General features: G+C 41.6%; 1 protein-coding gene across 5 annotated transcripts; it reads left to right on the forward strand.

Annotated features, from left to right (window-relative positions):
• Positions 1–17,670: 17,670 nt before the first annotated feature.
• On the forward strand, positions 17,671–77,704 carry MPPED1 (metallophosphoesterase domain containing 1). 5 transcript variants are annotated; one of them, XM_027730157.2, is made up of 7 exons: positions 17,671–17,746; positions 30,898–31,160; positions 36,217–36,398; positions 48,991–49,216; positions 65,098–65,213; positions 69,640–69,753; positions 73,152–77,704. In XM_027730157.2, exons 2-7 carry the CDS (start codon positions 31,009–31,011, stop codon positions 73,268–73,270), a joined length of 909 nt encoding a protein of 302 aa, XP_027585958.1. In that variant the 5' UTR covers positions 17,671–17,746; positions 30,898–31,008; the 3' UTR covers positions 73,271–77,704. The 5 variants fall into 5 exon arrangements, with proteins under 5 accessions (XP_027585958.1, XP_027585957.1, XP_027585960.1 ...); XM_027730156.2 differs by lacking the exon at positions 17,671–17,746 and adding an exon at positions 18,166–18,244; XM_027730159.2 differs by lacking the exon at positions 17,671–17,746 and adding an exon at positions 18,285–18,635.
• Positions 77,705–144,179: the final 66,475 nt, after the last annotated feature.

The raw sequence follows: 144,179 nt of genomic DNA on the forward strand, positions 1-144,179 counted from the left end.
AGCCTGGAAATTTCTCAGTTTCAGGGACTTTTCCTTTATTTCACGTGCTCTCAGCCACACCACAGAGAAGAATCACTAAATTTTACCTGAAATTGTTTGGGGTTTCTTATTCCTTTTCTGAAGTAAAAAATAAGAGGAAAAAAATGTTGCCAGGAAAAAAAAAAAATCATTGAACGCACAGATTTTTTCAGCACAATCCTAAAGAAGTCTCCAAGACATTAAAACTACTGAGCTGAGTGAGTTTCTTATCTTCCCTTTTTCCTTTTAAATAAACACATACCTAAAACAAAAGACTATCTGCCTTAAGAAATATTAAAGGAAAAAAGAAAAAAAAAAAAAGCCTGTTTTTTTAAACTCGCCTTTGATTTCCAAACCTTTTGAATTCCTGTGTTCAAACTGTTCCCTGCAATCACAAAAGCTGGAACACTCAGCCGTTTTTGAGGGGGGTATAAGAGTGATTCCAGCAAGGAAAATGGTACCTGTTGTGATGAATTCCAAGAAGGAATTCCCTGTGAAGGGATGCTCAGATGGTGGGGAATGGCAGCAAACGCTTCACTGCCAGTGCCAAAGGGGCAAAAATCAAGGGAAAACCCGAGGGACACAGAACTGTGTCCACAGAGAATCCCTGCATAGAGTGCCCCAAAAAGCCTTTTGCTTCTTGGCTGCTGTTTGCTAAACCACCCCCCCTTCCTCAAACTTTGCAGGTATTTACAAGAACCTCTGTTTTCAATCTGGGGACCTCTGTTCGCGAGAAATTAATACATTATTTAATTTGCAAAGCATATTAAATTCCTTTTTTAGTTCATTACACTTCACTCCCCAGTGAAAGCAGCTCTGTCATTACAAGTAAGATTGCTTTGATATTTACCTGAGCTCAAAAAAATGCCATTTCTCAATCTTACTAAAGATGACAAGTAATAATTAGGAGGGGGAACACTGTCTGAGGAATAAAAGATAATAACAAAGGCAGCATTGCATCTGTTGTTAAAATACTGAAATAAAATAAGACTAGGCATGTACCATCCCATTTTCTTTTACAAATGCTACGGGTTTAGGGCTGATTAATATCTTGTATGGCATTATCACCAGCTTTTTAAAATTAATGTTCTTGCCAGGTCAGGTTTGGGAGGTGAAAGGGATATATTTATTTTTAAATTTCTGTCACAACAAAAGTTAAAATAACACGTGTGCACCCTTTAGTGAATCACGTACCACACTCATCTAATTAAGGATCCACATCCAGTCAGGATCAGGGGAGGCAGCAGAGCAGAACTCAAGCACTGGATTTATGTTCCAGGTATGGGGCAAACACAGGGGTAACTTCTCTGTGGATCTGATCACTCCTCATCCTTTTCCATAAGCATTTTATCCTAAACTCTTTGGATGCAGAGGCTGTTCCTCCCCACGAGTACACAGAGTGCCCAGAATGGTGGAGTCTCAATATCAGCCCAGGCTTCTGTGCTCTGCTCTAATGCAAATAATAAATGAAAAGCTTATTGTGCCTTCGTGCTGAAGACAGTGCCTCAAACACAATCATGATAAATGCAAAACAATCTTTCTCATTTTATCCAGGTCTCTTTTTGTTCTGCCAAACCCACAAACAAAGCAGGGAAGAAAAAGAAGGTAAAAATAGCACATTTAGTCTTGCATTCCTGGTAGGGCTTTGATGACAGCCACACACAGTGGATTATATATACTTCACTTTCCAGCTAATAACACCAACTATTCATTCCTTTCCAAAAGACCACACATTCCAAAAATATTTCATGTATGTTTAATATACTGATTATTTCCTCCTTCATGCTACTAAAGGCAAATTAAATATACCTAATGATCCCTTCCAGTTCTATGGTCCCTTTCATCCAAAGGTCCTAAAGCCCACTACAGTTGTTAATTTGCCATGAAAAACACCCTGCCATAGAGCTGTGTGAATAAATGATTTTGGTAGCTGATTCTAATATACATTTGGCTTCACTATGACCCACAGTTACACTTCTAGCTTTAAGGAAAGGAAAAACATTCCTTTTCAAGTGAAAGGAAACGTTCTGTTTGACCTGGAGCGTTTTATTTCTGAAAAATCAAGATTTGGAAAGACGTGGCCGGAGTTACAAGGAAAGTTGTTCAAACAAAATGGAGGTTATTATTTGGACTACTTGGGTAGTTTAATGGATAGGAGAAAAAGGAAAAAAAACTGGGAGAAAAAGGGAAATAAGAAAGGGGATTTGAAGCTAAGTCTATTCCAGAAAATTACCTTCCCTTTAGTTAAGGTTTTTCCAGGAAAGCAGAGAATCCATGAGCCTCCCAAGAGCCAGGCATCAAAGATGTGAACTCAGATTTGCCCCACAGGTATTTTAGATACAAAACAAAGTTTAAAGACACATCTGAACATTGCTCAGAAATCCTTGGTGTAGCAACTCAAGTCACTCGATTTCTCTCTTAAACATATTTTCTCCCATTTCAGTAGTTTGTTTACTCCTCTTCTTCATCCTCCCCGTAGAACTGTTTTTTCCTATGGAAAAAAAGTTCATTCCATTCTATTCTATTCTTCATTCAGTCCCATTTTAGTCAAAGCAAACCAAGGCCTAAGATTTCATGACTCAAAGCAAGCCACTGAGCTCGGTGTGAGTTTTAACACCAACACCAGTGAAAGTTGGGTGGAATGAACTTAAGAATCACTTAGACCTGAGACTAGACCAGGGAATCCTGCCTTGTGGTGACCTTGCTACAGCACAGATACCTTAGCACAGCTGCAGAATTAACAGGTTTAAGGAGGGTTTTTTTGTACTTTCATTTGGATATTGATAAGTACTTGTTCACTTCGTGGATGTTCTTCTGTGTGGTTTAACATTACGGGAAGCAATGAAACAAAATTAAGGATAGGAAATAAAAAATAATTAGGAAAAATGTCAACAAACAACAAATTAAGGAAGCTGGAAATTGTTGCCTAGTACCCCTGCAGAATGTAACAGGAATTTTGTATACAAAGTGCCCAACTTTGCAAAATATTCCGACTAAGCATCACCTTAGTGGATTTAATTTTAATATGTTTGCAGCATGTTTTCCTCTCAGTTGCTATTTCTCTGTGATTTGAGTGTCTTGAAAATTAATTTACCTTCTATTCTATTGCTCCACACCCATAATTAGGGTCCTTCTATTAACCTGGGCTTGGTGCAAATGCTGAGAAAGAATCAGACCCCGTCCCATGGAGTTCACAGGGACACTGTAACTCCATCTTCTTGTTTTCTTCTTAAACCCAAATTTTAAACCCTTCTCTTGTTATTGTTCATATTTAGACAGTTAGCTCTGTAATTCATAATGTTCACAGTAAAATCCAAACAACATGAGGGTTACAATGGGTGCACAGACCTCATTTTACAGTGTCCTGTTACAAGTCATGCTTTCTTAGTGTAATTCCACTTCAGCTAAAGCCCTAACACACTCAGATATCAAAAAGATGTTTTTATGTCACTGCCATTTCATCCACTTTAGATAAAAGTCTTTTTACCTGCTCCAGCACGCTGAGTTCTTGCCTTTGAGAGAATTTGCATCATTGAAATTAAATGGAGATTCTTCCAGTTTCCAGACCTATTTCAACAGCTACCTGTTGTACTGCCCTGCACCTCTGTTGCTTTGTGGTTTGAATAACATCCAAATTTTCAGGTCTCAAGTGGGATTTTTGGTGGTTGGGGTTTTTTTGTTCATTTGTTTGATTTAAATTTCTTTTTGTTTAGTCTTGCTTTTATAAAAGTACCCAACATTGTTGTCAGATTGATTCAGACTGTGTGAGACCTTAACAGAGTGCCCGAGTTCTGTGTTTGGGCATGTTTTTTAAAGCAGCCCTATTTGCAAATTGTATCAGTGACTGTGTTGAGTGCTTGCCACTGTACAAAATGCAGATACAGATGTGACCTCTGCCACCAGAGCTCTTTGCTGTTCCAACAAAAGCAATAAAACTGAGGAAAGAAATATCCAACTTCTCCCTTTACACACATTGGTACAGAACTATTTTTTTCAGTTGCCTTGTGCCAAGGTACAACACCCTCTAATCTACAAACTTGTAGAACTTCTTGAAAGCAGTTTTCACATACATAATTTTACATGTTCAAAGGATACATACCACTAGTTTCTTGGCAGACCTATTTTGGCAGGTGATGATCTGAACTACAACTGGAAAGAGAGGGAAACCTATAATCCTCTAGTCATGCAAACTTTAGAGAGTGGTAGTATTACACCCAAAAAAGGTGTAGAAGGTGAGGCAAAATTGTCAGGAATTACAGTGTAAGAGGTCTGCAACAATAAAGCAGCTTGGGATTAAGATCATGATTGACAATAACAACACTAAAATCTTATTTCTGGGGGTTTTTCTCAGTTCTCAGTGTGGACATGCACATCTGTCTCTCCCAGGTACCTCTACAAATCATTAAGAGTATTTAACCAAATTTGTCAGACGGCAAAGGTTGCAGACTAACCAAATTCTTCAAGCATTAATGAATTCAAGTGACCAGAAACCTTACAATTACTTCTGCTGAGGAAATGAGTGTTATTTAGGTATTTTTAGATCTCAAGCATTCACTTGTGCAGGAGCGACCACACAAACATCTCAACCATGAAAACATTTTCAGTCAGGGGTTGCTCTCCCCTAGACACCAAAACAAATGATGAGATGTGCATCCCCATAAAGAACCAGTTCAGTTTTGATATACAGGGAATGGATTGCTTCTTTTGGACATGTAATATCGTTAGTGGCAGAATTCAGAAGAATGAAGAGATCCCTGCAGGGCAGCTGAGGGGGTGACTGAGGGTGAGTGAGGCTGCAGGGCACAACACCCAGCACAGCATTCTGGGCACACGTTAAAACAAATATTTACCAAACCAAACATGGGTTTGGGTAAAGGAAGGACAGCAGGGAAGGAAGATGGTCCACACTAGTTTGTAGGAGCAGGGTGTCTGCTGGGCTCAAGCCGATGGAAGTGCCACTGGACAGGCATTGAGTGCTGAAAGATAATTAAGACTTTCTGCTTGGTGTGAAAAGCAACAATTTAGAGTGGGGAGAGGAAGAAAGGCTGAGCTATGAGACTAACAGCTATGAGACTAACATCCAAGGACTGTGGCTTCTAAAGGCTTAGCCTGTGTAACTAAGGCTGCTGTTACAAAGCCAAAGGAGAACAGCTTGTAGCATCTCTGACACGAGACACAGTATGGCAAGGACCCCTATTTTAGCAAGAGAAGAAACCAAAGTCATGTTTTGAAGAAATATTTGGCAGAGTGGGGAGGAAAAGGAGTGAGGTGTCAGACCATGCTTCTCAAGTTGCGAACCCTTTAGACTAGTTTGGCTTCAGTTTGCTTGTTATCCTCTCTCTGCATATAATATCACCTTTCACATGATTAGCAAAAGCAGCTACGTCACCTCTGCTTGAAGGGGGGAAAGTCGAGCATATGGCATCCCTCCCAGAAACAGGAAGGCACTTAAAGATTAATTAATCACCCAGAAATGTTACCAAGCCCACCTTTGCTAAGGGGTAAAAAGGCTGTTGGATATTTTAGTTACTGCTCTGCTGAAATGTCCGTACTGGCTTTTGACCAACAGCCATCGAAAGCGTAGAGAAGACAAAGCTGCTCAGAAAACACATAAAATGGGTTGAAAAAGATGAGACTGGAGGAATCATCTGCTTTGAGAAGGCAAATTTGTGCAGAGAAAAACGAAAGGGCAAAAGTTAAAAATGTAAAGGGCATATATTTAAATTAGATATTCAGGGTGAAATTTCAAATAAACAACTGCTGATCTCGAACAGATTGCAGGGAAATGCCAGGGAACATAGGTACAGGAATACACAGTGACAGTCTCAGTTGTGTGGATGTACAGGAAATGGGCATATTGGAAAAGTAACAGGGGAAACACCAAAGGTGGCAGGCAGCCACCACAGGGAGAAGAGGACATGGAAAGAACAGTCATTTAAGTTCAGTAGCATGAAGACCACCTCAGTCAGAAGCAACTCTTGGAGAGCTGGAGACTTTTAAATATTGCAACAAAATGTGGAATTAACACAAAGCAGCCCAACTTCCACTTGGACTTGAGTATGTGCAGCAGTGGAGATGGATGTGGTATTGCACAGGTACCAGACAGGGACAAAAAAGCAGCTTAGAAGGAGCAGATTGGAGAACTGAGACCCTTGGGATGACCCAGCAGATTTAAAGTGGCCAGGGTTAAAGATAAGAAAAATGAAAAGGGTCGAGTTCACTTGTTCTATCACCTGGGGGAGAGGGGTAACAAAATTAACATCGAGGCAGAAAAAGGCAAAAAATACTCTTCCCTTAAATCAAGAGCAACACAAAATGAAGTAAAAAGGTGAAGCTGAGGAGATTAAAGCAATGCACGAAGCAGAAAGGGGACAGATATTTCAGGGTCAGCAAGAAAAGACATCTTATGGTCTCATTCTGAGGGATAACTTGTGAAGGGGAGATGGTGAGTACCTGGTGTGAGAGAAGTTGAAGCAAAGTAACGAGAGCCAAACAAACTTTTCAGTGTATCTTCATCAACACAAGTAGGGTCACCACTCAGTCTAACTCTTCTTTGTTGAAGCCATTCTTTTAAGAAATAGTATTCTCACACCTGCCTGAGCACTGAATGTATGGTATTTTCTGTCAGAAGAAATGGTTTGCAAGAGTGCAAGAGCGAGTTAGCATTCTCCCTGGTAATACCACAGAAATCAGGTTAGTTCACCAGCCCACACACAGTATATTTAACATGTTCAAGACAAATTGACTCAATAAATTCTCCTGTCACAGAAAATAGTGAGAACAACATGGTGATGACATTGAAAGAGTAAAAGATTGTATTCTAAATGTTCCAACATCTTTGACGCATTGTTTCTAAGGTTCTAACATCAGTGGCATGAGATTCCTATTTTCCAACCTTAATAGTATCATCTTTCATGCTTTTTTTTGGCACCATGAACAAAAAAGTTCCTACTGTGGGATTTCCTCTGTTCTTGTCCCTATTCCTTAACTTCAGTGTGAAAGATCCACCTCTCTCTGTGCCAGCATTTCTTTTTATCCCCTACTGCCCATCTGCAAACAAGATGAGGCTGGATCCTCCCTTTTTCATACACACAGGATTCCCACTGAAGACTCTGTGCCTGTGAATTCCTGAAGAGCTTTTTGTGTCTTTGATTCCGAATAGTGAGGTTTGTTTGGATTGAAATCTCCATCACTTCTGCTGCAGTATTTTTTACAAGGAAGCTTTATAGCTTCCTATGGCTTTCTAGAATTAGAATCAGATTCAAGGTTCAGCTTCACTGCACAGAAAGTTGACACCTATATTTCAAAAGGAAATAAAAGTAGAAGAGCCCTTACAGAAGATTCAATACAAATTACATAACTTTAAGCAGCTGTATCCTATTCATTTGTTGTTTCCAATCCAATTGTACCTCATTGCATTGGTCTTTAGAGGTTTCCTATTCATTGCCCAGATTTCCTTCAGGCTGCTTGGAGGGACTCCTGACAACAGGCTCCTGAGCAGTGTCAGCTGTAGGAGCAGAAACTGGTGCCTGAGGCACCCCACACATTGTGTCCTGGTGTTCTCCTCACTAAAACAGCCTTTGCCATTTCAAGATTGAAATTATTGAAAGTATTCTCTCAATCTTAACTCTGAAAATTCTCTCAGTTGGACACGGCAATTTATTTCCAGGACTGACCCCCAAATTATTTTCAATGACGCTGCTTGCATTCACATCAGTCCTATGCAGGGCCCTATCCAAGGTTTACCCAGTTTAAGTTTTCCAATCAGATTTGGCTCAAAAGCAAGATTTGCAGTTCAATGGAAATTTGAGGGGGCTTTTCAGACTTGATTTCAGTCCAAATCAAATCTAAGTGAGATATTTTCAGGAATTCTTCTGAACTGGAAGTTCCCCAAAGCACTCAGCTGCTCAGTGATTATCACAGATAAAATGAGCATTGACTTCACAAAGCAGTGATAGGGACTCAAACTCCCAGTTCCAAGTAGTTCCATCTGTGATGTGTTCTGTGGGGAGGACATGATAATCTCCAAAGTTTGCCAGAAACTCAGGAACTATCTTAGATCCAGTGAAATCAAACAGGGCTTAAGATGCTTCTGACAAATCCTCTTTGTGTCGGGGATGGCACTGCTGCCACTGAAAAGGAGTCCTCTCTGGCACACCCAGATCCTGATCTCTCCAGCTGAGCAACTCCTTTGAATCTCCCCATGAAAATTCAGATGTAAAGGGCTGGTGTACTCTGGGTCTTGTCCCAGCACAGCACCCACATCCAAGAGCAAGGAATAACTCCTGGCTCACACACGAGGAGCATCAGTAGCAGGTAGTCCCATTCATCAGAGGTTATCTTTAAATATATTCTGCAAGTATAGAACACTTCAGTTTTTGTCCCTTTGGAATTAAGGGCTTCTAAGTGACCTAAACAATTGTTGCTCCACAGGAACTCCAGGTTGAAGATGTCCCAAAGTCTCCAGCCCCAAAGCCAGAGTGAGGAGCACTAGACTACACTCCTCCAAGGTCAAATGGGATACAGAATGCTCATTTCTGCCTCTTGTTGATAAGAAAGCCAGCAAAACTACTCTGAATTCCTCCACTGCCTCATCAGAAGTTGGTGCACTGAGATGGTAGACACTTAATATATTTTTTATAGTCTCTCAATATACAGAAACACTTTTGACTCAAAATTTTTTCCCTGACCTGCATAGGCCCACTCCAAATTTTCAAAATCTAGTTTGCTACACAGCCTGCTCTACTTGGTATCTGTAAGGAAGCAGGCTGGGCAGGGCTGTTCCCTAGGGAAGGGGAGCCAAGGGAATGCTGGGGTCACCCAAGGCAGGGCCCATCCCACAGAACCCAGACAAACCCAGAGGTGGTGGCCAGGTCCAACCAAGAACCCAGATCTTAAGACAATACCATGATGATGAGGCAGGTCTCAGGCCAAGCCAGGACATCATCCCATGGATTCAGATCCAGACCAGGAGACTGCACAGCACAGCTCTGGCTCAGAACCTCTCCAGCAAATCTCAGAGAGAGAAGGAAAGGCTGGGCTGAGCTTAAATACAGCTCCTGGGCCTGTGAACATGATGGGCCTCAGGTGAGGCTGGTCACGGAGATTAAGACTTATTAGTGCACTCAGGACTCACCTGACAGTGCCTTCCCAGGTGATCTTTGTGCCATTTTGGGAACTACTGCAAAATGCCCAAGCAAATAATAAATATTAGCCCTTACTCAAAAATATCAGGAAGATCTGCTCAGCAAAATCCTGCTCGACAGAGGCTTTGCCTGTATCTCAACAGTTCTTAGAAAGTTCTTCTCAGAAACATCTATTTTGTAACTCATGCAAAGGAAATCATACCACTTTATACCACCTCAAATATCCAGCAGTTTTAAATGATGGCATTACACCACAGCCTTCTTTTTCAATATATCCAGAGCCAGATAATAAAGCTCATAATCTACTACTTCCTTCCCATCTTTTATGCAGAACTTGGTCTTAAACTCTGAGCCATTCCACTGTGAACAGTTTTCACTGAGGTACACTAAGGGACAGATTATATTCCAAGGACAGCTGTTCCAAATAACACAGCACTCTGGTATCAGATTCTCTCTGTGGGAATCACTTGGTTTCCTGGGAATCCCTGGAGCAACTGTTCCACTGGATTTGCACTTCTGCAAAACACAGAAAGGGAGGAAACAATCACCTCCTCCCAAACATGCTCATTCCCCTGAACGATGAATTCTTTGCTCCTTCAATCCCACAAGGAAGTTATTTGGACAAAACATCAATAGCAGTCCATGTCAAGCCTGAGCCCAGGCTTTTGGGTTACTACAAAACCAGAGCAGCACAGTTATTCCAGTCTGAGGTTGAAACCCTCTGGTTTTGAATCCGAAGAACCACTGCCTGGTCTGTTCCCATCACAAACCTCTTCCCATACAAGTAGCTGTGAACATGGTCTGTAGTTTTAATCACTTGCAGAGCACAAGATAAATTTTCCTGTGAGAGTTTAGCCTTTGGCTCTCAATAAACTACCATCCTCTCAAGTAATTTTAATTCCTCTATCAATACCCAGTCCATAAACACCAGCATCTGTGTCTAATTGAAAATGAGGTTTGAAGCCCTGGTCAGTTAACAAGGAAGAAGTCAAAAGAACCATTTCATCTCTGAATACTAAAATCACACACTGACCATTGAAATAACATTCTTTTCCTCCCCTTTTATGCAAATGTTATGTAATGTTGTGAAACACAGAAATAAACCTCCTCTGGTAGCATTAAAGTCCCTCAAAACTGCACATCTGGAAGCCTCTGGGGAGCTGGCTGATGGTCAAAGATCTTAAGAGTAGAATTCCCCTCCCCACTGTTCTGTGTGCCAGACCTAAACTGATTCTTTTTAACGCAATTCCTATTGCTTTGGGTGGAGTTTCAGGCCAGCAGCCCTGGGCTGGTCCCAGCCTATTTGTAAATACATCTAATTTTGTTCAAAGAGACCACCATGTGCCCAGGGTATTATCTAGGTGCAGGGAAGAAGCCAGGAGTAGTTCTGGACCAAAGCCTCCTCTAGCAGTCCCTCAAATGTGGCTGCCCACTCTGACAATCAAAGGCCATCACATTGAAATGCTGCAAACCTCACTTGCAAGAAAAGCATTTTTTTTCCCTCATTTTTAGGGCCAATTTCTATTGCCAATCCTCACTTAATATTCAGTCTGAAAATCAGATTAAATTTTTACAGAGTCTTGGGAATCATCTACTCGTGGTAACTCAGAGCAAGCCTTTTAAAGTGTTCAAGGTAGTTTCTACACAGCAACCAAATCTGCCATGGTTTTTTTTTTCCTAACAAGAATTATGGTTGACACACAAGAACAGCTGAAGGCTCAGTTGTGCTCTTCTGATGTGCTTTTTCCACGTATTTTGTGGCATCTTCTTTCTTTGCTTGATGGCAAAAACAGATGAGGTGGGTGTTTGATGTGCTGTTTCTCCCTCTGAGGGTCTGGAGCTGGCTTGGAACGCTGCAGCCTTGATGTTTGCTGAATCAAGGAGAAAATCATGACACTTACCCAAAAGGTCTTTTGGGCCATTTTGCAACTGCCTGTTTAAAGCAACAGCACTACAGCAGATCAAATCTAACAGAAACCTTTGACACATCTTTAGTGCTTCTCCTATACACTATTCATTTACTCCAGTGGCTTTATGTTTTTATTTTACATGCCTCTCTCTTTTCCTTTCTGCTGTTCGCTACACTTTAGCCACGTTATCACACATGTAGAACCTCGCTCCTGCTCCAGATCTACAAAAAAATGTAACACAGAACATCCTGCTCTAAACTTTGTCTAAAAGCTAAAGTGGAAGATTATCATCATGCTGATCTGCCTTTGGTGCTGCAGGACAATTTGTTCACAGTTGTAAATCACTTACTCCACTGAAGTTAGTTATTTCCAGTACTTACTGAACAGTCCTTCAGAGAATTTGGCACAGGCTGGATTTACAAGGTACCACCTGTCAGCTAACAGTCATTATTAGTCACCAAAATTGCACAAGCAGACAGACTCACTTAGAGTCTGCTTATCCAGGCTGGCCTAAAAATTGTCATGTTTGAAGTTGTGTCTGCTTTGGCTGGGAGGGCCCTGGCTTTTCCATGCCTTCCATATTGAGGATGGTGTCCCATGTTTCTGAGTGGCTGTCTTATAGTCTTTATTTTCTTCTGACTGCATCTAGTCAAGCTATTTCTTTGCATTACTGCAAAATTGCTTTGTCCTGTAAGGCAGGTTTGCTGACCTCAGAGCTGTGCTTACAGAGCTCGTGGCAGGCAGTTCTCAGCCTCCTTAGGAGCCCTTGCTTCCCATCCCAGAGCACAGCTGCAAGAAATGACAGGTTTGTGGGTAAATTCCAGTAGTTTCTTCACTCACCTTCATCCAGGGGAATGTATATATATTCATCTCCTGACAATTAGTCTGCTTCAGAAATGTTCAGTGGTATCTGTGCGTTCTACAAACCTCTGCAAGCGAGGTGAGGGCTCTGGTTCCTCCCTCTTCCTGACTCCTGGCTATCCTCTAACCCCTACAGGCTTCAAAGCACAGGCTCAGACCTTCCTCAAAGATCAGGATAGTGCCACCCCTTTCCAGTGGATCAGGTGGGCAGTGCTGTTCAAACTGTACACTCTGACCCCTCCTTTCTGTTCCTTACCCAGCCGTCCCCTGCCAGGGGATCATTTGAAGGAGAAGCTAATTATTCCCTTTATGCCTAAAGCAAAGGTGCAAGAGAGGAGGAAACACTGGAGGCCTTTCAGCAGGCTGTGACAGGGTGGGTACTCACGTGTTGGCCTCATCATTTTGCTGGAGGTCAAGCAGTGCCGGGAAAGGAGAGGAACACTCGACTGGTGTTTTTCACAGAGTGGTAGATCCACACTTCCCTTACCTCTGAATTTCCTCCTCACGATGGGTTTATTTGACTCCATTGTGTGCCTCTGTGATTTAATTGTTATGTTATTAGGGTGAGTAAAATAAAGCTGCAGCTTTTCTTTTGCTGTATTAGTGCAGTTTAATTACATTTGGGAAAGGCGAAAAGGAGAGTGGGAGCTTGCCAACATTAATGCTGTCTGTCATTCACAGCCCATTGATGACAAGGAGTTGAAAGCTTGGCAGTTACTCTGGTAATCAGCAACCTGGCTGATGACGAATGGAAAAGATTATGTGAAATTTCCTGAAAGGGGAAAAAAAAAAAAAGAGTTCTCCAAAGAAATAAAACACAAAACAAGAACAAAGGGCAAAAAGAAAACCACCAAAAAACCCAAACCCCAACTTCTAAATCAAACACTAAATCCTTTTTGTAATGTTTACATGAAAGACACTACGTGAAGCAGTTGTAATAAATGAAAATTTTCCACTAGTAAACCGTGTTTAATGCCTATAAAAGGGATGTGTTCTTAAAATAGGAGCACAAACATGTCCACTTGATTGTTGCAATGGACTTTTCCCCCTGAGCTCAAGGATAAATATCACTGATTAAAAAAAAAAACAAACCCCCTTTTATCGCTATAGATGGCCTCCCAGTTACATTTTTAAATTCATAGCACTGAGAAGCAGCTCATCTTTAGAGCTGTTCCAAATACATAATTCCAGAGCTTTCAAAATACAAATAGTGCATTTTCTTTTTTATTCACTCTAAATATTAATTTCCTCTATTTAATACAGGAGGATGCAGATATTTCATCTCACTATTAGTAACGTAAGTAGCTGCTATTCAGGCTTTAGAGTTATTTGTAGCATTCCAGCCTCTGACACAGCCGCAAACTTCAAGAAAAACTCAAGTTAAATGAAACTGGGAACTACATCAATGTTTAAGGAGGAGAAATTCTACGTTCTACACGACCTGTGAAACGGATGATTTGTGACTTTTCTCATTTGTCTTAATTAAAAGCTGAATATCATCCCAAAGCCATTTTTGGCATCTTTGGGATGAAACAATGAGGGCTTGTCTGAGGTTTTGTCCTGTCATTTTTTCTGTGGCTGCTGGGTATACCTCCTCAGTTTCACAGTTCACAGAATGGTGCTTTGGTATTCAGGACTTCAGCTTTTCATTTCGCTCACAATGGGCAAATGAAAAGGTCCTGTGGCATCTATGGTATTATTAGACCATATTTTTAAGCACAAGAAAAACCCCATGCAATTGGACAACGTACAATTGTTTGCTGGGCGTGCAAGTGATGGTGAGACTTTTGTCCCCTCTGTTTTGTCAAACACAACATAACACAAGGGAGAAACAAATGGCTTTTAGTCGTGACATTAAGCAACTCGGGCAATTTAAAGTTTACCAGCAGGCAAAGTTGACTGTGCAGGGCTGTGAATAGGGAATTTCTCTTTCACACTGTTGAACAGATACATCATTATGTGGCTTCAGGCTCTTTCCCCACAGGCAGAGCACTGCAGTTCCATATTTTATGAAGAGTTGGAGGGAACACCTCACCACAGCTGAAAGAAAACCACCGAGGTTTACTGGGAAACAACACGAGACTGATTTGGTTGATCTGTTTAGTGTGAAGAACGATGTATTTATTAGATTAAAGATATCACACGTGGTAGAGACCTCCTCCCCACCAAAGAAAGGGGCTATTAGTCATTCATCAGACCCATCTTCGAATTTCTGTGGAAAGGATGTAAAATTTAGCAAAAAACCCCATGTGAAACTTTTATTTTTGCTCGAGTAACAGGTCTTTCCATTCTGGACAATACATCATTCTCTCCATGTGATAATTATGCCCAGGCACAACCTGATGTTCCTCTGTGTTTGTCCAGGTTTCATGGACATACAGCAGTGCATCACGTACCCCTAGTTGGACTTGCCTGCTCTATATTCAGGTGTCCTGGCAAAAAACACATGGAATGTATCAGTTCAGCTGCTACTTGCACTAAATCTGATCCTTCAGGAAAGCATCATAAGCAAGTCAGACAAGTTTAGGAAGTCCTGAGTTTAGTGCCCAGACAAGCTCTGCAGTGCATGTGCAGGAAGTCTGACATGTCAGAGAAGCAGAGGATGGGGAATGGATAATGTAAGAGAGGATGGATTGCAGATTTCAGAGCTCTAGGCTGTCACTCAGCACTGGTCTGCTGCTCCTCTTCTGCGGTGACACTGTGCTGACAGGAGTCTCAAAACTCAAGAAACAAAATCCCCAAAAGTAGACTAGATCTGTTCACTTAACGGGTGGTTTTGAAGCACAGATTTAAATCAAACTACACATAAATAATTGCCAACCAGCAAAAAGCCAAAAATTCAGCAGAAATGAAGTGATACGCTGACACACAGGATTATATTTATTATCCAGTTCTGCCTTCCCCAGTGATCTCCTGAACTTCATTTGCACACCTGCCTTTCACCTTAGATAAGGGGATCATTTCCTCTCCTGTCATTTGAAATTAATTTTTGCCAGTTGCTACCTAAGTGAAGATTCACATAGATTACTAGCTGTCTTCAAAACTAATCATTCAAAAAATAAGATATATAAGCTCTTCCACCTCGAGGTAATAATCTCTTTGTACAACCCAGGGTAACTACTTAGGGGTTCCTTGCTTCATTGTGCCATGCTTTGATGAAAATCCCTACGAGCACCGTCCTAGCTGGACAACATTATTGCATAATATCACCCCTCAAAATTCATTATTTAAAACAAAAACAAACCCAACGTTGATGGTTAATTCCATAAAATTGGAATTTTATCTGCATCTCTTCAATTTACACTTGATGTTACAGCTTTACACTGGCTCTGGTGTACTGAGACAGTCAATCAAAAAGACCTTTGCTGCTCAAGTTTTGAAGGTGATGCCACTGGACTGACTGATGTCCCTGGCTAAGCAGATGGAGCAGGATGGAACCGATGCTGGGAAGCAATTTTTGAGAGCTGCAGTTTCTTCTGAGTATCCTCTTTGTTTCAATCCATTCAAGTAGCTCAGTTAAGAAGTTTTAAAGCTGAAAAATCAACCTAAGAGTAGGAAAAAAAAGGAAGATTACCTATTTTCCTCTGTCAATCTACAGCTAAACCTGAGCATGAGAGGATAAGATCTGCTTTCTCCAAGATTATGAAAGCTGTGGCTACTAGAAGCTTCCAGTTTAATTCCCATTCTGCAGGCCATGATTTCAGTTGTTTCATAAAATATTTTAAAATGCAAACATACTTTTGAAATGCATCGAGCATATTGAAGGTGGTCCTAATGAACAATTTAACATGATCTCATGTAAATTTTAATTGAATGTCAGTTCTCGTACAAACAGAACTTGATGCAAATCATAAATAACCAATAATTTAAAGTGCTATTCACTATTTTGTAACAACAAAGGGTGAGAAATTAATATTCTGAATAAGATATTTTAAAGCTAAACCAGATTAATTCTATGTGTGTATATACAATGTCATCTCTCCGTTGTAAAATCAAAATAGCCAGATTTGTAAATACTGATCAGTTGCAAATTTATGTTTACATGTTCATCAAAAAAAGGAAACTCGATTTCTCTTAAGAAAGACAACAGGGATTTAAAAAGTGAAAAGAAAATCTAAACTCCCAACATCAAATCTTTCTGTTTGTTCTTTTACAGAATAGTTAAAATTAGGGATTTGCATCCAACCATCCTTACCTTACCTGCAACATTTAATCAACAATTTTAATATTAAAGATAAAAATAAAGGAGGACAATGCTTAGCACGTTTGCCTTTTTTTTTTTTTTTTTGGTAGGAATTTATTACTCAAATTTCCCACGGGGAAACCACACAGCCTCAAGATTTTCCAAAAAAAAAGGTGCCTGTAATTACTTTTCTAAGCTTCTATTCATGCATCTGAATAAGTGAATTGATTGTGAATATGTTCTGCAGCTTCTAACAGGTCCTAACCATTAGCCTGATCAAAAATTCTTCGAGCACATTTATATTGTTGTAAAAACGCTGACATGTCAAAACGCAAACTTTCAAGATAAATATGTGTTTTGCCAATAAAGGGAACCTTGTGGGAAGGTTCTCAGGGCCAATTTGGGGGTTCTGATGCCCAGCCCAGCCTCTGCCCACAGCACAAAGGAGTGCTCAGCGGGTGGCTGAGGTGTCCCCTCCCTGTGTGTGAGTTTGGCCTCTGCTTTGGCAACACACAGACCTTTATTTCCTCCGAAAAAATTTCCTAATGTCATCTATTCCATTCATTTTTCATAGGAGAAATGCCCAAGTTGCAATTTTCTTTCACAGAGCGGGTGTTTTCCAGCTCGGGATTTTTTTAAACGAGTGTTTGATCAGCACTAAGTCACCGTGCGTGCTAAAAGCAGAAGTAACTCCCTGAATTGTTGCTGGATATCCAGCACTGCTCCCTTTGCCCCGCAGGTGACACGGGAAGAAGCGTGCGGGAATCACATTTGTTCCTGGGAGGATTTTAAAACCATTCCACTTCAGAATCGCTCGGCGTTGGTGCAGCAAAGCCCTTTCTACGTGTAATCTGCCTCTCCTCCATGTACGCACTCAACTCTCCTGCTCTCCGCTCATAATATCATCGAGAGTGTAATGTTATATATTTATGATTCTACGATGGCCTGATTTTGAGGCAGAGGGAAGCTGTGCGTGCTCAGAGCCTCCGAGGCGCTGGAAGGGGCTTTCCCAGACACCCCCCGTGTCCCCCCGGTGCCCCACCAGCCCCGGACCTCCGGAGCCCTCCCAGCCACCGCCGAAGGGATGCGCGGCAGCTCCCAGGAAATTTGGAGCCCCGCTGCCAAACTTCCCTGCTGAGGGAAGAAGGGGATGACCTGAACACCCCTCACCCCCCCACCCCCCCCCAAACGGCGCGGAATTCCTGCCTCCCAAGCTCACACACACACCCGCTCCCCAAGGATGCCGCCTCAGCCCTGCCCCGGGCCGGGGGGAGCCTCGTCCCCTCCCGCCGGGGGCGGCCCCGCAACGCCCCCGCTGACCCGCACCCGCGGCGGGAGGGGACAGCCCGCGCTCCGCCGCAGCATCCCGGCCGCGGGCCAGGCAGCGACCGGGCCATGGAGCACCGGGGCCGGGGAGCATCGCAGCGCCCGCACATCACCGCGCCCGCCCCGCACCCGGCCGGGCGGGGAGGAGGGAGGGCCGGCGGTGGGGGATTCTTGGCCCCCCAAAGGAGGTGGGGGAGGCGGGGGAGGGGAGGCGGGGGGGAGGGGAAGGCTGAGCTCCCGGAGAAGGAGACGATCGCTCGCACAAAATCCTGCGTCCTCCGAGCGAGCCCCCGGCGGGCAGGGTATGTACATTTTTTTGGCGGGGGGGTCGGGGCAGGGATGCGGTGCGGCTGCCCCGGGCGGGTCTGGCCGCGGGAGGATCAGCGCAGGGCCCGCTCCCGGTGCGGGATCGGGGGATGGCAGCGAGCTTGGAGCCTCGGCGCTGCCTCCCCCGGCTGGGGACCGCGGAGACGGGGGGGATGGGTCTGCCTCTGTGTTGCCGTGCGAGGGTCTGAACCCCCCTTCCAGCCGCACCCCCCCCCACACACACCTACCCACCCCCGAGCACGTCAGGGCTTTGCCTCTCCCAACCAAGCTTCCCCTTGGCTTCTTAAAAAAAAATATATATGTAATATATATGCCCCAAAGCCGGAGAGAGTGAGGCGGGCGGGGGTGGCGGAGGGGAAGGGCTTTTCTGAGGCTCGGGGGAGAGGCGGAGGGAGGGAGAGGCGGCGGGAGCCTCGCAGCATCATCCCGTGCCCCGGCTCCGCGGCGCTGCCGCCGCCGGGGTGCGGAGCAAGGTAAGGGCTGTCACGGCGCTCCGGGGACCCTGCCACCCCCTCTCTCCGGCCGTGCTCCCTCCGGCTCGCTGGCGAGGGGCAGAGCAGCCCCTGCCCCGCCGTGCCCCGCCGGGAAGTTACTTTGTTCGCAGAGTTCCCTCGGAGGCTGCGCTGGGACCCCCGGGCTCCCGGTGCCCCCCGCATCCTCCCCGCCCTGCTCAGGTGTCACCGGAGCCTTCCCGGCAAGGAAAGGAAGCCCCCCGTGGAAAATCCGGGTGCGCCTTCCCCGGTAGCTTCCCCTCGCGTAGCCGGGGGAAGGGGTGATGGAAGAGGAAGAACTTCCCTTTGTCGTAGGAGAGGATTGAGTGACCTCCAAAGTTTTGTTCCGGGAGGAAACCGCTGGATAAGTTTGGTAGGATTCACGCCGGTTTTCGTGTCATTTATCGCGCTGTTATCTGGTGTCCGGCACGCTCAGAGCAGCGGAGCAGTCAAAAAAGATCGGGGATGTTTAGGTAGGGATTTCATGGCTCTTAATGCATTGCTTTCTTAGGACCAGCGTCCTATGTTTTGCACTTGCAGATGGGGAGTGTGGAATACGTTTATAAATGAATACTTGTCCGTGGGTAACACAGAGGATGAGGATGGGAAACATGCAGGAACTAGACAGATTTTAAACGTTCCATTCTCTTTGGCAGAAGATCGGTAGCTGAAGGTTTCTGCTTACACAGTCTATACCTTGACAGTATCATAATTAAGAGATCTGATAATGTATAGCACTGATAGCCATTTCAACCTCAGTTTGTTTAATTTCGTAGTTAATCTAGGCTAGTACAAAGGATCTTTGGATACTCTGGATAAATTGATAACTAGGCAAGATTATTGAACTTTGTGATTGGTTCGTGAGGAAGTGAGCTCTCAGTCTTTCTAAAGTAGAGATTTAAAATATAAGACTACATTTTTGAAGTGCACATCTGAAATCTGACTACCAAAAAAGCGTGCATCTTTTGAGAAGAGCAGTTAAGGAGACATTGTAAATGCTAATTGTGTTGCACCCATTCGTAATAAAGTTTCATGATGCCAGGCACTGTAAATTTTGTGGTAGGGTACTAAAAACCAGGGGGGGCTAATTTCTATTTTGTGTATGGATTTCTTCGAAATTATTAAATGTAATAATTATCCCATGTATGATACACACATGAACTGATTAACATTAGTTATTTTCTATGAAATTAAAATGGTGTGTTTAACCAGTTTTTAGCCTGGCACTTGTGGTTTGTTTCATTGTCTCGAGCTATCTGAGACAGAAGAATGTTCAAATTTCTTGCTCGTTATCCCATCTATCTCTTCTCTTATCTCCTTTGGTCTAAATCAAAACAGTAACTGTATATGTTCACATGAAGTAAAATTCCCATTTTAAAGATACAAATCTTGTTGGTGGACAAGAGCCATCACCTCCTGCCCTGTGTGAAAACCTGCTGGGCTGGTATTAATAAGATACTTGTTTTAGTGTCAGTTTGTGATGCCAAACAACAAACATTAGAGAATGCAGAGATAAAGCTGGTGCTCTGATCTTTGTTTAAACAGGTCATGGTTTTTATTTAATGCTGTATGCTCATTATGGGAACTGTCAGCAGGAATGTAAAGCGGGCTGGAGTTCTGGTTTGGCAGGCAGGGATGATTCTGACGTTGATGTTGCTGCTTCTTGAGTTAATGGTTCGTAGAATGTAGTGTTGTTTGTGATCATATTTATTTAGTTGAATGTATTATATGAAATTAGGAAGAGATCTCCAGATTATGCCCTTCCAGGAATCAAATATGATCAGATCTGCTACCTCAGGTGCAGTCCTCCTGACCTGCAGGGTTACACAGGAGTGGGCTCTTCTATTTAGGAGAATGTGCAGAAGTGTAGAGAAAGGTCACTATTATTTAAGTCAGCTGGAGTTCTGCCACTAAATTATAAGGAAGGAGACTCAAATCCCCTGAAACCAGGTAACTGCTTAATCAATCACCCAGACAGTTTCTTTTTTTCAGACATATGAAAACAATATCAAATAGTAATTAGAAAGTGCATTTGCAATTGAGAATTTTAGTATTTTTTTGTCCATGAAAACGGTTTTCATTGTGGTTAACAGACATAGTGAAAATATGCAGTCCCTTTGGTTCTTGCTGAATCTTGCTTTGAAGAATTCAGAGGGGATGTGCAAGGTAAACTGAAGGAAGAGCCTTTTCACATGTTCTGTTACCTTAAGATATATTAGAATATTGCAAGGTACAGTCTGAACTTTCAAAATAAGACTCAGTGTAGTGCTGGAAAATTTAATTTGGGTGTTCTGGATCATACACCAGTTGGGGTTCTGTGGTCATTGTCCGTAGGTAAATTTGGTCTGCGTGAGAGTGCCCGAGAACAAGGTGGTCTCTAATTGTTATTTCTAACTTAAAATAAATGCTTCATTTAAAATCTTGGGTATTCTAGGTTATGTTTTGAAATACAAGCAAAGTTAGTAATGTGAGAGAGTCCTTTAAGGTCACTGGATTGGTACCCTTTGACTTCTTCTTGGAAAAGCATTGGTTTAGTCAATGTTATTCCAAATAAAACAGCATTGAGAGTGTGATGCGTGGGCAAGGCTGCAGATGACAGTCCAAGATCTATTGCAAAAAGGGGCCGAGCTGTTATGGGACTGGTTATTCCCCTGCTTCTGCAGTGACCACCCCTGGAGGGTGAAGCAGCTCGTTCTTTGGGGCTGCTTGACCTCATTGTTGACATGTCAACAAGTGTGACACTTCTGGTGGGATTTGATATGACAGTGGAAATTGTATGAGGATTAACAATTAACCAGCGTGGTATATCGGTAGTAACTTGCAGTCATAACTGATTTGGGATTCGTAACACCAACCCAAATACAAAATGCTTGATGTTTTCTTTTCGGTCACAATTTAAGATGCTTTTATTTACCATGGGAGTAAGATTGAGTTCGTAATACCATTTAAATATGCTGTATTCTGTGTGGCTATGGAGAGCCATACTAATATTACTGTAGTAGGGACTCATCTTTACTCAGATTGAGTATAATACATTTCAATTGCAAGTATTAGCCCTCACTTGTTACGTATTTGTAATTCAGACTTTTCTGCTGAAAACAAGATCACTCTATTTAGTGTACATCACTTTTTTGAGAGCTATTTTTTCGTGTGGCATGTCCTCTTAACCTTTTCCGTTCAGCTCCTCTGCCGTGCAGTCAGTCTGTCTTCCCTGATGGCAGGTGAGGGGCTCGTCACTCGCCCAAAGGCTGAAGCCAGCAGAGCAGCTGTACAAGTAGCATACGAAGGAGGTTGATGGTGACTGATATTTTTGATTGGGTTTTTTTCCCCCCTGCTTTTCCTAACTGGGTGTTTTGCACGAGCTCCCTTTTCCTGCTGGCTCCCGATCGCGTCGCTTCGCTCGCCGTGCCGTGTCACACGCCCTGCACGCCACTTCATTTCTTACCACCTTTCTCCCGCTCTCACCGGCTCTATCATATCCCATCTTCTTGCTGCTTTTGCCTTTTGTGATGCTAATCTTGCTTATTTTTCTTTTTTTTTCCTTCTCCCTAAAAGAAAATGGAAGGAACACCCTGTGCTGCCGCTGCACCGATGATTCCTCTGCGTTGCTGGGTTGTTTTTCTCCCATGTCCTTTGTTGAGTTTCTGGAGACTCTAAACTGTTTGAGGCAGAGACTCTCTGTTCCTGTAGGGCTGTCCAGTGTCCAGCATCCTTTGCTGTTGGATTTCATAATAAATAGCAATACTAGAATTATTTTGACTTGGTGGGACGGCCTTTCTTCTGGTTCTTTGGTAGAAAAGCAAAAAAATTTCTTGCTCAGAGCTTTCCTACACTGTGTTGCTGTTCTGAGGTAGATCTCAGTTTTGCCCCTCAACCCTTTGTCCCTAAAATGAGTAGCTTCTGGTAAAAGTTCAAGATACATTGCCTAATGTAGCGGGGATGGGGTGGATTAAAACTTAGCTACTGCCAGAGGTTAACAGTCTTGTAGCTTGGTCAAGAATGACAATAAAATGTTGACTTCAACATGTTTTAGTGGAAACTTCAGATTTGTCAACTCTGAAAAAATGTTCAGATTTCACCATGTTGATCAAATAAGACAAAAGGGAAAAGAAAATCCAAAAATGTGTAGTGAGTTTGTTCCAGTACTTGGCTCTTTCCCTCCTAAATAGTTTTTCATTTTGATTTCCATTTCCTTTTCACCCCTAAACTGTGTAGGCTTTATGTCATAAAGGGGGTTCTTTGTGGGCATGACTTTACAGGAAGGACAAGTGAGTGGTTCAAACAACTGTTGACTGTTTTTTCTGTACACCAAGGAATACCTGGAAAAATAAAGGTAACAAACCCAGTGACTCCCTCCCTGAACATTAATCAGATGACACGAAGGATCTCAATGGGGTGGCTGCAGCTAAATGAGGGAAAAGTGGAGACAACAAAATTAATATGGCAGTATACTTCATTTCCAAAGTTTTGTCTCTAAGAGAAAAAAATGAAGCTGGTAAGGATTTGCTTGATAAAGTTTATAATTTAACTCCAGGCACTAATAGAAAAAGTTACACTGATCTTGGAAGTAGTATCATTCTAAATATATTAATATGTAAACTGTGTTCTACTTTCCACCTCTGACATATATTTGTGTGCATGTATTGTAGCATTCCATTAATCTTGAACTGTGGGAATATACTGGCCACTTTTGTTTTGTGGATGGGGCCAAAAGAGTGAAGAAAAAGCACTTTCTTCAGTTAAAAAATAAACCAAGCTCTTTCTTAAATAAGTCATGTTTCAGTACTTACACAGTCTTCATCTCAGTAAATAATATTTGGAGAGATTCAAGAGTTGAATCAGCTGACATGCCCAAATTGCAGAGTGAAATGTAGAATCAAATCCCCACATCCCTAATTTATTCCTGTTGGAATGCCCGTTTTTTATAATTTCCCCACATAACCTGTATTTTTAGCTATTTTCCTTTAGAATGAGTAGCATCACTTTGAGGCTTTTGATTTGTCCTTTATGAATGTATATACACACATGGTTTTCAGGAATTCAGGTAGTACATTTTGTTTTACTGCCAGACACGAAGGCACATTTTTTAGAATGAAGAAGGAATTTTGTGGCTCTTGGATATTTATTTAAAATTTCCTTCTCTAGAGGTAATTACTTAAATGGATTAGCTACTTCTGCAGGTATTTTTGGATAAATACAGGTAGTATGGGACCAAAATAGTATATTTTTCAGGGAAAAGATTGGGTTTTACTCAAGAAAAATGTATCCATTTAAATATTTCATGGAAATATGACAATGTTTTGTACATTCAGGCAATATCCTAAGTAGGATTACAGTAATGCATTTAGCCTTGACAAACATTAGGTCTATTTGTAAATCTTAAGAGCACTGCAGTGTTTAAAATATATTGGATATATGGTAAAGCAGAAGTTTAAGGTGAAAACAAAGCAGTACTGTTTGGTTGTGTTTCTTTTTTTAAATTGAATAAATCAACAGTTTATTTGTATGGATGAGAATTTGATTCAGAAAATGCTACCGCTAATGAGCCAAAATAAAATTAAATCTTCATAAATAGAATATTCAGTTACTGCAGTTTTGGGAACCAGGTAGGGAAATGAGAAAAGGTAATTTGAAATTATTCAAAATAAGACTAACTAAGCAGGTTTCTAAGTGGTAACTGCTTTAAATAAATACAGAATTAGATTTCTTAGGTAAATGTGCAGCTTTTGTATTTTCTGAACTCAATGTCTATCTCTTTCTGGACACCTGGTCAGTACTTTGCTGTACAGTAGGTACAGGATATTTTTGCAGGAAAGTTCACAGAAGTGGATGTTAGGGCACCATTCCAAAAGGCAAATAATTCCTTTCATTTCCTACTTGCTGTGTCTATATAATCTTTCTATGACAGTTGAAGCCAACAATTATGTTGGTGTTCTTTACAAATGAAGCGATGAGGGCAACGTGTAATATTTGTGTTTGAGATCAATGGAAGAAAACTAATTTGAAGCAAAAAAATCATTTCAGTGAAGAATTTTCTCATAGCGTGTTTGACAGGTCGTTAGGATCCAAAAAAGTAGAAACAATGATGTGTGTTTTAGCTTGGTGAGAAATATCTTGGGGCATTTTCTTGCCTTTTTTTTTTCCTAATGAAGGTTAAGATAATTGTAATTATAGAGAAATGAGAGGTTTTACTTAAGTCACTGATTTTTTTTTTTGCATGTTACAAACCAGATTGCTCAGTGCCCTGTAGATCTGCAGTTAACAAATATGTGATATATGTGAGACACACATATATATATATGTATGTGTGTGTGTGTGTATTGGTATGTGAAATAGGAGTTTCTAAACAGAAGAGGACAAAATGAATAGGATTCTGAGGCTTACAAGTAACTCAGAATTATGTCCCCTGGTTTTGACTCTATAGGTGGGAATAGCTCTGACTTCCAGGGAAAAGATACAGTCACAAAACTGAGTATTATTTGACTGATAACAGATATCAAATTTAGAATTGCTGGCTCAGAAAACCATCTCAGACTTTTTTTTATAGAGGCAATCCAAAGAGTTCTCTTAATAAACAATGGCCTTGGTCTAACTTGGTTCAGCAGAAGCCATTGAACAGAGCAGAGACAGAAAACCAGGATGCTTCAGATCTCTTTCAATTAAAGAAACACCATAGGCAAAGGTTTTTGAAAATACCATAGTGGGCCTTATGTGCTCAAGATGAGAGCCCTGGTAAAGGGGCATTTTTAAAGGTTGTATTCCAATTTTTGACCTTAAGACAACTCTCCAGACTTACACAGCAGTATTCTGACACACCGTGCCCTGCGAAGGGGGACACAGTGCATGTTGCCCTCTCATGGTTCTCACAGAATGGATTCAATTTTTTGGCAACCAGCAAATGAAACTCACCCTCATCTGTACATTTTATTTGCTGCCTGAACTCAGGGATGTCTCAGCCTGTGTGGATACAGAGTCAGGGCAGCAGAGTCTGGAGGCACCCAGGAGGGCCAGGGAAGGGTCCCAGCCCCTCTGCCTGGGGCTGGGATGGAGGGAAGGCCCCAAGGCTCTCACCCTGGCACGCTTCATGCCCCTTTCACTGGCATGTAGAAAAAGCAGTGCCCCCAAATGCCACGTTGCTTCTGTAGCTGAAGGAGGGTCAGAGTTCCAGCAGGATTTGCAGGTTCATCGTGAAGGACTCTGTGAGGTTTTTTAGGGTGGCAAACACAGAACCACAGAATATCCTGAGTTGGAAGGGACCCACAAGGATCATCCAGTCCAACCCTTAGCCCTGCCCATCCCCAAGAGTCCCCCCCTGTGCCCCAGAGGATCAGCCAAACCCTCCTGGAGCTCTGGCAGCTCTTAGAGCTCTGGTGCTGTGCCCACTGCCCTGGGGAGCCTGGTCAGTGCCCAACCAGCCTCTGGGGGAAAAACCTTTTCCTGAGATCCAACCTAAAGCTCCCCTGACACAACTTCAGACCTTAAAAGGCACCAGAGGTTGTGAGGTTGTAATTCGGATATCCAGGAGGAACCTGTTCATTTTTTAATGCTGTTGTTTAGTTCTCATCGACACAAATTGCAGGTGCCTAAAGTGTTTGCTTTGGGAAAAGGGCTTAGAAGTGCACGTTTCACGTCAACACGTCTTAGTTTTATTTGTTTATTTTTTTAAATGCAAGGGGGAATGTTTCTATCCACAAGAAGCCATGTTTATTTAGAAAGCCTAATGATTCCATCAGGAGAAGTGTACATGATCAAACTTAAAATCCACAAGAGTCTCGATGACATTTGATTGTGCTGCCCTCACTTTAAAGTCCTCACTTGTCAAGTGAGCAGACCAGTCTGCCAAGGGGAGACTCAGTGGTTTTGGTTTCCCAGGACCTGTTTTCTGTTTCAGAAAATGAAGAGGAGGGAGAGGAGAGTGTATCTATCCCTTTGGAAAGGCTTTCATCTGCAGAGTGATTTGCCTGGCTCATCCTTTCCCAGAGAATAATGCCTTTTTAGGATTATTTCAGCATTCATTTCCCAGTGGCAGAACTGAAGATAGCAGACTAATTCCATTGATTGGCCTCTATCTGAGGTATCTAAAATGGGTATTTTAGACAGCAAAAACCCTTAGTATTTTCAGCCTATTTCTCATAGTGAGTGATTGCTTTACTAGTGATTGCTTTACTATTTTCAGCAGGTTCACTTAACTCATGGTCAGTCTTCTGGGGGTTAAAACAAAAATAGTAATTTGTGATGCTGAAGCCAATCACTGGTGGTTATAGAAATGTTACTATGACAATTAAGACCATTGCTGCAGAATACTCTGTAGTGCATTTTTTTGGGTTTAAATAAAGGCTCTGTTTCCTGGTGTAAAGGATGATCTGACAGTTTATGAAGAGCACTGTAGTATAGGGAGTATCTGAACCATTGTTAAAGCTCTTGGAAGGGTTTCTGGTTAACAGTGATTTGCACAAGAAGCATGTGGTCCATCAGAAACTCTCAGGCTCCTCTTTAAGGTATTTTACTGCTCTTGTCTTAGTTGCTTTCCCTGAAAAAAAAAAAAACCAACAAAAAACATGGCTTTGATGTTTTATTGCTGCATGAAAATACCTTTTTATCCACTTTTTTTTGATACTACATTTTGCTTCTTCATTGCGTCCCCAAACCCCAGCTTGTCAGACTGTGTGAGCAAAACTAACACTGTTTCTGGAGTTACCACTTTGCCACTGATCTTGGTACTGCTGAGAGTCCCAGAGTTGTCTTCTTTCTTTGTGCTGTCTCACTGTTAGTGCAAAATCTGGCAAGTGCCCCTCTTCAGCTCTTGCTGGGATGTACTACAGTTCTTCTTGACCTCCAGATGTTTTGTAATGTACCAAAGTGCCTTTATAGTTTTCTCTCTTAACTTATGACTTTTTTTTTTATTGTTATAATGATCGTCATCAATATTTTATCTTGGTTTCTAATTATTATTTCAGCGACATCTGCCTGAGCAATGTTGTTTTCAAGTCTAGATTCATCCTGTGTGTTGCTGGAATTGTTTTCAAGAAGCCTCAGTGGTGTTTTTAGGCTTGAGACAAAGGGTAGATGATGAAGAGAACAGTGGGGACAATGGAATGAGATATAGTGAGAGTCAGTGGACATGGGACTGAACTGAGGGAAGAACCTAAAATAAAGCAAAATCTGTGAGTGGAGGAGTGAGATTAAAATAAAACATTGTCTTGAAATGCACAAAGCAAAAAAAGATAAATAGGATGCATAAAAAGGCTGGAAAATTCATGTAAGAGGGGGAAATATTTATGCTAGCTATACAAGAACAGTGTGAAATACAATAGCAGAAATTTCAGGCTGAAAAAGTAGAAAAAAATCTTACTGCAAGGATTTACTGGAGGACCTCATCAAAGGAATTAAATATGTGTGGGTTCAAGCACCTTCCTAGTCCAGTAATTCTCCAGGAGAGGTGTTTCAATGCACATATTTTTCTGGCCTGACGTGAAGCCCCCTGAAGGCTGTGGAGCAGTGTCCACTGTACACAGTGGGCTTTGGGGCCCCTCTGAGCACGTGCTGGAGAAAGCAGCAGAAAAATAATGTATGGAGAACATTCCTGCCATCAGTAAGAAGATGGCTTAGCTGATTTAATAGCTTTTTCTCAGTCTGTGATTCTAACAGCCAGGTTTGTGATATTTATTTTAGTATTCATGTTCTTGCAGTCCTTTTTACATTCCTCTGTTTTTCCCTGGCAGACATCCCGCAGCTCCATAAGTCTGGGGGAAGAGGATGGTTAGCATGTTGTTGCTGTGGGGATTTGAGTCTTAGCTCTCTGTGTTGGTAATGCTGGGCATATAATTTTAAAACTTGCATGCTGTAGAAGTAGATAATTATTTCCCTGCTGCATTTTATACCCTGTTTTGGGAAAGGAATAAATTTCAGAATATTAAAGGAAAGGAAAAGTTCCGGTTTGGGGGACTACTGGAAATGGAAGCAGAAAGAGGGGAGTAATGGGTGTCAGTCTGGTTATCAGTCAAGCTGCAAAGAGACAGCTTGTTCTGTCACACCAAGAGTGTCAGTAGTCAGCCAAGCACTTATGCAGGAGGAAAACCATAGACTGAAAGGTAAGGTTCAAAGACATCTGTGTGTGTTTCTGAAATGAGCTTGAATTAAGCTACTGAGTTCTGCTTACTGAGTCTGTGTGTCACATATCTGATTTCTGCTTAGCACAGGCTATTTGTGTGATTGCTACTTATTTTTATTGCAGGATCTATCCCCTTCCCTTCCCTTCCCTTCCCCTTCCCCTTCCCCTTCCCCTTCCCCTTCTCCTTCCCCTTCCCCTCCTTTCCCCAGTCTTTAAGCTTTTTATATGTCTGGGGTTGGGTGACTGTCATCAAGTAGAAGGCTTACCAGTTCTATCACATACCTTTTTTTCTCCCTTTCCCCCCTTTTTTTCTTACCTCAGGTGGAATATGTTGTCTTCCCATTTCTTTCATGTATATAGGCTGAACTTCTGTTCAGCTCCTTTCTCAGCTGCTGTGAGCTCCTGAGAACTTCCTAAGGCCAAAGGGAGATCCCAGGTCCCTCAGGACCTTTGTAACCACAGTTCAGTCGTGTGTAAAGTGGGCATAATCCCTGAATTATAAAAGAAAGGCTCTGTTTTGCAGGTAGTTCAAACCCCTTATGTAGAGCTGTGGAATCATAAATTATTTATCTTACTGGAGAATATTTCTAGAGGTCACCAGTTTCTGATAGTTTCCTTCAAACCAGAAGTAGGTTCACTTAGAACAGTTTGCCCCCCCTAAAATCTCTGACCTTGCCTATCCAAACTTCTTTGCGAGTGCATCATTTAATACAGGAAGCTCCTTGGGGAGGGTTCTTCACATCTGCTGTCATAATTTCTTATTTCCTAAATGCAGCAATTTGTACTTGAGTATTCTTACCAGGATTGTGCCTCCCTTCCCTCCCCCTTCTCTGGCACATTCCTTTGTGGTGCTTCTTGTGTTTGAAATCCCAAATCTTCCCCGTTGTTATTCCAGCGTTTCCTTACCCCTCGATTCTAGGGGAGGGCATGAAGGAATCTGCTCCTTTATTCTCAGGCTGTTTTCCTGCGGCTTGTTAGTGACAGCAAGTTGTCATCATTTTACAGCCATTCAGCCGGTAACAAAACCAAGCGGAATCTCTCATTTCAGCTCCCCGGGAACAAGATTTCCCCAAACAAAAACACACCACCACTTCTTGGAGCACTCAGCCTCTATAGTAGCTAAGCAGAGGACCGAAGCCCAGTTTTATAAAGATGTTTAGGTGCTTGACTGCCACTAAAAACTGAATTGGACCTAAGTACCTGTAAATAGCTTTAAAACTTCGAGTGACTATGAAGGCCTCCCTCATCCATCACTCTTGGCAGTGGTCCCCTCAGAATGGAAGTGAGGCACATCAGCAAGGTCACAGAAAATACTTCCAGTCCTGCTTTCCAGAAACTGCACAGATTAAGTGAATTGCTGCATTCTAGCGTGGCTTTTTATGAAATACATCTTCCGAAGCAGATTGCTTGTATTCCCTAGAAGAAAAGAGCCCTTGCTTGCATGAAAGCAAATATTTAAGTCAGACAACTTTTAAAAAGGATGTAAAATTATACTATAAAAATACCCACCTTTATAGCTTATAATCCATTTTTTATTAAAGCTGGGAAATAAAAGTAAAATTCACATTCAAATTACTTTCTGCTGTTTCTAGGGGATACTCTTTGCATTCCAGTTGGTTTCACTTGGCTCTTTCTCTACCCATTTTCAGTGCTGCTGTTCTAGACTCGCATAACCCTCAGGGAAAAATTTATTCCCAAACATAAAACCTGTATGGATTTTACATTTTTAATATTTAGTAACATTTAACTGTGTGTTAGCCTTGGAATCACTTTGTTTTCCAGTGCACCCAGAACGCTGGGCTAGTGCTGACTGAAAAGTGTTTGAAGGGGGGAGGCTTTCATACTTGTGCCAGGAGTTCCCTCAGTGACACTGTAAAACCAGGAGCAAGTGCAGAGAAAGCCATTTATTCTGTTTTTTTGGTGTAAAGAACAACCACTTGCAATGATTCCCTGCAATAAGTGTCGCAGACTTTGGGAAGATTTGGTTCACAGAATCACAAAATCACAGGATATTCTGAGTTGGAAGGGATTTAAAGTCCAGCTCTTCAGTGAATGTCCCCCCCAGGGATCGAACCCACACCTTGGCAACATCAGCACTGAGCTAATATCAGGGTTGAACTGGTTCTTGTTTAATTAACTTGCACTTTTGTTGTGTGCAGTCACTTTCAGGTTCTGTGGGTTTTTTTTGAGGGAGGATGGGGAACAAACATTCATCAGTGCAATAAATAAGGAAGTCAGTGGTCGTGTTGGAGAAACACTCGATGCGCCTTTCTGAATGCCTGTCTTGTCTTTTAGGTTTGTATTAAATGTCTGAAGTATTTGAGCGAGTTCTTTAGCAAGTTTACTTTCAGTCCATGCTCCCCAACTAAAGCATGTTCCTCCAGTTGCTGGGTTGGAAAGGTCTGTGATGAGTCCTTGGAGGAGTCTTTGTCCTTCCGTGTCTCCCCTTCACCTTCGTCGTGTTAAACAGAGCGAATCCCAGGCAGCCCAGCAGTTACTCTCCATCTCTCCCGTCTGCTTTCAGGTGTTTCCGAGGGGGCTGTGCTGTTGAGGTGAGATGTCCTGGTGCTCTCCCATGGACGTAGGGAGATAGCAGACATGATCCCCTGAGGAGGCCGAGCCCCGCGCTGCAAGCATGGCCTTCGCCCAGTCGCACATCATGGCAGCCCGCAGGCACCAGCACAGCAGGCTCATCATCGAGGTGGACGAGTACAGCTCCAACCCCACGCAGGCTTTCACCTTCTACAACATCAACCAGGGACGTTTCCAGCCCCCACACGTGCAGATGTGAGTATTACAGTTCTGTCCCTGCTCCAGCCCGGCCTCCCGGGGCGGGGCGTTGTTGCCCTGTTGGACCGATCAGGAGGAATTGGAGGAACTGCTGCCTTTCTAACAATAATTACTGTAACGATACAAAACCGGCCCATTTGCAAGGCACTTTGTTAAAGGAGGGGAGAAAGATTGCTCCACTAGTATTAAAAAGAGAAATGAACGGTGAGCAGTGGCAATAAAACACGAGATGCTACAAGGGTGATACTTTCTGCGATCTTAATAATGTTTGTTTGCTCTGTGCAGTTGCATATTGATGCACAGAGCTGTTGGAAATGCCCCAGCCCCTGTCTGTCCAACACATACTGTTTGGTTGGTTATATTACAGCTACATACAAGGGAAAAATCATCTCAATAAATAAAATAGTGTGGGCACCCATCCGACAACTTACTCTCATTCCGATGTGCCGAAAATGCCAAGTGCTTAAAGAGTGATTAAAATACTGTGTTTGTTTCTGACTTCTTATATAATGACAACATCAGTGAAATTAACTGCTCTAGATGATTTACTTCTAACGTAAAGTGGAGAATTATAATTACAAAATGAAACCTGCCATAAAGTTTAGAGCCAGAAGGAAGAGCAAAACAGTAAAAGCTATTACAAATAAATTAAGTATAAAATTCTACTGTAAAATATTTTTATAGGGAATAAAAATGTCTGCACCATTTTATTGTGTTTATTAAAGAGAGAAGCAGCCTTATCTTTAGATCAGAAGGCTGTTTTTTCGGTTTTTAAAGGGAACTCCTTTCCTTTAGGAAGACTGAACAAATAATCATCTTGTTCACATTTTTGGTGTTTAATATGATTTAATAATTTACAAAACAGGTTATGATTTCTGCAGCTAAAAAACTAAGCACTGAATGCTATGTGTCACTTTAGTGAATGCTTACGAACGTTATTTGGCATAAATTAGATTATGTAAAAAGAATCTGAAGACTAACGTGTGTATCAGGATGGTGAGCAAACACTCAGTTTTTGGGGGCAGTGTATTATGGTCTGTGATGGGATTTTTTAGATCCCACTGAAATGCAAACAGTAAAGTGGGTTGAATGTTAGCACTGGTTAGTTATATTTACAGCTACATACAAACATCTTTAGTTTATAGAGCTGGCAAATGGTAGCAAAAGTACAAACAAACAAATGTAGGTTCAGAAATACTTTTACAAATGGAAATGCCAGATGCAGGTTGATTTGATGAGGCTTAGCTGTTTTCTGTGAATAGTCAGACAGCTCCTGGGCTCTCAGAAATTTGTTTCCTGGTCTTAAAAGCCAAATGTTTTTTACTGGGCTGTAAGCAAGTTATTTATTTGTATCCACTTGGTACTCAACAATATGCTGTTTAAACTTCTAACCACTAAGAAATTATGGTACTGGAGGGCTTGGACAATCAACTACATGATAGAAATTCAGCACCTGAGCAAATAGTTGAAAATAAGCTGTCCTTAGAAAATGGTTCCTCAGAAGAGTTTAGCAATCTCTCGTGAATGATTAATACTATTGGAGAAGCTTGTGCAAATAGGAAAACAGGCCAAATCAATTGGAACATGTACCACAATCTGACCTACTCTTCCTCCTCATACAGAAATTGTAAATAATGTTTCTTGAATACCAGCAGGATTGCCTTTGCCTCCTACCAATGAATAGAATAGTAACAAAGAAGGGAGAAGGAGACATAAAAAGGGTAACAAAAGCACCTTTTATTCCCATGATTGTCGTGGGTGAAAGCCCTGTTTCCGTGAACTCAGGTTTTGTCCTTAACTTCAGGGAGGTGAAGGCTTTGTGCATAGTTCCAAACACCTACATTAGTGATGTTGTAGGCAACCACAAAGAGATTTCACACAGACCTGTTAACATCTGAGCCCACAGTAAACTGTTTTAACCACGGGGGTCCTCCTTTTCTTCTGCATTCAGTCCTGCAGATCTTCCTTGGTCCTCTGTGAAGTTTGACATTTCTCCTTTCACGTGTTAGCTCCTTCAGGACTTTTCTAGACCTGTCACAATCTGGCATCCCTGTGCTTATGAGATGGCTGGGTTGCCACTGATGAGAAGGGTGGTAAATTCTGCCAGTGTTTTCAAGCCCATCAGTCATTTCTGGAAAGTCCTTGTCTTGCCCCTTTGTGTAACCACTGAAATCCGGTGTACAAACCAACCTCTGGAAATGCTTTTTTTGCTCTGAGATTTTTCAGCTCAGCTTTTCAATTTCTCTCGCAAGTTTTCGTGCTGATTTAAAGAAAAAACAAAAGCATTTGCACAAAAAATAATCAGCAGATCTGTATTCCTCTGCTCACGCTGCAAGCTGTGCATTGGGTGTTGGTGTGACAGCTGCTGTGGGAACATGTTACACGAGAATATGGGGATTGAGCCTTCAGAAATTATTTCCAGTAATACAACTTAGATGTGTTTGTGAAACTTGACATATGTTTTTACCTATATACGGTCTCAGTGTGTGCATATCACTTCAAGATGAAAAACCTGCATCTCATTTATTTACCTTTTTTTTTTTTTTTTTGCATTGATGTTGTTTTCCCATGAAAATTCTCTGGCCTATTGCACAGAATTTAAAAGTTGCAGGTAACCTCTCCCGTCCACATCTTCCCCATGCCCATCCAAACTATAGGAAAAAAGCACGTGCATTATGTGCTGCATGGGATTTCCATGGGATGCCTGTTGTTTTTAACATTCAGCTTCACATGTGAGGTGCCTGATACTCCCTAACACCCAACTTACTGCTGGGCTGAGCTCTGAAAGGATTCTGAAGGAGAAGCAGTACCTGCTTTGAAGGCTGCTCTGCCATGAAAGGTCAAACAGTAATATTTTAGACCAGTCCACGTGTTAGACCAGACCAACCCTTATGTCGTGCCAGGGTAATATGCATAATTTAGAGCTGGCTTACTAATGCAACCTGTAACTCACTTTGGGAGGTCTTGGACAGGGAGAGCAATAATTTGTGTTTGCTGAGCTGGTGTTTAATCCTTTCAGCTTGAACAGCTGCAAAGATAGGCAGGGTCAGCTCCTCATCCTTTGACTCTTGGAGATGGTCCTGTGCAGGGACTTGGTGATTCTTGTGGGTCCTTTCCAGCTCAGCACATCCTGTGATTCTGTGGGTTTTACCCAGTTCATTTTGTGGCAGAATTGTGTGAAGTGAACGTATTACCCTTCACACAGCTCACACCTTATGGCAAAGCCTCCCCAGTCTAAACCCCACCATTCACCACCCGTATTCCTTTGCACCCCTCTTACCTCCCCCTTCCACCCCTTGTGGCAGCTCTGTTCTTCTGTTCTTCTCCAAAACAGAGGCATTTTTACCATCAAACTCTTTTTCTTCACCTGGCCTCTGTGGTCCTCTTGCAGCACACACACTCCCTCAACCCTACAACAAGTGTTTTCAGGGTCCAAACATTCCAAACACTCTCTGTCAGCCAAGTTTTGCAGTTCCCACTAGGTCCTTGCTTACATATCTGGGTATTCAATAGGTAGGATTTGATCCCAGCTGGTTTTGCTCCTCACCTCAGTTTCATTACTTTTCTGCTCAAAAACTGGAACTTCAGAAAGACAACTACAAGGTGCTGGCACTAAAAGGCTGTTTCTCCAGTATTGCTGTAAAAAAACCCCAGCATTCCTTCTTCCTATAAAGGTATGGGTGCAAAATAATTTGTTCATGCTCTAGGTTTGTAGTTACAGCGTAGAAGATGCTAAGAGCTTTTTTTTTTTTTGTATTTAACAGGATTTGAATGTTTTAGATTTATTCCTCACTCTCTCACCAATCCCGTGTGGTTGTCAAAAACGCCTCTAAATTTCACAGAATTCTTTGACATAGGGAAAAGATGGAGTGATTAAAGATTATTATCTTGTGACTTTTAAGAAATAAAATACTTTTTAAAAATTTACTTAGGAACAGATGTAGTACTATTAATAGCAAAAATATCTTATTTTTTTTTCTGAGTTTGTTTATGTAAAAGTAAGCTCCTAAATTGAAGCACAACCAGCAAGGGATAGAAATGTGTATTATATACAGCAACAGTGAACAAAACTAATTTTATTTGTCCTTTCAAAATAAATGTTGCAAAAGTAAAATAGTTCACAACAACTCTGTATATCTCTCTGGTTTCTAGTGGCACAAATATAACTCTTGCACCTCTGGCTTTTGGATTTTATTCCACCAGAGTTCCCTAACTGGAATAGCAGATACGGTATAGCTGTATATGGATACATTTGCTTCTATGTAGTCCAACAAAATATGGATTGAGGTTAAAAAGATTGATTTGAAAATAAGGTGTCTCTGCTTTCCTCTCCTAAATCATGAGTAAGTCTCATCAAACTGGGTCAGATCTTTTCGTTCCCTCAGTTTTGAATCTTGATTTTGGGCTCTGAACAATGCAGCCTCACCCCTCACAGCATTTGATTTCATTTAGTATAATTAAGCCCAGAAAGTCACCACATTTGTCCTGACAATAGTGAGGCTTTAATGTACATTTACAGCTGTTGGGAGAGTTCTCGTGTTGTTTTGCATTAACACACTCAAACATATCTCCAAAATGTGTTAATTAAATTTGCTGGAATTATGTAACTTGCAGGGGGGGAAAAAAAAAAGTTCTAATTAGAAAAAACACATTTAAATGTATTTATGTATCTCAAACAAATCTCTTCCCTGTGTACCGTGTAATCATGTTTAAACAATGAAATGGGATAGTGCTATTCCTTTGAAACTGGCAATGCCTTTGATTTATTTGTAAGTATTTGTGTCAGAGTTACTGCCATAGTCCAATCTCTTCTCCTTAATCTCTTGAAGTTAATCTATCTACCAAAAAACACTGAAAATGCTGTGCTGTAAACATCAAGAATTTTTACACTTCCCGTTAGTGTTAGGTTTGTTTTAATAAATCCTTCCATCAGGCAGATTCAGAGGTCTGTGTAATCTTTTGTAAAGGTAGGAAAAACAGCGTTGGAATAGCAAAGCAGACACTACAAAGTACGTAAATACTTCCTAACCTTGTTATGATGCATTTCCTGCAGGGTTGATCCGGTGCCCCACGACGCTCCCAAACCTCCAGGATATACACGATTTGTCTGTATTTCTGATACTCACTCAAGAACTGATCCCATCCAAATGCCATATGGAGATGTGTTAATACATGCTGGTGATTTTACTGAGCTGGGACTTCCTAGTGAAGTAAAAAAATTCAACGAGTGGCTAGGTAGGTACTGCATTCTGTGAGCATCTGAAAGCACATTTGTTTACTGATTGTATCTGCCCCTTCTGCCTCCCAGTAAAAACCACCATGCACTCAGAAATCATGAATATTAATTTGACTTTTAAGTTGGAATGGCAACGAGCTGGAATCGTTGTTTTTCACAAATATTTTTGCATTTTTCCAACGGAGCAAATAGGATTTGTGAGACTATTCATCTGTTCTGCCTTCACACTCCCAAGTGTACATTAAGCAACTTCTGGGTGTTAGCAACAATTTAAGTCAGTAGGCCTTTAATGATTTACATAAAACCTCTTCCATACATTGTTATGGCTTTCCTTCTCCCCCATCCCCCCCCCAAAAAAAAAAAAAAGTTGTTGTGACTGAAAACATTTGTCTGTTTAACCCTGGAGGCTCATAGTTGTGCTGTTTTTTTTTTTTAATCTGAGGCTCAGCTGCACCACAGTGATGAATTCCAAACAAAGCAAACCGTGTGCCCGTGGTTGCTGCCTTGGATGTAGCAGACCAGATGTAGATGCCTTCTGTAGGCAAGCCTTGGCATTGGGAGCTGAAATTCTGTTCCATTGGGCAAGAGAGTGGTGATTTACATGTGCTTCTGCAATGTTTTGTGTATGCTTTAAAAAAAAAAATGACAGTGGAAATTGGAAAGCAGGCACTGTATCCAGATAAAAACCCTGCTCGGTGCTGTTCCTGCAGCACTGCGGGTACCTTAATTTAGAATAAAAGTGGCTTCTGATACTTCATTAACAAAAAAAAAGGGTGAGAGGGAATGAAGGAGTTGGAGAGAGAAAGGACACAGTTTAAGGGGAACAGATTTCAAGTTTTCTGTGGATGTATTTGCATTTTTTTCCCTGTCTCTCTTTTTTTTTTTTTTTGGTACATATTACAACATTCTGCCCTGGGAAGGCACAAAGCAGACAGATGCATGTAGGCTGAAATGGAATATATAAAAAAAAAAAAAAAAAAAAAAAGAAAAGTCAGGACTTCACAATTTAAACAAATATTTACTAGCAAATAATTATCAGCAGGGTTGATAAATATTTATTTGAGCTCAGCAACCCAATAATGTGTCCCACACGGAATAATTGCATTATTCTGCGAGTATTAAGGTAGGAACAGTGTGTGGAAGTGATATATTGATATAGTGCCATCACCTCTTGTCTCTGCACCCAAAAGGAGGAGGGTGGTTATAAAACAGAAAGCAAGTTTTGACCCTGTTGTGTAGGTCTGTACCATGTCTTATAATAATGTCCTGAAAATAGCATGTACAAGTTATACAAACCATATGGTTATCCTTCTAAATAATATCCATTTTATTCATCTGCTGGTGTGGGAAGAGAAGTGCTTGGGGATATTGCTGGCAAGGATGGGGGCTACACACAGTTTCTGTGCATGGTCTCTTCATCATTTTCATTCCCCAAAAAAAGGGCTTAATTTTCTGACTTTTCAGTCATGCTTCCAATTTCCTGGTAGCCTGCAGTTTGGGAAAAGGTGATCTTGGTCGTTTGAGCTAAATATTTGCAAGAGCATTTGAGATATGGAAATGTAGCAAGTTAAAGATTTTTTTAGCTTCTTGGCAATTTAAAAAAAAGAAAAAAGAAAAAAGGGAATCTAATTTAATTTTTAATAAATTTTTGTTCATTTTAAATGGACAGTTTATCAACTCTTGAATATCTTGAGTGTTTACAAAATCTATAGTAAACAGCAGAATGGTTAAAAGTGTTCCTTTTGAGAAGGAGTTTTAGAAGTTTTTGCTGGTTGTCCGTTTTGTTGTGAAAGGGACTGGTCCCCAACAGTTTAGGTTTTTCTAGAGGGCTGCTTCCAGTACCTTCCACTATTTTGCAGCTCCCTCAACCTACCCAGCCTTCTCCTTCCTCCTTGTCTTAATATTTTACTAGTTTCTAGAGAAAATAAGAGACAGATCTGGCATTGACTTTGACCTCCACTGTCGTTCTTGCTGCTGCTGCCAGACTTCCCTGTCCATTCTTTCATGTCCATGGCACAGGGCTCCCTTTCCACTTATTTTGTTCTCTGTCTTCTGCTGTCATTAGATTACAACTTGGGATAAACACCAGAATATTTGTATGGTCCAGCTTCCCTTCATCTCATCTCCCTCTCAAGCCTGAGATACATTCCCTGCTCCTGCTTTTGCTCCATGTTTTTGTGTGTAGCATTGATTCTTACCTCTTAATTTTCTGTTCTGTCATGCCCTATTAGGTCTGTGCCCCTCTGGTCTATCTCTGTTTCATCTTTTCAGATCAACTTGCCCTTCAGCGAGTTCAGATTTTATCTTTCTGCTTTACATAAAATTTCCTGTGCCTGTCTGATGGAAAATTTATCTTACATTAACATCATTAACTTCCATGGACCTTATGATTACACCAAGCACATGCTCAGGTGTTGTGCTAATAGAGGCACGTTGGCTTGCTGAGTCATCCCCTGAAATATGTTCTCTCCTTTTTTCTGACTCTATGTGGGCACACAGGAAGGCCTGGACCATCTCAGATGACACAGCTCATGGTCCTGGTGCTTTGTCTGCCCTTCACTCACCCACTTTCATATTTTTTGCTCTTCTGACCCTTAAATCCCTCTGCTTGTTTTCGTTTCCATTCATTCTTTTTGGTAATTAGTTGTTTCCTCTCATGTTTTGTTTCTGCTAAACCCCCTCTCCCCTTCTCAGGGAGGGACTTGAGGTTTTACCAGGGTCAAGTTTAACTCTGTGGAAGAGATGAAATGCTGGTGATAACTGGATATGCTTATTTACTCAGCTTTCTCTGGCAGGCACTCCAAGGGCTCCTGCAGCCACAGCATTACTTTGTATTAAATACATAGGGTTTTAATTTCTTAGTTCTTAAATTGCCTTTTGGATCTGTGCAAATTTTGAGTGCAGACACAGAGTTCCACAATGTGACAGGGATGGTGGGGTGGACTGTGCTTATTTTGAACCTGTCACCTGCTCATTTCATTTGGTGTTTCCTAATACTGGAAGAGGGAAGTGATTTTCATCTTTGTTCTGCTTAAGAATTTATAGGCTCGTCCCATATCTGCCCTTAAGATATTTTTAAGGCTGAAGGCTGTTCAGAAGTCCTTAAATGCCTTTGATCACCTGTGTCACTCTTTGTACCTCTTTGTATCCTTTTAGAAATGATGAGACCAGACCTGCACGTGATCTGAGAACACCACAGATTTATTCCCCAGCAAATGAGATTTCCTAGTTCTCTTTTCCTTTCTGGTGTTGTGGATTATTCTGTTTTCATTTCTAACTGTGTGACTGAACAATGAGATGGCATTGTCATAAAATTTCCTAATATAATTCTATCAACTCTTTCCTGTATGGTAATACCTTGCTCAGAACCCATCACTGTATCTACAGTTGATGTGTTTTTTCCAGCACTTGAATTACTCTGCATAAATTTATGTTCAGTCTCATCTGTCCTCTTATTGCCCAGTCATGCAATATCATGAAGTGAGATTTCTATTTTGCTAAACTTTTTTAGGGTAATTTAGAAAATTAAGGGAAGAGGGGCCGAATAGTCAGTTTACAAAGCCTATGAACGTTGCCAACCTGGTCATTTCCCTCCCTTTTTTTTTTCTTAATTGACCTTTCTCCTCTTTTCATACTTCATATTTTCCTTTTCTTTTTTTTTTTTTTTAATCTAGTTAGTTCTCTTACTGTATTTTTGAATTTGAAGGTACAGTTTTGGAGAATCAGGAAAAAATGAAGTACAAAATCTGTATTATGGTAGGACTGAACAGAAGGCCACGAAGCCAGGGAAACGTGCTAATGACATTACAAGGATGACTTTGAACATATGCTGATTTTCCAACATGCCCAGGAGATTTTAACAGATAACACTTTGAACAGCCAAAAAGGATTTGGGGGAATTGTTTCTAAATGCATTGACCTGTTAAAACTGGTCCAGAGGAGGGTCAAGAAAATGATCAGAGGGCTGGAACATCTCTCCTAGATGACATCATAAGATATATCAGGCTCACTATGCACAGCAGCTTCTCTTTCTCCTCAGCTTTTTCATGATTTTAGTTTTTGTTATTCATTCCCTACCTGCACATAAATCAAATGTATTGCAGGACAAACACAAAATCACGTGTCCTGCCTTAGTGCACTCATCAAATAATGACTCCAAAAATGTCTCTGCTTTTTAATCTCCAGTGTTGTTGGCACTGGAAATTGCCTGCTTGGCTGAGTTGCTCATGTAATTCCCTTTGCTCCAGCCTGGAATATCATTTCCAAGTTGTGCATGCTCCAGGACCCACTTTCACTTGGAGCATGTGGGTTACTTTCCTGGAAATTTAACTAAATAGCTGATCTGTGGTATGAGTTGCAACACATAATTCCATCCTTTCTCTGAGAAGTCTCTTCTGTGCATGGATTGGAAAGATTACTTAAACTAACACATTTTACAATATATATTATTTCAGTGTGTTTGCTTGAGATTTTCCAGTGTCAAAGACAGACTTCCTGTTTGAAATTCAAGTTCAAGCTAAATTGGGATTAAAAAAAAACAAAAACAAAAACAGAAGGTGGCTTTGAGTTGTGCTGGAAAACAATAATTAGCTCTTCAGAGTATTTTCATGAGAATGTTGTTCTTATGTGCTTATTGTACACCCACACCCACACCCACACACAAAAAGATTACAGTATTTGACATGCCCTTTAGGAATTGACCTGGGCAGATTCAGCTCAAAGGATAATATTTTTATTTCAGACTAAAAACATACTTTAGACTGAAGAGAGGAACTAGCACTACTAAAATTACCTCTTTCTAGTATTAGATTGTATTAGATCTAATCCTCTAGCATTAAATTCTGCAGACAGAATCAGCTAATTTTGGTCAATAAACATCATCCCTACTTTTAAGTTCTTGATAAAAGATCTTCAGAAAAGCCTGTGGTCAGAAGGCTTAGCTTTACTTCTGCCTTATTGCTCAGCTTTGCAAAATGAGGTAGTTATTTTTCTTCCTATCTTAACAGGTATTTTATATTTTTAGGTTCAATAATAGTCACATTTAAAACAGATTAAAATCATGTTGAAGATGAAAAAAAATCAGCTTCAGAGCAGCAAAAGGAATTAAAATTTACAAATTGTAGTCATGCCATTTTGACCATCAGTAATTACACTATTTTTATGTTAATGTAGAAACCCCTTGAAAGAAGTATTTAAGCACTAATTATCTATTTACAAAAGAATGGCTTTGGAAATGCAGTGAGAAACATTGAGCTGTATAGGGATTTAGAACAGATGTCATTTTTAAAAGACTGGGCATACTAAAAAAAAAAGAAGAAGTTGGGTTTTATTGGATTTCTTCAGTGTAAGATGGCTTGGATCCATTTGTCCACCTAAGGCTCAGACAGTACAACAGGGCACAGAAAAGTGCTCTGCAACACACCCTTCCAGTATTTCTCCAGTTTTGGGAAGTTACTCTGTCCTGAAAACTTCAGAATATTAAGTTGGCTGCTGTGAGTCTCAGGAATGTTTTAAGTCACATCCCTGTATAGGGAAGATGATCCAGACCAACTGTTTTCCACCTCCTGGTGGTGAGAAGCTGTGGAAGTGGTAGGTGCTGAAGCGTTTGTCCTTCATTTCCTCCTTCCAAACACAGGTTTACTTTTGGGGGATTTCTTGCCCTTTGTACCAATCCTGAGGTGGCTTCTTTCCGTGAACGGAGTGGAAAGTAGCCAAACTTCAGGATTCTGAGTCTCTGGTTTCATAAACACTGAGCTGTCTGACCCCTCCAGTGAGTACAACCCCCAGTGTTAGTCCAGACCAGCAGATAAGTCTGGCTTTAGGAAGGCAGCGTGGCCCGGGAGTGCAAAGAACAACCATGGAACAGAAAGGCCTGGAATGTGATTCTGTGAACTGCCACTGCCTCTGGCAGAGGGGTTTGAAAGAGCCTGAGGAAGACAGGCAACCAAATTCTAGTTAGTCATCTTCAGGTTTGACAGCCTCTTTATTGTTCTTCCCCTTGTAAAATTGTGGAGACGATGCTTGATCCACCTACCACGTGGATTTGTTGGAGGATTAATTATTCTCAGTGCAGCACTTTGAACATCTCTCGTGGAGCACTGTACACAAACATTAAACCTTGTTATTAGTGCTGTGACATGACACACAGCTCTTTGTAGTCTTCCCTTCCACAAGGTGACAACTTGGGAGATGCTGAGAGCACCTTCGTGGGATCTGAAGATCCGCACAGGAATCTCTATCAGTGTGCACAAGGATCCATGTAGGAAGTGTAAAACATTTTTTAATTGCTACTTTTTAACTCAGTTCTCTGTCTCCTTTGCTTTCCTGGTCCCCAGATAGATGTAACCAGAACTAGAATATTTCAAAGACTGTGGTGGAAATTTATCTCCTCAGAAAAATATGTTATTTAAGACTGTAGCTATCCCAGAAAGTAAAAAGACAAGAAAAAAAACAACGTATGGAAATGGACCCTGTGACTTGGTGGTTTTCAAGCCATCAAGTGCCACAACCTAAGGGGACACAGCAAAGGAAGGTTCAGTTGCAGCTGTGCAGTTTTGGAGGTGTTTGTTACTGACTGTTGTGGGACAGAAGGTACAGAGCTACACAACCTTTTGTCTCGACTCGCTGCAACTGCTCCAATGGCCTAGTTTGCTGCTTGCAGTGGGTTGGTTCTGCACAATTACAGGATAATTTAATAAGCCAGGTTGAAAGGAAGCCACTTTTCCCCTAGAAGTGATTTTGACCAGTCATTACAGGTGTGTGGGTGTGTATAAAACACAGTGTATCAACGAGCCTAGGTATGAGTATTATCAGGCATTTTTTAGTTTGATTTGCCTTTGTCTGTTTTAAGAAATCCTGTTTTCCAAATGAGAGCAGCACTGTGTGTGTTTGCTGGTTTAGTGTTTGGTGTAATTACTGGCTTCTTCAGTGCAAGAAAGGCTGGAGGTAGCAGGTTACAGATGACTTGGGGGGGAGTGTTCATTTACAGTATTATTCCAGATTACACACCGTACAAAAAGTATGTTAATGTGAATTTCCCAGACATCAGCCCCAGTGTTGAAACACAGAACTGTCAAAAAGATGCTAAAAAGCAATCTGAGACAGTTAATGCAGCCTTTCCACTATATCACTCACTGCTGCATTCTAAGAGGTTGGAATGAGAGGGAAGAAGCATTAAGTGGGCACTTACATGATTGTCAGTGCTTTTAATGAATACTAAAAATTCTGCTCAGTACCAGGAGAGAAGCAAAGCACACATCTGCCTGTACAAGTTCTCATTTATCTCGGCAGAGTTGGAAGCTGATAACAATTGCAAGCTGCAGAGGAGGTTTGCTGGTTGATAAAGATGCTGAACCTCTCAGTACAAGAGGAGCGTAGACACCACGAATTTGCTCTTGAGTTATTTGCAGCGTTGATCTCTCGTTTGCTGCCTTGCTGATAGAGCAGGAGGAACCTCAAGCGCTCAGAATTCTGCTCTGAGCAAACCCAGACGCAGAGAAACAGCAAACAAAGGCGGGTTGTTGAGCCCTTCGCGTTGTGCAGCTTGTTGTTCGAGTTGTGGCTCCCCAGCGCTTCAAGTTATTTTGGAAAAAAAAATTATGTTCGCCATAAAAAGGACCTACTGTAGTTTAGGAGTTAAAAATGGCTGCAATCATTTTGTAATTGGTGCATAAACACCCAAAAATTAGATGTTCAGTTGATTTTCTTAATTAGCAATCTACGGTAATGAAAGGAATAAACAAAGATGTTACTAGCTAAACAATATATAGAGAGATATATATTCTTATACATGTTATATTACCAGCACTCCTATCAGATTCTTAGACTGAGCAAATGAAGGCTAAGAAACTTTCTGAGGAGGGCTTGTGGTTAAGCTTGTAAGATGATAATACCATCTGGCTATATATAAGGTAATTATGAGCTAAATATGATATCCCAGGCTTTTTGATAGTAAAATAACCTCAAATAATAAGGAATTCTATCGATGCAGGAAATTCAGGGAGGAATTTTTTGTGTGATGAATTGTCTTCTAAAGTATTGTACTTCTACAAGTTGTTGTGTTTTTTTTCCCATAAGAAAAAGGTATCTTTTGCTAAAACTGCTAAATTAAGGGGAAGATGTGTGTCCAGTGTTTTATTGCATAAAAAGGGAGATTACAAAATGGGAAGGAGAGGGGAAAATGAGGCAGGAAAGATAGAGGACCATGTAGCAGAGAAGGAAAAGGATGGGGAAAATCCCTGATCCCATGTTGAGATAGAGGCTGAAAGAATGATGGTGTCTTGGAACCCCATCCCAAATTGGCAGAAGGTAAAAGTTGGATGTGGTCTGAAAAAGGAACCTCTGAAACCCACCACTGAATTTGAACCAGTGTGTTCCTGACAGGATTTTAATTTATAAACATTTCTTTTGATTCCAAATTCCAAATAGGATGGAGTGGCTGGAGGTTGATTATGGAGGAAAATAAGTTTAGTTTCTTTCTAGTTAAACATTATGAGAGGAAAAAAAAACAAAACCAAACAACCAAACCCTTACTCTAGAATAAAAAGTGAAATTTTGCTTAGCAATGAAATTTTTATTCACCCAAAAATATTTTAAACTGACATTTTGCTTCATTTTGTTTCCTTGGTAATGTCAGAATCACTACATGAATTTCCAAATATATCCCATTCCATCCAAGTGGTATTTTAATAATTTTAACACGGAAAAATGTATAGGTAAAACTTTTCCAACCAATTCTAGTTGTAGTTTGTGTCCAGACTACAGGCATATTTTAGCAGAATCTTCTCAGGCGCCAAGAACAGGAGGATCCCTGGTCTTTGGGCAAAACCACTTAATCTTGTTTTGGCTGGTCAAAAGAAGAGATCAGGAAAAAAAAATGCAACATCCTCCCAAATTAATAATTTTTCCTTTTTTTTTTTTTTTTTTTTTTTTTGTTTGAAATCACATCTTTGACTCCCATAGCATATGTTCTTGCAAGTGTTTCTTGGCACTCCTGAAGGGCAGATCTGTTCCTTACGTGCTCACTGCCTTAATTTTTCTGGGGAATTAATTTTGTCCTGGATATGTGTGCAGAATTCCTGTGACAGCCATAAATTTTCTGTAATGTCATTGTCTACACAGAGCTTCTGTATTAGCAAGTTTTGCTACCTGCCCACCAGCAAAGCCATATGTTGGCATCAAATGTTAATTGGCTATCAGTTGGGTGTTTGGTCCTACTCATCTGCTAAATGAGAGTGAGGAACTTGCACCAAACTTAATGGAATGTGCTCTCCAGTCCTGGGAAAGTGCCACAGATTTGTTCCATTAGAATCACAACACAAAATGAGTTTTTAATTTCTTTTACCATTGCAGGCTCTTTAAAATTCTTGTTTGTTTTCCAGTGTAGATTAAAAATAATCTAGAACCACTCAGGATGGAGGGGAACTGAGTCCAGCCTCCGCTTCAAAGCAGGGCCAGTTAGAGAGGAGGCTGCTCAGAACCTTGTCCCGTTCAGTTTTGAGTGTCTTCAAGGGTGGACACCTCCCAGCTGCTCTGGGCACTTCTTCTGCTCTTTCACCATCCTCATTCTTTCCTTGTACCATGTTCCCACTTGTGTTTGTCACCATTTTTGCACCTCTGAGAGGAGCTTGGCCTTCTCTTTCTCCTGAGCCCGGGCAGTTGCAGACAGAGCAGGGTCTGCCCTCCACCTTCTCCGGGCTGAGCAGACTCAGATCTTGGCCTCTCCCCATATCCCACATTCCCCAGCCATCCTGACACTTCTCTGCTGGACTTGCCTCGGTTTGCAGCAGGTTTTTTTTCCCTGAAAGACTCCCACACTCCAGAGGGGGTCAAAAACCACAAAAACACACTGCAGAGTCTTCTTGGATGGAGCTACTCCATCCTAAGCACAGGTGTGGGAATAAACTGATCAACCTGGAAGTGTTTGAATAATCTGAGATCAAGACTGGCCTAAAAAAAATGGAGAAGTGATTGTTCTAAATTATGAACTCGTGTACAAACACTGCCATACAGCAGCTATTAGGCCATGTGCTCTTGGGCATGTCTTGGTTGTAACCAAGGACCAAGCCAGGGCTACAAATTGTGCAGTAGTCTGTGCCTGGGGATGGAAAAGTAGGGATTTGTGTTGGAAGGGCATAATGGAATGAGAAAATACAGAGAAATTAATAATGCTTGAAAAGGAAAAGTAAGAAGTTGCAGGTCAGAAGCAGGAAGGAGTTGCTGCCTTAAGGTAGTTTTAAGGTAGGTGTTGATCAGATAGTGCTGATGTTTGGTGGCTCTTACTCCTGTGAAAGGCACTTGGAACATTCATTTCTCAGGGCTGTGCTGACCTACCAGATTAGATTGTGGTGTTGGTCCCCCTGGGGACTGTGCTTTGCTGCAAAGAGATGTTCAGCACTCTGGAGTGCACATTGGTGAGTGTGGATCACACAGGAAGCAGGGAAGGTGGGAAATATGATAACTGAGGGTCTTCATCTGCAGCTACTTTTACACTTAATAGTTCATGAGAGCAGTGCCCAGCCAAGAACAAGGTTTCAAAGATTTATACTAAGGCTGACTTTGTGCTTCAACAGCACTCGGAGTAAAAAGCAAAGCATGTTCTAAAGTCTTCTAAGGAAAAAGGTTCGAACAAAATATCTTTTTTTTAAATAATTTTTTTATTTAAATAATATTTAAAGGGTGAAGAGGAAGAGTTGAGGAGACAAAGAGAGGGAATTAGTTTTACCACGGCCTGGTGTGGAATGAAAGAAAAAAAAAACCAGCTAACTGAGCTGCAAACTCATCAGAAAACACAGTTGTTAATTGAAAAGCTGACAGACCTGTAACTACAGCAGCACTTCTGGCCGCCACTATAATAAATGTAACTGTACATTTAGAGTAATTTGCTAATTTGCCTAAGTAACACCCACAGACAGCAACATGACATAAATACATTAGTGGAAGCAACAACTATAACCAGCTCACACAGGTTCTTGGCTGCTAGATGGATGGATCAGATGAGCTGGAAAAGACTTACAAAACAGAACAGAAATGGAATTGTTAGCAATATTGTGGGTTTCTTTCTTTTCCTGTTTCCCAAGAATTCTTTTAGGCCTGTAGATGCCCATGCATATGGCAGCATGTAAACAGCATTTTTCACTTGTGTGTGTACGTGTGCACACACCTGGGAAACTTGTGGGGGTGGAGGACACATCTGCAAAAGGCTGTTTGAGAAGCAAAAAGGAAAAGTCTTTCAGGTAAATGATTGAATCTTCAACATTTAAATAAATACATGAAAAGAGTTTCTGTTGAGTATTCTGAAGACACATATGTCTTGGGTTCACAGGAAAGACTGGAATCTGTACACTCAGTTTTCCTAATACAGGTGTTACAAGTGTCTGAAACTTGTACTTAAGAATTACCCTCATCTTTTCATCTGGCAAAGTTCAACACCGTGTCTTCTGTTCCCTTGACTCTGAATCACACTGTTGCATTTTATTCTGAAGTCCTGTCATATCAACTTTTGCCACTGCTAAAGATTTCTATGTTATCAGCAAGACACTTTTAGAATTAAAAAAAACCCACGAGATTGCTGCTGTGCAAGGTGGGTTTGATTTTCAATAAAATACTTCTTTTCTGGTGCCAGTCTCCTCTTCTGACTGTCCTCAAGTTCACAGTGCACAAACAAAGCTGGTGAATGCAGCTTTACACAGTTTCTGTCTTTGTTTCCTCTCAGATGTACTTAAAGGTTTCTGTTGAGCTTTTTGAGGCAGCTGATGCCGACTCCCAGGGGCAGAATCCAGGGAATAACCAAAGGCAGAGTCGGGTGGAAAGTTTCTGTTTCGGTGCTGCTCTCAGGAAGAACCCACGTGTGTGGGCATATGTATCCCTGCCTTCCTCAGGAGGTTGTGCTAAGGTTTTTCACTAAATACGGGTTGTAAAATATTCTCGAACATGAGTCACTTTAAATTATAGTCCACGGATCCGAGGAAGTCACTGAGAAAATGGAGCGGGGAAAAACACGGGATAGAGGCAGACTGTGAGATTTCTCTGTGGGATGTGGGTTTTTGACAGCTGAACCAAATCCCTGGCTTCCTTGAAGGCTTGATATTAATGTCAGGGCAAAGAGGGCAGCAGACCCCTCTGGCTGACCCGAGCTGTGAGGGTGTTAGAGCTCTTCAGCACGAGCTGACAAAGACCTGAGCTCTGGGAGAAGGGAGCTGACACGATTTTCCGAAGCTGATCTTCTTTGAACCCTAATTTCTGTCGAAGAGTTATCATCACTGTCACAGTAAATGATACTTGCAGCACAAATGGCAATTAACTAGAAGTAAATAGTAGAGCAGAAGTCTGCAGACTGGTTTTTAAGGTTGATGAGTTGAAAGTAATTTCAACACATTAATGCTAAGCGTGCTAAATCACAGTGTGCCATGGAAGAGGCAGTAATGTCATTTACCTGGAATCACCAGGAATTACAATAACGTGGAGGAGGGACGTGCTCTATCGTTTCAAGTATGTGAGAATATTACAGGAATCAATAACAGTTTGTCTGTCTGTTTTCTTCCATCAGATCTTCCATAAAACAAGTAACTTGTTTGTTTTTCGCTGTTTTAGGTAGCCTGCCCTATGAATACAAGATTGTGATAGCAGGAAATCATGAATTGACCTTTGACCAGGAATTCATGGCTGACTTAATCAAGCAGGACTTTTACTATTTCCCCTCTGTTTCTAAGCTGAAGCCAGAGAGCTATGAAAATGTACAGTCTCTCCTAACAAACTGCATCTATCTTCAAGACTCTGAAGTGACGGTGAGGGGATTCAGAATATATGGCTCCCCTTGGTAAGCAGGTTTTTAAGCATACCTAAAAATACTGTTGTTGATTGCTGTCACATCAGGCCGTTTTGTGTGCATCAGCTCTGTTTGGATTGCTGTGTTAGGAAGAAAAGTAACACTCAGTTTGATAAAGTTTGTGTAATTTTCTCCTAATGAATCATTCCTGTGACAAAATAATGTACTTTTCTGGGGGTATGGTTAACCAAATAATGATGGGGAAAAGACAAGTGTGCTCTTCAAACTCTCAGCCAGGAGCATAGTCCATGTAGGGGGCTTTTGTGTCAGCAAGTATGTTTTCTATCCTTGGTGAGTTTATCTAATTACAGGTTAATTTTTATTGCAAGGGTACATCCTTTTAGCAATTTCTATCCTACAGATAATGTTGAATAGATAATTTGCAGGTGATAGATAATTTACAGGTAATATTTATGGTTAATTTACAGACAATATTTAAGGTTCATTAGTGTATACGGTAGTCATTTAACTTATTTCAGCATTTGTGAAGGCCTTTTTTTAAAAAAAATCCCTCAGAATCTTTCCTTTATAGAGTAATAGGTTTCTCCAAGGTATAGCTGAGTTTCTAAAGTCAAAAAATCAGTGTATTTCATGAGTTTTGCTCTACTGCACAGTGGACACTTAGAAGTCCTTGACAGTATCAGACACTTGGATTTTGGCTTCCTGACTTCCACCTTGGACCTTGTATGTGCTGCTTCTGTGTCTCTTCCTGATGATACATTACTCTGTGTTATTTCTGCTAACAGGACTGTAAATTGGGTCTTTTTTGAGCATTTGGTATACGTTTAAAATAAGTCAAACTGCATTTTAAAAGGCAGGTTGTGAAGGGAATCTGTTATTCTTCCTTTTAAAATCACATCAGGCTGAAATGTAGCAAACAAGTTGTCAAACCTGATGCATGTACCCCAATGTGAAGTTTCAGTGTGAATAAACTGTGAAATCTCTTGGATATATATTTTTTTTTTTAATGAAAATTGGCGTTTTCCCATTTGGTTGCTCGAGATGGGTGTTAATTTTCTCTAAGCTTATTATTCTACATGAAATAGTTTCCCTCTTAAGTGCACCCTTCTCTCTCTCCCTCTCAGATCTCCAGATCCTTCTGGTTCTTCTTTTCAACCTCCCCACCTGCTGTGCTGTAGTTCATCTTCCTCTTGCATCTCCCGTGTATGCAGTCAGCGTGCACTTTACTTCATTTTCCAAATTATTTGGGAAGATATTAGATGGTATCAGTCCCAATATTAACTTTTGAGAAATGCCACTTGGCATCTCTTCCCATTTTGATGTTCAACTCTAAGTAGTGTAATTATGCTCTGTTTACAATATGTCTGGCAACTTCATATCTTCATTGCAGTGTTCATAACCAAGGCACCATATTTCCAGTGTCAGGAATAATTTCCCAGGCACTAAAGTACCAAAAGTCTTATTAAAAGTCTAGAGAAATTAAATTAAAGCAAAACACTATCTATAAAGCAGCACTAAGTAGAGGCTAAAGGGAGCCATTTGAACTTTCTGTGTATGATTAGATCTGCAAAAATCTGTTGAGGAAACTTTTGTCCACCCACTAACCCATAAATACTGTTTCTGCAAAATCAGATCTGCCACGTTCCCTTTGTGCACAAATTCTGTCACGCTGCACAAGTTGTCTGAGCTATCTGGCATGACCTGTTCTTCAAGGAAAAAAAAAAAATATTGCTTTCCTTTCCATCTTTTATGCAACTTCAGGTTATATCTCAACTTCCACACTACATGTTTCACAGCGTTGCTAACTCATCTCCCACCCCCTTATGGTCCTGGAAGATGAGTGTTGCAAGGTCTTTTGAAGATATTTGCTTACTCCATATGGGAGAAAGTCTTGATGAAAGTCTTCCAGCCAAACTGGGAGATTTTTTTGCTTGCTGTAAGGCAGTGCTGAATGAAGTTGCCATGCCAGCTGGTGACATGTCCAGTGGAAACATCAACACTGACAATAATGGCAGTAATAAGTGGCTTGTCATTAATCCATCAGAGCAGCAGATGCAGAAGTAGCAAAGTCCCATCAGCCAACCCACCAGCCAGAAAACTTGGGAAGAGAAGCAGCTCTTTTGTGTGGGTTAAACTAGCTGTCTGCTAGATTTCAGGCTGTAGTACACGTCTGTGCCTGCTGATCACTACTGTTCTTCAGCAGCTCTTTCTGTCCCTGGGCTTCATTCACCCTAAAAAGAGAGCTTTGTCACAGCCTCTCTGGGAAATCAGTTTCTTTCTACACCCTGGTAATGTAAGCTCTAAAAAACCACAGAAATTTGCTGAACTTTCTGTGGTGATTCTTTTTTTGCCCTCGCATCATAAAGCCAGTCCTTTAGAAAGTGCTTATGGGCGTAGTGAAGACTTCAAAATTTAGAGTTCTTTAAGATCTCAGAACTCAAAGCTAAATTTCAAGCAGTTGCCTGTCTAGTATCCTACAGTAATTTTCCTGCCTCTGAAAAAATACACATCTAGCTTTTTGAGTGGTTTTGTTTAATTGAAGAACTCCAGATTACAGTTTAGGTGTGCTGTCCACACATGACATTTAGAAGGTGAGCTATCTGGAACCTAAAAGAGTGGGGCCCCAAATCCTGCCTTTCCATTTCTGGTTACAGTGCTGACCTTCATCCTTTTTATAATTAATCAGCGTTACTTCATCCTTTTTATAAATAATTAGAAGCTTGAGATGCATAAAACAGGTTAATCAATAGTTGCAAAGGACTTTGAGAACACTGGAGTAGGGTCTGAGTGAGGGCCAGCCAGCACTAACTTATTGTCTTTTGCCTGTAGCCAGCTGCATTTTTATGTATAACCTACAACACAAACACACACACATATATATTTATAACCTATATACACATTAGATTGTACTAATGTACTAAAATGTTCGTGTTTTAGTTGCAAATTAAACCATGAGATCTCTACTGGTTTGCATAACATGTCAGTCTCTAAGGTCTTTTAAATATGTACCGTTTGTGTGTGGTTAAATATTTTTAATAGCACTTGGGTATTTTGTCCTCTGTTATTATCTAAAACTCAGTGGTTGTTTTTAATTGCACAGAAGAAATGGGACACTGTTTTGTCCCAGACACCAGTTCTCTGACTCTCCTGAGCTTCAAAGGCAAGATTTCAAGTGCCAGATCGAGCCTCTACTCACTCACAAAAATTTAACAGTCTTAAATGTTAATTATGCACGTCTTGTCATTGAGCAGTCATTTTGAAATGCAAGTTTGCAATGCACTAAAGCAGCTACTTAGGAATTAGTATTTGCTGCACTGGTATCTTGGACCACAAATTATCAGTATAGATGATAAGGAAAAGAAGTATAATAACTTAGAAGGTTGGAAGGAACCACGGTGGGTCATCTGGTCCAACCTTCCTGGAGGATCCTCTCCCTGACCTGCTGGGAATGCTCTTCCTAATGCATTCCCTTTTAGTGTAGCCCTGTTGGGTCTTTTCCAATCAGGATACCCTGATTTTTATATTTTTCTGTAGCAGGAAGATGCACTCTTGTTTCATCCCAGCAAAACCCAGCTCATATTCACAGACCTAGAACAAATCTTGTGTAGAAATTAGCTGTAGTTGCTGTGAATGTGAAAGAGAAGACTTTAGTTCCTCAGGAGCACTTATTGTAAAATGGAAAAGCAGCTGGTTGGGAAGTACTTTTAAACACCCTTGTTTGTTCTGAACTGCTGTGAGAAAAGTCAAGCAGATAGAATAGCCAAAGTAATTATGTATATTAATTCAATATAGTGTTATTTTGGCTGCTAAGCCTTCCCAAAGACAAAGCCGTTTTCCAGAGGGGTTTCATTTATTTTTCAGTAAGAGAAAAAAATGGTGACATAGAAGTACAGATAAAGCAAGCAGGAATACCAGAGAGGTGGCAGAGGATCCATCCTTTAGGTTTCTGTCCTATCTCTGTGATGTCATCATTCACGAAACCATATTAGTACATGATTAGTGAGTATTTCAGTCATAGATTTTCAGCCTTCTATTGTAGTTCATAACCCCACAACGTGTTTTTATCTTGCAGGTAAGAGTTTTAGTGTTAGCTGCAGCTGGATTGGAGGCAGACTGCACCATCCACTTTTGTTTCTGCATTGCTAGAGATTTTAATTGCACAATTACACACTGGTTTTGCACGAAAAACTCCTGATGCGATCAGTGCACAAGATCTGCTGTGCTTGCTGAATGAGTCAAGTGTATGTTATTCCTTTTACAGCCAATGTTCAGAATTGCCATGTAAAAATAAACGCCTAGAAAGGTGCATGTGCTTTTATGTATCAACATGAGAACACATCTCTGAGGTTCATACTTGGGCGTGGGAACATCAGGAGTGTTGCCACCTCTGCTGTAAAAGGCTCCAGTAATTCACTCTGCCTTGCCATGTGTTTTTTTCCCATTGGGTTTTTTACAGCTCAGTGAGTAATTTGTCTCTCTGTTCACCTGTTTTGTGCAGTAACTAATGATAAGACTTAAACACTAATGAACTGCCCCCTGATCAATAATCAGAAGCTCTTTGTGTCTGGCAGAGCTTATAGTGGCTGTTCCTCCAATGTCTGATGTTGCACCCCCGCCTCAGATTTATGGAAAAGTTGTGCATTTGCTCTGATCTTGGGAAAAATGGCAAGAATTCCAGGGGCATTTTCTATTAGGAGGTGGATTGTTGTGCATTAGTGACTGGATGAGACACATTTTACTTGACAGAGCAAGAGAAATACGAGTGGCAGTAGCCACTGAATTTCCACAATCCTTCTAAGAACTGTACACAACTGCAGGAGAAACTTTGGTCCTCCTGCTTCCAAACAGCCGTACAAGGGGGCTGGAGAGCATTTTATCTTCTCCAGCACTTTTTTTCATTTCCCACCATGTGTGAAAGGAAAGGACAGTCAAAGCCCTCTTGCAAACATGTGACAATTTCATTATTCTAAATGACATATTGGCCTGGCTAGCTTAAAGAAGCCTTTTAGGATGAGATTGTCTCCAGACTCATTACCCAGACGGTGGATTTTTACTTGGCTTTGATTATCTGGAGGGCTCTATCCCTGGGAAACAGAACCCCTCATTTTTCTTTTGGCAGAATTAGGATTTTTTTCCTAGTGTCTATGTATTCTCATTTCCTCCTTCATTCTTTTGTTAAAGGCCTTCTGGAGCTCCAGAAAGTTTCATTTCCCAGTCAGGGAAGATGGCAGAGCAAATATTAATATCAGCCCAGAGTGGCATTTGTGACCATTTTCCCTGCAGTGACAGGTGCCTGGGCTGGACTCTGGGGTTTTTGGAGCTTCTCTCCTTATTTTTGTCCCACACAGACTCCAGGCCATCCATTCCCAAGGTCTCCATTTCAGCCCCTTCCTCCTCCATCTTCTCAAGAACAGCTGTAATAGCCTCTTTCATTCCTCACTGAACTCAGTTTCCATCAGTAAAATAATGTAGCAAAGATTTATAGATTCATTCCACGAGAGGGACACGCTTTGCTTTTGCCAGTGATGAATCGCTTCATGTTTATTTTCCCAGACCTGGTAGAAATCTTTACAGTCATTGAGGTGAACATCAATTAAAATGAAACTGTATTAAAATAAAATATCGATTTAATTTAATATAATCTACCTCCCAAGTTGGGAGCAGGAGCGTTATACTTGTTCTACTGTGGGTTTCACTCCCTGTAAAATTCACACAAAACAAGAACTTCTGCCTCAAAGTGACCACTCTGATCCTTTTTTTTATGCCCCCTTTCAGATCTGCAAAAAAACCCTGTTCGGTGACTTGCACATGACTAAAATACATAGAGACTCAAAGTTTGTGTTACTGGACAAAACCATATTAGAAGTTTTTCTAAGTAAAATACCTGATCCTCCTATGTTCTCTTCTTTCTGCACCCTCACTCTGTCAGAAGATAAAAACACAAATAACCAAGGTGCATTTGCTTCTGTACAGTCTTCTGAGGCAATTAAATACCCCTGTAAAATTCTTGCAAACTTCAGATACAGCAGATTTTAGGGCAGGTGGCTTGTTTTGATATCTGGCTCTGTCAGTGCTACAGTTTTTTATGGACAGATGCAGAAATCCTGGATGTGGATGTATTGGAGAATGCTTGGGTTTGGTTGCTCATAAATGTGTTTTAAAAGTGGTGGATGTTGCCTGATTGTTAAAGTTGGGAACAATTTGGAGCTTTTTTAATTGGTGGCTTTAAGGCAGGCAATAGAAGTGAGTAAATGACCACCTAAATTAGGTAGACTGAGGTGTTCCTTGAAGAAAATGAAAGTCATGAGTGGGAATAAGAGACTCCTCTCATTATTTGGAATTGAGGCATCTCGAGTTTCAGACATTTTTGAGGGAAATTTGGCATCTGAACCTGCCTGATGTGGCTGCATTACTAGGGTTAGAAAGCTGAGGGTGTTTTATTTCAGGCATTCAAAGGTAGGTGAGTTGTGACAGATGTGTAAGAAATGGCAGCATGTTTAGAAGAGAGAAAGCCAAGTTCATCATCCAGTAAAAATATATTAATTATCAGCCTGAGGCACATAGATACTGGTTTAATTGTATTTTAACAGAGTGCTGGAGTGGTGTTTTTATTTCCTCTTTCATACTTACAGGAAACCATTTTCCCTTCTGGAAGTGCTGCTTCTAAAAACACTTAAAAACCACAATGCACTGTAGTTCAGTTTGCAGCATATGGAAGATCATAAGCATGGGTTTTCCTGCAAAATGATTTTGATCTATTAAGTTCAGCAGAAAGTGAGATTTAAGGGTGCATCATTCTGGCTCTTTTAATATCAGGAACAGATCACTGGATCATTTTTCTCCTTTTTTTTTTTTTTTTTTGCTAAAATTGGTGCATTTGATGTAATAAATTTGTCTGGGAAAGTGTTTTTTTTTTTGTTGTTTTTTTTTTGCATGACTTGGGAATATAGAAAGTGTGAATCTCATTCAGCAGATATTGGGTATACAGGTGCTGTTGCTTTTGTGAGCAATCATACTGAATCCAGGAGAGGCCTCTTTAATGAATGTTTTCATACAAATTAAGTGACTGCAATGAATTGGCAAGAGTCATTAACGTTGCTTTAAAAATGTGTATGGAACAACATAAAAATATCTCAACTCCAGGTGAATTTTCTATACCATGTTGAAAGAATATAGTTGTTATTAACTAAATAAACTAAACTGTTATTAACTATTATAAACTAAATAATTCTCCATGTGAATGGAGAATGTAGATTGAACTACCCCTATTATAGTCCATAAATATCATCCCAGTCAAACCAAGGCAATAAATCCTACTTATTAGCCACTCCTGAGAAATTTGATTTTACCATTTCCCAGGGGAATTTTTTTAAAGTCACAGCACTTTAGAATATCCTTTTTTTTTCCTTTTCCTGTTAATGAACATTCCAGAAAATGTTTTCTCTCAGATAAAATTTCTTCCAAGCATTGCCTGGGGCTGAAGAGTCTGGAACAGCTCAGTCCTAGAGGAGTCACAATAGAGGAAAATCAGTAAATTAGACACCTCCTGGTTACTTCTGTGGGTGAGGGATCTGGATCAGTTCTCCAACACATTTCACAGTGACCTCTTGCAGGGGGAGCTGAAGCAGTAAATGAATCCAAAAGTGCTTTGCATCCACTTTGCAGTTGTGTTCCTCCACTATGTCCTAGGAATACCTGTATAGACCACAAATTAGGTTGATTTCAACGCAACATTTTTGGGCCAGTCCAGTTTCTTGCAACATTCTGTGCCTTTACGTTTCTGTATGTGAGTGGGGATTTGCATTTCTTTGCTTTGCAATGTTTCTCACTTTAGATGAATTCGAGAGCAGTTGAAAAATGCATTGCTCTAGTTTAATTAGCTTGCTAGGAAAAAAGTTCCTTTCTTGGGCAGTAATTATTAGTTGTGTATTATTGAAAGGAAGTAGTTCACATTCAGTTACTTAGCAGAAATAATTGAATCCTCTGATCCAGTAAACTAGCTCACTTTGGATTCGGCTGGTTTTTAATTTAAGACCTATAGAAGAGGAGACCTGTAATCTCACTACAGGGAATTGGCTTCACTTTCCTGCAGTTCATAAACCACGAGAGTGAAATTGCAATCCCCCCCCAGCAGTTTTCTCTTTATTTTTCGCGTTTGCTCGAAAGTTTAATTTTATGAGACAGAGCCGATTTTAAAGTTTCAAGTGCTTTTTGTTGTTGTTGTTTTGGTGCTATTTCCCCTCCCCACCTTTTTTTTTCTTTCCCCCTTGAACAAAAGGACTCCCAGCTCTATCTGTAGTCTGGTGTGTAGTCTCAGACAGCGGCAATTTCGGGATGTTTCAAAGATGTAAACACAGTTGGGCACTTCCATGAGCCCTTTGGCGACATTCCAAGAGAAACACAAATAGCTGGCTGGTTTGGAGCGGATCTACACCGAGCTGATTCTCAGCTGGAGTAACTTGGCAGGGCTCCACCAGCTTTTGAGCCGTTTACACCTGGTGAGAATCAGCCTCTCTGCTTCACAGCAGCTTGAATATCTGCATTTTACCCCGGGTTTTTTACACAGCTACTACATCAAGAAGGGGATGGTGGCTTTACGTTGTGCTCCACTTGAAAAACTGTAAATAGAGCCACCATCACAGGAACTCACTGCAACACAGCTGCCTGAGCTCCTTCTCTTTTCCCTGACCAGATCTTAAGAGGAAAAAGTAATTTACCACTTGTTGGGAAACTGCTTAACATCAGAACACTTCCTTTGGAACTGCTGTTCATAAATTATTTTATTCGATAAATTAGCATTGTTTAAAAGGAATTAAAATGAGGATTTTCTTCACTGCTAGGAAAGTAAATTGGAGCCAATCATTGAGTTTTTTAGGTTGGAAAAGGCTTCTAAGATCCCTGTGCTCGTCTTTCAGCTCAGGGGGCTGAGGACGACTGGTCTGACTGTTTAGCACTGAGGCAAAGAAGTCATTGAGTACCTCAGCCTTTTCCCCCTTCCTTGCTCTCATCCAGTAAAGGATGGAGTTCCTCCTTGGCCATCCTTTTGTTGCTGATGTATTTATAGAAACATTTTTTATTGTCTTTCAAAGCAGTAGTTAGAATAAGTTCTACCTGGGCTTTGGCCCTTCTAATTTTTTCCCTGCACAACCTCACAACATCCTTGTGGTCCTGAGGGGCTGCTTCCAAAGGCTGTAAACTCCCCTTTTTTTCCTGAGTCCAGACAAAGCTTTCCCAGTATTACAGTTGTGTGTGTCAAATATTTCTAATGATGTAATTTACATCAGATAAGTACATTTTTTTTTAAGGTATCTCAGATCTCTGGCTAGCTGAGGGAGCATCCAGGGTTAAACCTGTACCTTTTTGATATAGAAAGCTGTATGGAAGCAGCTGGTTTCCACCACTGTGGACTGAATTTAGGACTGCAGGAAAGCATGAATTTGGAACTTTGCTTGGATTTTGTTCACTTCAGGTAGAAGTGTCAGCGTGTGCTTCTTCAAACAAGAAGTAAGTTTGTCTGTTGCTAAATTGAAAACATTAAAAATAATACACTTCACGCATATATGCACACACGTCGTATTAATTTATTACTCTTGGAAGCATTTTCATGCTTGTTTAACTCAAAATGGCTAGGAATTTGCTAAGTAAAAAAAAAAAAAAAAAAAAGGTAAAATAATAAAAAGGAAGGAAAATTGGAAAAGAACTGGCAGCCAGTTAGTCCATATGGCCTAATTATTCCTGGTATTTGGAGAAAAGAATGTAAACCTGCTAAGTTACTAAACTGAGAAGTGGCTACTGTGAGGGCCTTTTTTATTGATTCTCAGTGCACCTATTACATATCCTATATTTTAGTCATGTTTCATCTAGGAGAGTCCCTCCTTGTGAAAAAAAAAAGACCCCACAAGTGTAGCATCTCCATTCCAAGGGATATTCCATCTCCTCAGGCAGCAAACCTCTTGTTCTTAGGGGACTCCTGGAAACACTGGAGTGGGAGGTGTGGGAGAACATTCTTTTTTCTTTAGCTGCCTGGTCATCTAACAGTGAATAACCACAAAGATGTCCTGCATAGGTGGGCCTCAGATTATTTTTCCTTACAGGTTGGCCCATTCAAGGCAAGTTTTACATTTAAAATGAGACTGAAAGTCTGTACAGTTCTACATCTGTACCCTCAGCACTGAATCTTTTGACTGATTATTCCAAATTAGCTTTTACCTTTCTTTGTTTTGGTTATTTTATTATTTTTAAAAAAAAATCAGATGGGATATTATGATGTACCTTCCAGCAGAATGAGATAAACTATTTACATTTGGTGTTGGTGTGTTTTAAATTCAGTCTTTCATTAAATTTTCTCCTTACCTGGTACCTTCTTGTTTTCTTGTTACGAAGATAAAGGAGATTTCATTTCATTTTTCATTGTTTTATAACAGATTAATGTTTAGAAATATTGGTTCCTATTAGTCACAGCTCATTCTTTCTTCTTTCCAGTCAGAGATGTATGAAATCCTTTCCTAAACAAAAGAGGAATGATTTCATCAACTCAAATTGCAAAAGAAATAATTAATGACAAAAGGACCACACTCTTGATTTTTATCCTCCCTTCCTTTTGTGAAAACAATAATTTAATTTGATTCAGAGTTTCAAGAGTGACAACCTTGGATGCAAAGCAAGTAAGGCACAAACTCAGCAGACTTCCCTCCCCATGGAAGGAATGTTGCCTGTGATGGCCAGGAGAGTGATAGAGGATCTGAGTTTAATGGAATGAGATGAGTTTGCATTTATTAGTTATAAGGCCTTAAACTTCATTAAAAAAGAACTGGTTCCAATGTTATGAATGAGTGAATTTAAGTTTCTTTGTATTCTTTTTGTACGCTGCTTTCATACTTGGTCTCTAAAATCACACCACCCTTGTCTCTCTCACATGGAAGTTAATCTTAATATAAATCTCCTCATGCTCCTCAAAACCTCTGAAACCTGTTTTCCTTTAGGCCTCAGTTGTGCCGTTGGCTCAGATGCCAAGATGCTGAATAATATTTCAAAGCCCATAAGCAAACAATGCCCTCCTAATTATTCTTAGCACCTGTGACCTGAGAGCTGCTTTTGTCCCTGCCTGCTTTGGATGGTCCTCTTGTGCCGGGAAGACAGAAAGATGAGTGTTTTTTCACAACTACTTTAGATGTTGAAATGGCCAATAACCCACTGAAAAAAAAGGAAAAAAAAAAAGGTTTTGTGAATCCTTACTTGGAGAGAAAGTAGAGGAGAAAAGCAACTCAGTAAACTAGTTAGTTACTTACTGAGGAAAGGCTAAAAAGGCAAAAATGAGTAAATTCAGCTAAATTCACGTGATAGGGAATGTCAAATATGAACACCTGAAGAATGTGAACAGCAGGCAGATAAGGAAGGTATATATTGCATATAGTGCTGTATACCCATGCTCACAGGAGTGTAGCTAGTTATAACAGTAAGAAGAATGTAGGAAACTGTAGAAATTAGGATGTACAATGATCTGCACATTGTGGCTTATTCCTGCATTTTTTGCTACTAATCAAGGTAATGGAGAATCAAATTTCAGTCTCTCATTGCTTGTAATAGAAAAATCCATGTACGTTGATAGTTCCCCCCATCAAGTATCCTTTTTTTTTGTGTGTGTCTTTGCTGAGCAGATTGAGGTGCTTTGAGAATGGAAAACCTTCAGTTTTCAGGTAAATGACAGGTGAGATCTGTGTGGTGCATCACCCTTTATGGCAGATCACATGTGAAACCAAGTTATGTCCCATTTAAATGACAAAAGAATTCTTGGACTGCGTGTTGGCTCTTTCCAGTAGTAGCTGAATAAAAGAAAAAAAAGAACCTAATAAGTAATTAAAGTGGTAATATGTTTGACCATTATTTTTTTACTGTGACTTTTTTTCTGTTACTATTGTAACAGAAGTGATCCTTTCAAAGACAACTAAAGTGCTAATGATAGCTAAGAAGGTCATTTCTAGGAGGTTAAGCTGGTTTAATTAGAATTTATGAGAAGGTTACTTGAAGAGTGCAGAGAGATGTTAAGGGGTTAACCTATAAGAGATTACATTGTAGTCAGTGTTCTGTTAAAGTTTGAATTAATTTTTCCCATGGGTTTTTCACATTCTAATTTTCAACTAAATGAGACATCTGTTTCAGAAAAGGAAAATTTGCTATGGTTGTCATAGCAACTATCATTCTGTAAGAAAATTATTCCAATGGTTACTTTAGAACAGAAAGATAGAAATTCAGTACATAAAGCAACATCCGATTGCTCCCACAAACTCGGATAATTCAGCCCTTTTTGTGTGGTAGATTATTTTACCTGAAAAAACTTGTTCATATGTTTTTAACATAAGGTTAATTGTGCTGTAAACAAATTCACTTCTGATGTATTTCCCTCCAGAGTCTTATATGTAGACAAGCATTATTCTTATAAGAATAATAATACTATTGAATTTCAGTAGTGTGTGGAGACACTCAAGCTGTTTGCTTTAAGAATGTAAGACCTAAATCAAAGTACATTTCTACAGGAGTGCTTCACTTCAGAGGTGAGAGGCATTAATGATGTATGTCTTAAATTGCCAAATAAATTTTCTTGGTGGTTTGTTTTTCTTTTTTTGAAAACAGTGGATTTTTCTCTTATAGAACATACATGACAGTATTTTCTTTGTTAAATGTAAAATACTATTGAAACATAAATTATGAAAATATTTTACTTTTCCTGAGTAAGCACTAAGCCGGAATGCAGAAATTCAGTGCTTGACATGAAGAATTTAACTTTGCTCTCAGGTTCCATCAGAAATGGAAATTCTAGACCAAGTTGTCTTCGTGTGATATCCAGGTCACAGACTTGTTAGTGGGTATTAGAGAAGATTGGGGGTTTTTTTTTCCCTACTCAGAAACTTTGATGGCTGTTTCGCAATAAATTTTCAGAAGAAGGGACTTGGGGATTTATAAAATCCCTGCGTGCTTATAAAGATGGTTTTGCTTTGGGGGCACTGAAGTGTGTGATTTGTCTTTCTTCTCTCAGCTGTGAAGCATGCCAGCATCCTCCGCTCAATCCTTTCTTGGACTTTGGGTGTATTTTTTTGCCAGAAATATTCCAGACATTTCTTTCCCATCTCGTGATTGTCACAAAAAGACAGCATAATGGCAAATCACACAAGTTGTAACATCTCCCCCTCACAAAAGAACAGCTCCAGCATGAATAACTTACCAGCCCCGCGCTCGGCTGCAGGCACCACAAAGGGAGCGAGGGAGGGAGGCACGGGGGAAAGTGCTGCTTGTCTTAATAAGCACATCATGCCTATTCATAAGGGGAAATGGGCTTTTCACAGAGTGGCCCCGTGGTGTGGCCCTGGTGGAGGAGGCAGAGCCTCCCCCAGCTGCGGCTGCCATTCGTGGTCCTTCGGGTTTCAGCGGGGTTGAGCTGACTGGTGGCGAGACCTGTGTGACAGTCCTGGTGATTTCTCTTTAGAAATGCTTCCTTGTGTTCTTCAAATAATTATTCTGTGGGGGTTTGACCTTTTCTTCCTGGGAAAAGTCTGTCTTTTCCCTCGTTTTGTTTCTCGGAGCTGGTTCTGCTGGGGGACGATCCTGTCATGGAGTCACAGACTATTCTAAGTTGGAAAGGACCCACAAGGGGGGTCCAACTCTTAAGTGACTGGCCCACACAGGGATTGAACCCACCACCTTGGCATTATTAGCACCCTTCTCTTACCAATTTATCTAATCTACCTAATCTAACCTATCTAATCTCTCCTAATCTAATAAATCTACCCACGCCCAGCAGCACCAGGGCGAGCGATGGGTGGGAGCAGGGCCGTGTATCCACTGTCAGTGGCTTTAAAAACATAATTTACTGTGCTGACACTCCTTTTGCCTCCTGTTTGCCCTTGCAAATATTTTCTGTCCGTGAGATTTTGCTCCTGGAAAACGTGCTCTGGGCCTACAGACGATTTGCCAAACAGTGGAGTGTTTTCATCTGGGTGAAGAAAGATCCTTGGCGTGTAAGGTGTGGAATGCAGTCCCAAGGCAGGAGAGGGTGGAGAGTTTAGAAAAAGCCTGACTACTGTGTATTTTTATAAAGCCTCCCACTTCTGTAACACCCGAGCACCCCACAAACTTCAGTTTATTTATTCGCAGGGCATTCCTGTGTGACAGAAATCCTCCTGTCCTGTCGGTGGTGAGCTGAGTGTACAGAGGGGCTGTTCAGGCTCCACAGGCCGGGGTTTGGCTCTGTGTGAGTGTCACTGCAGAGTGAGCCAGGTACTGGAATCCCAGGATTGTTTAGGTCGGAAAAGACCTTTAAGAGAACTGAGCCTAACACTGCTAAACCATGTCCCCAAGTGCCACATCTACACAGCTTTTAAATAACTCCAGGGATGGTGCCTCAGCCACTGCCTGTTCCAGGGCTTGACCCATCAGTGAAGAATTTTTCCCTAATACCCAATCTAAACCTCCCCTGGCACAACTTGAGGCCGTTTCCTCTTGTCCTGTCTATTGTTATCTGGGAGAAGAGGCTGATACCCACCTGGTTACAACCTCTCAGGAAATTTTAGAGGGATAAGGTCTCCCCTGAGCCTCCTGTCCAGACCACCCAGCAGCAGGAAGGTGAGAAGTCACGTGCCTGTGAGCCAGGTGCTGTTCCTCCTCAGGAAAGGCTGCCAGGAGTTGAACAGGTAACCAGAAAAGTGGGATTTTGTAGCCCTGATGTGTCTTTTTCTCAGGCAGGTGCCTTGGTCTGAGCAACATGACTCAGAACAAGATTTCTGCTTCATTGCTAGTGCTGTTAACATCTCTTCTTCACACACCTTCTTCACCTCCCTCCCTCCTCACAGCTTCTGGAGGCTGGGATATATTTCTGGTCCCAGTGGCAGATGTACAAGGTTTCACTTTTTTTTTTTTTCCTTGGACAGCTCTTTCTCCAGACCTTGGTTATCCAGGGCATGTGATGAAGAGCTAGATGAGCTGTGGACACAAAAAGCCTTTCAGTCATCAATAGTTGAGGCTCTTTTTGTCTGTGGAAGAAAAGCAGCCTGTTCATTGTTCTTCAAATATTGGCATGGCCAGAAGATATCTGTCAAAAGATTATAAAATCTCCAACCTAAAACTAACCCCTCGATTTTATGACCTAGAGTGGGAGCCTAGTCAGCAAGACATAATTTGACATTGTGATATAATTGGTGTGAAATACAGTTTTTTTAATCAATGGGATAGCAAGATGTGGATAAATTGTGTTCTGACTGGCAGTGTTACAGTCCCGCTGCTCCACGATGAGCTGCTCCATAAATATGGTTTAAAAAATGTAAATGCCTGTCTGATAAGAAATCCTGAATATGGAAAGTCTTACTTAAAAGCAAGTCAACACACCAGAGGACAGAAGAAATTTATGTGTGAGAGAAGCAGCAGCATTCTTGTTCTGATGGGATGCATCCAATTAGGGAAACAAAGCAGCACAGAGGATGTCTCTGACTTTGGAGAGGGATCTGTCACTGTGCCAGGGGCTGTCCTTGCCCAGCTGGTCACAGGATAAGGGCCAAGTGCTATGGGAGCCAGTGTGAGACATATTCACATGTAGGTGTCTTGAGGCAGGTGTTCTAAATGTTGTGGGAGTCAGCAGGATGATCCACACATGGAGGTCTTGGTATCCACGTCTTGTAAGTAGTCAGAGGAATACTGTGAATATTTTACTGTCTGCTGAAAGTGGTAAGGACTGCACTGATTTGCCATCCAAGCTAAATAATGCTGGTGGTATGGAAAGAGGGGTTTGCTGTGCACACAAAGAAGAAAATGAATGTTGTTTGTGTCTTCAAATTCCACGCTAGTGGAGAGTCAATCTCAGTGTTTTAATTAGATAACCAGTACATGGAAGTAGTACTGAAGACATTCTCCTCCTCTCTTGGCAGGCAACCTTGGTTTTATGGCTGGGGCTTTAATCTTCCGCGAGGCCAAGCACTATTAGAGAAATGGAACCTTATTCCAGATGGAATAGATATTCTTATAACACATGGACCACCTCTCGGTAAGAAACTACGAGTGCTCTTAGCTGTGTGTTTGGGATGATTGTGCAGTAACTGTTGGCTCTCCTTAGAAACAGAGTGCAGTCCTGACTGGCAGAAGTCAAAAGTAACATTCATACTGATTTCAGCGGCACCAGGACTTCAGCTCATGATTGTCTATGATACCTGTGCTCAGTGGTAGGGAATTAAATAATGGCTTGAAAAATAAAAACACATAAAGCCTTAATGAGCTTTATAAATAAGCAGGGGCTCATTTACCTGTGCATCTGTCTAATCTGCCAGTGGTAAAACTACTATATTGAAAGCATGGGGCCTACTTGAAGAGAAATGCAGGATTAGGATCTTATTTTTTATCACTTTAACAAGTACCCAGAATCTCTATTTTTCGTCCCCATGCTGACTTGGTGAACCTTCTCCTCACAAACCCCAATGCTGCCTGTTCTTTGGACAGCATGGGTGAGTTGTTTACCTGTAGTACAATCTGGCAACATGAGCAGGTCAAAAAGAAACAGTTTTGCATGTGTGTTTTCCAGATATCAGTAGAGGTGATATAAAAGCCACAAGAGATTTCTTGTATTCCTAGAAAATTGTAAAATTACCTTTGTAACAGAGATAATATAATCACATGAACTTGTCCAGTAAAGGCTTAAGGCTGTTTTTTGATGAATTTAACATCTAGCAGTCTATATTTAATGTGACTGTGTGTTTAACTCTCACTAATTTAACAAATGGACACGAACATGGAGCATGTACTTAAGTGTTCTGCTGAGTGCTTTGTGTGAAATGAAGGCAGTTGGTTTCTTTAAACCTTTAGTCTCCCCAGTTTCCTGACCCTAAAACCCTCTTGTCTTCCACCCTTTCTTCCCTTTCAGAGCTTGGAGGAGAAAGTATCTTAAGGGTTTGTGTTTTGTTTTCTTTAGAAAGACATGTTTGCATTCCCCTGCTCACTAATCCTGAGGGAAGTACCTCTCTGTGAGTGTAGTTTCTCACAGTAGGGGTTGTGTTTTGATACTTCACCGAAGTGGAGTCTCATGCCATGGACTGATTTTAATATGGACCTGTATCATGGATGTCAGAAATTAACTGTTTAGACCCAGAGGTGTCAGCTCCAAAGTTTGTCAGAAGCTTCTTCAGCACTTCCAGAATTGTTTTTTAAATTCTGTAAAAAAATGTAAAATTCTGTAAAAAAATCTCCAGCCTTCAGCTGATCCAAAGATTCACTTGAAATCCAGTGCTGGAAAGTGGAGAGAGGGGTTCACACCACCCAGCTTCAACCACCTTGATAATTTAGCCACCAGGCCTCTCCAGTAGCCTCTGGGACCAGCAGAGGGAGGAGAACCTCTACAGAGATTCTCTTCCCTCACTCATCAGAAGTACTTTAATGATATATTTAATAATTGAAAAGTAATTTAATAATTATAGTAATTCTGAGGAAGAGCTGCCCATCTCCACTGATTGCAATGGAATAATGTGAATTTCCTCCCATCTCCATGTCTCAGTATTGTTTTTTTCTTTTTTTTTTTTAAATTTTTAATCTTCTACCGTCCTCCAAGAATCTCCTTTTTTTAAAAGAAGTTCCTGTTTCTTTGTCTCTCTCTTACTGATGCATTAATAGATGGCTCAGGCATAGATGGCTCAGGCACAGAACCCATCAGCTGTTGCTCTCCCTGACACCCAAGGCAACAAATATATGACACTTAAAAGAAATCAGAACTCTGCCTAATGTAGGGAACCTCCTCATTGTGTAGCTCTGTCCAGCTCTGTCCACAGACATTTTGGGAAACAGGATCCTCCTTGACCCTCCCAGCCAATTATTTTAACCAGAAGGCTGATTATTGTTGTTCTGATCTTGGGCAGCATCACTAGAGCTGTTCCTAATGATCATAAATAGCAATCAGTCCTCTTGCAAATTCTGGTTTTTCCTCCAGCAGGGCTGCCTAAATTCTGTCCATCATCCATTTTCTGTGCTGCTTTCTCATTCCCTCACTTCAAGAGTGTGCATCCTCCTAAACTAATTAATACATTATTCCACAGATTTGAAATTGTGTGATTTAGATGCAAAAGCACCAGTTAATGGACTTTGTTTCTCAGTTAGTAACAAAAACCTGAGTAATTTTTTTTCTTCTGTTTTGGGATGAAACCCCCAGGATAAGAAAACAAAGGTTAAAACAGCTATTATTGACCATTTAATTAGTAACTCGTTAATTATTAATAAAGAGATACCATATATTTCACAGCTTACAAAATACAGTGTTTATGGTGTCAGTGCTAATGCTCATTTCCATATCTGCATATTTTTGTCACTTTTATGTATAGTATAACTTTTAAAGTATTTTCCCTGGTTCCTAAAGATCCGCATTTATGTTTCTTTTCTTTCTCTTCCAAAAGTTCACTTTTCTTTTCTTTGTTTTTAATTTAATTTCACCTTTAAGTCTTCATTTGCAGCTGTCTGCTCGATTGTCTGTGACAAAGATTTATACTTTCCTGACAGCTGCAGAAACCTGTTTCAAGTAACCAAACATTAAAAAAACCCTAAGATGAACTCTAATTGTTAGCTAGGTGTAATCAATTATTCTTAGTTTGTGTAGTCAGGTGTACATAATAAGCTGCAAACATATGGGAAGGCTTCAGAAGGGTGATAATGCATGTAAACAAAAACATGTTCAACATAAATAATGCTTAATTTAATGGAGAAGTTAATTTTATGGATTTTTGTTTGTGAAGTTTTTGAAGTGGAAACACTTTTGGCTTTGTGTTCTCCACAGACGTTTTGACAATTAACTGTTTCAAATCACTGAAGGAACAAAACCTACGGTTATAAGATGTTTATTCTGGAAAAAAAAAAATTACTGGATTCCAGAGGAGTTGCTGGCTGCACTTTAGCATCTTAAATACTTGTTGTTTCCTGCAGTGAATTTTGACCTGCTGTGAGTGACTGATGAACTCAGCAGAACGTTGCTCTGCTCTGCCTGTAATTCAGGGGGGCTTCCTCTTTGTCCTCCCCCTCACAGGTGCCAAGCAGGGGAAGGTACCAATCTGAATGAATTAGGAGTCTTTTGACCACAAGCAGAACTTCCTCTTTTTGGCACTTAGGACTCTGCATTCCCAACTTCTTTCTGAAAACTGGACTTAGCTGTCTAACTATGACAGAAAGGCAAATTCTGGCCGTTTTCATAAAACCCCACAGTGCACTTTGAGCCCGGTTTTTAAGGACTGGCAGCCAAAGAGATATTTCTCAACGTGTGAACCCACCCTGAAGCTCTAGCAAATGTGAGAGCTTTTCCAGGAGCTTGAATACCACAGTTCTGGGCTTTTAAGCCAGTTGGTTGCTGCTTAGCCATGCTTGAGTGGACATCAAAAGGAAACCTGTGAAAACCAGGTCCAGGCTCTGTAACTCTGGGCTAAAGGCACAATATATTCACAGGACTGCAGCAATGCAGGAGACACAAAGCTATGACAGGCACACAGGGAAAATGCCAGAACGACAGAATAAAACCAGGAAGATTTTATCTTTTTAGGTTTCCAAATTTGAGCCCGGTGACAGTGGCAGAACAATAGAAAGAAATCAGATTGGTTATTGCAAACCCTCTAATACAAGAACATCCCTCTTGTAGTACTACTTTGAAGGAAAACATGAGACTTCAGTTGGCAGTAAACATCTCCCTGCAGTATTTTTAGACAAAGAGGCAAGTTGGTGTAACATTTCTGTCTGTATTCATACGAAACACACATTTTTCACCCAATCTTTGTGCAAGTAAATACAGCACTTAAATACATCTGCTGCAAAAGGCCTGAGTTTCTCTTCCTGTCCATAAGTTTAGGCAAGTGGGGCTTGCTGTGCCATGAATTGGTTAAACCAGTTTTGCCTGAGGGTGTTATTTTTTGGGCACACAGAAGGTTCCTCACCTGAGTTCCACTACTCTGGGATTCAATGTGATGTAGTTTTATTAACACAGATTCCATTTTTAATTAACACAGATTCCATTACATCAGTCAAAGTGTTCCATTTCAAAAAAGCGGATCCCAGGACTAGATTTAAACAGCTAAATGTTCATTTAGGTTGTCTGGAGACTCACTTTGGACTCACTGCTCTTTACACCTCACCCTCTTCGAGGAAGAAAAATGAGTAAAACATTGAGTTTTCCTGTTTGCAGCAGTGCAAAAAATGCTTGAATTGCAGTGATTTTTTTTTTTAATTCCTTGAAAAACAACTTGTAAGGATTATCATAGTTCATTTTATCCAGATGAGCTTTTATGGTTTTCCTTGGGTATTTTTCCTTCCTTCCTCTTCTGTTTACCAACACAGTTTTTTCCACGTCGGTTCTTCTGGGGCTGCTTGTGAAAAGCCATGAAATCTCAGAAATGCTGTGGACCAGCACAACTGCAGATTACCTGTCTCCTTTTAAAGCTTTCCTTTCTCTTCCAAAGGTTTTCTAGACTGGGTTCCTAAGAAAATGCAACGGGTAGGATGTGTCGAGCTGCTGAACACGGTCCAGAGACGAATACAGCCAAGGCTTCATGTTTTTGGACATATCCATGAAGGTCAGGACACATTTCTTTCTATGTGTGTTTAGAAACCACCAACACAGAAGGTTTAAGTAGCATTTTCAAACTCGAATGTCTGAACTTCTAGAATTGGGATACATATTTAACTGCATATTGGCTGATACCCGCATTTCAATATTTGTACTTCAGCTTCTCTTTCAGTTTGTACATCTCTGAAGCAGGGTGATGCTTCCTTCATGGGGAGGATTACTGTGAATTTTAAAATAAGAACACAAGCCCAGTAGTTACTAAATATTAGGACTGATGGATTGCATTTTCCTCAGCTGAATCTGTGATTTAAGATAATTCATGTAAGCTCTCTAGGTTGCAGTTTCTGTGTTTCTAAAATGGGTAGGAATGCTTTGAGAGGTGCTTGTAAGGCTTAAGCTTCAAGATTGTACAATAAAGTGCATATATGAAGTTGGAATCAAGAGGGATGTCACCACTGCCTTGTGTAGGAGTTCCAAGATATTTATTGATGCATTTAGCTGCTTTGGCAGGGGAAACATTTGGTGCCCAAATGAAACAAAGCAGTTCTCTTGACTGTTTGATATTTAGCTGGAAAAAAATGAGTTCCCTTCACATAAGTAGGTAAATGGTGCCAAAAATGCTCTGCTGAAGTTGGTGACAGCAGGAGTGCATCTCCAGGCAAAGGGAGAGGTAGATGCTGTCTGCCCTGTTCACATATCAAGGATTTCAAGCAGTGCCCCCAGAAGAAACCACTGGGCTGTGCAAAAGGTAACCCGTTGGCATGTAAGTGTTTATTATCAGCTGCTCAGGCCTTGGCAATATTAACTTACTGGCAGGAGAAGGTACTGCCCTACTGCCAGATTTCTGCTCCTGGGCCTGCTCCAGCCTTGGATGTAGGATCTCTGTAGGTCTCACCAGGGCAGAAATGGAAAAACTGGAGTAACTGGCATCCTGGTTTTGAGAAGAAACGTTGCCCTTCCCAAGAAATGCCATCCTGGCTTGCTGCTGGGGGCTTTCACCCCACGTTAGAGGGGCCATTGCTGAGAGGGTGTGCTGGTGTAAAATTGATGGAGAAGATGTTCAGATCATTGTTTTACAGCTTAGGGATTAGGTCCATTCTCCTCTGTGGTGTTCTGTTAATGCCTGGTTAATGTCCTAAGTGCTGTTAAATCACAGAGTAAACAAATGATGCTGTTAGAGCATCTTTGATATTCCAACCAGAAGAGCTGGTGAATACAGTTCAAACTCATCACTATTTCAGAAATTGTGAGCCAAGTGGGTTGCAGGGGATCCAAGCAAACAGCAAGCCATGAAGCTTCAGGCAGGTAAACAAAATCACATCTGCTAAAACCAAGCCCAACTTTGCTCTCAGGGGAAGAGAATGGCACCTCCCTAGAATGGGAAAACTCGTGAAATAATGTAGTTGGCACAGTAGGTATTGAAGCACAGAAACAAGGTATTCTTCTTGTTAACCATCACAATTTAGAGAAAACAAGAACTGCATAGCCTGTTTTGCAGTGGGATGCTGAGTCTCTGCAGAGGAGAATTCCCTTTGCAGGCAGCCTGTGCAAACGAAGCTGTACTTTGTAGAGAGAATTCATGATTTGAACAGATGAGTTCTTCCTCTGAGTGAGCAAAGCTACATCTGCAGCAGTCATTTACTGAACATCTGGGGGGAAGGGATGCTTAGAAGAGATGTTTCTTCTCTATTCCCCTCTCTGCACTGCCGTGTCTGCCAAGAAAATACCTCTGCACATGGGTTTCCTGCTGATGCACCCATGGAAGTGATAAGCAGCATGGCGGGGACTAAAATCCTGGTTTTCCCATCACAGCCAATCCTTGGCTGAGGTCATGGCCAAGGAAACTCTGCTGGCAGTAGGACAGGAGTGAAAGCCACAGCATTAGGAATCTTCCAGCAAATCTTCAAATGAGTAGCCAAGAAGACACGGAGTCCCAGCAGCAACTCTCAATCTGTGTTTTGCACAGACCAATTCTTCTGTGGCAAACAGAAACTGGCTTAAAGAAATGTCTGTGACAGGAACCTGACAGAGTTTTCTTCCCTCCCTAGTCCCTAATTATAGTGTGGTTTTTCCATGGAGAGTCTAGGAGGCCCTGCATTATTCAGGGTATTTTAAGGAACACACACACACAAAAAAAAGGCTTTTGGCTATTGTTTCTTTGTTTGCAAATGATGCAACTGCCAGTGGTTCTGTAAGACACAAAATTGCACTCAGAAAAAACCACAGGGTCCCAGGTACCTGGGATTTGAATAGCTGGGTCTCAGTGTATGTAACAACAAATACATTTCCCTAGGAACTTCACTAACAATGAGATTGAATTTTAATGCAAACACTTTCTATCAAGTGATTCCTCCCAAATCCTATATTTCTGATTGTGAATTTTTCATATTGATCAAAATATTTCAATGGAAGTTTCCAACGTCCAGCTTTTAGTTTTAGTGTAATCAAGCTTAAGTTTCTTCCTGGTCATTCATTAAAAGATTTTTTACAATGGAGAGCTTTTATTTTCTCAAAACACCAGGGCTGTTGAAGGGCTTCTTCTTCACTTTCCAAAACAGCATTTCACAGTATTTCTGCAGGCATTATGGCTGGAAGTTTGATTTTCTGCATATTTAGCTCTGGAATTGTTTGACTTGGGTGTCTGGCCAGACATGAGATGTGGTTGAAGCTTTTCCACCACTGGTGAGACACACAGTTGTGTGGAAATGTCTTGGATTATGAATTCACCTTGTCTGATAGAGAATGCATTAATAAAGCCATTTTTTTTCTCTCCCTGGGCAGGAATTTTAGTGTCTTTCCATCAGATTTGATGGAAAAAAGGTACTCTTTCCATCAAATTTGATGGAAATTGGTTAACAACTTCAAACACACAGGAAGAAGGAGTTGCTGCTATAGACAAATCCTGCCCAGCTGCACATGCTCACACACTTCCCTTGAGCCAAGCAATGCTTTTTCTTCATTGTTTGCTTGAATTATGTTCAACACTGGGCAGAAATTGCCCAAAGGTTGCTGCACTGATGACTGGAAACCTAAATGAGCAGAAGGACGTTTTTTTTCAAATGCCTAAGATCCATCTTCTCATTCTTCCCAGAACTAAAATAGTCTTAAGAAAGAAAGCTTTGCAGAGAAAAGTCTCTCTCTTCCTAAGGAGGTTTGGTGAGCTGGCTGCCAGAGATTATTGCCACTAGTTAGTGAGGGGCTGTTTTGTTTTTCTTACACAATTTAAAAGATGGCAAAAAGTTCTGTAGGACAAAGATGGGTTTTTCCAAGGGACCAAGAGAATTTTTAAATTCCTTCTGAGTGATAAATGTGGCACTTACCATTGTGTGGTAAAGGTGAATAGTTGAAAAATGAAGAAGATAATAATGAATAATGAGAGTAACCAGAGTTTTTCTTACTTTGTAGGTTATGGTGTCATGGCTGATGGAACCACTACCTATGTGAATGCATCTGTGTGCACTGTGAATTACCAGCCACTTAACCCACCTATAGTTATTGACTTACCTACTCCAAGGAACACATGATTATAAGGAGGATTTAAAGTTGTACCCAACACATTAGCAACTTTATATTGCTGGCTGAGAATCCCAATAGGGAACCATTCAACAAAAACAAACAAAAAAAAAGCAAAATCCTTCTTTTTTTCCCTGCTAGCTCTTCGCAGATAAATTTCGAGTAACAAAAGTGGATGAGGAACAAAGACATTTTGGTGCCAGAAACAGATTAAAGACTTAACATTTCACCATTAAAATATTTGTGAACACAAAAAAGTGAATGCATTCCACATATAAATATATATATATATACATACACATATATATATATCTAGTAGGGGCTTTTGTATATACCGTGTATTGGACTTATTAAAAGAACAATGTCTTTCAAAGGAGTGTTTCTTTAAGAAAGTTTGCAGTTTAAACTTCAGTGTTTAGACTAGGATTCCCTCATTTCAGATGTTTCCCAGTGAGCTCTTAGTAAAAGAAAAATTATGGTGAAGATGTTTTCCCTTAATTAACATGGCAAATATAAAAGATGCTGCACAAATGACCAGTCACTGGAGGAAAGCTATTACTCCAAGTCCTCCAGGTCTAAGTCTTTGCATCTATTCAAAACCAATGCAATAGAGGCCCTAATTCACTGTACTGAAATGGAAGTTTTACTACATCTGGCATTACAGATGGTAAGGGAAATGGTGCATATTGCCAGCATGCTGTAAACAGCTCAACATTCAAGAAGGGAGACTGTGTTAAGTGCAGTATAAACTCAGGAATTTGTAACCTGTAAAAAAAAAAGGATGACATTTCCCTAAAAAAAAAAAAAAAAAAAAAAAAAAAAGGAAAAAAAAACAAAGAAGAAAAATATATAACTGTGTTTTCATATGGTAAAGAGATACGTGACTGTATTTAAAAAAAAAGAAAACAAAAAAAGAGAAAAAACACAAAAAGCCCACCCAACGATCAGTAATGGTGTTTTAAATAAAACCCACTGGGACCGTGGGTTTAAAACCTGCTAATGGGGTGTGCAGCCAAAGCTGAGATGACTGGTTTGAGTCTGGCCCTGATCAGGAGGGGTTAAATGTCGTTGTGATCATTTTGTCCCTGGGGAACATCGTGGATGTTCTGGGGGAAGGCGCCATCCCAGGGTGGGGTTTGGGGATTCACTTCTGGAGAGCTGTAACGAGTACACACTGATGGGCACAGAGCAGAGGGCACCTCCCCTGGGGTTGCTGTTTGCCCACTCGTGGACACTGCTGAGAGAGGCCCAGGACAACCTGAAAGCCACTCGTGGTGCTGTAGGTGCCACCAGGCAGAGCAGGGGATGTGCCACGAGCTGGTTGGGGTGGCCCACAGTGGCACTGCCCATGCAGCTCTCCTGCAGGCCAGCAGGGGTGTTGAGGCTGCTGGGATTTCACTCCTGTCCTAGGCAGAAGCTTAAGAATTGATTGGAAACCCACCAAAAGAAAGACATGGATTTCTGCCTTGGACTAACCAACATCTCCTTTTGCCTTGATGGAGGTTGTTCAGCTTCTGTATTCTGAACGTGGACATCCTCAGTTTGGGGCTGATGGCATCTAGATGTTAATCTTGTTCACACAGGTTGGGCAGAGCCCAGCAGTGCCAGTTCAGAGCTGTCTGCAGGTCTGTGCCTGGCCCACCTCTGCACTCATGCACTGGATAATTGTGTGTGTGACTTTTTACCCAATATGTGGATGTAAATGTGAGCTTCACGTGGCAGCTGCATGTACTTGACACACATGCACAATTTAAAATACCTGTGTGGCAAAACCAGGCTGTGTCAGCTGCACCTCTGAGCCAGGTGGGCAGAAACACTGCTTTTTGCTGGTTCCCCATGGGCAGCAGCTCTTCCATCAGCTGCTGGGAGCTGAGATATTCCAGCCCAGTCACTACCTTGGACCCACAAGAAGCCACCAGACCCCCAGAAAACATGACAAGTCACAGGTCTGTCATTCTTTGTGACCTGTTGGGTGACCTTGTGTCTAAACTGATGTGCTGCTTTTTCCTGAAAACGAAACCCAAAACAGTCTTTGACGCCTTGTCACACGCCTGCGAGTGGTTTTTGGGTGAGTGGTTCCCATGAGAAGCCTGCTGTGAATTCAGAGGGGGCCACTTTTGTCAGAGCTACTGGTGTAGAAATTGCAGATCAACTCCTAAATCAGCAAGAACTGAAATTCATAGTTGAATATGAACTCCTGCCGTCACTGGGAAGATGAACAATAGCACTGTAGTTAGAATAAAAGTGTCTTAGCTAGTCACAATTCAAGCAGTTTGCAACAAATGTGGCAGGAAATTGGCTGTATGTTAAAGTCTGAAATGTTTACATTCGCTCATGGCACTTAAGAGACTAAAATGTTAAAGTGGGGGGAAGAGGTCCTTTTATTGGCCTCAGCAACATTTCTATGTGGACCATAAACTATTCTCTTAAAAATAATTTTTTCCTGAGGTATCTTCCAAATACTGTGTATTTTTATGTGGAAAGGATATGAAAGCAGCTGTTACTTCAAAATATCATTTAAAGTACTTGAGGTATGAAAGCTTAAAGATTATTTAATCATTTTGGCATAACTTGAATGTTGTTGTAATTTTTGGTCAAGCATGTTAGACAAATAAAGTCTTAAAAAAAAAAACCAAACCAAAACAAGACCACACAACAAAAAACAAGGTCTCTTAATATCCAGCTCCGTGTCAGAAAGACTGCCATGTTCTCCAGGGGTGGGGATATTAAAGGCTGTGAGATATTAAAGGACAATGGTGGTATTGAGGTATTGATGGTTTTGGCAGAGGGGGATCAGCTGGCAGAGGGGCTGGGGACGATGGGCAGAGGGTGCCCTGCTCTGTGCACCAGTTCCCTCCTACCACACCTCCTGCAGAGGGGAGCAAGGTGGAGTTTGGGGTTACAGAGGGAGGGGAAAGCAGCAACCACTGCCTGTAACTGCTGTGTTTTGGTGGGAGACCGTGGCACATGTGCCTGGGATGCCATGAGGGAGTGCTGCAGAGGAGCTGTGCAGAGGCTGGGAAATGGGATGCCATCCTTTGGGCATGGATGGCAGCTGGGGGAAGAAGGATGGTTCATACTCTGAGTGTAAGGACAAAACCTCATGGAGAGGGAGATCAGGGCAAAGTGTCTGGTTTTATTTTAACTTTGTGGGCACAGAAAGACCTGGGCTTCTGATCTACCTCAGGTGAGGGAGTCCACGAAGAGGAAGGTTTCCACAAACTCGGTTTGGCAGTTGTCAGCTCTGTCTAAATTCTGGGGTGCTCTCCCAAGTAATTTCCTGTCCCTCCTCCCTGTTGCTGACCTTCACTGGGATCTGTCCAGAATCACAGAACATGCCGGGTTGGAAGGGACTCTCAAGGATCATGGAGCACCCAAAGGAAGGTGCTGATGTGTGTCAGCAATGAGTGCATTCCCATCACCAGGCAGAATTGTTCCTGAGATTAATTTTGGTTCCTTTCAGCAATGAATAGGGGAGATATCACTGCACGTCAATGGGAAAAAAAAAAAGAGAAGACAGGATTATTTATACCTCCCTCAGTCACATATGGCCAAGGATGTGAAATGTTCCTTGGCTAGAAGGAAGGAGCAGGCTGGGATTCAGCACCCACCCAGGCAGCTGCCTGTCCCCAGGCAGCCCCCACCCAGGGCAGCTGCACCCCAGCCTGGGGAACCAGCTTTAGGCTTTCACATGGTGCTCTCTGGTAGCCCCTGAAGGCAGAGCCTTCGGTGAGGTCACTGCAGAGAATGGGACTGGTGGGAGCAGCATGCTGGCCCAGCTCCTTCACTGGGGAGGTGGCTGCAGGGAGGAAGGGTGAAAAGACCCCCCTCAGAGTGACACATGGACACAGGGCAGATGGGAAGGTGCTCTGGCCTTGCTGCAGGAGGGAGACACAGGAGATGAGAAGCAGTTTGTCTTCTCCAAACACCAGTTGCTGCCAATAGTCAGCATAAAAGCTTCAGAGGAAGGAGGAACAAGACATCCCTTGGAAGGAAATTTTTGGAGTAATCTGCCATCGGGGATCTCTGCCCCCCTCCCATTTATTGCTGTTTGTATGTAATTTCTCTCTTAAAACCCATATTATTGCTTACTGCTCATGTAACTCACATACAGGGAGTTTAACTGCAAATGGTCTTTCCTTTCAGGTACATTCCTGTCCCTTTCTTGCAAGTCTCTCTGCATCTGTGATTTTAGTGCTGTGCTGGAACAGGGAGCTCCCTGGATGATTATGCACAGTGCATTAGAACAACAGCATTTTGCTTATCCTCGTACATGTGCTGCTGCTCAGCTTTATTGACTGTCCCTTTGTTCTCTTTTTATGTGAAAAGTGAAAATAGGAGTACTTATATGTACCTTCTTTGTGCTGTTTGTTATTTTGTATTCTGCCATTATGTTACTTTTTACTCACTTCACCTAGAAATTAAAATCATTTCAATTCTAGCTAGACTCTATTTCTAACTCTCTTACTTTCCCATCTCAGAAACTTTCCCCTTGTCTCTTTTTGATGAGTCATTTGGAAGCTGGTGAGAGGCAGCAATGCCAGAAGAGGACCTCCTCTTTCTTCCTGTCCGAGCATTTGGACAGTTCCCTGCTACTTTCTCCCCTGATCTTTCTCTAGTATCTTCATTTCTTTAGGAGTTTTTGGGATCATATATATTTGCAGCCTGCAGTGAAGCACTGTGGTGAGCTGCCCGTGGCCTGAGCTGGGTTTTCTCTTCGAGAAGTGGCAGCTGACCTGGACTTACCTGGTTTTCACAGCCATCATCCCCTTCCTCCCAAGGAGCCTTACCCAGGCTGTGTCCATGAGGGGGGATGATCCTCCCCCACTCTGGCCTGTTCCCCTGGCTTTGATGGTGCCCCTGGCAATTCCTCATCAGCACCGGACAGGCTTTGCTGTTGGAGGGCACTGGGTGGGATACAGAGCTGTGTGACATTTCCTCAGCCCTCATCCTGCTGGGGGGGTTTTGGTTTCTTAGCTCCTGCCCAACCCATGACCCTTCTTTGCCTCCCATGAATAACTCTTTCACAGAGGTCTTTATCAAAACCTCTGCAATTGCCCACACCAATTATATCAGCGACATCTCTTCTCGCCAGGACTTTGATGTACCAAAAGCTTTCAGGCAGATTAAAGGAACAGGCTTTTCTTTCCCACAAACCGGCCTGCTTTGTTTCCCCACGCCCAGGAAAGTGAATTCCCTCTCTGGAGCAGGATGGACTAAAACTGGGCAGAGCAATTAACCTCACTACACGTCCCTGGACCTGTGCACAACGTGCCCTCGTGCTGTTTGCTCCCATTCAGGGCCCCAGGCAGGTTTGCCATTTCGTGTACTCCCACTACATTTTCCTTGTCGTTCTTTCTGTGTTCTGAATGGGATGAGCAGCTTGAGGAGGGCCAGATGGGAAAATGCTGGATGCTATAAACATGCTGCAACGGCTTATGGTGGCTTTTAATTTCAAAATCAGGGGAAGGAAACTGCTCTGCCCAAGCAGCTGAGCTGCCCAGCACCCAGGAAAGGCTGGGGAGAGTCGAAGGTGACACTGAAGAACCCTCCCAGCAGTGCAGCCCCAACTGCCCCTTCCCCACTGCACTTAGAGCCTGGCTGTGAGGGCCCTGTGGGGGACAGGCTCGGGGCTGCACCTCACCTCCAGGGTTCTGGGGAGAGCTTTGTGCAGAGGTACTCTCACCTGTGGGGTATAATAACCCCACCTGGCAGGCTGCTGCTGCAGTGGGAAATTTCCCACCTCACCTCCCACCATATGGCCTGGGCCAAATTTTCTAGAAATAATGAGGTTATGCAGGATAAAGCAGTTTCAGTGCAGTGGGCAATTAAACCTGTGTTTGTTTCTTCTCCTGTTTTGTAAGGCAGTTGCATAGTGCAGTCATTCTGGTTGTATCTGTTTCCTGATATTTCAAAATGAACATAGAGCTGCTTCATGTGTGTCAGCTACTGATCACCTTCCCTTTGTCACCAGCTCCTCTGCTTCCCATGGTCAGTCCTGCTGGTCCCTCACACTTCATGGGACTCATGGTGGGGCCCCCTGGACATCCCCACTCTGGATACCTCTGTGGTCTCCCCAGGGGGACTTAACCCATCCTGGTCTTGCTTTTGAGCCTACAGATAAACCCCAACACCTTCCCCAGCAGCACCAGCTCCAAAGACCTGCAGAAGAAACAGAACAAGGAGGCAGGTCCTCCTGCTTGGGGTGAGCCTGGGGACAACTCATGGCATCACCCTGAGCCTCTCTGGGTGAGGAAGCACCTGCATATGGGGTAGGTTGCCTCCACGGGGCAGGAAGAGCCCTGTTCCAGGGGGAACAAATGCCAGCACCAGACAGAGCAAAGGCAGAGCAGGGCAGCAAGGTGAAGCATGGCAGAACAGGCCAAGCCTCCAGATAAAAGTGCCCAGCAGGGTCCCCCAGCACTGGAGTCTGTTCCATCAGTTTGGGAAATGGAGAAAACATTTGGCACCCTGTGATGCTTTGGGGTTTCCACCCCTCATTCCCATGCGAGGTGATGCAGCACCTCTACCCTTGCTTGCAATCCTCTGTAGTGGCACACACACAGGAAAGGAAAAGCCCCTGAAGTCACCAAGTAGCCCAGAGAAGGAACTTCAAATCTGCCTCCCCATCATCTCCCCCTGTGTCCTCTGGACACCCCCCTCTGGGGAGCGGCGCTTTACCCCCACACCTTCCAGAGCACTTTCTTTCCCCACCTGTTCTTGTTGTAACACAGTGTGTACAATAATTATGTTTATTGCTTGTTCAGAAAGCAATCATAGCTCTGAAGTGTTACCTACCAGGTTCGTTTCTGCAGATGCCCTTAACAACAATTAATCACACGTATTAACGTGCGGTCAAGAGACTTGTCAAAACTGGAGCTCTCGAGCTGTAAACAGAGCTCGTGCAATTAGCAGTGCCTGCTCTGAAAACACTTGGATTGATTCATTGTTCCTCCCAACACCTAAGGAAGTCAGGGAAGTAATAAATCATGAAAATATAGACAAGGCACTCAGCAAACTATGATGAAGACACTTCATCAGCTGCCTGTAGCTCTGTGTCAGCGCCGCGCTGGAGTCGACGCCGTGTGAACTGGTTGTGTGACAGGTGTAACCACCAAGCACTCACAGACGCTGCAAAATAAACCCAGAAATGCTGCCTTCTAAGTTACAAGTAGGAGATTTCTTCATTGCTTTTAATCCAGCTGCTACCAAGCATATGCCCTCCCTTAAAATAAAGGAACAGGAGTTCTAGTGCACAGATCTTACTCAGGAGAGTAGGACTTCCTCTGCCAAGCCCACAAGACTGGGTAAATGGAGGGGAAAAGGGTGCAACTGCATTTGCTGGTTAGGAAAGGGTCCTTCCATCTCTCCACGAGCTCAGGATGCCAGAGAGCAAGACATCTGGCTCTTCCTCGAATCCTGGACATGCTTTGTTAAAGCAGCTCCTTTTAACTTGCAAAAAAAAGAAAAAAATCAACATTTGCTAAAGGAATAAAAGGAAAAAGGACAACAGGAGAGGAACGGTTCCTCCAAACTTTGAAGCTGTTGTTATCTATTAGAAACAACAAAAAGAGCTCAAAGCTGGGAGATGGAAAGCAACAAAATGTATGAAAGCAAATGACTTGAATGGGGCTCTCAGAAGTGATGGTGACGTTTCATGCTCCCCATTGGCTTCTTTTCTGTGTCTGAGTGAAAAAGGAGAGCGTCCTTTAAAGAGCAGTGTTGTCTCAGTAGTCTCTGCATTTGGCATTATTAACAGCAGTTGTGTTCAGCAATTGTGGTGTTGGTCTGAAAGCCACCAGGAGCTCCCAGCCCACATGTTGAGTTGAAATAGGAAGGTGGTATGTGGCGGGGTTTTTTTTATTTATTAATAAAAAATAAAGACTGTTTGCATTCTTTAAATGTTCCTTGCAGTTGTAATAGGCAGTTACTTCTCTTGCCTCCTTGGTGGCTTCACAGAGGCTTTTCCTTTCCTGTGTATGTGGCTACAGGGCACTGCAAAGCTGTTCCCTCAAGGAGGGGATGCTTATACCTGTGTAGTGGTTTGGACCTTGTTTTCCCCAGGGGCTAAGAGAAGTGGTAGACCCCAAGGGGTGGAAACCCCTGGAAGTTTTGAAGTTCTGCCCAATGGGCGCTCCTGCAGAAATGTAAACATACCACAACCAGACCGGAAAAGAAGAGTTGTAGTTTTTGGTTGTAGGAGAGGTGGCCATGTTGTAGAGCCACGAGGAAGGGGCTCTGAGCCCCTTGGGCCCTCTGGGCCCTCCCAGCCTCTGGCTGGGGGGCTGCAGGGACCTGGAACAGCATAAAGCTGGGCTAGGTGCCTGTAGTTATGCCAGGAGATGTTTTCTCCATGGGCACAGAGCAGCAGCCGACACTGACCAGAGAAACGGTGGCAGAGAGCCAGAGATAAGAACCTGAACTGAAGAAGCAACAGAAGCAACATGCAGCACTGCAGAGGAGACTCCTGGAAGGAGAGCCGAGGAAAGGAGAGCCAGCAGCTGAGAGCTACAGAGTTCTTGGGGGTAAGACTGATATCAGCCCCCAAAACTCCCTTGAGACCCCTCTTGGAGAAGAGGGACATGGACTCCTATTTTGGAGAGCAGTTTTAGACATGCAGCACCAGAGAGAGAGAGGAGCTGAGAAGCTCAGAGCGTCCCAGAGCTGGACCGGGACGGCCAGATGGAATGCGGGGGGAGTTGACCTTGGCTCTCCCCCCTCGCACTGCTGCCACGGTGGCAGCCTGAGAGACAGGGCACAGAGGCCCTGCAAGAGATACCAGACCGTCACGAAGACCCCCCTGTGTCTTCGTGATATGACGTGGTGAAACGACCTTGTCTGGGGTTACGAAGTCCACGGAAGACCCCTCGGTTGTGAGGCGATGGGGCCAAGAGAGAGGCTTGGATACCTCCCTTGTGGATGCTGGCAGAAATCCAGCTATCAGCTGCTGCATGCATGAGAAGAAGAAACCTGCTGCCTTAGAAGATGCTACTGCTTAAGGACTGGAAGGGATCTGTCCTTCTTTCCCTCCTGGACTTTTATTTGGAGGGGAGAAGAGATCTGATCCATTGTAAATACTATAAGTCATGGTAGAGATAGTTGTGATCGTGTGTATAATGTGATATGGTATTTATTTGTACAGTCATTGTAATATATTCCCTTTTCCCCACTTTGAGTCTGGTGTGTTTTGTCTGGAAAAACCCATCTCACATTAGGTTGAGATGTGGGAGGGGGAATGGAGCTAGGGAATTGGATTTTGGGGCTATCTCAAACCATGACAACCTGCTTTGAGCATCTCCAAAGATTTAAAGTTCTTTATCCCTTTGGGCATCTGTGCTGGTGAGCATCTAAATAAGTATGAGTCAAAAGCATCATATATTCCCTCATCCAAAGGCTTATGCAACTTTTCAAGATGTTCATCTTTGCACTGTGCCCTTTTCTAGCTGAGCTGAAGAAGCCGAGAGAGACACCCACGGTGCTGGACCTTCCCAGGGAAAAGGTTTAGCTGGGATATGAGACTTCAAATCCAGGAACTTGAGCTTAGCAAGCAGAAAGGTTCATTCTTTAGGGAAGGATTTTGCTTTAGGAGTTGTTCAATCAGTGACTGATAAGTAAATATGATGCACAAGCTTTACCGTTTCCACAAGAGAAGTCTAAGAAATTTTGTGTACAGTAAAATGCAGAGAGCATTTGCCTCACTGGGTTCCTGGAAGAAGCAGGAAAAGGCAAAACCAGGGAGTCAGATCAAGTCCTGTTGCACAGAGGAGGAGAAAGTATTCTACAAGGGACAGGCTGGCACCAGAGTGATGAACTGACCTGAGGAACCACAGCACACAGGACACCACTTCATGGAAACAGAAGATGTTGCTGCACTGATTCATGATCCAACTTGGTAAAATTTATACTCCAAAAGGAACTGGGGTAGAGGGATGTCTGAGGTATCCTCCTGGAGGAAAATGAAGGAAGATGAAGGAAATAAGAAGATACAAGGAGCTGGCAGTGAAAATGCTGTTTAGCTAGGAGGTGTAAGTTAAGAATTTGGGCTTTTAGGTGTGGAAGGGCTGCACTTCTGCAGAACACAGGGCTGTCTGAAGCTGCAAGGAGTGGTTTCAATTAACAGAAGTTGTCTGAAAAGAAGGGACCACCAAACCCCTCAGTCTGTTCAAACTCTCTCTGTTGGTGACATATAACAGAGACAGACTATGCTGTGCAGAAACTCCTAAATTGACTATGTATCAAGATTAAAAGCCCAGGTAATAAATGCAAGGAATAGAAATTGCTTGTTTAGAACCATGCATTAGAACTAGCTGATATTAATGAAACCTAATAGGATGACACATGACAGGAATGTTGATTAAGTTGTTTGTAATCTCTTTAGGAAAGATCAGCTCTGCAAAAGGGAAATAAAACTGTCTCCCACTATGAAATGGGGATGCTGGCAACTAGGAAGTCAGTCAGCTGGAATATACATTCATCCACTAGACCTAAGAAGTAAAGCTTGTGGTGTCCCTGCAGGTGATATGCACTTTGTGACATTCAATTGAATCATAAAATCATAAAATGAGTTGGGTGGGCTGCTTTGTCACAAAAGGAGATTAAATTGATCTTTATGAGTCGTCCCACTACTTAAACACACGTTAATATTGTTTTCCACATCCCCCACACTTGTCCTTGTGAGGCAGCTCGTTGTGAATGGCATAAAGTGGAGATTTCAGCCAGGCAGGATTTCTGAAGTCCCCAGCTGGCAGTTTTCTGACAGAAAGGCTCCTTCCAGCAGGAACATCCACACCACGTCTCGTCTTGGCCAACAAGGAGGACTCGCTCACAGAACGAGGATGCTGAAGCAGCCTGAGGTATCAGCAGCCATGGCTTTGGTCACCTCCACTGTGTGAGCACAAAATAAGGAGATAAACACCCTCAGATAAACTCTTTGTCTTTCAAAAGGGAAATTTCACAAAGCCAAATACTAACACATCAGTAAGGAGGAAAAAAAAAAAAACAACAAAAAAAAATGTAAGCAAGAAAATATAGACAGTGTTTGCAAACTGTTTAATCAAGTTTGCCAAAGAACAGTCCCAGAATAAAGAAAGACCCAAAGCAGTTTCAAAAAGACACCCCATCCTGATTGTGAGGGCAAATAAAAGCAGACTGAGGGAAAAAAATATATGAAGGGAGAAATTTGTGTTAAAAACGGACTAGTAAAGCAAACACACACAGGGGCTATCAGTGGTAATGGTAATGATAAGAATAGAAAAGCAAGTAGAAAGGGGAGGTTTATCAGCAGTATTATGAGAATGGTGGAATTTTAAAATAAATATCTTTGCTGTTGCAGACAAAATGGCCTGTAGTGGCAGTGGGACATTACCCACTGCTACTTTTAAGCCCTGCAGTCCTGAAAGAGGGTATTAAATGGCAATTACCAAATGTCTCAATTTAGAAGTTTGCATCTGAGAAGTTAGCTAAGGAGTCTTTTAAACTGCCAATAATAAATGAATTTTCAGACATGAGAGAAGTCTGAAAATCCAAAGAAAGCTGAAATGGTGCCAATATCTTAAAAAGGGGAAGAGGATGGCCAAAGGGAGAGAGCATTAGCCTGACTTTGATCCCTGGGAAAAAAAAAAAAAAGCAGTGATGGGATTGATTGTGCAAGGGTTTAGTAATAAAGAATGAAAAGGGGCTAATAAAATTAAATGCTAATCAAGGTGGGTTTAAGGTAAATGGATCTTCTCAAACTAATTTGATATCTTTTTATGAGATTACAAGTTTGGATGACAAATGACACAGTGTTAAGGTAATAGACTTTGGTAATAGACTTCTGTAAGGCACATGACTTGGCACCACTGTCCAGTATTTTGAGGAGGAAACAGGAATGACATAATTTCAACATGGCATACAATAAATGAATTAAAACCCACTAAGCAATGTCATTAAGTAAGGAATCATCTTTAAGAGGCTGTTTTGCAGGGTTCTGCCCGTCCTGACATGGTTCCTGTCCTGACATGAATTGCATGCTAGATCTTGACCAGGAAACCTGCCTTCCCTCCAAAAAATGGTGTCACTGAAACTTTAAAGATGAACCAAGTGTTGAACTGCAGGGAATACTGAATAGGATGTCTCACAGGTAGAAAATGAGGTACAGCAAACTGATCTATGTTTCATTGTGGCCATGTACAAAGTTGTATCCCTGAACACAAGGGACATGGACCAGAGTGACTTTGCCTCAGGGAGCAGAGCTTTGAAAAAAGGGAACTTGGATATGTGTCTGGCTGCCATTAAGTGCCTGGTGTGCCCAGAAGAACAAATGCAGTTGACTGGGCAAAGCTGGCAGGAGGAGCTTACACATCCTCTGCCTTTGGCATTCCTACGGCTGAGATTTGAAAATGTCCCAGTTCAGACATGCCTGACTTGAGCATGGTTTTGAGAAGTTGGCATTGACACCAGGAGGACCTGTGGAAATGGGAAAAGGGCTGCAAAATTTGCCCTGAGAGGTGAAAATTTGGGAAGTTCACTCTGTCTTGCTGGAAAAAAAAAAAAAAGTTCAGTTTGATTTCACTGTGATCTTTATGTAACTGCAGAGTGAACCAGCTGGAAGCTGCACAGAGGCAAATTCATATCTGAAACAGCATCATCTTAAAAATATATGTCTTCATATGAATGAATGAGAGAGTAATAGCCACCAAAACAACCTTGGAAAGATTGTGCTGATTCTTTGCAAGTGGCAGTTTTAAAATCAAGATCTGATGTGTATCTTCAGACAAAAATTAATTACAGGAGTCCCATTCACTAAAAATAAGTGATCAAACAAACAGTCATGTGGATCCTTTCAGCCCAGCTTATGGAGCTTTGGGTCAGGCCATGCCTTAGTCGTGGGGAATGCTGCAAAATGACCAGTGGTCAGGGTTCTTCAGCCCCCACAACCTCACTGGGACTGTGCAAACCACCGGAACCAAGGAAAACGCTCCTTTACCTTGGCAGGAAATTTCACACCCTGGCAGGCAATTAAAATGCAAATTAAAAATGTTAATTAGAACTGTTTCAACATCTATTCTAATGCACAAGATGGGAATTCTGCAGAGTGCACACGGAGAAGGATGCATTGTTCCTCAGGCAAAACCTTCCCCACGCCTCGACTCCTGCTCCGGAGTGAGCAGGAATAGCTGCTACTTTTTTGAAAACCTGGAGGAAAAGGAAAGAAAAAAAAAAAAGAAAGAAGAAAACAGAGTGCTGAGGTCTGACCCTGACCTCAAATGCTGGCTTAAATCCACCAAAGCCAGAGGTCAGAATCAAGCCCTGTAAAATTCCTAACTCTGCAAGAAGGTGTGAAAGGGTATCTACCTCACAATGAAACACCTGTGTTACACTAGTTTTACTGTTCTCCCCCCTTTCATTTTTTTTTAAATCACAGCCAATTTAAATGTGCTTACAAAGACAGACACCAGCTAACCTAAAGCTCTGGTTAACACTGGACAGCAGCCTGGGGATAACTTTGTTTCAATTCAGCACAAAAACCAGGTTTTTACAATGCCAACAGCTCTGTAAATGCACACCAGCAGGTCTCCTTTCCATGTTAAATAGGTAGTTGCTCCATTAAGGCTCATCCCAATACACCCTGATGTTTAAGACAACTTTCTTCCCTTTCCTGCTTAAAATCTACCCACATAGATGAAATCTGGATGCTCCCAGAGCTGTGATGAGGTTGTTTTTACAGCTATTTGAGCAGCATCTTATACCTGCTTATTTGAAGATGATGATATTTGTATTGTTGCTAAGAATTCATGCCAAGCATAATTTTGGGGCGTTGTGAAGATATCATATTTGCATATTTTAAGTATTGATATAATACAAAATTCTCTTTATGACTCCTTTCACAGCATAATAATGCTCTTTCCACTGCATGACAGCCTTTAGCATAGAAAAATTCAAAAACAGAAGAAAATTATTTTTCAGAAAATTGATCTTTTTTTTTTTTTTTTTTAAATCCGATTTTCTTTTTCCCGTGTTTGGAGCATCCCTTACTGCTCATGACCCACTGCATATCATTCCCATAAAAACAGTAATTGCACAGAGATACAGGCACTTCTCACTGCAATGTCTTAATCAAACAAATGACTGCATTCTGAAGAAGTTTGATTTATTTTTTTTTCCTGAAGTACACTATTTCCAGCCTTGCAGGCTCTGTGCCAGTTGCCAGTGTGGAAGATGGCCCATATGAATCCCTTCTCCCCTTTCTCTCCTGTCCCTTTGCCTTGCCTCAGCCCTCTCTGCCCTTCCCTCCTCTTCTCCATCCTTTGAGCACACAGAGACTCTATTTCTGCTCTTACAGGCTCTGTGCCAAGCCCTGGGATAGGAGTGGCTGGAACTGAGTCTGCAAACTTCTTCCTTCCCTCCTCTGACTGATTCCCTGCTTTCTCTTGTCTGGCTTCCTCATGCTTCTAGCGAAGAGCTTTCATGCCATGCTTTTCTTCCCTGCTCCAAAAGGGGTCTCCCAGAGCTGCCCCCTCTCCCAAAGCACTGGCAAGCAGGACTGTCTTGGGGCAGGGGTTTGGATCCACACGTGTTCCTGGGGAGGGTCCTGTTTGCAGGGGCTTCAGAGAGAGAGAACCTGAGAGGAAAGATGGGGGAAGGAAGAAAATGTAGAGACACTGGCTTTTCTTTTATGGTCTGTTTCTGTGTGAAAATCACTTTCTGTGTGACATTTATATTGTATTTTAATCACCTGAAAGGCCCATGGTGCTTGGCTGGTGCGAGCTGTCTTGCAGTGCAGGGTCATAGGGGCTGGAGCTGGTGGTGACCTGGTCCCTCTGCACAGGCTGTGGCTCTGGGGGGGCTTCTCCCCATGCCAGTGCTGAGTGTCCTCCACCACTGAGCATTTCTTGGTGGCATTCTCTTTATGTAAAAGGGTTTTCTGAACAGTCAGAGCATGTAATTTAGCAGTGGTGAGCTGAAGGCACCGGGTGTCCAGGCTCTGTGAGAGGCATTGTGTGGCCCAGGGTGAGTGGCTGCTCTGCTGAGGGACACAGGAATGAGCAAACCATGGCTGTGACCTGGCGGGGACATGAGATTCCTGTGCAGCCACAGGTTTGTTAGAGACTTCAGCCTCTGCTCTGGGGGAAAGGAAATTAAACTTACAATGCTGTTAAAGCACTGCTGAGGGACCTGTTTTCCTTTTGCCTTATGTCCCCAGCTCAGAAGAGTCACAGGCAGTCACAGGGGCTTCTGGTTTGGAAGTGCTGAGGGTGGGTGGAGGGGAAAGGAGCAGGTTGTTGTCTTGTTTTCCAGGCTTTGCTGGCCAAGCACACCCTGAGGGATGACTGACAGCACGGAGGGTGGCACAGCACTGGAACAGCTGTCCATGGAGAGTATCCCTCTCTGGAGACGTCCCAAACCCACCTGGACATTTTCCTGTGTCACCTGCTCCAGATGACCCTTCCTTGGCAGGGGGGTTGGACTGGATGATCTCCAGAGGTTGTTTCCAACCCATGACCCTGCCTTGGCCGTGGGTTGGACTGGATGATCTCCAGAGGTTGTTTCCAACCCAAACAATTCTGTGATTAGTCACAATCAGCCCAGCCAGATGCTCGATGGCCACCCAGGGCACAGCCAGGAGTCCTCCCATCCCAGAACCCTCGGGAGGAAGGGAAGAAGAGACTTTCCTTAAGGGCTCTCTCTACTGATCCCAGAAGAAGCACATCCAGAGGGAACAGCAAGCGATGGCTCCCTGTGGCCTGAGGGCTGGCCCGGGGTAGGGAAGAGGCTTCACCTGTCACTGCAGTTTGGTGCCAGCAGATGCCACCCTGCAGGGAGCACTGGAGGGGGCCTGTGCCACCAAAACCCCTCTGAGATTTGGTGCTCCTCACCTCCCACCCAGGCGGGGAGAGACTGAGAGAGGCGATCCTGCTAGAGCAGCCATGGGATTGCTGCTTCTGCTTAGTGACAAGATTCCCAAGCTTTGCACTGGTGTTATTTCCATAACCACCTTGCAGTGCTTACCCACAGCAGCAGGAGGCCATTCCCAGGGATAATGATCCATTCCACTCACATTATCCCCCTCACAGCCCCTCCTGGCTGACCCTGGGATGGGGAGAGCAGCTGCCCAAAAACCCCAACTCCTCCTCTGTTACAAAGCTTACCCACCCAGCAGTTTGCAACTTTAATATGAAAAATTGCCTTGGTTATTTCAGAATAAATTCAGTTTGTCGGTTTCTTTCAGGAGTTTTGTTTTTGGGTTTGTTTTTTTTTTTGAGGTTGTATAAACAGTTGGTAAGTGCCATCCCTGCCTTTAAGAACTCACTAAAAAAACCCAGCGTGATTTGATTTGTTTGTACAGCGAAAAGATTGTTCTTTAGTCCCTTTGGAGTTGTTGGATCTGATACTCCTGCCAGTCGATCTAATGAAAAATCCTCTGGCAGGATGTGTTGGGAAACTCAGAGACATCCATCCCCTCCCTGCATTGCCTCTCCTGAAGGGGGGGCAGCTTGGAAATGGCACATCAAGGGAAAAAACCTCCTGCATCCCTTTGAGAAATGTGGTATCAGAGAACGTGCTGAGTTGGAAGGGACCCACGAGGAACATCAAGTCCAACTCTTAGCCCTGCACAGGGCCATCCATGCCAGAAACCAGTACAGGGATGGGAATCTTACTGTATTTGATATAAAATTAAACCCAGTATCAAACAGGAAGTATAGGAGATTTTGGGAAAACAAGAACAAACAAGACACCCAACCCAAGCAACACTATCCAATGATCTTAAGTAGTTCTTTTTTTTTTCTCCTTGGTTAGATCCACTATTGTAAAAATAATTCATGTAGTATTTGTGTTAATCTTAGGTATTCCAAACAGCAATTAATTCTGTAATTAATACGAATTATTAACTCTCTACATAAACTGTATGAAATAAAAACAGAAATTAAATGAGACACATTGCACCTGACTGGGGAGGAGGAAAGAAGTTGCCATTAAAGAACAGAGCAGTTTGAGGCTCCACACCAGTTACAAGGATAAAATGAAATAAAAAGTAGGCTAATTAGATCTGAAGTGGGGCTACACTGAACCCCCTCCATCACTGGAGACACCAGACCTGCCAGGGTGGGAGTAATGAACCCGTGTCTGTGTTCAAACAAGTAGACCAGGACCAGCTCTTTCTAGTCCCTTGTTGATATATATGCATGGATATTCTTAAATCCACTGTTTTCTACTAATGGAACTAGGAAATTTTGCATTTAGTGTGGGAGAACATCCTTACATAACGGAGTTTTACTTAAAATCTTCAAAGTATTTCCTGAAAATCCCAAATGCAGAGAAACATTTCCTCAGAAAAAAAAAATCAAACCCAACAATTATATCAAATTGTTCTGCACTGAGAACCTTTCAGATTCATTGCAAGGGTTCATATATTCATTAGAAATAAAAAGGAAAACAAGATTACATTCCTCTACCCTTCCCCATTCCAAAAACTTCCCTATATATATATATATATATTTATATATTAGGAATAGTCAAAGGGATTTGATGTATTCGCTGGATTTTTGATAGGTACCTTTGCACACACAGAAATAAGTGCACACATCATTTCATCTGTGTGAGTGTGAACTGATTATGAATGTTGCTATCTCAAATATGTAGTTAAGGCATTGTTATAATCATAGTAAACCCCATAGAATTGCTTTGTAGATGTTAAAGTGTTCATGATCAAGGGCTGCTAAACCCTTTTGCACCCTTATCTTTGCATCCATACTCTTTGCCTTACCAGCTTCTGTGCAAATCATTCCAAATTGCTTCTAATTTGATCTCCCTGTGTGTGCTCTAATCTGTGCACTAAGTAATAGAGCGACCCTTGCCATCTAACTGTGTAAAGCTGCATTTTCACAAATTCATATTAAACTCTTGCTTTTGCCAATACCTTTGGTGGTTTCTTAAAGCAGCCAAACCACTCACAACTCATGGGAAGGTGTGGTACCCACACACAGCTGGCATTGCTCAGATTTCAATGGCTTGGTTCGTATAAAAATGTCCTTAAAAATAGACATACAGCACTGCAAGTAGGGGGAAAAGATATCCTGAGAAATAGGATTATTGTTTTGAATAATGAAGGCCAACGCATTAGAATTAGTACAATTGGAAAATGACAATTGAGGAAATTCAATAGTATGCCTTGCAAACCTTTTTACTGCAGTTAAGAGTGTGTCATTAATAAAATGCATAAAATTTTAAAAAGAATTTCCTTAAATGAGTTCCTTTCGGAATCGTCTTAGGAGGCATTATTTTGACAATGTTAATTGTTGTCTTTTTCTTTTTTGATAAATGGATTATGCAAAATTAATTCCCTCACTATGTAGATTTAATCCACAACACAGGACCACTGTCAGAATTTAAAAGTATTTTGAGTTTTCTAATGAATAGATACAAAAAAAGCCATACTCAATTAATTTATTAGTTTGAAATTATAAATCAGTCACTGTCTTTATCTACAGTTTCCTACATTTGACCAAATCCTACTGCGCAAATGCCCAGAGAAGATATTTTTGAAGGCAAAGTTTTATCATAGGATTCTAAATTATTGAGTAACTTCCCTTCAGTTGATGTTGATTCTGTGCTGAGGAAGAACCTACAAAAGACTCAGACAACTTAAACATTTATTCCAGTTCTTTGAGTGAGCAAGAAGTAAAACCATTAGTTTATCTTGCTAAAATTTCTTTACAAAATAACTGGATAATCCAGCTTCACTCTTAGGTTTCCCACAATATTAGAAAAAACAAACCTTCCTTTATTATCTCTCACTTTTTTCCACACTAATAGTGTCTCCCTGGGATGTATATCCCAGGTGAAAACCTGCATGTACAGGGGTTTTGCCCACTTTCCCAACTGGCTCTTGCCTGAGTCTTCCTAAGTGAGAACTCAGCTTGAACAGGGGTCATCTGGTTCAACTCATGCCAAAACACAGGTGTACTTTTCAAATATTTCACCTAGTACACTTCATAATATTATAAATCATTACAAATATTCCCAGTGCCCTGACATAAAAGAAAATATTGCATTAATTTTTGAGGGTTCCTTCTGGTTTTAGATACGGATTTAAACCCTAAAACTGACACAGCGTGTCCTTGTGTACTATGCCAGTTGTCTTGAGTTTTCTGGCAAACTCAGATTAATCTGCCCCCTTTCCCTCTTCCCATCTCAGCATCAGAAATTGCTAATGACCCCTTGCAGATAGTACAGCCATAAATAGCAGTGTTAGGGCAAGAACTTAGTAGAAAGCTAATTTTCCTGTTTCAGTAACTGAAGTTACCTAGGAGATAAAGGGGTCTACAAATCGCTTGATATCTCTCCAAACAGCAGATTAATACCTGCCTGGTAGGATTTTGGAATCAGAGATTTCTTCTTGACCTAGATCCCTGAAGAGTTAGTTTTCTGGTTGTGGGTTTGTTGTTTTTTTGGGGTGGATTTCTTTGCCTAGCTTGTGTTAGGAAGCTTGATTTGAAAGCTGCTGGCTTTGCTTTAACTACAAATGGTAATCATCAAGTGTCCTAGAGGAAGAGATAGAAGGTACCTGAATATTTGCAGAGGACACAGATCCCTTGCCTGATGGACAATTGTGCTGCACACAGAGGAGCAAAGAGAGAAACTAGAAACTGAGGCTCTCAAATGAGGATTACCTGAGTTCTTCCATATTTTGAAGGGACCACTCCACTTGGAGGGTCACAGGATGCCACGGCTGTAGGGGGACCTGTCAGAAGATAAGCTTCAATTCCCCTGTGTTTGTGAAAGATATGTATTTAAACTCTGTAATAGGGATTAAGGCTTTTCCCTGGTTTTTGTTTTCTATTCAGGACTTCACCAAGACCTCAGACCTCAGGAAGTGTAACCACACATGGAGCATGGGTGAGCAACAGTCAGAACTAAAGTCTCAGAGAGGAGCCAGGACACGTTTATGCACCATTTTTCAGAATATTTTCAATCAGGAAGCTTAAATTAGGCAGCTATAATTTTCTGACCATTTGCTGAATTCAACTTCTGCAATATTTAACAGTCCATACAACCTTATAGTAGGATTTCAAAGTTCTCTTCGTTGGTGTCCAGCAATGCAGCATCTGGGGCTGGATTCATCATTTCACTAAAGAATGATGTGGGTTGTGGTGCAGGATTGAGCCAACAAAGTTGGATGAGAATGACTGGCATTCACTGACAGCTTCCTGAACACAACTGGGCAGAACTATAACGAGGAATGAAAAGATGCTGGACTGTAATCCTGCCTTAGTGTGTGACTGGCTGCTGAATACTTGTTTACAAATTACTGCAAGATTCTGTTTACACAAGATTGTTTTAACCTCTAACATTTTGATATTCTTGGGAAGTGCAGATGGTATATTTACTTAATCACTGTCAAAGCCCGAACTTTTTATTATTTGAAACTGATTCTCAAGTCAGTGTTACTTCTGCTCAGTGTTTTCACATGCCTTGTTTCAACTCTCTTTTCAGTCATTTTAATTCTCCTCAGTGTTCATTTTTCAGAGTGAAGTTTTTTGCTTAAAAGTGGCTGAATGCAGAAGCCAATGGTGGGAGTGGTACAGTAGCTAAGAAAAAACAACCCCCTTCTGTAAACTTTTTCCTGTGTAACCAATTTTTGAACCTTTCTGTGGTTCATGCTGGACCATGGGCTGAATTTTCCTTGTGACCCGTTGTTTTAACCTGACTCTTCATCTGAACACAAATTAACTGCAAAATTAGTTCCAGTGGTGCAAAACTTCAACACTGGAGGGATGTGCAAGGGATTTTTCCCAAAATCAGCATGCTCCAGTCCTCTGGCAGGCTTTGGGTCTGATCTGCTACCTTTTTCTTAAGAAAAGTAGATCTCCATCTCAGCTTCTCCCTGCACTATCCTGGTCTTTATTACTGTAATTGGGTGCCAGTTGCACATGTCACTGGAGTCTCCACAAGCTGTTTATTCTCTCAGGCTTTCGAGAAAGAGAAGGAACTGTGCCTTCCACCAAAAGAAAAGGGGTTTATTTGGGCTTTTTTATGATTCCTTTTGATGTGTCTCTCTATAGGTGGAATGGACCAAGAAAGCTATGAGGAAATTTAACTCAGAATGTTACCTCACACAAAGGTGCTCAGACATGGATTGAGCCCTTTGTTATTTTTTTCTGAATAGAATAAATTAAAGAAAAAAACCCAATAATACTTGAAACAACTGCATAGGGACTTAAATATCCACCCCAGAATACTGGGAAGGAATTTTACGGCATCGAGTTTGTGTATAAAGGAAACCTTATGTAAGATTATGAGGCACTTTGATGCAAAACTTAATGGTTTTACCTTGCTCTTCCTACTGGTAGTGAATACTTGATAATTCCTAATGATGCTCTCTCCATACCTTGGAAGCAATATGTTCCTTCCACGTCTAAAAACAGTTCAGTAATGTAATTTCTCTATAAAATGCTGCTACTAACCATATCTAAACTAATTAGGCACAGTCAGAAACAGCCTAAAAATGTAGCAGGCTCGCTGAATGAGCAGATTTGGAATCTGGCACTGCTCCTACTACATGACTTGATTGGGATGCTTTTACCAGCACCTTCCTTTCTGGGCCACATGAGCCAGATTTCTGTGTCTCTCCTGATCTTTTCTGCCCTGGAGTGATGGAGCAGAGGGGAACAGATTGTGTGTAGCTGTTTTCCTGGGACTCTTTTGCCTCTTTTGCCCTTTTTTTACCTCTTCCTCCCAATTTGGGGAGCAAATATACCCTGGCCAGTCTTGGCTACTGGTTTTTAGTGACCAATAACAGCCTCCTCTGGGCTCTCCTTCCAGTGCTGGCTGTGGAGCAGGGGCACAGCTTGCTGACAAGTCAGGGCCATCCTAAGATACATCCCACTCTTTGTTTCTAGCTTGATTTTTATTTAGTTCAACAAAAGCTCTTAAACCATCAGGTCCCGTGTTTTCCCCAATTTTAGCAAATTTGGCCAATTTAGCACATAACCTCCACACACAGAGCATGATCCTAAGCAGTTAATCCTCCATCTGAAGGATTTACCAATGAATATTAAGCAATTAGTGTCATGGATTAAATAAGAGGAAGGAAAGTCCTTGCATAAAGTGACTATAGAAACAGGCCATGAAATACCCTGTTAGCACAGCAGAAACATTTTAAAAAAATGTGTTCTTTAGGTTTTTATAAGCTTTGTACCTTCCAGCTTTTGTGTCTTCTGAAGGAAGTCATAGCGTGCAAACCTTCCAATTTTCTTGAAATCATATTTTGTTGTTGTTTTGTTCATTTCTTCTTGGCTTAAATGTAAACTGTACTTCTCTGAAATGCAAACAAACAGTATTCATGCTGTCATTCTTAAAAATAGACAACATTGTCCTCTGTTCACAGGTTTTATCAGGGATATGGTGACAGGTCCTCAGTTGCAGTGTTTTTATGCAGATCTTGCTACATGCAGGTAAATGCATATCTCTGTACTCATGGGATGGCAACTCACATTTTACGTGGTTTCAGGAGACTGATAACCTGTCATTTTGATTTTTAATGCACAAAAAAAAAGTAGTCCCTGGCATTATCTGAGGTAAAAGATCTAATAAATTAACACATTCGTATAACCAGGACTTGACACTGGATAAAACAAGTGTCCTAACAAAGAAAATTCTCTCTCAAGAAGAGAATACAACACGGCCCAGCTCTTCTGAGAGTCAAATTCAGGGTCCTTTCAAATCAGCCATGGAAACCAAAAAGCACACACAAGCTCACAAGGAAAGCACTGGTGAATCTATTCACTGAAACACCCCCAGGCACAGAAAAGGCAGTGAATTGGGAAGGTAAGGAGAAATTTGTACCCACAAGCAAAGCCATGTTCTCCTTTTCCAAGGGCTGGTTAATTCTGGGTAGCAATGAGAATGTTCTGCACACAAGGAGGTAATGATTTTGGTTTGGGGTTTTTTTGTTTGGTTGGTTTTCTTTTGGGTTTTAAGGGTTGTGTAGACAAAACATCAGCTGAAAAATCCAGTTTCTGGTCTTTCTGAGTTGAGATTAATCTACTGTTTGAGTCACTTCTAAGCCTGATTTGAATTTGGCCTGCAAAGCTCTAGGTAAAAACTGTGAGAACCCTCTCAGTGTATTCAAAATGACATCATTCAATGACATCATTTTTTCTTATTTTGGCTTAATCTGCAAATCATTATGGCTTCTCCAAATTCTTTCTTATTAAACAACAGACACCATGTTCAAAAAAACCCTCAAAGCACAAAGGCTGCATGTTCTTCAAGAAAGAACCTATAGTTACTGCAGTAATTGAGGGAGCAGTGGGCCAATGTTTAGATTTACCAGCCCTGACAAGTTGTTTGCATCTTTAATTTGCTCAATCTGTTATTTCTTTTTCAGTAGTTAAACATTTCCATGCAGAAGTAGTCAGAAAATCCAAGCATGTTCCAGGCACTGAAAAATTCTAAATATTTTATTTTTCTCTTGTAGGTTTGGTTATAGCTAAAAAAAAATGTGGAACAGATAGGTAGAGCTCCACAAGGGGGATATTTAGTTTTAATCCCTGGAATGATTTTCTGCTTTTCTGTGAATCCTAGCACTAGGCTAAGAGGTCAGTGTGGCAGTGGAGAGGACCAAAGTGCATTTTTGATGTAAGGTATGGGTATGGATGCCAAAATAAAGCAAAACTTATTCCTAAAGACCTACTGGAAAATCACAACTACCAGTCCTGCCCAGCTTTGCCAGGTGACCACAGCTAAGCTGTCTATATTTTTTTTTAATGTTGATTTTTTTATCTATTAAGCCTTAATAATTTGGGTTTGGTTTTTTTTGTTCTCAGAAAGCTGATTGTGCTTAAATGCAGGAATTTTATTTGCTGTACAGCTCTGATGGATCTGTGCCTGGGAGCAGCAGGGAATGCCATTGGTATGTATCACATATATGCTTTGACTTTAGAGGAGTTTTTCTGGCCCAATTTTTGTCACTGTAACACAGTTTTGGGAATTCTCTCATTGTCTTATTGACGGGGGGGTTGTGCCTGGTTTTGGGGGCAGTCAGTAGGAACACCTTCACTGAGCTCCACAGGTGTTATTTTCAGTGCACGGAAAGGAAAATCCAGAAAATTCCTAAAATGACCACATTTAAACCTTTTTGTCCTGCTGGAGGAGATGGTGTCTTGGGATGAGAAGACACAGGTGGGTCCTGCATGGCTTGGTAGAAGTTCCAGAACGAGGTGCACTGGGAATGCTCGATGGCAACATGACAAGTTCCAAGCTGAACTTCCTCACAAAGTCCTGATCCTTCAACCTTCCCCTGCATTCAGAGATTTCCAAACTAAGGAAGAAGCAAAAGAACTTTTGTAAACGCTAATTTGACAGCAACAGAACCCCCTTAATGTACTAAGGATATGACAAAACACATCAAACAGAAAGGGAGAGGATGCTTTGGAACAGAAGGAATCCTAGGGCCCATCTTATTAAAAAAAAAAAATAAAATCACAGCTTCTCTGCAGAAGCCTGCACAAGACAGGGAGAACAATGAAAAAAGGGAAATGCAGGATATTTTTTAATTGAATTGGGCCCTTAGTGTGCTGTTGAAACTGCTAAAGCCTGTGATTAGACACAGTGATTGAGCTGCAGTGCAGAAGAATAACGTTTTAACATGAGATGTAAATCAAACACGTGCTGCACTTGTATCCTGCCTAAGCACCACTGTGGTGAATTCCTCATGCTATCAGGTGCACCTAAGAGATACCACCCCCTCAGGAGGCTACTAAGGTTCCTCAGTTATTGTATTTGCACCAACAAATTATTTCACCCCGAGGGCAAAAATAAATCAACAAAAAAGAAGAACAGAGGAAACCTTTGCAGCCTTTAGAATCACACAGTTACTGTAGAACCCCTATTTCTGCAGCACAGCCAACCTACAGAAGAGATGCTGGCTGCTCTGAAGGTCTGTGTGGCTGCTTGGCCTGACAGAGGGCAGGTATCCCACCCTCTGGAATCATAAGGCTGAGGTTGGGCTTTAAGTAGCTGCACTGAATAAAATGAGACAACTCCTGATACAAGCTACTAATCAAAGCAAGGATTATCACAGCCTGCCCTTAAAACGAGCTGCACTCACTCTGAGCGTTTCAAGAGCCTTTCTAGGGTCTTCATTATTGATTTTCAGTATAAATCTAATTGGGAACCTCAGATTGCTTTTGATTTGATCTTTTTTCGGCAGAGACTTAAACCCTAAAGGAAACTAGTCACCTCTTTGATGCATGTGCCAAGATGCAGTCAAACTTCAAAGGGCAAAGGATACATTTTGAATTTCCTTTCAACTTTCCCCCATTGGCCTGGCTGCTACCACATTATGAATTATAAACAATTCTATTTGGTGCTTGTGATTATGCTTCACACTCCACACAAGGATCTCAAAGCGTATTACAAACTTCAATTAAATAGAACAATACCCCGATGAACTGAGTTAGCTATAGTTGGAAACTGTTTCAACACCCAGGGAAGTTTAGCCTTTTGGGGGGGTTGCAGATAGTTCAGGCAAGTCAAGGGAGTTCAAGCAAAGAGGAGAAAAGTGCCTGTGATAAAAAGGGGGATGTCATGAGGTGAGATGTTAATCAGCACCTCACTTGCACCGCGTTTACCATCCTCGGGTTTTCGTGGAAAAGTTCACAGTAGCAGAAACTCAGAAGACCAAGAAGCCAAACTCCAGCGAGAAATTCTTCATGCAGTGCTTGAGACAGACTCCAGCTGAGCCTTGCTAACAGCAGGCAGCAAGTGGCCACCAGCCAGGAAAGGACACAGGAGCTTTTGTGTGAAGTCACCCAGACTGTGAGCGTCAGTAACGCTCCTGTCCCAGCTCTGAGCAGCAGCTACAGGGGTCAGCAGGGGCAAAACCTGAACCCAGACTGGGAGGCTCTCCCGGGACATCTTCATATAGATGTACGTAGGCATGTCTTTGAGAGGCCTGTCAAAATCAAGATATCTCTGGAAATACTTGAATCTCACTCACACAGAGGCTGGTGCTTAATTTAAATGAGGCTCCTCAGGCCTGCCTCTAGTTGCTATTATGGATGACAGTTTCTACCAAGATTTTTTTTTTCCTTACTTGTCTGCGGTTCTTTTAAGTATAAAATAGCTTCTTTTTGAGTGTAAAGTAGACAGGATCTAGCCTGGAGGACTCTTCAGCTGGAGATGCTGCCTTACTGCTTCCAAAAAAAATGAAAAAAGAAAAAAAAAACAACCTGAGATTTTTCATAGCTCGGGAAGACTTGAGTTCTCCTAACTCAGCCAAGCTCAGCCTTGAGCCCAGCCTGGCTTGTCTGCTCAGGGGTTTACAGGGAGGAGGAAAGAGTATAAACACATTTTCACTTTTGTTTTAACCTGGTGTTGAGGCTTCAGCTCAGCACCTGCACTAGGGAGCTCACAAGAAGTGTGGCTACGAGGGAGAGAGCACACAGCCTATTTTAAGGGGGGTGTTTGGTGTTATTTTAAGGGGGAAAGTGGAAAATATTTCAATTTTGAGTGCTTTCATCTGCAATTTGACACATCCATACCACGACAACATGGCAGAGTGTGCCATCTCTTTGCTGTAATCACAAAGCAGGCCCCACCACTGTCACAAATTTGTAGTAAAACTGTTGGGACAAGAACTCAGAGGGTGTATCTGCAATGATACAGTTTTCTGTGTACAGGTTTGGAGGTTCTGTGTCTTGTCTTTCAGTTTGCTGTCAAATATCATTAATGCAATCACAAGCAGGAAAGTGAGAGTGCTTTTAAGTAAAACCTGAAATCTTTCAGTCAAGGTTCCTCCTGTTTCAGCTCGTCTTTGGAGCAGGAAAAATCACACTGAGCCAACAGTAGGAAAGATTTAAAAAATGGCTCTTTTAATTTTAAGTTCAGCAGAAGCAGACTCTTATGGGTCCCCCGAGATCAGTACTGGGCTGTTTGTCCTGCCAGAGCCATGCCATGACTTCAGTCACTCCTGCTAAATTCAAGGGTACATAAACTACTAATACTAATTTAGAGGAATCTTTAACCAAGGAAAGCAACTGAGAGGTGGCCAGGAAGTGTCAAATGCTCACCCTTTTCTTTGTCCAAGAAGGACAGGACAAAACAGCTGCTGGGATAAAGGAATTTGCATGAGCTTCCCACGGAAATACCTTTTTGCTGTGCTGTCGAGGCTTTTTTCCTCCATCAACTGGAAGCAGATTAATTTAAAATTGAAAAAAAAGGAAACTTTTAAAATAGAAAATATACAGATAAAGAGCTAGTGAAAGAGAACTACACTTTAAATGCTTTAAATTCACACCTTCACTATTTGCAAGAGCATCTCCATGACTTTGCTTTCGAAAGCCTGTGATTATTATAGTTCATAACCATACCCAGAGATAAGGAAAAAAAAATAATCTCACACAAATGTAGCAACAAATGTTCATGGAATGATAGTCTGAAAACATTTTCATTTCATCCAAATTTTTAAACTGCTTGCCTATACACAGGAGTGTGCAAACACATGCCTCCAGCTATAGCCAATTTACCCAGTTTTACACTTAAATAAAATAATACGGTTTTCTTCCTCATTCTTCAGTCAGCCACTGAAAATGTGAGTCACCTGTATGCAGAACTCCTCTTTTGATACTGTATTATCTTTTGCAAAGTAAATATCTTTAAACCCTTGTGTTGCAACCAGCAGTCACTACTGGTATCTCTGAGAGGATGCCTCTCCATGACATCTCCCAAGCAGATTTAGGCAAAATGACTTTTTGCCCTTCCTCACTCTAGACAAGAAACATACACAGAGAATCATTATTGGGATCCACTGAATAAATTATAAATCGTGGTGTGGCATTTAGCCTGTTGAAGGGGGAAACATCCATGGAGAAGGCGGCCTTTGAGATCCCCCAGGCAGTAAAAACCTGCTTCCAGGAATTCTGGCTTGCACCACAAAAGAGAAAAGGGGCTGTGCGAGTAGTTAGGGGGGAAAAATAGACTATAAACGTGATCCAGCTGGTGACAGGCCAACAAAAGCACAGGATTCCAAGACTGACCTGAACTAAAAAAAAATCGGTGTAAAAAATGAGGTGATCTTACAAAGAGGGCTATTCTATTAATGCAGGAGAAAAGGGAAGTGAGAGCTAACTAGCCCAAATATCCCAAACCATTCTTCCCATCTGAATAGTCTTTAGCAAGCAGTGGAAATGTCTTTGATTGCAAAGGCACTTCAGCCCTGAGATGAAAGAGAGGGCAATTATGTCCCTTTCTAAGTTCAGGTGTATTTAGGGCGGTACTTTTTAATGTGGTCATCCCCGGTGGGGTTACTGCAGCTCAGTGATGCAGTGGAGGGCTGCAAAGGTACCGAATTTGTGAGGGGAAAGCAAGAAGGGGGTGGGGAAATCAAGTATGTTAATGCTGGCACGAGATGTGCACAACCCCCTTTCTTCAATTCCAACACTGGTGTGTGGCTTTTAAAATCTACTACTGGAGTTTGTTACTGACTAAACACCCATTTTACATTCTGCAGGGTGGAAATCACACTTTGGGTAAATACAGTAGAAGGTCATGTGGCAAGCAGGAATAAAAAGGACAAAATACAGTTGGTTGTAATAAACTGCAGAGTTGTAAAAACACTGCCAGGCTCTGTTATGGACTTACCTGACAATGCCAAAAATCTATCTACATTTCATAAAGTTAATTATCAATGAAATCTATTCAACATCCACATTTGACCTCCAGAATTAGCAGTAAACTTCAGTTTTTTAAAAATTCAACCAAGTTTTACTTCTAAAATTAGTCTCAGGAACGGTACAACGTATAATAATAATAATAATAATAACAACAATAATAATTTTAAAAGGCTGTATCAGAATTTGGAAGAAGAAACTACTTATTTTCAGGGATGGAAGCTGACTTTACACCCACCGCAACTGTCTAAACTAAATATGTAAAATATCTGGAAGGGAAAGTTTTCACAAACACAACTGGCAGTCTGTTTTACTTTAGCTGTGGTAAGAGGTCCTGGTAAAAACAACAACAACAACAACAAAAATCTCTTTTTGGTTCAAAGACATTTCTTTATGGCATGTGAAATGATATTATCATATTTCATACCCCTATGTTGAAGCATGTAAGCTTTACCACCTTCTTGCTCCATGCAATATGAAAAATACCAAAAAAAGAAACAGATGGCTCTTGGTCCTGTGTTCCTGTTTCCTTGTCACATCTCACATGATCATTATAACTGGATGGAAAAGAAAATATGCTTCTTACAGAACTGCAAGAAACCTGCCTCCTAATCAGAAAAACTCCACAATCTTGAGATGCAAATAGCACTGTTCAGGATTAACTGTGCTTTACGTGAAACATGTGTGCAGGGTGGGCATTACAGCTGAATTATTGTGGAGAGAGGGAATGTGAGAGGTGGAATTGTCCATGCACACACAGAAGCTGGGCTGTGCCATAGTCAGGAAGTGGAAATTGCTGTGCACCTTCTGCCTGCCTGACATTACTGCAGCTAAAAAGCACTGTACTGCTGCTTTTAATTATTCTAATGAAGCCAAAGGCTTAGGGAAAGTGTTACTCCCTTCCACCTTTTAAAGAAACGGTATTTTGTAAGTGCAAACTTCCCTAATTTCTTTAATTTCAAGAGCTTTTTGTTTGTTTCAGGAGACCTAATGCACTTTGATCTTAAAATGGTTGGAGAGCCAACAAAGAAATAAATCACTTGTTCTTGCAAACCACAGATTGAACATTCCTCTACCACATGTTCATACATTCGGAGTGTATCCCTGACTCTGTCAGCAGCAGCTAAAATAATCACATTTAGCTGAAATAGTGGAGCTGGAGCTGAAAATCTCTGAGTCTGGACTGGGCACCTGGACATTTAAGAGGCATTTCTGCATTTGAAACTAACCTTAAACACAGACTGGGGTTATGAGGAGGTGGTGAAGTCCAGATTACCTGACTGCCCTGCTCAGCAATTCACAGTCTCTCTCATCCTTCCTGGCAGAATTTGAGAGCACCTTGGGTGAAGGTATAAATCCACTTTCACCTCCTGCTTTCACTGAGAGGGGAGGGATTATTATGAGGCTTTTCTCATGGCCACCTTATGTATCTCTCTCGCTGTTCAAAGCAGGGCTGTATTTTTCTTCTTGAGAAAGTTCCTTGCACAGCCTCATGTCCTTTTCTATAAATGGCATAACTGTGCTGATTAGTAATAAAAGAAGGCTCCACCACCCACACCTGCTCCATTCCTGCAGCTCCTTCCTGTTTCTGAAAGAGGAATTCTTAATTAGAAAGTAAATCAGTACATCAAGATAAATCACAGTTTCTCTGGTCCTGTTCACTGCCCTGTCACAAGCCTGACCTTCCCTCTCTGGGGAAGCTCAGAAAGCAAAAGGGAACAGCCTACACGGGGAGACCCTTGTGGCCACCCCTGAAATAGGAGGTATTTTCTTCTTTGTACATGAGAATTATCTTGGCCAGAAGCAATCACCCTTTTGACACAGTTTTAGAGGCTTCTGTACTCAGCCCAGCGACCCTCCTGTACCCTAACAACACATATCTTCAAGCTGTTTTCCATAAATGCTCTTCCCTAAAGATGTGGAAGCAGCAAGCTTAGTTGCCTGAGTGTGGATTGGGGTAGAAATGCATTTTCTTCTCATGTTCAGATAACTAGGAATTCACCAGCCAGCCTGTCCTGGCTCTCAGGGTCTCAGCACTGCAGAGAAGGTTGTGTTCTATCCCTGAGTTATAAGCAGAGCTGTGTCCTCATCTGGCAGTGATCAGTCTTGCTCCATTAACCTGAGTGCTGACTTACACCTCTCGAGGATTTGATAGCTGGTGTACAACAGGAGCCTGCAATAATAAACCCAATTATAAATAAAAGATGAAAACTCCAGCGAGGGTCATTTTGTGTTGTACCACTTTCCTTTTGACCAACTGCTTGCAACAGACACAGTCACGTTTTGAGGTCACATTTGCAGGATAAAATACTCCTGGGAGTGTTTGGAGCATTTAATGGTATATGATGGTTTGACAAAATGATTTGACACAATGAGTCAAAGGTGGCCCACATGCCTCTGTCTTGCCTGGAAACCCCCCCCCCCCCATTCTTCTAAATGCAATAAAATTGTGTTTAATTTTTTTGTATTAAATAACTCTGAAATATTAAGCCTAGGTAGAACTGGGCAAAGAAGCAGAAGCCACTGCCCGTTTCCCCAACAGTGTCTAACCCATCAGCAGCACATCGGATGGTCTTTTACTATGTTCCTTATTTTCACCTTTTCCTCTACTCTCAGTAAATAGAGAGTGAAAGGCTCTCATCCCACAGAACAACTTAACATGCTGAAATTCCATTAGACCCTTTTCTCCATCACTCAGAACAGGGAAGGAAAGGAAAGTGCAGCTTTGTCAGACTCATAAGTGGGGAAAGATTCCAAAACAGATCTCCTGACACAATGAGGGACAGCACAGGGCAGTGATGGGGAGGGCAGTGCACAGGAGAGCAGGGGCAAGGAAGGGGAATTCCAGTTTTGTATGGATAAATAGAAACATGGAGTTAGATCATGACCTTAGGAAAGCTTTGACATGTCTCAGCCTGAAGATGTTGAAGAGTTGAATTCTGTGCAGGCAGACTGGTGTTTGGGGAGTCACAGCACAGCCACCCTCCATCTGTGGAGCTGGTAACTTATGTCAGTGCTGTCCCCTCTGGTGATTTAGGAATAGTTTCCAAGACCACAAGGAAGCTGCTTGGTTTGCATTTTACAGGGAAGGGTTGTAGCAGCCACTGCTGAGAGCAACGTGGTGTAAGAGCACCAAGGACTTCAGTCCTTGGACCTGCAGGTAAAGTGCCAGACTTCAAAAAGGGATGCAAACTCACTGTGTGGGGGGAATCCTCTCACAGGTCCTGTCCAAGGAGAAGCAGGATGTTCTCTCTGGCAGGAAGAGCATCCCAGATGAACAAACAAGCCCTCAGTTCTGCAGGCAGGTTGGTTGGATGGCACTGGCTGGAGACAAAAGGCACTCAGCTGGTGAAGAAGGCACTTGGCAGCGTGAGAGAGGCTGCAGGGAGACTGCAGTCTGCACAACAGGGAGCTGAACAATGGAGACTTTGGTGTGGAAACAGAAAGTTCAGGACAAAGCTGAACCAAATGCCTGATTTGATACTGAAATGCTCTGCAAATTTTTCTGCAAAGAAGTCCTGGACTTCAATCTGATTTCCAAACATCATCATTTTAGATGAAATCCAAACAAACAAACAAGCATTGCTTAATGTGTTTGTACTGATTTTAGTAATTCCCTTTGTCAGCTGAAAGGCACAGACCCCAGACCCCCGGTTAGCTCGGTCCCTGCCCTTGAGCAGGCAGGTAATCTGTCACTTCTCTCTGTCATCTCCCCAGCCTGACCTGCCCTCTTCCATCCTCACCGCTGGACTTGACATCCCAGGTAAGAGTTATTACCATGGTTCTTTCCTATTAGAATATTAAGCTGCACCCATACTTCTTAAGCAACTTTACATCTCTTTAATTCTATTTTTGCACAGTACAGCCCTACAGCTCTTCAGTGCTCAGATACAGATGCCACAGTGTCTATTCTAGAGAGTTAATCAGAATGTAAAGCTCATCAACATATGTCAAAGCCATCAAAAGATCCACGTGACACACGAAACATCTAGAAATCATTTCCACGTGGGTTTTTTTCCATCTCTCCTTGTTCAGCTGTTTTCTAGGAAAAAACCCACAACTTAAACCAGTATGGCTTTTGGGCTTGTGAATGTTTGCCTTTGTGGTTGTGGGTTTTATTTATGAGGTGCCATTTGAGACAAAAGTCATCCCAGGCTCATACTTTACTAGTTCAGTAAATTTTCCATACTTTAATGATCAAGCTGCATACTTTACTTGTTACTTTTTAATATACTTCAGTGATCAAATTGTATAGTGTAATGATCAGTTTTCCTAACGTGCCTGAATGAGTTGCATACCTCATTAATTTAGATACACACTTCACAGGCCAAAACTCTAGTGTGTTTGGATGAAGTGAATAATTTAACAACCAGCCTCCCCTCCCAAACTGCAGGAGCCCGGGAATATGTATGAACCAGGGTGGGATGGAATTGTAAAGGTGTGGGAAATCTTGGGCTGAACCCCAAACGAAAACAAAAGGTTTGAGAGCATCTGGAAAGCTGAACCAGCACTGCAAGCCTGGCTTGTATTTGCTTTGTCTTCTCAAAAATGTTCCCTTGAGGGTTAATTTTGATTTTAACGATGGATTTATCCTTTCTACCCCTAACACACCACAACAAACTGTTCAAGGTGAACGCTCAGTATTTTAACAACCAGCACAGCTCCAGTCCTGTCACGGACTTTGAAAGATGCAGAGGCACCTTATTTTTTTCTAAGGTGAGGTAGAAAGTATTCGGGGGTTAAAGAGACCTCAGGCTAAAACAGACACTGTTGTAGAGCTTGACCCCGGGAATTGTGCAGCTTGACAGGTTCTTAAGGATGCTTAGCACCCACTTGGAGGAGGAGAAGACATTACAGCAAATGCTTCCCTAACAAAAGCAGCCACCTATTTTAAAGGTAGCTGGTGGGTCAATATTACAGCACACAAATACATTCTTCAAATAATTATACAGCTATTTTATAGCTCAGACAACTGGTCTTTGTGTTGATATGACTGAATTTATAGCAGCATAAAAGCAAGAAAGAGAGAAATGTGGCAATTTCTAACCTATACAAAGTATTCTACTGTTTCACACATGAGAAACGTGATCTATTATAGCTGTTAAGACTGAATTTTAATTTCAATAAGCTGAAAATATGAACTTTTTAAAGTCCCCAACTATTTTTTAAATAGCTATTATTAAATGTAGTCTTGCCACTAAGGACAAAGTAACAGTTGCACTACTATAAATATTAATGCTAAATTTACAGAGAATAAAATGCGTTGAAGCAACCTCATAAAATTTTTAAGAAAGCTACATTTACAATGAGCACTTTGGTAAAACTTTCCTGCTGCTGCCTGACACGCACAGACAAAGCCTTTAACCAGCTACAAAAGCCTGTAACACATTATAAACGTTTGGAAACACATTACAAACGTTTGGAGCTGTTTATGGGTCCTCCTTCCTTCAAAACCTGTGGTCCCTCCTCCTCCTCCTCTTCCTCCTCCTCCAGCCCTGCAATTATTTGATGCCTGACAGACTTTGACTCGGGACTTGAAGAGCCTGAGACAGATCTCACTGGTTTTCCAGCTCCTACTTTATGACAGAAGACTTAATCACTGTACAGCTTTATACAGGTTTGTTTAGCACAACATCCTGTCATTGCCATGGCAATAGAGCAGAAGGCTTTTTACACAGTTTGCCACTGGATGATGATTATTAGTTGTCTCATTTTATTTGTGCTTCAAGCACACACTTTTGAAAATGAAACATGGTTCCTTCTTAGAACATAAGCTGCAAGGAACATAAGCTGCAAGTTAATACTTACTTTTTTTTTTTTTCCCTAGATCTTCTTTTTAACCAACTTTCACATCCTTACCCAAGTTCAGAAATGAGCTGTAAGGTAATGTCCTTTGGGCTCCTGAACGCTCAGATCTCCTGATTCCTGCTGGGCAAGGCGGGCTAAGAGGGGAGAAGCCAGAGGAAAGGACTGTGAAAAGAAATAGGACAGAGACTTCTTTTATTTACACCTTTTGGTAATGTTCCTGTCATTTGCAAACGTGGTAAGGCTTCCCACCCCTTTGTGAGAGGATAAGGGCTTCGTGGAGTTAAGCAGAAGTCAACAGAAATACATGTGAATTTTGCATGTTTGGTCAGTCAGTCATTGCTAGCACGTCAGAACTTTTAAAGAAATATGTTATAGCTTGGTAGCTCTTCTGATGTCTATGAGGTGGTTTGTATTTTCCAGGAAAACTTTCCAGTGTACTGGGAAGCACTCACAAAGATTAAGGTTCTTGAGGAGGTGCCTGAACTCCTTGTCTGGTAATTTCCAGGAGAAATGGTCAAAATTCCAGTGCTTTATTTACTTCAGTGTCTTCTGTGTCAAAGAGAGAAACCGCCTGAGAAGCAGGAATTGGAATTGTTTAAGCAAACCTAGACATTCCAAAGGAGAAGTCTTTTTTAGCAGCCATTTAGCAGTTCACATGGAAATACCTGAGAGCCACGTGCCTTTTAATTGTAGGTATTTTATACATGAAGAAACAAAACTCATTTCTCGGAACCATACTTAGCTGAAATCTTTCCTGTCTTTTGAAAATGAGATGCAGTTGTTAAAATGAGCCAAAAATAGCCTGTAGTTGTGTGCAACATGTAAATATAAGTATGGAAATAAACAACAACCTGCAGTAAAAGCAAAAGGCATTTTAACAAGTATCCAAACACTCCAGAAAAAGGAGTGGTTAAGACAAGAAAGAAAACAAATAAAAATATTAGAGGGCTGCCTTAAATGATTTACATTAAAATATTTTTAACCAAATTCACCTGCACATATTTAATTTGCCTTTTGTTCCCCCCCCCATCATCATTGGTGGAGCAAGTTAATTTTCTACTCTGTAAAGGACTCTATAGTCCTTCACCCTCATTACTTTCAGCTCATCCTGAAAGTCTACTTGCTCTCTTCTCCTCCTCCCTTGCACAAAATTCCCAGCCTAAGCCTTGTGGGAGTTTTCCACAGGTTTCCCAGGGGAAAGGGTCAGGAGGCAGTTGCAGCAGCAGACCTGTGAGAGAGCAGTTCAAACCAGTGGCAGAAATTCCAAAGCCTAGAGAAGCTGTGGGGCAATTTGTTGAGGATCAGAGTTGTGCCAACAGTGATGCCAGTAAGTTTGAAACATCCCAGGAGTCTCCAAAGACTGTCTCCAGACTGAGGAGGCTTTTGTGAGGTTGATGTTCTTGACCAGGTCGCTGGGCTGGAAGACAAGTACTGGCTAAACACAAGGCAGGAGGGAGGGACCACACTGCTGGGGATCCAGGGATAGTGAGAGCACTCCTGCAGGGATAATCCTGCCTCCAAAGCCACCAGCTTCGACTGGGCCTGAAACTGCAGGTGCAGATGACGTGGCTCTAGAGTTCTTTGCAACAGCAGTGTTTCCTTCCAGGTCTTTTTGATTATTCTTCCCCGTGCCTGAAAACAGTCTTACTGTGGCAGGCAGGATTATTTACTCCAGAGGCTGCTGCATTTCAGCAGACTCCGACACAACAGCCTGAGACTACTTAACATACAGCTTTTATTTTCCATTCAGAGCTTTAAAATTCTAGAGAGAAGTGTGTGTGGGTTTTTTATTTTATTTTATTTATTTATTGTTCCCATTTTACAGCTGGGAAAACCAGGACACTTGCTGCTTGACAGCTAATGCACCTTATCTGCCTGTGTCAGAATCAGAAGCTGCCAAGAGCATAAATGCAGATACTTGTAGAGCCCCAGGTGACAGGAGTTAACTTCTGCAGCCACTATAACCTGCTCACATCAGATCAGATGTCTTTCCCCTCAGTTGCTACATGCTCCTCTCATCTGATAAAACCATAATGTCTGCCTGCAGTAGTGCATTATATCCAGTTATAACAAGTCTCAGGAAACTCAGAGCTATTGGAAAGACAAGATATTTACATGCTTGGGACACAATTTACAGACAACTGGAGGAGGAAAAGGGGTTTTGGGGGAGAGAGGAAGGTCCTGATAATTTGCTATTTGCTTTTTCCTTTCCAAATCTTACCTTCACAAAACCTCCAGGCTTGAGCTGATATGCCTGTTTTGTGGAATTCCTAGAATACAAGCAATTGGCAGAAGATGCTATTTCTGCATAGGCCAAGGTTGTTGATAGCAGAAAAGTTTTGAAGGCTTTGGGGTAATCCCCAGCCAGGCAGAAAAAAAATAGACATTAAGATGTGGTGACCACATGAAACTTGCCTTGTACAACAGATCACAAGGTGATGTAACTATTTCCTTTATCATTGCTAGGGTTTGCTCTAAGCTGAGCACTGCAAAGCTTGCAGGTGGTGCAGACTGCTTTTGTTTCTGCTGGTATTCAGATGCTCTGCCATCCTCAATTGCTCTCAGGAAATCAGAATAAGAGAGCTTGCTCTCATGAATGCTGATTCCCAAGCTAGGGGAAAAACACAGAATGAGATATCAATGATTTTAAATCGTTATCTCACTGTTGTCTGAGCTGATTAATTATGATGATGTATTATTTGTACTGCAGCAGCACTTCAGGATAAGCTTGTGGTGTCAGTCTATGGAGCTTAGGCTGGAACTAACAAGATCTTTGTCAGGTCTAAGCTGCCCATCCTGTCATTTAAATGCAACCACACTCTCAAATGCAGATCCAGGCCAGTCTCAGGAGGAGACCTGCTTTGGCCTGGGCCCAAGTGCACAACCTTTGAGCCCATCAGCATTAACTCTGCTTTTTAAACACAGCCCAGTGTTTTGATCACCATCAACATGGCCAGAGGACAAGTAGGCTCCCAACCTTTTCCTTGAAGCTCTTTTCCACACCACAGTGCAAACACAACCTTCTGCACTCTGTTGAGGAAGAGGAGTTCATGGTCCTAAGTGCTGGTGCTTTCCCTTGACTTTCAGCTTTACAAAAACACCTTTGACTCACAGAGGCTGAAGTGCTGCTTTAATCCTCCTGGTGTGGTGCCCAGTAAGGGTTTTTATTCTGTTCATTTTTGGGCAGCCTGTACCTGGGACCCCAGTCCATACCTGTGATCCCAGACCACACCTGGGAGCCCACGGGCTCTGCAGGCTGCACTCACAACTTCCTAAATTTCTGCCAGCTGAATCATCTGCTGCATCACAGACCCTGGAGAATTTTGTGTTCTGTCACACTGGAAATGGAGTGGGTTACAGAGCTGACTACAGATAGCTCCAGGTAACAACAGTGAATATACTTTTGCATCAAATATCAGCGTGGGGAATCCGAGCTCCCGCATGTGATTTGGGAATGTTTTGTTTTGTTGGGTTTTTTTTTTTTTTTTGCAGAGGACTTTGTTACCAAACTAAATTAATTTTTATTCAAAGATATTTTACTGTGGAAAGAGTGGGATTAAGGCAAGCACACAGAAAACATGTGACTATTAAGGTTCTTTAGCATGAAAAATTAAGATGAATAGCACTAACCATTGCATGAAAAGCTGCTTTCCTCCAATGTCCTGTGACTTGTGACCACATAGTGAAAAGACACCTGACGTGTTTTGAGCAAGGACTCCAAACAAGTCTAAGGAGCTTGCTGAGTTCATCCCCACAAAGGACACAGCAGCAGGGCCTGGCTCTGCCCTCACTTACCCAGTGCAGTGAGTCTGTGGGATTTCCCACTGCTGAAAGATCACCAGTCTCCAGATTACAACATACACCAGGTGTTTTTGACACAGATCCTTTGGCTCCCATGGAACTATTCCAGACTGACCTCAGAGTTACCATCTATTAATAGGCTTTAATAATTTCATAGCTAATTACCAGACTATAGATTCTTTACACACAGGTATTAAATAGACAATTCCTCTGTTGCAGGGAACTTTTTTTTTCCAGTCTTGCATGTAAGGTTTTTTGTTAGAATCATGGTCCTGGCATGTCCTGGAGAGCCAAGACTTGACAGAGGGAGATGGCCCCACCACACAACCCTGATTTTCTTGTTTAAAACTGAATTACTGTAACATACTTTTATCATCTGTTTCCACAGTAAATCACTGGGGGCCAATGCCTCAGCTACCAATCACCAGAATATCCAGTTACAAGAATGTCTAATTAATGGGGAGAGCCAGTAAAACAAAGAGGAAGCTTTATAAAACAGGCTGGAAAAGAAATTAACTATAGACCCCATATCTGCTAGTAAGAAAAAAACCCCATTCAAGAGCCCTGATTTTGCATCTTGCAGCTGCACAGCACTCCCACATCCTACCCGTGTCAAGCTGGCTCCAATATTGGAGACAGTGTGTGGAAAAGGAAATAATCAACACCATTTCAGTGGAGAAATAAATTGCCAAGTGGGCATTAAAATTTTAGTAATAAAACTAAATGCATATGCTAATCTACTCTGTATTATTTAGAAAAGACTGTTTTGGATCAAGAAAGGAATAATCTGCACAAAATTACAATGAATGGAGGTGTTTATCATCAAGAGGTCTTTGAGAAAGAAACAAGCAGCAGATTCTTTATTAAGGTTTCAATTCATAAAAAGTTGATCACCCAATTAAAGGTGAACTGTGAAAAGAGTTTGTTAATTTTATTTCAAAAAGGGGTCTGGTCTGGCAGGCTCTGGAGAACAAAACCCAGTGCTGCCAGGCACATGACCTTTGGGGGACTGTTTGGTGCAGAGAACTGCAGTACCTAATGCTGGAGCAGGTCCTTTGTGTTCTTCAGCCTCTGCAATAGAGAGTTTTCTTCTTACTCATATTAAGACAATGAATTAAAAGCAGAGCTTGTCATGGCAGCAGCTCTGGATAATTTGAAAGCTAATGCTATTTTATAACCTGATTTAATTGTGTTTCTCTTTTGAACAAGATCTGTTTCACACACTTGCTCTATTAAACTGAAATTAAATAAATAAACCCTCCTAGCAAACAAATACACACGAAACACGTTTTCTTTAATGTAAGAGCCATTGCACTCTTGTCGCCTGCAAAATCAATTCATTATGTAAAAATATTTTTCACTCATATGCAATTTCAAGCGTGTGGGCATCTCCATTAATTTTAACTAATAATTTAAGAGTTTCTTGTATATGTAACACTCAGTAAAAGCTTATAGGCTGTGGTGGGTGGAACCAAAAATGTCCTTGGGGAATAATCATACAAACCTGTTCAGAAGACTGTTGAACTGATGGTCATCCAAGTAATGCTTGAATTCCTGTAGTGTCCTGTGCAGGCCACATATTTTTACATAGCCATCTCTATTTTTATCCACTTTATGAAAGGCATTATTGAAATCTTGGAAGTAATCCCTAAATTTATCCCTAAAAGACAGCAGATGTTTATTTTAGCTCCTTTGTTAAATCAGCTAAAAGAATACAAACAAATATACAAAACAGGGGCGGAGGGGCAGGGAAAGATTTTGAGCTTATTTGTGGCTGGTATGTTCATAAAATTAATGCAAATACAGCCAAATTGTGCACAAATACACCTCAAACCCAACATGCTTCATACATTTAATTTGTACATGGAATTGCATGGCTCAAGGCCATTGTTGTAAAGAAATGCCACTTGGGAGATTCACTGGTTTCTCTCTCCATTCAGAACTGATGCAAAACATAGTTCTCTCTTTTAAAGTCTGTCCTGAGCAGAGTTGCAAGAGGTTGAATGCAGCTATTGAAATGACAAAGGTTTGGCAGTGGAACTCTCTGCAGTTTGAGGCTCCTGAAACTTTGACATGGTAAGACAATTACTGAACAAAACCAGTTAGACCTGACCAAGAGCTGGAGTAGTGCAAGGCCTGATCTACGCCCAGGAGAAGTTGTGCAGAGCTTCTCCTGAGTCAGAGCAGCACCTTAAAACCTCTGTGAGATTTCTTTTCTTACACAGGATCGAATTCAGGCCTCAAAGCCTTGACTTTTCCTCCCACTTGGTTTTGGCACTTCTATTTCACTCCCATCAAGGACTTTGATCAAACTGTGGAAACCCCAAGCAATGTGATTCTCTGCATCAGTCAAAAGCCTCCCCACAATTTGGTTCAAGAGGACAAGGCAGGCACAAACTCGCTGTAAGTTCAGAACAGCTTTTGCAAGGACAACACATTTGCCTTGCCAATCTTTTCTCCCAAGAACCCATCCTTTTGGAATTTGCAATTTATATGAACAAAGAGCAATTTCCCCATAGCCCTCAGGGTCCAGGAAACACCCTGAGGTCAACAGCATCACCCACCTTAAAAAAAAATCTGAGTTATGATAGGACTTATGTGTTAGCAATTTATCACGTGCTTCAGATGCATTATACCTTCTGCTGTTATATGGGCTAACTCTGCTTAACCAAGTTTCAGCTGGCAAGAAACCATTTTTTGATATTTTTCTCAAGTATCAGATCACTTCTCAGCTTCAGGTCTTAAGGCATTGTGCCATCTTCACCAAGCCTAGCCCACTTTCTTCTGAAAGAGGATTATACTTTTTTAAAATTGTATTTCCAGGTGTTATTATACCATTCTCTTTCAAGAGCAGACTCCTTGAATGCTCTTGAAAATATATCTTTCTTTGATCAGTAATTATTTCTCCAACTTAATTATCAAACTTAATGATTTTACCTAAAAAAAAACCCCAAACAAACAAACAAAAAACCAAAACACTAAGTCACTATCTTTATATTCTGGAAACTGGTCTTTTTTTTTGCCACAAAGTGATTTGTCTCAGCCCTGACCATACAGATCCATAAACAAATATGTGACATTTGTTACCATCAGCTGATTATAGAAATGTCACATATTTGGGACATAAACATGGCATATTTGTGAGAGCCAAAGCTTTGCCCTCTTGGTCTGTGCCCCTGCCGTGGTTTTGACAAGTGTTCTGAAAACACAGGCCACACATTTCCCCTGACTATTTCTTTTTAATAATACTGCCTGTAACCCATCCTTTTAAGACTTCATCTGTCTCCTAGTGCCAATATATGTGAGCCAGGAGTTGTCTTTATTAATGCCCTCAATCTGAGAATTCTTTTCCCAGATCTCCAGCTGGGTGTGTCCATTTTGTGCAGTAACTCAAAAGCTACTTGCACTAATTTCCTCGTGTGAAATGAACTCTCATGTAACATTCACATGGATACCCTTGTTACTTATGTGGATGTTCGTCTTTTGTGATATTTCTCTGCCCTTCCATCTGCATTTCTGTCTAATCCTACTTCTCAGGCCCTCAGACCCTTTTTTCAGATTCCCCACTGGTTTTCTCTCCACTTGACATCTTCAGTTTAAGCAGCCAGAGGTGCTTCAAGTGAATGGCTTTTCCTTTAGTGAATACTCAAGGACTCAAGGAAACCTCTGAAAGCAGAATCTCTGGTGCAGTGGTCTAAAAATGCACAGTATTAAACACCTGTCACACAAGGAAGTTTGCTGAGATCCAGCAGAACAATCGGAATTTGTAATTTTTGTAAAAAATTAGTAAGATTTGCAAAAATGTAGGCAGCCCTTTTACCTGAAATTATCATTTACAGGAGGACAGTGGCTGCCCTGAAACATAAACTTGGTACCACAGGATGCAAGAACAGTCTCAGTGACTTGTCTTTTGATCTTGCTGTTGCTAATTGGCTCTTTTTTAAACTTCCCACCATTACTCCCACATAATCCAGCTCCTTTTCCAGCTTCTCTCTCCCAACCAGAGGAATGCTCCTGGCAGCACACATTGCTCTGGAAACACAGCTCTATATTCTGTGTCTACTTCATCTCTGACACTAAACATTTCTGGGTACTGACCTCCTGTGTTTATGGATCCTTCATCAGACTCAATGCTTCAACCAAGTGTATTTTAAACAAAACATTAGCTCTTTCTGCCTATAAATTTAAACTACCCTGTTTAGCTTCAATTTTCATTTTAACTTCCTACAGTCCTTTAGAACAAATCAGATTCTCAGCAGACATCCTCAGTTTCAATAGTCTGTCTTCATGGGGAGAGATTCCTGAGCCAGATATTTTACAGTGGGTTTGGGGGTAACACTGAACATCAGCTTTTAATTTAGAGGTTTTCATTGTTAGTCTTCAGCCCACTCGTGCAGCTTTTGCACAGCATCTCTGTGATGTCTTGTGTTGCATTTTTGGGCACCATCACACAGATCTGGGTGTATGGAAGGTATTCTCTCTTGCTTCTGCTTTTCCAGTTGCAAGGTCTTGCAAAACAACTGTATTTCCTACAGCTGCTGCAGCATTTCCAAACTCCTGAACATAATGTGAACCTACAAATCTTCACATATTTCACACTGGCTACTTGCAGAGAGCTCTGAAGAGTCTCTTAAAAATTTCTTCTTTCCTAGTTTCCTGACAGCACATCCTTCCCTCCTTCTGGTAATTCCATATTGTCCCTTATGACTGTCCTAGCTTGACTAAACAGATTTTTCTATCTTATCTTCCTGGGATCTTTTCTGTATCTTTGGATCTTTGATCTGATCCCTTAAAATGGAATCTCTGAAATGTCGTAGTTACTTGACTGATCCGGTATTTTAAGATCAGCTAAAAATTCTTCAAAGGATTCCTCCTTCAGCATTCTTATATGAAACCCGTGTCTTTCAAAAGTTCAAGGTTCCTTGGGAGTGCAATATTCCTTCAAACTTACTTTCTGTAGCTGCATGGATTGCCCTCTCACCCTGGCTTGGTTTCATGCCATTAAAAACTTTGATAGCTCCTACTCCTGCAATATTCCAGAAAATACTTCTGAGCTTCCTTATGATTAATCCAGGCACTGTATATATGTTTCAAAGCACGGTGTGAGTCCTTTCAAGGGAACTGCAATATTGCCAGTGTGTTTTAGAGTCTCTAAAAGCCCCTGAAGGGCTATCACTTTTTCCTCTCACTTTCAAATCTCTTTTTTTCCCCACTTAATTCCTTCCCCTCTTTCATATTCTACTCCTGTTACCATGTGGCACTTGGTTTACACTCACAGCAAGACTTGTGTTGGAATTATGGTGCAGAGGGTGTGAGCAGCCAGAGAGCACTTGCATTGCACTCAATCTGGCTTTACTCTCTTCAATCTTCATGTATCTAATTACTGACTAACCAGCTTAGACTCCTTCAGCCTCCTCTTAGATATGAGGCCCTAGAGATCCAACATCTGCTAATTACATCTCTGAGTTTTAACTTTTATTATGTTCAGAGGCCCACAGACTTTCCAGCAGAGACACAAATCTAAAATCTCCTGTCAGAGGGTTTGGGTTTTTTTTCTTCTTTTTTTTTTTTTTTGAGTTAAGGTACCAGAGCTCAAACCCCACAGCTTTACAGCAAAGGGGCAGTGGGGGAGGAAGATGGGGATGAAACCCAGCAAGAGACCAAGAGAGTCACTCCTAAGAACTGGACACAGCTACCTAAAAGCCAAAACCAGCTGACAGCCCTAAGGGCAGTCCGTGATTTCAGTGAGAGCTTGGTCTCTGCCAGCCCTGCAAATCTATTTAGAACTGCTCATTCCATCTTGCAAAGGTGGGATGATGTGGTCAGTGTTGTACCCTCATTGCAGAAAAATTCTGGAGCCCTTTTCAACTTTCAGTGCCACTCTTCATCACTTCTGTCATCTCCCACTTAAATCTTCCCAATAAAAGTAAAGGCTGAGATTTTGAGAGCCATATTTTTGGAAAAATTTGAGCATTCAACATTTTTCGGTCTAATAAAAGATTCCCAGGTGGTAATTATTCCACTCACAGCAGTAAATATGTGCATGGAGAAAATGAGGATTAAAACCATAGATAAAGCTGCAATGCCAAAAAAAAATATAAATTTTCTTGCAAATGTTTTGTATTTTTCTTGAAGAGCTGCAGAGCCACTGTTCAATGCCTGTTTCTAATTTGGGCGATTTGTTCCTGTGAGTTATAACAAAAGCAAAAGGGGGAGAAAAAAAAATGTGCACAGCAGTATGTTTTGAATTGTAAGATGTCCAGAAGCTTTTGTCTGCCTCACAGAGTGTAATCACAGGGCACTGAAACAGCTCCAAAGCTGGTAGGGTGAGGATCACAGCCCTGGTAGAAGTAAGGACACGGCTGGATGCAACCTCTGGGCAAGGAAAAAGGAGAGGGCTCACACAGGATCACAGGAGAGGGAGTGGGTGTTGCTCCCAGTGCTGCTGAAGTGGGCCCTATAAACAGCAAATTCACACCTCCTCCCAGTCCCAATTTGACAGGTGAAAGGAATCAGTTTTCCAGCTCTTTGAGAAGGAAGTGTGGGCTGAGGGCCGCGTGGAACACCATGGGTAGGTTTGGCATCCCTGTTCCTGACCAAGAGCTGATCTCCTGTACAGCAGGAGGGCATGGTCCACCCGTGCTCCTCGTGTCTCAGCTGCCTGAGGTGGCCCTGGAGCAGAAGGATGGCACCCAGCTGGATCTGTGCCTTCACAGCCACCACGCAGGTGGATTCCAGGTGGGTTCCATCCCTCGGACAGCGGCTCCGGCTCAGGAGTCATTTACGGCTTTCCAGGGCCTTCCGAGGAACCTGAGCAGTTCAGAGGTCTGGGCTCAGCTCCTCGTGCACATCCAGCTTTCTGAGAGAGAAAACCAGCCAGGAACTGCTAGCACAGGACTGCTCCCACTATGCAGGAGGTGGGTGAGGAAGTGTGGGAGGCAAAAGGAGAACAGTCAGCGGAACAGAAAGGTGGCAATAATCGATAACAAGAAGTGCTTTTGCAGACCACGAGCAGTTAAGCCGTGAACTCATTCCCAGATGAAGCTGCAGATGCCAGAAATATCAAAAGATTAAAATCAGAACTGGGTGTCCTATACATATAAATCAAGAAAACCAGAATCTAACAAATAATTAGAATGTAATTTTGGGAATAGGAATTGTGAAAGTCTCTTCTGCGGGTTTAAAACAAACTCTGTCATTGCTCAGGATGAGAGAGCCCCAGTGCAGGAGGGCAGAATATTCCACATCTACCTATTAGAAGGCTGCTCTACCTCAACCAGAAGCATCTGGCTCCAGTTTGTAGCAGGTAACTGCATTCCAGTTGTATGTGACCCAGTCTCCAATTTTTTTCCTCCAAATTACAGTTAAGCAATCACTATGCACTCATATATATGTATTTGTGTGTACCATTGCCATATGCATAGTTCTATACATAGTTGTTGTTACAGTAGGCTCTCAGAAGTAAATAATTCTGAAGGATGTGGACCTGCCAGCATGTCACATCATGACTATTTTATTTTTATCTATCTTCTCCATTGATTTAATTACTCTCCAGCTGCTTCAGGACGAGTATTTGCATCTTTGAGACACACTGCATAATTTCTGCTTGCAGCACAGCATCCTCCTGACTTGCAGAGCTGCTTCTTATTTATAGCATTGGAGGCAGGGCTGCCTTGCACTTAGCATTGTACTAACAGGAAAAGAAATAGAAGGTTCCTGACCAAAAGAGTTCTTCATCCAAGTAAGACAATGGGTTGGTACAAAAATCCGAGTGGAAAAGCCCAGTTTGAGGCAATCAGGGCCTAAGTTTCACATCAGGCAGTTACAAATCCAGTGATAAGCAATGCCTACAATACAGTGGCTGCCTCACCATCTTTGCCTTATATTATACAATTTTTTACAGGTGGAACACCTGGTGATACCTGTGGGTGTCATAAGTGCAATTTATGCCAGAGAGCTGCAATGCAGGTGGGAGAGATGTGATGCTGAAAAGAAAGGGCAGTTTTGCTCTTATTCCTTCAGCCTGTTTGGGATACTGAAAAAAACCCCCCAGAATTTAAAAAAGCAGGGTAAAAAGGCAAAAGCCTGAGCTTACAAGCTTCTCTCTCTGTTTTGTGGGGGTTTTTGTCTGTTGATTTCCCAAGCTGCCCCTTCAGCTGCAAGACAAGGCTGCTCCTCTCTGTTTATGAGTGTATCAACTTTCCCAACAATGTCATGGGGAGTTATGATTCTTATCAATAATAATTTATCAGTTTCTACAACTTCCAGACACTTTCCAGGCACAAAAGAAAGCAAATCTGTGCTCTTGGGGGTGTATTTTTACACGGGTTTTGCTCCTGAGGGTTTACACTCCTAAATAAATATAAAAAATATGAAACATTGCAGGAGAAGAGTGAAAGCACAAGACATAATAAGCATCCAGCTGGTGTGTATCCACAACCTGGAGATCTTAACAGAGCTGTACTGGGGCAGAAGATACTCCTGCTGCCTCAATCTGCTGGCAGGTGCAGGAATCTTGTAACAGCAGCAAGAGCAGCAGGCTAATCACTGCTGACTCACTAGGGCAGGCACGGATCATTAGACTCCACTCTGAGCAGGACATCATTTTGTCATTTGTTTGTCAAACACTCTTCTCAGGAGCAGTGACCTGTTAACTCTGTGTGTGGATTTGGTTTCAGACAGGTTTTGGAGACAGGATGCTTGTTCCTGTCATGTGGAGCCAGGGTCCATCCTTGTCAGGGCTGGTTTTGCTGCATCTACAGAGCCCTTGACCAGCAGTTTAACTTACTGCTAGAGGGATATGAAGCCAACTGGGATTGCTGCCAGGGGACAGGATATGATACAGGACCACAGTGTCCTACATGCACACCCAGTCCAGCTGCAGGAAAAGCCCCTGTCCGGCATAATCCCAGAATGTGCTGAGCTGGAAGGGACCCACAAGGATCATCCAATCCAACCCTCAGCCCTGCACAGGACCATCCCCAGAGTCACACCCTGTGCCCCAGAGGATCAGCCAAACCCTCCTGGAGCTCTGGCAGCCTTGGGGCTGTGCCCACTGCCCTGGGGAGCCTGGTCAGTGCCAACCACCCTCTGGGGGAAGAACCTTTCCCTGAGATCCAACCTGAGCCTGCCCTGACACAGCTCCAGCCCTTCCCTGGGTGCTGTCCCTGGTCCCCCCAGAGAAGAGCTCAGTCCCTGCCCCTCCTCTGCCCCTGCCCAGGCAGCTGGAACTGCACTGAGGTCTCCCCTCAGTCTCCTCTTCTCCAGCTGAACACACCAAGTGCCCTCAGTGTCCTCACAAGGCTTCAAGTCGAAGCCCTTCACCACCTTTTTTGCCTCCTTTTGATGCTCTCTAATGGCTTCACATCTTTCTTCCTTATATTGTGGTGCCCCAAACTGCCCCAGTATTGCAGGTGAGGTCACACCAGGTCAGAGCAGAGCAGGACAATCCCCTCTCTCACCCAGGGGTGCTTTTCCTGATGCCCCCCCGGACACAGTTGGCCCTCCTGGCTGCCAGGGCACTGCTGACTCGTGTCCAAGGACCAGGATGGGTCAGATGGGTCTAATTCAAAGTTGCCTGAAGCAGCTGAGAAGAGACCTGCAGGGTGATGAAACTGCACTTGCTCTTCTCCCTCAGTCTGAGCTGATACCAATAACCAGGGCAGGGAGTGCTCTGGGCACAGGGCCCAGCTGGCACATCTGTGCCAGCAAACCTTCTTAGCCCCCAGAGGGGAGCAGCTGCCTGCAAACTGCCTGTTAGGAACTGCCCTTGAAGGATTCTTGCTCTCAAACAGTGCTGGGAGTGATCAGGGAAAACATTAGCTGACACAGGCTGAAGCAAGGCAATGACAGTTTTGGCAGCTCAGCAGCAGAGGTGACATTCTGGGAATGGCTCTGGACATTCTGGTTTGTCAGCATAGGTGCTGCCACAAGGCCTGTAAGGTAAGAAATGTGAGCTATGGAGAATATCTGTAAGAGGAGTCTCACTGTGCACACTGAGCTAGACTTATCTCCAGCAAATCAAGGGAATAACAGGATCATGGAATCAGCTAGGCTGGAAAAGACCTCTGAGCTTGAGTCTAGCCTTAACACTATGGACAAGTTTGGTCTGGTACCTTCCAAGACTCCTTTTCAGCGTCTTTTTTTGGTAAAATTATATTTGTATTGCACACAGTGTCATCTTAACCTAAGCACAAACACTGGAAGTTATATGCTAAGCTCATAAATAACTTACTAAATCTGATTTTTCATTTCTTCCACATGCAGAGTTTTAGTTTGCTGTTTCTGCTGCTCTTCCAGCTTTGAATGCTTCTTTTGTTGATTATTGTAATATGCTTGTAAATGTGTAGAGCTGCCTTCTGCCATGTATTGGCTGAGCCTGTGGCAGTGGATGCAAACTCCATCCCCAGTTCCTTAAAAATTCTTGGTGAGTAAGATATCCTTTTTCATCTGCATCATACCTTGAAACAGAAATGCTCTCTTTAAATATTCATGTGTTCCCCAAAGAAAGGCAGTACAGATGTCCTTAAGTGACTTAACAGCTTAAATCTCACTGACTTCCCTTCCTTACAGAGGTGCCACAGCACAGTGAAAATGAATGAGTGGCTTTATATGAGGCTCGAAAAATAGGGCTTACACATTGTAATCACAGAGTCAATTCTAAAAATATTACCCTGAGGACCAAATTGTCAGGAGTGTTCCCCAGCTCTCAGTACTGCAGCCTTTCAGTGTCTGGATGGAGGTGTAGATCACTGGCCTCCTAAAAATCCAGCTCGAGTGTCTCAGACTGGTCGCACAAGTCTGAGATGCTCAGAATCGTAATCACCCTTCAGAAACACAGGCTTAGCTTCATAGTTTTCATGTTTTCTTAGGTATAAATCCTTCCATGGGCTTTTTCCCCTGCAGTTTCTTCCCCTGCTAGTGCTCTGATGCATGGTAATGCCTAATTTAGCCTCAGCTTCACTCTAATTCCTTTATTCAAGTTACAGACATATCAGGCACGTAAGAGATTTCAGCTATTCTGTGAAAGGAGTGGCTGATGGGAGTGAAGTTATGCAGCACATAACTACATGAAAAGGACACTCTCCTGTGTGCCATGGCATCCATAAGGAAAAAGAATAGAAAGTAAAATCTAATGGAGTAGAAAATAATTCAGAGATGCATCAGTGCTAAGAAAAATCTATACAGTCAATGCAGTTAGAAACCAAAATGCAATACAATCAGATTCTATGTATTAGTGTGGGTTTTTTTAAATAGACCTGTAATGAAGGTAGCTTTTTTATATAATGTCACACACAGCTGACATCTATGCCACTGCAAACACAGATGATAGCACAGCTCCTCTTTGTTGAAGGCAGACAAGTTTTCCCCACTTCACAACAAATTACTCGTCTATAAAAACGCTTCATGGTATTACTTGAAATCTTTACACAGCATGAAATTGCCTTGCTTTCTTTTGTTATGTATTTGGGATGCAGCATTTTTCTTTTGACTGAATCCCATTTGTTTAGGCTGCAAATACTGTAAGTAAATTTGGTTCTCAGAGAAGGAGAGGCTGGCAGCTCTGCCTTCAGCCAGCTGTGCAGTGTGGACTGTCCACAGACCTCCTCCACAGAAGACCTGTCTGCAGTTCCCACCTGACCTGAGACATCTGGAAATGACAAATTGAGGCGGGGCATTTGTGTGTATAAAACAAACAAAAAAAAAAAGATGAAAAAGAAGATAATTTGACCGGTGACCTGAAGTGCTGCCCAAGACAAAAATGCATGTTGAATTAAAGGAATCAGTAATACTGAAGCCAGGAGAAAGTCCTGTCTTCTAATTCATTGGAGCCTGGTGGATCTAATTGAGCTTAGCACGATAAGACACATCTTCCTGTAACACAGTGTCATGATCTGAGGTCACAATCATAACAAAATACAAGATTTCTTGAGCAGTGCAATCTATTGCCATTCACTGCAGCACCAAAGGCTCTGTAATCCCATAAAAGATGCATTACTGCAAGAACTAATCATTTAGAGTTGTCATACCTTGCCCAAAGCTGCTCGGATTCTTCCAGGGTGATTGGAATGCCAAATGTGAACGAGAATTTCTTCAAGTCCCTTGGCTGCATAATGCCATTTCCCTCACTGTCAAATCCTTGGAAACTCTGGAATGTAGAAGAAATCATCACTAACAAGAACTAACAAGTCTGACAAAGTGTTTGCTCTCTCTATAAGCTTAATAAATAACGGGAATTGAGAAAGAAACTGGTAATGATAGAATCACAGAATGGTTTGGGTTGGAAGGGACCTTTAAAGGTCATGTAGTCCAGTCCCCTGCAATGAGCAGGGACATCTCCACTACATCAGGACCTGCAGATTTTCTCCCCAATTCATGCTATATCTAACAGGAATTAGATTTTGGGTTGGGTTTTGGCTTTTGGGTTTGCTGGTGTTTTTACCACTCCTCTGGTAAACTGAGATGACCAGCACTACTGCCTGATGTGCACAGTTAATGAAAAAATTACATTCATTTTTTGTCCCGTGCTAATTTGCTGCCCAAATATTGCAACTATTGAGGAAGTTTAAAAAGGTGGGAATGTTCTTATTGGACAGTTTTGTGAGGATCTCTTTGCATGTCAATGTTTCACTGTGCTGGGCAACACTGAGTGCCAGCATAGGAGAAGGTCTTTGTGTACAGCACATGGTCAAACAGGCCTCAGATGGAGCCCATTTACAACAAAAACATTAAATAAAACTAACAATATTAAAATATGGAGAAAGTTTTAGAAATAACCAACATGTAATCGACATTGCAAAAATTGTATATTATTCAAAGCGTGGAATTTTTTTTAATCACACAGTAAATTTTTATCATTAATGAGCTATTTTGCAAGGGTCTCTTTGAATATTTATGGATCTGAAGATCAACACTGCACGATGTTCTGAAATCTATTAGTGCTGCTTATTTATTTAAAGAAAACATTCTTCTTACCCTTCCTAGGTCGTGCCATCTGGTTCTTGCTTTGATAACAAGATAGTAATGAGCGTGATCACAAGCTAGCTCTGCATCCCTTATCATCTGGGGTTTTTTCACAGAAAAGGAAAAAAAATAAAATAACTAACTATGTATTACCTTAGTGGGAGCTTTAATCTCCACAAGTTTCCTTCCCTTTTGTTGTTCTTCATGAGAGCAGTGGTTTTGTTTTCTAGTTTCTAAGATACCCGTTAAAGATTGTTACTTTGCATCTGTGTAAACTTAATTCCTTAAATATTGCCTTATTTCCCTAGCTGCAGGTTAGCAATGATGCTTTAAATTCTGTAATTCCCTATTTATTTTCAAATCAATGCTGTTCAATTCTCCCTCAAACTCAAGAGCCAGCGAGGATCATTTACACACATAGAAGGAAATGTTAATTATCTTAGAAACAATTATATCCTGGAGTGGCTCCAGGAAGATTATCCTTGATTTACATCAACAGCAAAGAGCAAAACTAACTTTGTGAGTCACCAAGGCATGGCTAGAAATGGGGAGCAAGACTCACATTCGAAAATTCAGCCACCATTTTGCGGCTGAATTTTTTTGCCTAAATTTTAGCACATTCATCTACTTTAGGTGCTTGAGAACATTCCGAATTTTCCCCACTCCCACTTCTTGAGAGAAGATTCCATAAGCAAACAATTGGCCCACAAAATAGTCTAAAACCTTAAATGTGAAAATGCAAGTGCTCTTAAGGCTTTCAATCACTGTGTTTTCTTTGTTGAACAGCAAGAAGTACTTGAAATGAGGAAATTCTGGAGCAAAATTCAACGTGTTTCAACTTCTAGCTCAGTCCAACCTGAAACAGAAGCGAGAGCACAGCTGATCTCAGATTTCAACTGGTAGCAAGACTCAATCTTCATTTGGGAGGTTGAGGTTGGATATTGGGAAAGATTTCTTAACTGAAGAAGTGGTTAAGCACTGGGACAGGCTATCCAGGGAAGTGGTGGAGTCACCATCCCCGGGAATGTTCAAAAAATGAGTAGATGTGGCACTCTGTGATACGGTTTCAGTGGTGTTTGGTCAAAGGTTGGGCTCAGTGACCGTGGAAGCCTTTTCCAGCCTCAGTGATTCTGTGATCACCACTTTCCCTTCTTGCTTTAGACTGTTGTCCTCGATTCACTCAGGGAAAAAAGGAAAACAAACCAGGCAGACAAATATTACTACCAGCAATGCTGTAAGAGACAAATAAAAACTGGGAAATAAGCCTATGTGTACATATCACATCGGCCCTGCCACAGCAGAGAGGAGCTGCTGATCAGGAGCTTTTTCAGTCCTGGTGTATCTTGTCATTATTTTTTATGAATTTGTCTCTGTTTGCATAGTTAAACAGAGTTCCACACTGAGCATTTAGGATGAATTTTTTATCGCTTAGATGTCGTTTATCATTAAATTTGAGCTCAGAGTTTAAAATTCCAGGCATTTTGAGCTGCATCACTTCTCCCAGGATGGGAAACTGCAGCGTTTTTCTCTCTGTCCTCCACTGTGCCTCAGTTCTTCTGCACATCTCACCTGCCCTTGCCTGCCCTGTGTTTGACCTCAGAGATTCTGGTAGTTCTGGCATTTTAACCTAGATTCAGTGGATTCAAGGTCTAATTTAATGGAGTCATAAACCACTGGGAACTTGGTAAAGCCATCCAGATTCAGCTTGATAGAGACTTATGTTAATACTGTATTTTTTAATTTATCCCCAATACAAATGTTCACAGAGTATATTCATTTAGGTTACTGTAGGTGCTGTACAACCTTTTCTTTCTCACCTGTGAGATGCCATAAGCCAAGGAAGAACCTCCTTAATTTCTTGAGTGTGGAACAGTAGACAGAATTCCTGCTAACTTTACATGTAAGTCAGGTTCCTTCCCAACAAACCAAGTCTGTGCAGGAATTCCTCAGGTGGAGCAGAAAGCTGTCCAAGAACTACCAGATTCAAGCACGTTGATGCCTTCACAGAAGGCAGAATAGATGTCCTAACAAGGAATATTTAACTTAATTTTACAGGAATCTAAATTTAAATAAGAACATTTAAATTCATTTTAACTTATTATTTAACTTTATATATTTAACACGCCAGCTGTGTATTTTCTAAAGATAAATAACAAAGGGTTGCTCTAGGCTTGTTTTGGCAACAGGCAAACATTTTAATGCAGTTTAAGGATATAAGGCATTTGCAGCACTTGGGAGAGTAAAGTGCAGCCTTATTGCTTTCATCCCAAGCTTGTATAGAACCGAGCAAAAGTAGGGAGCATAAAAAAGCCACTCCCATATAAATTTACAGATTAACCTCCACTTCCCAACAGTACTAAGAGGTACCTCATTTCTACCCATGAACCCTTAGAAACCCTGCAATGAGGAGAGAAGTTACATTCAAACAGACACAAAATATTCAAACAACTTAAAATGGTGCAATTCTTCAGAAAACTTCAGTGCTGATCAGCTTTAATAGGGGTGTCCAAGCTGCTTTGAAAGAGGACTCCCTTCCTGAATTCTCCCAGGGAACAGGGATGGGATGAAGTGAGCAAAAAGGTAACAACTGCACCTTCCCTCCTCTGTAAAATGTGATTTTTTTTTTCCTCTGTGCATATCCAAGGTGAGAATTCAAGGAGCACATTCTAACAGTAATTACAGAAAATAATAAACAAATGTAGGAAAGCTGGAAAAACCTTGATGAAGATCACTGTGGTGCAAACTTTAGGGACTAAGAACATCTTTTGAAAGATCATTCTCATGAATAGGTGGACTGTTCCATGAATGAGTAGCACAGAGATATTCTTTTTTAATTGCAGAATCTTTAATAACTACGCTCACAAAAGGAGGGGAAAAAATAACTCAGAGCTTATTTTCCTGCCAGAGGCTGCAGAGGAGGCAATTAAGACAAAACCTCCACGTTTTTGCCTTGAGAACTGAATAAATTTCAACTGGGAGTTTCTGAGAACACAGAAGACTTGAAATCCAGCAGGATTTTTAGAGTCACTTCCCCACCAGCTCCTCCAGACCAACTTTTAAAGCAAATGTTTGTATCAAAATAACTCCTAGCTTCAGAGCCAAAAGCAAACCATGGCTCCATATCTTTATCCCACAGACCCCCATCAGCTGACTGTTGACTGGGATATTCCCCAGCAGTCATGGAGTGATATTCAGCATCACTGACTCCGTGCTTTGGGCTGTTCCACAATGTAGCTCCTGTCCCATTCAATCTCCCACCTGCAAGAAGGACATCAGAGTGTAGCAAATGTCAAAAATGTATTAAATATATCTAATAGATAGCACAGTCATATGGCCCAAACAAACCAAGAAACCCTGTACTCATTGCAACAGCAATCCCATCCTGGCTAAGCCTGAGCTATTCCAGGAGATCTGCCATCAGAAGATCCCTGATTAACGGAGAATCACCCCCGAAACTCTTTTGCCTGATGTTGTGTTTTGGAAAGACTCGTTCTCACACAAACAGCAGCTTCCTACTGTCACAGGTTTATTATCCCCCAGCCCAGCAGGATCAGCAGCTTCCCAGCGGGGCACCCGTGTACTTCCAGTCCTGAAGGGCTGAGGCACTTTTTAGGCCATAGAAAAGCTATTTTGGGCTCTGTTAGAGATCTGATTCCTCCTGCTCATTGTGCAGTGACACTTTAAGAACCTATTTTGCCTTCCTTCCGGGGAAAAAGAGAAAAAGCACCTTGTGTAGCCCCTGGAGCGTTTTAGAACTCTCCTACAACACATGAGTCATGTGGAGGAGTGAAGTAATTCATGACAGATTTTAAAATGGGAAAAACCTGCAAGGAAAAATGTACACACTGACAATCCACTACACCCTCCTCCTGATTGATAAGAAAAACACCAAGGTAATGGTCTGTTTCTTTCCAGAAACATCCCTGTAAAGGAATATTTCTTTTATTTCTACGAGATTTGCATACACGAGCCTGTACAACTGCTGCATAGCATCACAAAAAAGTTCTCTCTGCATCATTTTAACTTCTAATTTTACCCTTTAAATCCTATTCCCCACTACAGACATCCAATATCCTCCCCTTTTTTCAATTCCAGTTTCTATTGAAGTATAGTCAAGAACATTTGTACTCATATTATCTTCCCACTAAAGGTTATAGGAAGAAAATCAGGTCTCTTTTTCTGTAACTACAGACTCTAACCCAGTGAATGACAAATCACTGAGAAATAAAAGTTAGGAGGGTTTTTTTTCTTTGCCTTTTGGTTTCTGAGACTTACTTTATGTTAAATGTGGGTCACACTTCCTTTTACAACTCTGAGATATAGTAACATATGGAAAGAAAAGCTGTGATTCTCAAAATTGGCAAAAGCTTTAAATACAGACAAAACACTGTTTTGATTCTTGATTTAAATGAAAGAGCTGACACACTCATTTTCCCCGAGATTAACCTGTTTCAAACATCTTTTGTGAGGCTACTGGATGTAAAGGTGCACTTATTTTGGTGGATACATGATTAGCTGGCTATACTCACAAACTTCTAAACTTCTAGACCCGAGTGAAGAAAAACCTGAATATTATGAGAGCCAGCCACAAATCATCTCTTCTCCTTGTCTTACTTCTAAAAGAAATAAAGACAGCAGAAAATAATAGTAACATAATGAATAAAGTACCTCTGAGAAAAATTAGAGGCACAACACAGAAGTTAAAACAGGCCTTGAAACCAGTGGTAAAACTGCTGTTGATTTCAGGGGCATCAGAATTTTACCCCCAAAAAATCTAAATTTAAATCATAAATATAAAAGAAATGAGAAATGAATAATTACTTACTAGCTTTAGTCTGCACTCAGGCTTCCACCCTGAGCAATTGGCTCAGATTCCATGAGCTTAATTTTTTAAGAGCTGAAAATTAAAACCTTTACTTGCAGTGCCTTGAAATCAGGGAAAATTACTTAGGGGGTAAGGCAAGTAGCTGAGGGGAAAAAATGTGCTCCCAAATTATGAATATATTCCTCTGGTATTCATTCCTGAGCAACAGTAAACCAGTGAAGACCAGATCCTCATTATATAGGTGGACAATACATCCATATCTACACCAACAGTAAACCTTGCTGTCTCACTGGGATTCTTGATGCTCTAATAAAATCAGCAATTACATTATAGGCAGCAGCATTTCAGCATTCTCCAGTAGCAGCATTCCACAAAAACTTGTCACTAATGTCCTTTTTTCCCTGAAAGGACTGGTTGCTGTCTGCTGGCTTTCTACACAGAATAGAAGAAGCTGATGGACATCACTACTATAAAATCATCCACTATAATTTAGGATCCAATATAATTCCAAGACTGTAAGGATTTGGAAGTGCTGAAGACAAGGGTAAACTCAAGGGGGAGCAATCAGTCAGCTGCTTTTTGCAATCCACAGCAACTACCTTTGGATCCCTAGTTAGTTCACATCCCACGTTTCATTTTCCCTCTTGGTTTAGCTGGGTCTGGAGCCAAAGAGCTACAGATAGGAAGGTCATCCATGTGCTAAAAATCATATCACTGATCTCCTCCTCATTTCACCAGTAGCATTTACTTGAAATAGCAAAGTTCTGGGTCTCCCAGGAAAGATTTTTTTATGTTTTATTGCTGTAAATGTTGGGTTTGTTTTTTTTTACCTTCCAGTATTGCCACAAAACCCAGATAACTCAACCCTCTACCTGGTAACCCTAACTTCAGTCTACCAAGAGTAGATCAAATTGAGTGTCATCCATTGACATGCCATGACCTTCCAACACATGTTAGATAATAAAATAAGTTACATAATGGCCTTTTTTAAAAATTTTTTTTGTTTAATATACTGTTTTGAATACTAAATATCTGGGTGTTTTATCCTATGGCTGAACCTGAAATTACACTGAAAATTATCTCTCTTCCTTACACTGACAGTAAGCCATTTAAATATAGTTCTATTCTGTACATCTTCAGTTCTGTACAGAAAGAGCCAGAGAGCAAAATTTGACTGTATTTTCTGAGACTATTTAAGCAAAAGCACAGGCTAAGATTAAACTTCACCTGGAAAGTAAAACGTGCCAGAAGAAATGACAGCAGCTCATTCAGCAAACTGGAGGCAAAGTGCCATTTGTAGAATTTGCTGCTTCCACCTTTCCCCACAAGCCTCCTGGACAAGGGAGGATGGATTCAGGATGGATTCTGAGCCCTGAACCCCACACAGCTGCAGGGAGGTGGAAGGCACCATTCCTTCTGCATTGCTGCTCTTCAGAGCAAGTTTGGGCATCCGTTTTAGGGAATCTATTTTGGCAAGGAGCATTTTGATCCTCCTCCCATGTCCCCTTCTCTTTTTTTTTATTTACAGCCCCTCTACCTTTCCCATTATGTCTCTCTTAGTGTTACCTGAGTTGACTGTGGAGGGGTCCCTGCTTTTCTTGAACTTTTCCACCTCCTGCTTCCCTGAAAAGATGAGGTTGCAGCCCTTGCTGTTGCTGAGGGTTTTCTCCAAAGCTTTTCATTTCCTTCAACTGCTTTGGAAGTCCTGATTTGGATGTATTTCTTTACAACTATCCTGGACTTTCCAAGTGTTCCTACAGCGATTGCTCTTGCCATTATGTTTGAGTTAATTGTACAGATTAAAAGAAAAAATTCATTAAATAACTGAACAGCATAAGGAGTGCTAAAAATTTGAGAATAATTAGCAAATTATCATTCCTTTCTATGAATGTAAAGCTTCTGGATAAGCAGGCACATTTTATGTTCTGTTGAACAAGTATTTACCATCAGATCAAATGCTTAATAGTAGAGATAAGGAAATCTGGCTGCACAAATCCAATCAAAGCTGGAAAGAATCAGTCACAATAGTAATGTTGGTGACTACAGCCTCAACTATTAGCACTTTTATCTAGAGAGAAAAAAAAAAGTGATAAAACTCCGCCAAAACGGCGTAGCAGATTAAGTCATATTAAATTGTATGACTAGGTTGTTGTCCTGTGCTGAGTGGCTCACAAAAGGCAAAGTGTCTGTCTCATTTAAAGGCAGAGGATTGTTGAGAGCCTTGCAGGGAGGGGGTATTGTAATTCTGCACCAAAGTGGAGTCACACACACAAACTGTGATCCCTGACACAGCTGCAGTTACCATCTCCCCGAGCTTGAACCAGATCAAACATCGGAGGAGTCCCAAGGTGCAAAGGTCTGTGTTACCTGCCCAGTTCCTAGAAGAGCCAGGGCAGTGAAGCCAGAGTTCCTGCTGTGCTCTTTGGTAAAGGAGGTGGAGTTTGGCATCCTCCTTCACTGACATGCCTCACACCTTTGGTGCTCCACAGGCAAGCAGCTAAGAGGTGTCCTCGTGCTGTCAGCTGTAAAGAAAAATCCCACAGAATCACAGACTGGGTGAGGCTGGGAGGGACCACAGAGCTCATCTGTTCCAACCTCTCTGCTCGAGCAGGGTCATCCCAGAGCACATGGCACAGGACTGTGTCCAGCACCCCCAAGTCCTTCTCCCAGGGCTGCTCTCCATCAGTTCATCCCAACCCTGGTGCAGCACCTTGCACTTATTAAACCTCACGAGTCTTCCACCAGACTCTGCTGAGCTCGCAGGGCCCAAGAACATCCCAGCCCAGTGATGCACAAACCTGGCTGCATGTACATCGTGGGCTTTTTCATCCTCAGTGCATTGCCAAAACCCAAGGAATGCATCATCTGCAGAGTAATAAAAGAACAATGAAATCACAAGGACTAACTGTTCAATAGCTTCTGGTGCTGTACAAATGCCTCAGATGTGAGTTGTACACAGACAGCCAACGCAGGAGAAAAAGCAGCAGGTAGAATGAGTTTGTTCTGCCTAACAGTGACAAAACACACGTTGCTGCATTAGCTCCCAGCAACATTTCAGCCTTCTAGATTATCACACTGCAGTGTAAACGGCAGCCACCAAAGCTGAGGTCCCAAAGGTGTGTGCCACAGGTGTCAGATCTGGATGGGAGGAGGGCTTGCAGCCCACATGCTCTTAGTGAGTGTATTGTTAACAAGAAATATTAAGAAAAATATGTGTTTTGTGCCCCCTCTTTTCCTCTCCCTCATTTCAAAGCAATTTCCCTTCCTGCATAAAACTGCAGAAAGATATTCACCTGAGGGTCTTCAGGCAACTGGGAAGAGTTGGAGGTTTCATTATGTCTTTAAAGACAAGTTGAGATTCTCTCTCCTACAATAACCTGCATGAGATCTGTTTAACTCCTCAGTAACTGGAACAGTTCTGGAGGGTTTAACTCTGTGAGCAGACACATCACTAAGACAACAAGAATCTTTCTGGGAAAAGCATATGAGAGGGAAAAATAACTAAATTTTTTCCTACCCCCTTCATTGATTTTCCCATGTGGTTGCTTGTTGTAGGGAAAAAAAAAAAGCTGTCTTTAATAGTTGCTGCCTGCTGTATCACTCTGTCCTTCAGCCTTTTAATTACCTCATCAACAGTTCTATTCTGGGCATATTTGTTAGCTTGATCTTCAATCTGTTTGATTCTAAAATTGAAAGATTGTGCTTGAAGACAAGTCACTTATTTCGTAGTTTCAAACATTTGATTCAGCAATAATGAGCAGGACTGCTTTAATGACATGCCAGACATGGAAGAAACTTCTTAGATGCAAAACAAAATGATAGGTTGGTCAACTTAGAGCACGTATTGATTTCCAAGGCCTATGTTGTGCAAACATTTCCTTTAGAGAATATAAATAAATAAATAAAAATTGACTGATACTGTTCTGAATTATTTCTTTTGCAAATGGAGATCCCAGACCTCCAAATCACAGGCTTAGTTTCTAATGAGCCCCAGTTTCTACATCAGCTATGGAGCCACCTTGATCCTTTAATACCTCCTCAGTTAACATGAGATGGCTAAGCTAACATGAAAGAAGTTAATGAAAGTATTACCATTGAATTTATAAGGGAAAAAAATTTATCTTATGACATTTTCTCTCTTCCTGGATCCTGAGTAAATCAACTTCCATGCTTTTTCCTTTTAGAGGAATGGCCATAACACCTTTCTTTCTCAAACTCTATAAAGAAGTCCATAGATATAGACCACATACCCTCCTGACTGAAATACCACAAGCTTCATCAATAAGCCATTAAAATAAATAACAATTAAATATTTAATAATTTTAAAGACAGAAAGAAATTAAATGAAATCATATGTAATGTGTCCCACTTGTATCTATTTTACATCCGTTATGGATTTACTGCAGCCCATGAAAAGGGAAGTTAGAACAATTATTCCTGTTAAATTTTAGAGCACGCATTTCCAGATAAGCAAAATGCAGAAATATTCAGCCAGCCTGGTTTTATAGATTTATGAAGTGTGTTTTATACTATTCCCTAAACTTGAAGATAATCTTAACATTTTAACTCTTACTCTAAAAATATGCTAAGGAGAAGAGTGTTGCTTTGATCAGAGCAGCACACAGCAGATTAACTCTGAGCCTCCCAAAGGGATCAGGAGATGACAGTGACTGGTGACTCCCTCCCCAGGGTCTCAGATGGACTCCTCTGCTGAAGGCACCTGCTCTTCTCAGATATTTGCTACCACTGTGGAATGCAAGGGATTGCCAAAACATTACCAGCTGTTATATTCTCCTGCCTATCAACACAGGCCTTGCCAGGGATGTCCCCGAGAAAAGGAACAAAGGAATTACAGGAGAAGTGAGGCAGGAAAACCCAAGTGTTCTTTATACACTGACTGAGGCAAAGGCTGGATGTGCCCTGGAATTAAATGAAGGATTACATGCAGAGTGTTATCTAAAATACCATCTTCCCTGTCAGGAATTCACACGAAAACTCTCTTTATCTACTGGCTTTATAACCTAGAAGCCTCAGATTAGACTGAAGAAAGGAGCTGCCATAAAAGCTCACAGGAAGGTATTAACCACTGAGTTGAGGGCCTAAAATTACTTGGAATAGAGCTATACATTACAGGACCATAGAAGAGAGAAAACCAGACAGAATGGACCAAGCATGTGGGCTGTCAGTACATGAACATTAGAAATGTGGTGTAAAAGGGGACCTGGAGGTTCTTATGGTTCTTGGAACATCCAGGAATATTACAGTTCAATAAATTACACCTTATTTAGAGTTCTACTGATAAAAACCTATGAGAACATCAGTGCTGCAGTGGTAGGATGACTACTGGACATCAACAACAGGGATAATAGGATTGAGATGTTAAGCTCTTGGAGATTTTGAGATCTTCTTTTCCTGAGGGTGAAAGAGCTGGTTGTAACTGGTTGAGTAATGATTGCAGCAGAACACAGGTTGTTCAGGAGGTTATCAGATTGTGTCAGTGACATTCTGTTGATGCCAAAAAATCTAGTGAAGGGAAAGTCTTTCTAAATTTTATCCTAATTAACACAGAGCAACTGCTTGAAAGGGAGAAACACAGCTGAGGCAGGAATGATGACGGAATGACAGAGTTTGAGACACTTACAGAAGGAAGGCAGAACAGGGGGGAAAAGTAGATTTCTGCCTTCTCAGGGAACTATGGTCTCATGGGACATGAGTCTAAAGGGAAAATGAGAGCTGGAGATGCATCAGTGAAACATATCATCACAGCATATATGATCAAAATAGGAAAGGCCACAACACAATGGGAAATTCAATATAAAAACCCACCAAGAGTAATGAGAATTCATATTACTTAATGAGAGGGATCAAGAAAAAAAACTGGCTTTCCATTTAACAAAGAAAAGACACTACCAACAGATTGCATTAAGGGAATGAAACACTTAAAGTCTCTTTTTGTATCTGTCTTTGATAAAGAGTCAAATATCAGCAGGCTGCTTGAACAGTGAATACCAATAATAAATAAGGAAAGAACAAATTACTGAATATTGCTGTGTGTTCATATCAGTTCTTAAAGAACTAGCTAAAACTGTCTCCTAAATTTATGCAGAAATGCAAAGACACTACCTTGCTTCAAAAAGAGGGAAGAAGAACTGGAGAGTTACAGACATATTTCTAAGAAATCTGCTCCTGCTTTCAGGCAGTAATTACAGAGTCACAAAGAGTTTGAAGCCTGTTAAGAGACACAAGAGTCACCAGGGATCCTTGAGATCTACCCTGATTTCGGGCAAGCTTATATTTTGAATTATATTCCCCTCCAACCCGCACCACTTTCACCTTGCTTTCCTAGGGAAATAAGAATAATGCCGCCAGCTTTTTCATCCACATGTGTCAGTCTTTCCCCTAAATTTGGTGTACATCTACCAATTTCAATCAAACTGGGGAGGGGTGGGGGTCTTCAGATACAGTTATTAAAAGTTTTGTGAACATGACAGTCACGAAACGGAGAGAGACTCTTCACTCTTCTGGTTGGGAAGGCAGAGACATTATTTTTTCCATTTGTTAGCAGCCAGCCAAGCAGTCAGCATATGTGATTCTCTGGGCTGGCCATGTACTGTCTCCTGCCCAGCTGCCACCTTGAAGTGCACACAGAGAGATGTTCTCCTTCCACCTCCACAGGCACATTTCCCAGCTGAGTGAGACACCAACCTCTACTCCCTGCACAACTGGGGCTGGGTTGCAGAGTTCTTCGTGCAGGCCTGACAAACCTAACCCACCCATCTGCTCTGACACACCAGTCCTGGGTGCCAGGATGCTGGCTAAAGGTGTGGATAAAGCTCCAGATGGTGGCTCAGCAGAAATTAGGGACAGAGATATTTATTAGTGAGGTTGCTGATTAATCCTGAATTTAACGTACTGTGTCCTACGGACAGAGCTATATTCCTCACTGCTGAGTCATCTGCATTTTTTGTGTCTTGCCAGCTCTCTGCTTTGACAGTCTTTCAGTAGAAGTGGCACTAGACCTCAGTAAAAATAACTTTGTGGAATTTCTGAAAGATCTTTTGACCTCAAGAACAGGAAGGACAAACTCAGCCTGCAGAAAACAAGCAGGCTGATTTCTTGACTGAAGTACAGCTCATATTCTGCTTTGCAGCCAGTCTTGGAATGCATCTGCAGGAACACTCAGTACCCAAAAAAATACCACAGAGAAAGAGCCAACCATAAGGTCTCAGACATTTCCTGGTGTCTTGCAAAAGCAAATTTAGAAAGAATTTCAGAGACAGATCAGCCTGCTGCACGTTCTGAGGATTAAGATGAAGGCCTTTGTGGAACAGGATCTTTCACAGGTAGGGACACATTAATAACTCCAGCCTATTAAAGACTTAGAGGTGCAAAGATGTGGGAATATCAAGATTCCACCCTTTCCAGACCATTGGTCCAAAATCACCACTTCAAGCAGTAGTAGATGCCAGGTTTGCTTTTCTAGAGATTTCATGCAATATTACTTTTCTATTACTGGTCACAAATTCTCCCTAAAGAGAGGAGCAGACATAATTTGGCAAATGGGAGCCACACAGCACCCACTATATAATAAGGAAAGAGGTAACACTAAGATTCATGAGGATGCTGGAGTTGAATTTTAGCAGTTTCAGGAGGAGGGCCAGAAGCCTTGAAGGTTTGGAAGGTGTTGGTGCCAGAATCAACTTGGCCACAGATCACCACTGGGACAAGAGGAACTGAAGAGAAGGTGTAAATCACTGCTTATACATAGAGAAGGAGTAGCTCATCTGACGTACCTCCCAGACACTGACCAGTTAGGAACCGAACATCCAAAGATTCTGTTTTAAACAGAAAGCCTAAACCTTTGTTCGGGGCCTCTTTCCTTGAGTTTGGAGCTCCTGACCCCCAGAGCTCAGCCTGCAGCTGCACCCCGAGCTACCTGCACTGAATGCGTTCCTCACGATAAAGGAGATTGTAATCCTTGTAAAAATATCCCAGAAGGCTTGTGTCATCCCAAGACCTCACTAGGAGAGACAGGAGGATTCCCAGTGCCTGAGTGGCCCTCAGAAGATGGATAAAAGATGAAAAGTGTGCCGAGAAATAGAAGGATGTGGTCTTAGCGATTAGTGACTAATTCATCTGCAAGTGTGAAATACAAATGGGCTGGAAAAGTTCAAATCTTCTGTTTTAAGACAATTTTCATTAGTACTAGAGCTGGGTTTTCCCTCCCTTACCCGGAATGCTGCAGTTTCTTTGCCTGAATCAGGAGTGTGGTTATCACCCTGAGCAGTTTTGAGCGTGGAAGGAGATGGAGCAGGAAGAGAGAACCTGTGGCAAGGCTGGGGACAGCAGAAGAGGCACGTGGGCCTTTCGAGCCATAGGAATGAGCTGCCAGTCCTGATGTGTGGGTGCACAAAGAAACACAAAAAGGTCATATCATTTAAGAGGAAACAAGGAAGTGTGAGGAGAATCTGGGGCAAGACAGGGCATACTCCTGTCTTGAGAGCTGTTGGCAGAAATGTGAGCTTTGCATGGGGCATTCTGTTTTATGGAATACCAACCAGAAAATGAGGGAAGACAGGCAGTGAATATGTTTCCACAGACATCAGAGTAAAGCATTGTCTGGTTCAAGTGGAAGGAAATACCTGTGTCCTGGGTCTAACTCCACGTGCACGTTATCCTGCAAATACAAGAAAAATGTTATTAAGAGAAGCTCATCCCATTACGAGGGAAAGTTTGTTGGTGTCTGTTGTGTCATTGTTCCCTGCCCTTTGTAACCTGTGTGCCAATAGCAGTGACTCAGGTTCCATGGAGGCTGAAGATATGGCCTGCAGTGGTCACAGCCATCAGTTCCTGATCCTCTGAGAATGTTCAAATCCAGTCCCTGAATAATGAGCTGCACTGATTCAACAGAGGATCACAAGCTTACTCTTCAGATGTCATCTAGAGGGCAAACCCCCAATTTCTGAACGATGCAGTGGGATACATAGTCCTTGTAAAGTGAGCTCAACCATTTTTACCTGAAGCCTGGAGCCTTTGATGAATGATCCATGTGTGTTTGCTCTCCTGATGCAGGGCTTTGAGTGTTGTAAAATTTTGAATATATCTCTGCAAAATGAGAGATCAGCCGAGGACAGCACTCACCATTAGAAAAACAGCATGCATCCACAGTCTATTTGAAAAAGTCTCCTTTCTATACATATTTTTCTTTATATTAAACAGAAAATTGTCTCTAATAACAGTACCTTTCTGAAAGGTCTGTTTGCCTTTTTTCTTTTCTCTTTGTTGTTTTCCCTTTGATATATGTGAGCTGATACCATTTAAAGTCACCAGAAAGAAAGAACAGCATCTTTTAAGTTATCCAAAAGCATCTTGTAAAAGATTCTATCAGAAGAGTTACCCGTGTATTTATTGCATAACCTGGATAAAATAAGAATTTAAAATAATTTGGGAGGGTGAGAACAATACATAATACAAATGTCTTGAGGCAAAGACGATCAAAGTAATACATTTCTTTTCTATACACAGTTAAGGGCATTATTAAAAAGGCTTTCCTTATGCACTGGAAATTAGCCTTTGCAGGCTCCTTCTGTTGCCTAAAGAGAAAACAGGAGTCTAATTTAAGCACTGTATCATTACCTTGAAGAGCTCCATTGACTCTAGAAGGATCCTAGAATACAAGAGCCTCCCCTACCCACAGTTACCCTTCGGAATACCCTGCATAATTAACACTTGAATTATATGGTGGACACTTGGAACAAACTTGGCTCACCCCACACTGACCTGTCAAATTCAGCTGCATTGGTGGAAAAAGGAGCTAAAATCACAGCCACTGTACAACTAAATCTGTCAGAAATCATGAATGAAAGCCCTTGTTTACCTTAGCTTGATGCCTGGCATATGAATATAAATTGAAATCACTGGCTGCCTAACCTCAGCAGCCCAGGAGCAGTCACACTGTTTGTTCATCCCCTTGTGTTATTCTGAGGGTAACTTCCAGCTGGTAGTTCCCTGGGCCTCTTAAATTACCCTCTTAAATCATTCCTGTGTAAATTAGGAGCACTCTGGAATCAGAGCTGTTGCCATCACTGTCACTGCTTCCCTGAGCTGTTTAACCTTCCAGGATTTCCTTCATGCTCATAAAGCTTTGGAGCGTTCCTGGTTGAAAGCAGAAGGCTCCTGTCCCTCCATGCTGGGGACACATGGCATTCTCTGCACTCCACTGATTCCAAGTGGAATACTCCACTTCTATTTAGAAGACACACAAAAAAAAATACCTGTGGTAAAAAACCCACTTGTAACTGAACATATCCAGTGCCTCCTATGCCTATGAGAGGAGAAAAGAAATCAAAGCTTTCACTTCTTTTGAGAAATCCAACCCACACCATATATACTGCAGGGGAGAAAGTGTCAGGGGGGTGAGAGGGAGGGGAAAGAGTCTCCATTTTCTAGTGACTGTGAAGCTCTGCTTTGCTAAAACAAGTGTAGCCTTCACACAGAAAATGGCTGTGAACGCTACAGAGCAACATCTGCTTTGTGAGCCTAATCCATAAAAGGCTTCCAAATGCCCTTAAAAATTGTTCCCTCTTTTCCCCAGCCTGAATGTCATCTCCCAGGAAGCCATCTGGGACAGGCATGCCAGCTATTCTGCTGCTGCGACAGCAGTATTGTCCTCGAGTGCCTCCGGATGAGTCACATCAATGCAAAAGTCCAATTACAGTAGAAGCCCCCCAAAGCAGAAGTATCATTTCAAATAAATAAGACTGATGTAGCTGAACCACTGGAATTCAGAGTGTAATTCAGTCTCTTCATCACCTTTTGCTCAAAAGCCCTGCATCCCTTAAAGCCCCTGTGCTAAATCCCCAATCTGGTTATGACACTCCCAGCACAGATGTGAGAGTCCTAAGCCAGTGTGTGTGCATTTAGAGGAGTCAATTACCTTTTTCTTTCCTTTTTTTTTCCTTCTTATTATTTTAAAATACAGCCTCTTTAAACCTGGCATTTCTTGCCACTTTAGAGCAGCGAATGAACAGTGCCATCCACTGTTTCTCTACATCATCCACAACGTTTTCCTGGGATGGTCTTAAATAGGATTTAATATAAAAATTAATGCCACATTTGTAACAAAGAAATATAGATTGATAAAAGGCACAATCACAGTCAGGCTAAACCACAGAGTGACAACTCTAAACGTAGATTACAACAAAGGAGATTTTAGGGAATGTCTCCCATGGTTGAGCCATTCTAACCTAATTACCTATACCAAATATTTCTCCAATCAAATAGGCCATCTACTGCATTGTTGAGTATAGATTCTTTCTTTAAATTATCGTATGAATTACATTTCTTCTCCAGTGGGGTCATCAACTCCCCAGACCATAACCCTGATGAGTGATATTGCTAAGAACAGGTGCCTTAAGAAATATTTGTTACAGAAGAATTAACATGGTGTGAATGAGACCCTGCTTTCTAAACATGTCCCTGAATGTCTTTGACAATAGAATGCCAACCTTGTCTTTCAGATGTATATTTTAGATGATGTTCTTCCTACAAAAGATGACAAACTCACCCCAGCAGTGGTGTTGCACGTCTTGATTTGCTAAACACAGACACCTGAACTTTTCACCAATGCTACAGTTCACTGATGCGAATATGCAGGTGGGCTCCATGTTCTGAAAGAATCTCTCAAAGATTCCGTTCTCTAAAAGAATCCTAAAATTATTGTACCCACATCTTCCTGTGCTTTGCTAGAACACAACCTCCGTGTTCAGTGTTTTGATCTCGCACAGTTTATCTTGCTTCCCTTTAAAACAAAAGCTAAACAGCCACAGTGATGAATGAATTGAACCGTAACAGTTTGCCTCTCTATACCTTACCCTATATTATTTTCTTATAGGCAGTGTTTAGAATTCTAAGTAAAGGCCACTTTTCAATTCAAAGTGGCTGTAATTCCTGACTTCTCTTACAGTACAGATCTCTCATTGACACAAATAATGGTAGAAACATTATTTAGAAAATTGTATAACTGTCGAGTCCCAGGTAATTCAAAGGATAATTACTTGTTCATGATCAATGACTAATTATATACCACACAACACAGAGCCATAAAACTGACAAATGGTGAAAGCATACAGTTATAGCACACTGTGCTGGGAACATGACTTTCATGAACCCAGTGCATAACACCCAAAGTTTGCTCTTAAGACACTCATAGAGAGGAAAAATGCACACGGTAGAATTGGTTTCACTGATCACGCTCGTGCTCGTTCGTATTTCAGGATCAAAGATTATTTTCCAAAAGCCATTTCCCATTGATGCTGTTGTGTTTGCCCCTCACACACACAGTGATCAGTGATCAGGACACTGGGGTGTGGGGGTCAGGCTGGAAATGATTTCTTTGATTTTCCTATTATGTTTTCAAAGGCAGCAAAGAATTCCACGTCTTTCTGAAAGTCACTGGCTGTAAGCAGAGAAAACGGGAGCTCCTGAGAGAGTAGATTATACCTGATTATAAACTGACTGAAATGTTATTGCAATAAAATGCTTAACACAATTCCCTCTTCTTGGGGCATGGATATTTTGACCCCTTGCTCCCCATGCTTGTAGCTCTTTTGACTCCTCACTTTGGGGAGCCTGCTCATATTGAAAATTAGATTTCATGTTGACAGCATTAAATTTCAATTCCTTGTTCTTTACAACAACTGTCTACTGAAGAAAGACATTAATTAGTTTTGATTTTATTGTGTTTGGAAATACTAAACAATGCTCAATAATGTCTTGGATCTGCAGCACAGATCTCCTTCGTTGAAAAGGCTTGTCTCACCTTTGAAATGCTAAAATAATGTCAAACTCACAAGAGTTTCCAACATTCTGAAACTAAGTAAGACATTTAAAAGCTGATCACATGAGGAATGGGGCATCTCTCTTCCACTGATTTTTCTATGTGCTTAAGGCAAACCAAAATATTTAATGCCTCCAGCCACAGATGTCATATTAAAAGACAAGAATAAAGTTATGGTAAGAAAAAGAATTGCATCAAATGTGTTACAACTCACCATCATCATGAATTATTGATCTGACAAAGAGGGGCAAGACAGCTGTAGGATTTCTGTTGACAGTGCCAGCACACTCAGAACCATGGGAATGCAAAGCCTTATGAAAATCTTTCCAATTTCCCATGATTTTATCTGAATGGATCTCCTCTACTTAACAATTGAATTAATTAACAGTGCTGGAAAGAAAAAAAAAAAAGCGTTACTGTGGTTAAATTATGATAGTGTTACCACATGGAAAAATGTACTAAAATGACAACCCTAACACTAACTGAAACTGTGTTATCACTTACAGTGTTACAAGCTAGAACAACAAAAGGCATAATTTGAAGACAATGGGTTTGCACAAGGGAAAATAATGACAGTCTGGCTCACTGAACCTCCTTCAGGATCTGTCTGTAGCACTAACACTTAGAAGTGCTTTTCTTTCATGAATTGAGTGTATTAAAAACAGAAGGTTCTGAGAAGAAACAAAACCAGGATCACATTTTGACCAAAAAAAAATCTGAGCATAATGGCAGATCTGACCAAAACCTGTGCTATGCAAAGTTTCAGGTGAAAGGGAGGAGGTCAAGATGCCCTTTGGGTTGTCTCTGCTGGCTCGGGGCCTAGGCTGGTTCCAGGTTCTGGTTCTGCCCACTGCTGCTTTTAAGATTCCTCTGACTGGATTATTTCCTATAAGAATGGTAAAACTGAAGAACTCCCTTGAGGAATTTGTCCTTTTTTATTGGTACCACCTGTGACCTGCCTTGGGTACGGGGTGAGCCATATTGGTGGAGTTGGCATCACCACTCAAGGCACAAACCAAAAGGATTCCCAGACACTGAGGCTCCCTGGCAGCTGCTTCTCACCAAGAGCTGGGTACAAACATAGTCCAGAACAACCTACTCCTCCAGGCACAACCACTTTCTAACTGTGAAACCACAGCTGCCAGGGTAATGAGTGGCTACTGTGCCATGCCTGGTGGTGTTTCATCCCAAGGTGGCAATGGTCTGTGATGTTCAACATTTCCTTTACCTGCCTTTCCTCACAGTAGCATTTACTTGGGATGCTTATTTTAAGTGACAAATATAGAATTAGTCAGTGGACATACTAATGCAAACCTAAAAGAGGATTAATATTGAAAATTATGAGCAGCTTCTGAATATTAAAAAGTAGATTTGAAAACTGAAGCTTAGGTTATTTTTCAAATAATTCAGTAAGGAAAATTATTGACTTGTTTCTGTCAATGGAAACAGGCATAAGACACGAAACATTGATTGTTTCAGCATAGAACTTCTCTGTACCTTCAGTGAATGGTGCCAAAGGAAAACATTGTAAGACATCTGCAAACTGATGTTTCCAAAATAGAATCTAGACATGTTGCTTGTGATTATTCCATTGCTGTAATGAATGGGGACATATTAACTTAGACACAAACTGTGTGCAGAACATAACATTTTACCAAAACACAATCCAGCACTTTGCCACAGTCATTATAAAAGGGGAGATAATTACAGATTTAAAAATAAACACTACTGATTCTTTTTCTTCAAAAAGTCATAAAACTCATGGTAGTCAAGGTATCCACTCTGTTTTGCTTAAGTTATCTCAGTTAACTCCTGGAAGTCTTTATCTTTCATTTGAAATACTAGGTTATGTAAAACCCAACAAAAGTAATTTCTTGTGATCTTTCCATCACAAACATAAACAAGAACAGACATTTACTACAGTGATGCTGATTTCAGCATGTCATTTTACACTGCCAGATCATCCTGACCTACAATAACTGCAGATGTTTCAATAGCCTGCACATACTCCAGTCACCAGTCAACATACA

Source organism: Pipra filicauda, unplaced genomic scaffold, assembly GCF_003945595.2.
Source record: "Pipra filicauda isolate LSUMZ 115617 unplaced genomic scaffold, ASM394559v2 scaffold292_size926685_pilon, whole genome shotgun sequence".
In the NCBI taxonomy this organism is placed as follows: Eukaryota; Metazoa; Chordata; class Aves; order Passeriformes; family Pipridae; genus Pipra; species Pipra filicauda.

What these genes read in the sequence shown, in the direction of transcription:
- MPPED1 (XM_027730157.2), top strand. Translation starts at nt 31,009, where the DNA reads ATGGCCTTCGCCCAGTCGCACATCATGGCAGCCCGCAGGCACCAGCAC. An exon ending in CAGCCCCCACACGTGCAGAT is followed by an intron (nt 31,161 to 36,216) that starts GTGAGTATTACA and finishes CATTTCCTGCAG; the next exon opens with GGTTGATCCGGTGCCCCACG. An exon ending in AAAATTCAACGAGTGGCTAG is followed by an intron (nt 36,399 to 48,990) that starts GTAGGTACTGCA and finishes TCGCTGTTTTAG; the next exon opens with GTAGCCTGCCCTATGAATAC.